This window comes from Salminus brasiliensis, chromosome 8 (genome assembly GCF_030463535.1).
Source record: "Salminus brasiliensis chromosome 8, fSalBra1.hap2, whole genome shotgun sequence".
NCBI classification, from domain to species: Eukaryota; Metazoa; Chordata; class Actinopteri; order Characiformes; family Bryconidae; genus Salminus; species Salminus brasiliensis.
Window position 1 is genome coordinate 38657547 of NC_132885.1, and position 144179 is coordinate 38801725.

General features: G+C 43.1%; 2 protein-coding genes across 3 annotated transcripts in view; both read right to left on the reverse strand.

Moving 5' to 3' along the window:
* epc2 (enhancer of polycomb homolog 2 (Drosophila)) overlaps positions 1 to 11049 on the reverse strand; it is a 20112-nt gene extending 9063 nt beyond the window's left edge. Inside the window, exons 1-5 of the mRNA XM_072686558.1 lie at positions 10641 to 11049; positions 3924 to 4083; positions 3571 to 3716; positions 2420 to 2626; positions 723 to 871 (exon numbers count right to left, since the gene is read on the reverse strand). Of these exons, the coding sequence (XP_072542659.1) occupies positions 723 to 871; positions 2420 to 2626; positions 3571 to 3716; positions 3924 to 4083; positions 10641 to 10793 (815 nt within the window). The 5' untranslated portion in view covers positions 10794 to 11049. The remainder of the gene's footprint in view (positions 1 to 722; positions 872 to 2419; positions 2627 to 3570; positions 3717 to 3923; positions 4084 to 10640) is intronic.
* Positions 11050 to 21635: 10586 nt separating this feature from the next.
* Positions 21636 to 93390, reverse strand: acvr2aa (activin A receptor type 2Aa). 2 transcript variants are annotated; one of them, XM_072686557.1, is made up of 11 exons: positions 92028 to 93390; positions 67044 to 67251; positions 61254 to 61363; positions 52750 to 52904; positions 37581 to 37724; positions 36721 to 36864; positions 34575 to 34720; positions 33469 to 33583; positions 31590 to 31728; positions 27735 to 27865; positions 21636 to 27009 (listed from the first exon to the last, which is right to left on the reverse strand). In XM_072686557.1, the coding sequence occupies exons 1-11, from the start codon at positions 92080 to 92082 to the stop codon at positions 26815 to 26817; spliced, it is 1542 nt and encodes a 513-aa protein (XP_072542658.1). In that variant the 5' UTR covers positions 92083 to 93390; the 3' UTR covers positions 21636 to 26814. The 2 variants fall into 2 exon arrangements, with proteins under 2 accessions (XP_072542658.1, XP_072542657.1); XM_072686556.1 differs by having other exon boundaries at positions 61212 to 61363.
* Positions 93391 to 144179: the final 50789 nt, after the last annotated feature.

Sequence of the window (144179 nt, forward strand, 5' to 3'; positions counted from 1 at the left end):
TAAGGAAAAGAGTAAAAAGACAGAAGATTCCACTTTTTCTACTGCATACAAATAACAACAAAAAATAAATCAATCAAATCTCAATGCACAGCTTTAAATAAATGTATTGCTGCCGTTGTGGCATCGCTGGGCAGCAGTCACACTCCGAGAAACGCATCAGGTCCCCAGCTCCACCGCACCAGCTAACAGGCTCTGGTGCCGGCCAATCCACCCACCAGGAGCAATCATGGCAAAGCGGCATGGCTTGGGATTGCAACTCACGACCTGTGCCTTCATGGTATCACATTAAATGGCTGAGCCATTTCATTACTCAGAGTTGAGAGAAAATTAGCTCTGCTCTCTGAGTGGTTCACCCTCTCCTAAATCACATTTAGAGTAATGATGGCCAAGGTGAGCATCTTCTAGAATGCAACAAGACGCTTATAGCAGCTAGCGTTGAGGGCACCCACTACATAGTTCTCCCATCTCTCTTTGGACATCTCAAGACACTTGCAGGAGAACGCTAAGAGCTATAAACATCTTCTGGTTTGCTCTGAGACGACGACTTTGGCCATCATTCCCCCAAATGTGCTGCGGGACATCTCTCCACTTATATAAAACTGAGCTCAACTGTCTGTGAGCACATCAGAACCCTACATTTCAACAGAAAAGTAGCAGCATGTTTTAGTGAGGGACTTTGTGTGTGTGTGTGTGTGTGTGTGTGTGTGTGTGTGTGTGTGTACCTCTTCTCCACCACCTCCAGTGTGAGGTGCAGCAGCTCCCTCTTGCTCTTCTCCCTCTTTTTGATCATCTCTAGGATGGTGACGGTGCGGCTGAACTCTCGTCTCAGCTTCAGCATCTTCTCATACGAGGCCTCGTCATTCTTGCGGTTCTGCAGAAGAGAGGGGAAGAACCCAGGTTGGCCTCCAGAAGCAGTACAGTATGTACACTGGCCCAAGCCTGGGGCCAGCTTGTATTCTTTACCTCTTCCCCCCCCCCAAAGCTAAAAAAACTCTGCATCAGCTTTAACATTTTAAAAAGGGTATTTTCTAATACTCATTAATACGGAAACTCCTCTGACCTGAAGGTGGATTAAACTGCTGAAAATCTCAACAAACTTTTCAAGGACCTCTTGTGCCTTTTAGCTCTGAAGTGTTTTGGGGAGTGGAATAGCAAGATCTAAACTGCTATAGCAGAAGCAAGATTTAATAAAGTTCAATAAAACCTTTCTCTGTTTAACTTTAGCAGATGGACGGTTTGCCGACTGCAGAAACACAGTTAAAAATCTGCACTGAAAAATCCCTTTTGGGAAAAAGTTTATTTACACAAATGTAGCACTAGGGAAGAATTTTCCCTCATGGGCCGCTCACCACGATACGCAAAGACTGCTTCCCAAATCTGCATCCCACACTTAATACTAGAGACGTCTGATTCAGGCATATTAAAATGGACATTCATAATCTTTCTTTGTATTTCTTAGCACCACGCTAACCAGTGTGGGTGTTTGTTAGCTAATAACAGATCTGGCAGTCATTGTTCTTCATCAATCGTGTTTGGATGTCATATGTTGGGGTGTTAAAGCAACATAATGTAGCATTTGTACCTTAAAATAGCAGCTTTATATTCATGAAGTATTCGGGTAGAATAGTCTATCTTTATTTCAGGCTGTGTTTTTTTTGGTTTAGGTCACTTTTCTGTAAAATCCAGTAATATTATTCTCCTTTATTATTATCCTTTCAGTAGGGGGAGCTCAGCAGCAAGGACTACCAAATCGCACATACATATCGCTGCTTTAACAGCAGTTCGCAAAAACATCGTGGCACTTCTTGTGAAGCACATACTAGCTTTTGCTCTCCCAGTACTAATAGCATGGTGCAACAGAGGGAGTCTCTGCTAGTAAGTTAGAAACAGAAGTTACAAAATTGGAAACAAATCTATAAATAAGTCATGATGAGGAAATATTTAGTCGGGTAATGTAATTATCATAAAAGATGTAACAATTATACAATGAATTAATTTATACTGTTAACAATACACTGGGCACCTGGATGAACCTGTCACTACAAGCATTTTTTTTAAAAAGCTAGTTGTTCCCAAACGTTCTTTAAAAACTCAGAACCTGAACCTGACAGGAGGCCCTATTCTGACGAACCCAATGGAAACATCTGTCCTTAAGCATGTGATGCAAAAGTGAAGCTATTCTTAAATCAACAGAATGATAAACTCTAGGGAACTGAGTTTAACTGTAGGGATCAGTCAAAAATCAGTGTGTTCAGACTGACCCGGTTCTCAGCTCTCTTACAGTTACAGTGACATGCAGTGAGCTGACTGAGGAACGACCACAGATCATTCGAAAAACACTACAGCAACACACAGCACGGCACACACTGCCTAAATCAAGCCAACTTTGAGAAGATGACTGTGGAACGTGTCACGGTACCTTCCGGGTCTGCATCTTCTCTGTGCGGCGGCGGAAGGCCACGTAGGCGTCGTTGTTGGTAGAACCATCTCGTTTCTCCTGCTTGACCTGCGGGATGAGCGAAGGGCCTCGGCAGTTCTTCCTCTTCCTTACCCAGTAGTCGTACACCGACTTGAGCAGGTAGTCATCCTCGTTCAGCAGCAGCTTGGCCTCTGGCAGTGTAACCAGCTACAAAGCAGAGCGATTGGTTAAGCGTAAAAGATATCTGCATAGATATTGATGGCAGGTATTAAAAGACATTCGGTGGATACTGTACTTGGTTACGGGTTTAGAAAATTAGCTATTTTACTTTTAGCTTTAAAACAAGAATTATGGAAGAATACACATTTCCTTACGTTTCCCATAACCATACATGTTTCCTTAGGCAAACACGGCTGTTGCTAGAAAATTTTACACCTACAGTGCACAAGTTTCTTGGCCCATATGTTAACTTTAGGTGGAGCACACCCAAATTAGAGCTGTACAAAAGTATGGAAAAGTCCATACTTAAAAACTGACTTCACATTTTAATAAGCTAACAGCTATACACTGCATTTAAAGATATATATTTATTAAAATATAAATAAATTAATTAATTAAATTCTGAACACTTGGTCTCAAAACTGAATTCTTGTAATCATGAAAACCCAAATGTGAACAATGATGCCCTGGCAATGCACTGCAAACACACTGCAAACCCAACTGGTCTGGACTATAAACTGCAATAGCAATACATTTCAGTATCGAAAGGGGTGAAACAACCAGAGGGGACAAGTGCACACAGACATGTCTTCTAACAGGACCTACCGTCATCCCAAAAGATACAACAATAAAATGTGGACAGCTCAGAAGAGTGAGGAACTCATAAAAATAATACCAAAAGCAAACAAGCCAATAAAGAGAAGATGAGCCATTTAGCCAACAGATCCTTCTCTTAACAGCTGAGTAGTCTGCAGATCTGTAGAGCGTGTAGTCTATCTTGCCCAATCCATGTGCCAGTTTATGCATGTAACAGCACCTCTTGCTGGATGGCAGCTTGTTATGAATTTTTAAGTGAGACCGTTCAGAACGTAACTACGCATGAAATTATATACACAAACCGTAATATCGCCGCTAACCGCCCGTTTTATTACCTGGTTAGCACTGGCCTTCTCCAGTCTGTCAACCATGATCTCAAACTGCAGAGGTTTGAGCTCCATCTTGCGGTTGAGCCGGTTGAGGAGAGTCTCGTCCTCCGAGTCCATGTCGTAGTCCGGCTGCTCATAGTCCAGGCCGAATGCTAAGAGAGGCAGAAAGGTCAGCATCAGTTCTGGACAGTAGAGACAGTTAGTCCAACAAATGCAGAACAAACCGTCTTAATCCTCTTGATTGCCAAAGAGGCAATGAATTAGCAGGTGTCCCAATACTTTTGTCCACATAAAGCATCTGTTCTGTGAGCTGGCCTACTCAAAAGCCCTTTTTAAGAGAGAGGGAGAAAGAGACTCACGCTGGATGTGTATGAGCTGTTTGGGCTGGCGGAACTCTCCCTTGTACAGCCGGTCATAATAGTTGATGTTGCCCTCTGCCTCGGGCACAGGGATGACCATGCTCTCCTTCTTCTCCCTGAATACTTGCTGGGCACAGATGGCCCTCTGGAGATGGTGCTCCTGTGAGGGGAACAAGCGAGGAGGTGTTATATGTTGAAGTCTAGACATAAGGCAGGACAGAGCTGATATGGTAAACGTTACAGTATAACCACAGCGCTGACGTTTTGCTTTTGATTGAGGAGCAATTTGCGTGGGAATAGAACCCATAACCTGAACCGCACACGTTTGCAAAACGGAAGCTTTCAAGGAAAGAAGAGGGAAATTACGGACATTGTAGGGTGAAAATTCCTAGAGTATCCCGGCTAAGACTTTGTTTATAGGAATTTGGGTCAGTGTGACGCAATACGATGAACAGAGCTGTTAAGTTCCCGTCACTGGTGAGAATTAAATACGTCACATTATTGGCAACTGGCTACATCCGTCATTTACAGGAATTTTCTCCCAGTCATTCCACTTTTCCCTTCATTTGTAATTGTTCAATCTCTCAGTTTGCTTTGAGGAAGCTCCAAGAGACTTGCTTAACATGCACATACCCATGTTCGAGTGAGATTCATCTGAAGCCATGTATAATCTGAAGGGGGCCTATAGTGAAGTGTTAGCTCTGTTTTTCTTTTTATATATAAAAGTAAACTAAAAGTGCACACTTGCATTTATTAATAATTTTGACATTAATATTACAACAGTAATTATAAATTAGACAAACAAATTGTGTGTGTTAACCGGTCTAGACGAACAAAGATTTGAAGATAAATGGAAAGTTAAAATTAAGATAATATTAATATATTATATATATATATATATATATATATGAGTGTTTTTTTATGATTACTGATTCATGTGTGCTGTGCTGTGAGGGGAGGTAATAAGGACATGTGCCATGCACTTATCAACCAAACCTGTTCTAAATTATTATTATTATTATTAAAAAAAATATTCAGAGTGCCCCATCATTTTAAAACATCTGATATATATATATATATATATATATATATATATATATATATATATATATATATTATTATTTTTTTTTAATATATTTATTTATTTATTTATTTATTTATTTATTTATTATTATTATTATTTTTTTAAATATATAAAGAAATAAGAAATAATAAGAATAATAATAATAATAATTTAGAACCGGTTTAGTTGATAAGTTCATGCAATGGGTCCTTATCACCTCCCCTCCCCTCAGAGCACACATTTTCCACAGGTTGCTCAACAAATCACCAACGTGGAACACTTATCAACACTTATCAGCTGAGAGGTTGCTGCACTATGGAGGCACTGTAGGTTGGATGAATCATCTTAAATATGGAAGATGATCCTTGTCCGATCCTAAATGCTGAAGCTACTTGCAATTTACACACTGAACCAGTTTACAGCTGGTCACTTCATGCGTCCTGAAAGTCTGGATAAGGCCAAGCCACAAAAAACTGCAAGTGTAAACCCAGCCGAGACTCCTTCAAACCAGATACGAATCCGATCACTCAAACCACTTCAGGAGGCGGTCCGATCTGAGACACGTTTGAGCCACATGTTATATCAGTGCAAACACATCTCGCAGGTCTCTCCAAGACCCATTCCCCAACCAAAACCCCTCCCAGTACAACCCAAGCACTAGTTATAATTGCAAATCTGCATATTCTGCTCCATTCAGCAGTCAGATTTCAGGATACGATTGGGTTACAATCAGAGCGGGGCGATCTGCTGGCATTTTATGTTTTCGTGATAAATTTTGTTATGATACACAATATTCTTTTCTAAGCATATGAGGGAGACTGTTAGTGCTTAATAAACACTGATCAGCTGCAGCTTTCATTACTAACAGTGTAATTAGACTGGGTTAATTAGATTAAGAGCAGCAGATGTTAAAAAATTTTATATTAAGTATTGTGATAGTATTTTTACCATCACCCAGCCCTAGTTACAATCCAGATATGAAGTGACCAGGGGTAAACGGGGTCAGTACGTCAGCTTTAAGCTTTCATACAGTATTCTCACATCTAATTTCAGTCCATTTACATCAATACTTCATTTCAGTCTGCAGGACTTTGCAAAATGTTGGACTGTGGTAACAAGTGCTTGATCACAGTTAATCACAAAACCTAATTAATGTTTGTAAGCGTGCTTTTGAGAACATGCTCAGAAACAGAGATGCAAAGCGCTGCTCAGGCTAAACCTAAATTATTGTTTTGTTTCTTTTTTTCCCCACATACAAACAGAAATGAGCAGGTTATTAATATTAAACCAGTCATAAATGAGCTTTTCAAATTCATAAATAATAATAGCCAATTAACTAACATCGAGACACTGTAGCAACAAACGCCATGAGCAGACAAGCGCACGGACAGAGCTGCTATAAAGTAGAGCTGACGAAACGTGATGCAAGATTTCACACATTGCCACCTTCTTTTCCCAGCAAGCACAGCAATTACCATGTGGGTCCAAGTTCTCATACATGCCTTCACTACATACCGAAATGACGTAGCCACCAAAACTGCTCCCAAACTGAATTACAATCAGTATTTTATTAGTTGTGTCAATTTTTAGTTGAGTAAAATAAGCGTAATATTTACTGTATAGCAAAACAACAGAATATGACATTATTTAGTTACTGGTGGCTCATAGTTTGCAAGCTCAACAGCTTATTGGCATTATATTGGGCTGTACAAAGGTGGACAGAGGGGTTTCTGGGGGTGTTCTGATATGAAAATTTACACTCATGGCATTTAGCTGAGGCTCTTATCCAGACCAACTTACAAGGTTCGTCGTATTACAGAGGAGGGCCAATGTAGTGTTAGGAGTCTTGCCCAAGGACTCTTTATTGGTGTAGTGCAGCACAGTCACTCAGACCAGGAATCGAACCCCAGTCTCCCACATGGTTGGTAGCTCGCTGGCAGGAAGTGGTGTCATCTGTTGCGCCACACCAACCACTAAATCCGAGACACTTTGACAAGAGCCAAACTGTGATGTTCCAGACAACCGGGTCAGAACGTCTCCCAAACATCAGGCAGGTCATGTGGGGGGGTTCCCTGTATGCAGTGGTCAGTACAGAGTCAGGGGCAACCTAAGGCTCACAGATGCGATCCATGGAGGCCTCACCTCACAGCTTACAGGACTTACCAAGGATCTGCTGCTCATATTTTAAAGTGTCTTTGTGCCTGATACCTCAGGACACCTTCAGATGTCTTGTGGAGTCCATGCCTCGAAGGCGCAGACCTGCTGTGGCGGGACTACTCAATATTAGGCAGGTGGTGATACAGCTGAGCGGTGTACAGATCATACATACAGTCGATGGTCCAGCTTCCCTGCGATTGCTTCTTTGACTTGAACTCTCCCAAAGGTGCGTTTCAGTGCTGATATGATTGATATCACTGGTATTGTCTGTGTTTTCAGCCGTGGATTCTATCAGAGCAATGCCGCCTGGTATTTAGATGGCACTAGGGGTTAATCGAGCTACATCCATCAGCCATAACGTTAAACAGCTTAACTGTGAATGGTCTGACTGCGAAGGCATTGAAGGCATTGAAGCCACCAGACCTCTGAAGGTACCCTGTGGGCCTAATCAGCAGCCTAATGGATCCTTTAAGTCCTGTAAGCTGTGAGGTGGGGCCTACATGGATTGCATCTGTAAGCTATGAGTGCCCATGAGTCTAACAGTTCACTGTTGGCCCCTTCTTATAGAGCCCTTTTGGTAGGACCTGCCTGATGTTTTGGATGAGATGTTCTGACCCAGTTGTCTAGGGATCACAATTTGGTTCTTGTTAAAGTGGCTCAGATTCTTGCGCTTGCCTATTTTTCCTGCTTGCAACACCTCCACCACCTTCACGAACTGACCGTTCACTCGTGGCCTAATATGTAGACCCACCCCTCGACAGATGCCACTGGAACCAGATGATCAATGTTGTTCACTTCACCCGTCATGTTCATCTAATGTTATGGCTGATTGGTTTATGTGTAGAAACGTAATATTTTTCAGGACTTCAAGAGACTTCAAAAAGAACCAAAACCAGCTGAATTAGGAATCCAGACAAACGTGACCAACAACAAACGACAAAAAGCTCAAAGCTTCACATCCGTCGCTTCTTATTCAGATCTAATCATCCTGAGCTATTCGGGACGTCTGACAGCCGTCCATGGTCACGGCCATATTTTTGTATCTATAAAAAGCATGATCGTTCCACGGTTCCCTGTAAAAACTACACCGCTTTGAAAGGTGGGAGCGGACAACAGCAAATCAAGAAATCTTCACAGGCAACTGCTGGCACTGCCTCAGATTAGACTTGTGGAAAATTGGCGCCACTGAAACTCAGTTTCATTTCCTTCACATTTCGCCCACAAGCTCTGAGCAGCACAGGACCCAAACTCTGACAGGTAACCTTGACAAAGCTGCTGCAGACTCTTCCCACAACTGTCATGACATATATATATATATATATATATATATATATATATATATATATATATATATATATATAGATATACACATACATACATACACACACACACATATACATGCACCACCTCTTAAAGAACGCCTATTCTGCTCTTTAAATAACTTCATCAAGGTTGGTGTGGTATAGTGGATAACACCACCACCTTCCCCATGGCAGACTATGGTTTGATTCCACAGCCAGATAACTACACCACACACACTCCACCAATAAGGCCCCTCACACCTAGTATAAATGTGCCTCATGTGCCTCCCGTTGACAGCTTGTGATTGGACTGCTCCACTCAAATGGCTAGCAATGTTTCGCTTGTGAGCTCACTACTGTAGCACGTCCAGTTAACTCATGTGGACGATGTGGTCTCACGGTTATTAGGAGACACGACTGATACGGGCGGTGCTTTGCTTTGCTGTCAGGGACGCATCGAGGCGCTTTGTTAAACGTGGTCGCATGCATCTCTGCCCACCTGTGAAACGGGTTAGAGAGATTGGATTGCAATGCTTCCTCGAGACGCACTGATGGCCCGTTCACGCCTGTACTTTGGGCCGGACACTCCGGATCAGATCACCCAGGACGCCTGTCAACGAGGTGTCGGGAGGCCTAGGACAAGGCTCCTAGCGCTTCACTCACCTACCTGTGTAATATCAACGTCAAGACTGGCATCAGATAAGCGCTATAGACGTAAACATACAGAAGTTAGTTCCGATCTCACAACGTGATCGGTTCTCATCTCTCTCTCTCTCTCTTGAGAAGCATCGACAAACCTACAGCATGGCGATTACCTTAATAATAACAGCCACGAAGGCAGACGACTTTCATCAGAACATGGTCCGATCTTCAAAACACATGCCGTGGAGAACAGAGCTGTATAACGATCCCTCAGTGCTCACATGCAGAAGAGGTTTTCTCTCATCACAGATGTGAGGAAACTCTTTAGTCAGTTTTTCAGTCTAAAAATCACAAATCGGCGCTTTAAGACCTGTGGTCTAATCACGATAACACACACACTAGTGTGCTGACCGACTGGTGCCAGTTTCTCACAGCAGACTTCTCACGTACTGCTGCTTGCTGCGAAACTGTAAAGGCGTAGGAGTAGGCGGACATGTAAAATAGTGACAGATCCCATATGTAGACAGAGTATGGTGATGGTGACAGATCTTCTGACAGTGAAACATAGATAAATATGGGGGGCCTGGTTTTCCCATATGAGCCCTTTAAGGTCGCTGCCTGAGGCTCAAAAGCGGGGTAAACACTGTTGAAGGGTAAAAGAGGGTTAAACAGGTCAATACTCTGCAGATAATGTTATGAGCAGCTAACTGAAGAGTTGCTAGATGTTAAGCTTAGTGAAAAACAGTCAATTCGTGCTGAAAACTGCAGCTTCACAACCCGCCATAATCCATCAGCACTGCTGGGTCGCTCAGCTACAGCTAGCTGGCTAGCTACATTCAGCAGGTTAGCGCTGGCTAGCTACCCACCCCGGCCGTTTTACAGCGAGAATATAAAACAATAACTTAAATAACTTGGTTTCCTAAGCTTCTCTATCCGCAGAAACCAGCTGAACGGTGTAATAAGGACCCAGGCCTCTCCGCGAAGCACAGCTAGCTAGCTAGCAACTAAGCTAACTAACGCTAGCAAGCTGCGGTACAGCGAACTCATGTGACACGCGCTTGATAAACTTCAGCAATATGGACGAAAATGAGGTGGATTAACAGTGAAGGGGTCTAAATCAAAACACCCACGTCTAAGCAGCCACCTCGCTATAATTACTGTGGCTATAACTTTGTTGTGCACACGTTAGCCTAGCCTAGCCTAGCCTAGCCTAGCCTAGCCTAGCCTGCCTTCGAAGCGGCTCCGCTTTTCAAAAAGCGCCGGAGCGATCAGCTACGCCGTGACGCAGCTACGCCATTCACGACCGGACTTACGCCACAGAGCTAGACAAAGCACCGCGAAGACATGGCGCGCGTACGCAGTCTGCGCACAGCTCGCTTGCGTAAACAAAAAAAACGCCGCCCTCGCCATCTTCCCTCTACGCACCTGGCGTAGCGAACGGAGCGTACGCTCCTCGCGCCGCGTAAGCACCGTTGGTGAATACCAAGAGCCTGCCGTCCACCTGAAGCCCTCCGAGCAGAGGAGAAATAAAGGCGTTTTAAAGCGCGAACCTACCGATTCCTCCTCCTTCTCCATGCCGGTCGGCATCTGCGGGACCGCCCGGTTGATGGAGACGCAGTCATTGAGGTCGGGGATGTCTCCGTTGCGGTAAATTGGGAGAGGTTTGGCGGCGTCTAGCGCCCGGGCTCGGAAGGAGAGTTTACTCATGACGGTGTGTTTTCACCCAAACAGCACGACGCCGAGGAAACGCGACGAAAACGGGCCGCGGCGCGGCTAATACTCGCTCGGCCGACTTCTTTTCTCGCCGCTGTCCAGCTCATCGACTCCTTCGCAGTCGAAGCCCGGCGGCCGAGGCCATTTCTGGAGCGGGTCAGTGCCTATCCGGCGCCGCGTTTCTCGGGCGCTCCGCGCTCGGAGCCACAGAGAACATGGCGGACATGAACGCGATCCCGGCAGGCAGCGCGAGACGGAGAGCAGCAGAGCGCGAGCACGCGGCGGGTGCGCGCGCAGCTATACGCGCACGCGCGCAGGCGCGCGCACGAAAACGAAAACGCCGTTACGAAACGCCAGAAACGGCGCGCGAGAAACAGGCTTCAGGCCTCGAAACGCGCCGCGCGACTTTACAGCCGCTCCGGAGAAGCCTGTGTGTGTAAGATCACACCAGCCACTGAAGCTGTAAAATGAGCCTCTATAATCTATAATCATAAATACTTACTGAATATACTTTACCATCCGTGAAAGAATAAACTCTATAAATAAACACTCTGTAAGTAAACACACTATAAATAAACTATAAATAAACACTCTGTAAGTAAACACACTATAAATAAACTATAAATAAACACTCTGTAAGTAAACACACTATAAATAAACTATAAATAAACACTCTGTAAGTAAACACACTATAAATAAACTATAAATAAACACTCTGTAAGTAAACACACTATAAATAAACTATAAATAAACACTCTGTAAGTAAACACACTATAAATAAACTATAAAATAAACACTGTAAAAAAACACTATAAATAAACACTCTGTAAGTAAACACACTATAAATAAACTATAAATAAACACTGTAAAAAAACACTATAAATAAACACTCTGTAAGTAAACACACTATAAATAAACTATAAAATAAACACTGTAAAAAAACACTATAAATAAACACTCTGTAAGTAAACACACTATAAATAAACTATAAAATAAACACTGTAAAAAAACACTATAAATAAACACTCTGTAAGTAAACACACTATAAATAAACTATAAATAAACACTCTGTAAGTAAACACACTATAAATAAACTATAAATAAACACTCTGTAAGTAAACACACTATAAATAAACTATAAATAAACACTCTGTAAGTAAACACACTATAAATAAACTATAAAATAAACACTGTAAAAAAACACTATAAATAAACACTCTGTAAGTAAACACTATAAATAAACTATAAATAAACACTCTGTAAGTAAACACACTATAAATAAACTATAAAATAAACACTGTAAAAAAACACTATAAATAAACACTCTGTAAGTAAACACACTATAAATAAACTATAAAATAAACACTGTAAAAAAAACACTATAAATAAACACTCTAAGTAAACACACTATAAATAAACTATAAATAAACACTGTAAGTAAACACACTATAAATAAACTATAAAATAAACACTAAAAAAACACTATAAATAAACACTCTGTAAGTAAACACACTATAAATAAACTATAAAATAAACACTGTAAAAAAAACACTATAAATAAACACTCTGTAAGTAAACACACTATAAATAAACTATAAATAAACACTCTGTAAGTAAACACACTATAAATAAACTATAAAATAAACACTGTAAAAAAACACTATAAATAAACACTCTGTAAGTAAACACTATAAATAGACTATAAAATAAACACTGTAAAAAAACACACTATAAATAAACACTCTGTAAGTAAACACACTATAAATAAACTATAAAATAAACACTGTAAACACACTATAAATAAACTATAAATAAACACTCTGTAAGTAAACACACTATAAATAAACTATAAACACTCTGTAAGTAAACACACTATAAATAAACTATAAACACTCTGTAAGTAAACACATTATAAATAAACTATAAAATAAACACTGTAAAAAAACACTATAAATAAACACTCTGTAAGTAAACACACTATAAATAAACACTAAGTAAACACACTATAAATAAACTATAAATAAACACTCTGTAAGTAAACACACTATAAATAAACTATAAAATAAACACTGTAAAAAACACTATAAATAAACACTCTAAGTAAACACACTATAAATAAACACTAAGTAAACACACTATAAATAAACTATAAATAAACACTCTGTAAGTAAACACACTATAAATAAACTATAAATAAACACTCTGTAAGTAAACACACTATAAATAAACTATAAAATAAACACTGTAAAAAAACACTATAAATAAACACTCTGTAAGTAAACACACTATAAATAAACTATAAATAAACACTCTGTAAGTAAACACACTATAAATAAACTATAAAATAAACACTGTAAAAAAACACTATAAATAAACACTCTGTAAGTAAACACTATAAATAAACTATAAAATAAACACTGTAAAAAAACACACTATAAATAAACACTCTGTAAGTAAACACACTATAAATAAACTATAAAATAAACACTGTAAAAAAACACTATAAATAAACACTCTGTAAGTAAACACTATAAATAAACTATAAAATAAACACTCTGTAAAAAAACACACTATAAATAAACACTCTGTAAGTAAACACACTATAAATAAACTATAAAATAAACACTGTAAAAAAACACACTATAAATAAACACTCTGTAAGTAAACACTATAAATAAACTATAAAATAAACACTGTAAAAAAACACTATAAATAAACACTCTGTAAGTAAACACACTATAAATAAACTATAAAATAAACACTCTGTAAAAAAACACACTATAAATAAACACTCTGTAAGTAAACACTATAAATAAACTATAAAATAAACACTGTAAAAAAACACTATAAATAAACACTCTGTAAGTAAACACTATAAATAAACTATAAAATAAACACTGTAAAAAAACACTATAAATAAACTATAAATAAACACACTATAAATAAACACTAAGTAAACACTATAAATAAACACTGTAAAAAACACTATAAATAAACACTCTGTAAGTAAACACTATAAATAAACTATAAAATAAACACTGTAAATAAACACTTAAATAAACACTACAAATAAGAAAAAATTGAAAAATGTACATAAAAAATTAATTATATTAATATTTCCTTGCTACATAATATTTATTTCTAGAATGTTTAGTATCCTGATGAAAATTATCAATTTGCCCAAATCTGGCTTATTTACCGTGAGTCACATTACAACACAACACTACTGTTCAAAAGTTTGGAATCACTTTTCTCATTCATATTAGGCTAGATGTTGTTTTTTCACAGAATTTGGAAACAGGAAGTTATTAATTAAGAATAAGTACTGTACCGAACTGATCTGTTTATCGGCCTCGAGATGTAATTGTCATTTTTGAAATCAAGAAATACAAAAACATAATTCTGCATACATCTAACATTTCTTATTTAAACGATATTTATTTATTCATGAGTTAACTAATGAATGAAATAAAATGATGTTGATTAATGTATGTTGTTTTTGTTAATTAAATACTGTCATTGCCATTGAGTTTACTGTAGTAATACTGTAATGTGTACTAATACAGTCTATTACTTTATTACTACAGAGGTTAACTGTATTCTCTGAATGTATTGTATTGACATTGTAAAATTATCAAAATTATTTATTATTATTTTATTATTATGTAATGTTTACTTCTATACCGTTATTTTTCCTATAGTATCATGCAATAAAACTACTAACGTCTGAATTTAAGGTGGTAATACTGTATTTTTGTGATTATAGCAGGGTCGCCATTACACCCTATTTACAGGGGCAGCGTTGCCCCACTGAAATCTCAGGGGCAAGAAGTCCAGGCTGAGCAGAGCTACAGGACACGCCATGCAGATTCACTACAGCCGCTACATTCCCCATGATGCCCAGCTTCTTTCCAAACGCTTGTGAAGTGAGTGTTGTGAGATCATCAGTATTACAGTAAACTACTGATTTTAACAGCCTGGGTTATCTAACTAACCTGAACTGATGACGCAAAGACGTGATCACAGTTTCAGCAAAGGAGGTGATTTATGCACATGTGACAGTAATATTACTAATATAATAAAAATAACATTTAAAAATAATTAAATTTAATAATAACATCATTATTTAGAGGGATGCACTGGTACCACTTTTCCCGTTCCGATACTGATACCAGCTTTTCAAGTATCTGCCGATACTGAGTACCGATACCGATACAGAATCCTTTACAAAAATGTTTATAGGCTGCAAAAGGTCCAGAAAACATCTGTAAATAACTGTTTATAACTGGCTTTTACTGGTTGTTTAAATGTTTGGTTTCTGCAAACAAAAATGTTCTATGTAAAAAATATAAAAGTAGGCCGTCATGGTATCGGTGCTCTCTATTACCGAGACTGATACTGTGTGTGATTGCCAGTATCGGCGCTGATACCGATATGATATCAGTATCGGAGCAACACTACTGATTAACACATTATTAATAACAATATTAATAATATTATTAGGCAAGCAGCTTCCAGACTTTCACCTCAGTCAAAGTTGCTTTTACTAACTCTGCCTTTAGAGGGCGCTGTTTGACCTCAGCTCATGACCACTCATGACTCCCTGAACCAGGGCAGACGCAGTAATGCCAGCGGAGGGTTCAGGCACTGGGGAGTCAGGTAACAGGGTTAGGCGCAGATTTCTAGTCTGTGTAGCCTGAGCCGCTGAGGCAAGCGATGAAGGGCGGCGATGATGATGAGTTGGGGGATCAGAATGAACAACATTTTGTTCAGCTGAAGCTGAAGGCCAGAAGCTGACCCTTAAAGAGGCCAGCTGTTCAGAAGCACAGCTGAATTTGTGTTGTTGTTGTTGTTGTGCATTTAGGAGAAAAAAATGTACCACCTGCTTAAACCTACTGTGTGCAGGTCTGCTGGCCGTGACGTGAGGAATGCTGAGTTCTGAAAATGTGATGCAATGATCTGTAAATGGCTGGAAGCACTGAAGTTTAACCCTTTAAGCAGCCTATGGCCCACCGTCAGGCCAAAAACGAGCCTCCATTACTGGAGAATTTCCCCATCAGTTTGTACAGAGGTCGGTCCCTGTATTCACTGAGTGATACACCTTAGCGAGGGTTAAGTGGCTCATGTGGCTCTGCTGGACCTCAAAACGATCTTGCCATGTCCTTTGAGAACTCACTGGTCACTCCTTCTACAGAAGCTGGAAGCCTTGTTGTAGTCTGGATGATCAGTTATCGTTCTCAAGCCATGTCGCAGCTGTAACTCGGTCCCAGATTCCTCCTCTCTAGAGAGTCGCCCAGGTGCTTAGACGTTCAGTCTCTCAGGTCATCAGATTCAAACCCCTGACTCTGGCCTACAAAGCCCAGACAGGACCAGCCAGCCCCTCCGTACTTGATGGCGATGGTCAAAAGAGGATCCGCACCAAGAGCCCTTCCAGCTTCAAGTACGGCTCGGCTCGACCCGCCATCTCTCAAAATCCATGGAAGATGAGCGTCCAGACGAACGTCCCCTGGGGAAGACCCTCCTCTTCCAAGAGTGTTTAGGCCGAGTGTAGTCCCGAGCACTGTGTCTCCACACTGACTTCTGTATTTAGTAGCTTCTAAGCTTGGAGGGTTCTTTTGGACTCTAGCCGATACAAACTAGCTGAGGGTATTTTCTAAGTGAACAGTGAATCACTGCTGGATGAATCTCTGGAGAAGAGCGAAGAGCGTCTGCTAAATAAGTTCACTGGTGTCAGAGCCACGCCCACTTCTACTCAAGCCAGCTTGTTCGCCAGACTCTCCAGAGTTCTAGAGACTGGCCACGCCCACCTGGCTCACCTGCTCTCACTCTAGGACCTAGAGTCCTAGAACAGTGTGAATCGTGTACCTGGTTGGAGATGCCTCCTGTGAGCCCCCACAGGCTCTAGAATCCCCACTGGATTCAGGTGCATACGGGTATAGACCAGATGTGACGGTGAGGAGGCGGGGCTTACAGAGGCGTGTTTAAAGCGGACGCTGACGTAAAATCAGTCTGACATCCCATTCAAACGTAATGTCAATGTCCCAAAAAGAGGACATGTCCAGGAAGAGGAGGAAAAGACGCAAAAGCCCACCCACCCGACTGTCCTCAGAGCAGAACAGGGCTGTCCAATCCCAGGCTTTCACAGCCGCTGAAGGTAAGGGCCACTGGTCTTCAATAATGGAGGCGGGACATTTGACCTGGGGGTGGGCGGTGGGGGTGTGGGGGTGTAGGGTATGAATTAAAATCCATGCATTAAAATACACACCGTCTAAAGCCCCAACGCAGGCAGTCGGGTCGCAGTTGCAGCAGAAGCCCGGCGTAATGACCGTGACATTTCACACCTCGGCCTGTTTTTCCACGTCCAGTTGCTTTTCAGACTCCACCCCACCCCCCGAATCGCTGCACAGCCTGAGAGCTTGAGCGAAGCGCGAGAGGAAATCAGGGGTAGGCCTCTCAGAGTGCATTACAGGCGGTGTGAATCATGCCTGCTACACGCTTCCTGACACGGATGACTCATCCTAAGCCGGGCACGCATGGAAAGGTTCGCGGAGTCAAAGCCAGGGACATGGCGGTCTCGGCGGACCGAAAGGAGTCGGCCTGTGTAATCAGAGCTCAGCGAGAATCGACCACCTAAGCATATACATATACATATATATATATATATATATATATATATATACAGCCATGATCACATATGACCACCCATGACTTTCAGCCTAGGGCACCATCTATCAGCCATAACATTAGAACCTCTGACAGAGGAAGTGAATCCCTTTGATGACCTGGTTCCAGAGCTGGTTCCAGTAGGTGAACAGTCGGTTCTTGAAGATGTCTGATCTGAGACCCTGCTTGTGACGGCTAGACGACGACTGGGTCAGAACATCTACAAAACATCAGGCAGGTCTTGTACATCAGGGTGTTTTCGGTATGCAGAATGAGAACGTCCAGCTAAAGGAGATACGAGGTTAAAGCCTTGTATCTGAGAGCACAGAGTTGAGGGAACGGACACTCTTCTTTTCCACTCTTTCCAGACTCATTTAGTCGTCTGGCTCATCCAGTTTTACTTGCTTTCCCTCTTACTTGAACTTTTTAGCAAGTTGCTAAATTCGCAGCTACAGTGGGCTTAGGGTTTCCCCCACCTGTCTTCAGAGTGACCTCACCACTCCATCAGCTAAAAAGCCAGAGCTCTGAATTCCTGCTGAAGCTCTTTCCCGTTTTCGTGTTTTAGCAGGATTGAACGCTAACGCTGCCACTCAGTTGGCCTTTTGCCGCTCAGTGGGCGTGGCCGCAGTGCATACCCTCTACTGATGGCATGACTTTAGTCCCAAGGAGCCAAAATTGTCTATACGTGACCTCTTGCACAGCTACAGCACTTCAGGCACAGCAGCATGTTCAGTGCAGTCCTGTTCTTTCATAGCAACTGTAAAACATGGTGGTGGTACTGTAATGGTGTATGGGCGCTGTGCTGCTTCCGGGCCTGGGTGACTCTGGAAGCGACTTTATTCGCCCGCAGACGAATACGCCCGGACTTATAATAAATCAAAGGCAGTAAAAGTCCTGTCTCTGGCATCCCCAAGCAAAGTTCAACCCCACGGAGGGCAGCGGGGAGTTGAAATTCAGGACAGGCAGTTTTGGAATTGTAGGCACGTCCCACTGGGGCAGTGGAGGTGTTCAGGTGTAGCTGGCAAGACTGCATTAAAATTCAGGGACAGAAATGTGGTGCAAATTGCAGAGGGGGGCAGAGTTTCTTTCTGATTCTTCCTGATAAATTTAGGCCTCGTTTAGACCTGGTCACTTCATGTGACTAGTCTCTGGATTAAATCCTGCTAAGATTTTAACCACATGCGTCTCTGCAAGTTAGTCAGATCGAAATCCGGTTGCTCCCAATTTTGACAAAAGTATTGGGACACCTGCTCGTTCATGTTTCTTCTGTTTAAAAGAGTTCCTGCTTTTGTCGGAGTGACTGTCTCTGCTGTCCAGAGAAGATGGCTTTCTACTACTAGATCTTGAAAAAGCATTGCTGTGAGGATTTGATTGCGTTCAGCAACCGGAACGTTACTGAGGTCAGGATGTTGGATGATTGCCACCCCACCTCATCATCCCCAACTCCCCAGCTCATCCCAAACTCATCCCCAAATCATTCCAGAGAACCCAGTTAGTTCCACTGCTCCACAGCGCAATGCTGGGGGGGGGCTTTATACCCCTCTAGGCCACGCCTGGCATTAGGCAGCATGGTGTCTATAGGTTCATGTTTGTTTATCTGCTCCAGAGAGTCCTATTTATTCTACTGGCAGTACTTCTCTACAGGGACTAGACAAGCTGTGTGTGTGCATTTGCATTCATTAGAAGGGGTGTCCACAAACATTTGGACATATAGTGTGTGCACTTCCATGCACCCTCATACATGTACCTGTGTCTGCATCTGAACTGGAGCTGAAGTCAGAGCTGAATGATGAGGGGTGAAGCAAATTAGGAGTGGGGGAAATGCTGACACCTAGTGGTGGACACTGTGTTTAGACTCTATGGACACACAGGCATGAGCCTCATACTTATACACTGCCTGCTTATGGGTTTACTGGGGGCAAGTGTACCTTTACACTCACTGGCCACTGCTGGTACTGCTTGTTGTGCAGGATTCATCAGCCCTCCACTCCCAGCTCTGTCCATCAGTGCAGAGGTGCCACCATGGGACCACTGTTCGCCAGGTATCATCGGGGTGGTGTTAGGGTTTCTACACCCCTAAAAGTCTGCAACACTGTAACACTGATGATCCTGCTGTGTCTGGATGTGTCTCAGCATTTGGGAAGAAAAAAAACGCAATAATTAAAATGTTTAGAATTGATCATTTTTCCATAATTTTTTAATCATTTTTCTATCATTTAATTTTTCTTTGATTACGTCTGATCATCCACAGATTTTTGTTTATTAATATTTCCCTGTATGAATGAGGTTCACAATAATGGTGAAAAAAAAAACCCACTAGTAACACCCAACCAACCACATGAGGGTACCGCAGCAACCTAATAACAACCTCCTGTAAAACTACAGCACCCATCTAGCAACTACTTGACAACACCCTAGCAACCACCTTAGACACCACAACAGCCATTAAGCACCATCATAGCAACCACCTGAAATACAGTATATATCGCACTCATTTAGAAAGCTCTAAGCAACACCACAGCAACCATCTGGGAAACCACAGCAAGCACCTAGCGAAACGTTTCAGCATAGTAAATCACATAGCAACGGCCTAGCAACAGCCTAGCGACTAGCCTGAAAAGCAGGACAGGTGCTGTGATTAAAGCATAGGATAAATTGCATACTCGTGTCAGACTGTGCATTTTTAAGACATAAGCACCTCCTGAAGGTGGCTCGTTAACTCCCGTACCTACAGGCAGAATATTCCCCACAAGGGGGCGATATTGGAGCCTAATTGGCCTTCAGTAAGAAAGATGTCCTCAGTGAAAGTAAATGTAAAGGCTGTGTTCACACTGGGAGCGCTAATCCGGTTCATTTCCATCTGATTTGGAATCTGATTATTTTAGCAATTTTTGTATGAATGAATCTCCACAAGGGGGCGATGTTAGTACTCACAGCTTTTGGTGCTTCTTGTCCTTGTTAACTACTTCAATCTAAACCTCAAATCCCACCCAACATCAAAGTGTTCACCACCACATTGTCCAGAGCTGTTGGAATTGTCCCCAACATGGACACAGAGTAATTGTCCTCAGTGAAAGTAAATGTAAAGGCTGTGTTCACACTAAGAGCTCTAATCCGGTTCATTTCCATGTTTAATTCTGATTTAAAATCTGATTCTTGTACGAACAAAAAAAAAATATATTAAATTAGATTATTTCAACAATTTTTGTATGAATGATTCTCCACAAGGGGGCCATATTAGTACTTTACATCAAGGACATTGCATCCTTTTTAACTACTTTTCAATTAAACCTCAGCCCCCTCCCAACACTGGCCTTCAGTAAGAAAGATGTCCTCAGTGAAAGTAAATGTAAAGGCTGTGTTCACACTGGGAGCTCTTATCCGGTTTATTTCCATGTTTGAATCAGATTTGGAATCTGATTCCAAATCAGCAATTTTTGTATGAATGATTCTCCACAAGGGGGCGATATTAGTACTTCCAGCTTTTGATGCTTCTTGGCCTTGTTAACTACTTCAATCTAAACCTCAAACCCCTCACAACATCAAAGTGTTTACCACCACATTGTCCAGAGTTGTCGGAATTGTCCCCAACGTGGACCCGGAGTAATTGTCCTCAGTGAAAGTAAATGTAAAGGCTGTGTTCACACTGGGAGCTCTAATCCGGTTCATTTCCATGTTTAATTCTGATTTAAAATCTGATTATTCTAACAATTCTTGTACAAACATTTTAGATTTAATATTTAACTTGATCATTGTAGCAATTTCTGTATGAATGAATCTCCACAAGGGGGCGATATTAGTACTCTCAGCTTTTGATGCTTCTTGGCCTTGTTAACTACTTCAATCTAAACCTCAAACCCCTCACAACATCAAAGTGTTCACCACCACATTGTCCAGAGTTGTCGGAATTGTTAGACCCGGAATAACTGTCCTTCAGTAAGAAAGATGTCCTCTATGAAAGTAACTGAAGTAAATGAAAAGCTGTGTTCACACTAGGAGCTGAAATCCGATTTTGAATCTGCTTATTTAAAATGTTTTTGTGCAAACATTTTATTTCTGTATGAATGAATCTCCACAAGGGGGCGATATTAGTACTCACAGCTTTTGGTGCTTCTTGGCCTTGTTAACGACCCCAAAGTTCCCAAATCAACCAACACTTCCACATAAACAGAGTCAAGAGCAGTCACTATACTTTATTTGAAGGGAGTAGTAGCATAAAATTTTCAGCTGTACAATATGTAACAATTACTTCCAACCAGGCCCTGAATATGTTAAATACTTTAGAAGAGAAACTGAAAATGGCATGTCCGGCATTAAGGTCAGAATACAGTCGCTTGGACCCAAGACGGCCAGATTTGGTACAATGGTGACATTCACTCAACGGCATCGAAGTGAGCAAATACTGTCACTATAAAACAAAAGAAAAAAATAATAATAAACACAGCGAGCGTCTTGTTTTCCAGAAAAGAAGAAGAAGTAGAAGATTAGAGAACCTGCTGGTCAATTCCCAGTAAAGGTTTTCACAACGTTTGCACCATGTGATCTGCTATCGTGCTACAACACTTGTTCTTTTGAACGTTGAGAGTGAAACCGGGAAACCGGGAAGTCTGAGGTAAATCAATAGATCGATCTGCTAATTTCTTTCTTTCATAGGTTTCTGTTTTAGTGTTACAGCGGACCAGTTTATTTTGAATATTATAAATAGAGCAAAATTCAGAAATTTCAATTAAGAATAAAAATAATTTGTTTGGGCCGTGACATAAATTAATAAAACAACCTAAAATACAGATATACAAAATAAACGACAGTAAAATATTTTTCCATAATAATAATAATAACAATAATATTAATAAAGGATTTTTTTTCTTTTCTTTTTTTTTTTTTGCTTCTGAGACCATAAAAAAAAAAACAACCTCATGCTATTTTTCACAATCTAGAACATTATTCATATTTACATACGGTGCACTTTCAATCCAGTCTTCTGCCAATGTATGAAACGGGTGTTTGGGGAAGGTGGTGGTGGACATGGTGGTGGTGGTGGAGATGCAGGTTTGGCTTACGTTGTAAGGATGGAGCTGTACGTCAAAGGGATTTCTTTCCATGTTTTCACACGACCCCAAAGACACGATCTGTTCGTGAGGAAAAACCCAGACTTGTCTGAATAAGAACAGGGCTTATGGTGCCTGCTGACCGAAACCTGGCTGACCAGCCAGGGGAGCGGCTAGCTACTCGTTCATACGGACTTATTAGTGTTTAAAGCTGGAGGAGAATCCAGGGCCAACGCTTTTTCTACCCGTCCGACGTGAAAACTCCACTTCCGTTCCAGATGCTGTCTGAACACCAGCCCCCCTTAACCACAATAACACTGAAGACCCTCTGTTGAGTGAGACTATGTGGACACACATGACTGGAAGCTACACTGAATGGCAGCCACGCTGTCCTCCTTTTCCCTGGCCGTAAGCGGCGTCCGCACTAGCAGCAGCTCCGTATCCAAATCCGGTGTGTGACGCATTTTGGATTTATAACCTGTGGCGACCTAGACGTCCGACGTACATTAATCAACCCCTGCAAAGATTTTAGAAAATGACATCAATATCTGACCACAGTCCAGTCTGATCAGATCTGAAACAACAGTGTGTCGGAAAAGTGGGAAGTGTCTGCAGTCTGAGCACAGCTCATCTATCCGGCTTTATCTGTCTTGTATCTTGGATGGGAGTAAAAGCGAAAGCTGTGTGAAAGCACACCAGAGTCTCATAATCAGGCTCGTTTCTGTCTTTAGATCGGATTTGGAATCTGGACTGAATTGGACTGAATTGTCTACAGATCAGACGGAGAGCTGGAGTGAAGCTCACTCAGGGTGAAGGAGAATGTCTGAATGAGAATACTTCCAATCGCAACATGCTAACAGGGTTAGCTTAAAGCTAGTAGCAAGTTAGCCCGTTCATGGCAGCCTCCCCCTCCTTGATTATCTCACACCAAGCGAGGAAAAGAGCGAAGAAAGCGCATCATGGCTTCTAGTGATTGAGACAAGTTGTCCGTCCAGGCTGAGGACATTATTATTCGATTACGTTGCGAATAAAAGTTGCTTTGCTACGATGTCACAAAACGGTTTACAATCATAGGAAATTTTGGAAACCTTTCCCAATCAAACGGATGCAGGAAACAATATTGCTGGATTGTCCTGGAGCTGGCGGTGAAAAAGAGCCGAAAACGCTGCTCACGGTGATCTACGATTTTACTACGATTAGGGATGCACAGGACAAAGTCGTATCGGTATCGGCAGATAATGCTTAAGGAAAAAAACGATTGCCGTCAGACAGAGGATTAGATTTAGATCTGACTAAATTTAGGTCAGGGGTTCTCCAGGTTCCACCGGACAGTCCATACGTGGCTTGGTTTCAGAACCACTGGTTTGGGTGACCGTGGGCTTACATTTATTTACACTCCCCTTGAAGAACAAGAGGGGGGTGCGAGACATGGGTTTTTCTATAACGGGTTCTGCCCTTCTTTTCTCAGATGAATTATCCTGAGATAATTAACTCCCAGCACCTCTGAACAATGGACAGTGGGCTTGGAAGGATAAGCGCGAATGGCGTATTGGTGCCATCCACAGGGAAAAGAAGATAATGCGCTGTACGTTTTCTCGTATATCTTGAATAATTATCTCAAGATAATTTGTTTGCATTATTATCCTAAGATAATATTCTCAAGCTAAATATCTGCATTATCTCGAGATATTTTTTCTCTGCATTATCTCAAGATAATCTTTGCATAATTATCTCAAGATTTTTGTTTGCATTATTTCAAGATCATTTTCTCAAGGTTTTTGTTTGCATTATTTCAAGATAATTACCACTGCATTATTATCTCAAGATAAATATCCTTTTGGGAGCATATAGGTTCTCTGTCATGTTATTTTGGGTGGACTTGATCCCAGCCCCCACATTCTGTAAATGTTGTCATATCAGCACTGGCAGATTTACCCAAGAAAAATACTGGATACCGACGCCACAATTCCCACAATTCAGTGCATCCCTAATTACACCGCGTGAACACGTTCAATAAGTCAAAGAAAGGGAAAAGAAGTCACTACATTCTTCCCGAGCGTTTCCACAGGACGTGAACGCGACACAAGTTGGCACCTGTCCTTACGGACCACATCCACACCAGCCGGAGCGGAGTCGGACGAAAGCGGCACGTGCAAACGTCAGTGGATTGAAAATGCTACAGCCGAGATCAGACTTCGGTCGAGAGAGCTTGATTGCATACAGTCCTACGGACCTGGATGCGGAGGGAGGGGCTGTGAGGAGTAGCTTAAAGACTTAAAAAGAACAGTCTAACTAAAAACTAAACTGAATCCGGGTAGCAGCTTAAGAGCAGCAGTCGGGGCACCGTTAAACTAGAGGAGACGCTGTTGAGGAGAAGTGATGAACTGATGAAGACGGCATTGGTCAGGTCCTCATAACACCAGCAGATCATTAGTATAATACTTCTGTGAAGCTTCTTGTGTAAAAAAAGAAAGAAAGAAAGAAAGAAACCCCCCCACAAATAACAGCATAATCAGAAGATCAGCCACTGATCTTCACGTAGGAGTCAGATAATCAGCTGAAACCCTTCCTCGAAGCGATTCGCATGGCATCAGCTAGCTTAGCGCTGGCTTCTCACCGCAGCAGAACAGAATGAATAAGGTGTTATGAAGGCCTCTTGCATACAACGACACAACGCGGACCACCAGAATGGCACCAGAGGAGAGAAAGCTCAACAGGGAAGGTGGCGGCGGGCTTCCTGAGACGTACGTAAGAGACAGTTAATCGCTGTTGTTGCGAGAAGTAAGTTAGCGCTAGCCGCTTATCTGAGGCTAGTTTTTTTTTGTTTGTTTGTTTGTTTCACATATTGTGGTCAGGGTTCCAGTAAAGGAAGCTGGTCCAGGTTTCTTTGAGGAGAACGTCTGTCCGGGAGGATGAGCTGATCACAGAAGACCGGGGATCAAGTTCAAGGAAACGGGGATTAAAAAACAAAAGAGTGACACCCTGATTAAAATGAAATACAGCAAATATAGCAGTAGAAGAAAATTATTAAATTATTCATAATAATAATAATAAAAAAACATGGTGGCGACGGGATGGGGCGAGGTTGACGACTGCTCAGGAGATTTCACGCACAAGAGAAAGAAAAAAGAAAAATACAAGGCATGCACATATGTCAATTGCTGTGAGGACACTGCAAACCTATACTGGTAAGTGCTTTCATATTTTCAGAGAATTCATATTTTTCAGGGATTTTCTTCTCAACAGGTGCTGATAAACGTCTAAAACTGATTTAACAAACTGATTCATTTGTCACAATGCTTAGATAAAAAAAAGAATCACATTTTAAACACCAGGGCAACACAGAAAACACAAAGTAATAGAAAGAAGGCAGAAGAAAAACACTGGTTTATGAATGGCCATATTTTCTTGGCATAATCTGTCATTTATATTTATATTTATATTTATTATATATAAAAAAAAGAAGTTTTCCCCCGTATTTAAAAAGCCTCTGCGACCAGTGCAGGTCAACCGAAAGCTTCATATTTTATATCTTTTTTTCTTTATATAGTGTTACAAAACAAACCTGTTATTAGGATGAGAAACTGAGGTATACCTTGTCGAGAGAGGTTGGTGGTTATTTTGACAGAAACGCTGGGAGGAAAATCCAGAGATACAAAAACCGCCGCTGCCGGCGGTTAATGCGTTCACCCTCTCGGTTGATATATTTACAGCAGCGACACACTAGACATTCAGAAGCTGTGTTGTATTGGCATTGCGAAAGTCATTCATCCAAACTTATTGAATGGGTTCTTTTCCAAAGCAATGTTGCCCTTTTTTTCTGGTTTTGTACACTGAAATGATGCGAGGAGTCTCTGCTTCTCTCCTCGATTTCTTAGAGAAAAAGTGTTCTCTCCCTCGGCCTCGCTCTCCTGTTCAGACGCAAGACGAAAGAGAGACACGCCAGCTTCATCTGTTTTTTTAACGTTGTCCGTCCGCTAAAAGGTGAAAGTGTGTCCTGTCCGAGGTCCTTGTGTCGGACGCAAATCCGTCTGTCCTTTCCGGAAAGGCCTTGAGACACACATATTCACAAACACACGCACACAAACGCACGCAAACCATGTAGTGTAGCTGGAAACCGGTATCGGCCCGAGCGCTTTCAGCACGTAAAATCTACCGCTGGTAAACTCGACCAACCGTACGTACAGTACAATCACCAGGATTATTAGCTGTCCGGAGCTCAGCTTCTCCGGTCCCAGGCCCTTCTCTGAAGTTCATTGTTGTTTATTTTCCACCCACGTGACTCACATGGTGTCCTCCGCTTGTCATAGGCTGGACTCTTTGGGCGGGAAGTCCACGTTGGTCACCATAGTGACAACGGTGACGATCTCCTCGGGCCCGGAGACGCTGGTCTGTCGCTGCATCTGGACCACGCGCTCCTCCACGCAGCCCGCCGAGAGGCGCGCCTCGGCCTCGTGGTCCCAGCACTCCTCTATCGTCTCACACAGCATGGTGAGACCCTGAGAGAGGAGAGAGAGGACAAACAAATCAGACGGTTAAGTAACAGTAGAATGACAGGAAGAGACACAAAGAGAAAGGATAGAAAGAAACAAAAGAAAGGAAGAAACAAAGAAACAAAGAATGAAAGGATGAGAAGAGGGACAGATGATGGGAGCCGAATAGTAAGAGACAAAAACAGAAATCATTGAAATGAGACAAAAAAGAATGAGTAACAAGAGGAAAAAAAGAAAATGGAAACTTGAGAAAACAACTGCTAAGAAATAAGGAAAGAAAGAAAGAAGAAATAAAAGTACAGGAGAATAAAAGTTTAGAGGGAATTAAATAAATAAAGAAGAAAGAGAATGAGGAGAAGGGAATAAAAAAAAGAAAGGAAAGAAAACAAAAAACAAAGAAAACTAAGGAAAACAAAAAAAAGAAAAACAAAAAAAGAAAGAAAAAAGAAAACAAAAAAAAGAAAAGAAAAAGTAATAAAACAAAAAATAAATTAAACAAAAAAGAAAAAAAAGAAAGAAAGAAAAAAAAGAAGAAAACAAAAAAGGAAAGAAAAGAGTAATAAAACAAAAAAGAAAGAAAAAAAGAAAAGAAGAAAAAAACTAAAAAGAAAGGAAAGAAAAATAAATTAAACAAAAAAGAAAGAAAAGAAAAGAAAAGAAAAAAGAAAAAAAAACAAAGGAAAACAAAAAGAAAGAAAAGACAAAGAAAGGAAGGAAAAGGAAAGACTTACGGGATGCTTCTGCCAGCACTCTCGCAGAGTGGGCCGCAGCTTTTTATGGACCACCACCTCCTGCATGTCCTCCAGGGTTGGATGCTGTCCCACCTCCTCCTCAAATGGCAGCATGTATTCGTCCACTGGACCTGTCAGGAGAACAAGCAGAAGTCATTACTTCACATCCCACAGTCCAGGCATTTCACAACAGCAAGCTTCCAATTCAGGCTCTTATGAGTTTCGACAGATAATGTGTGACCCTGATTCATGAAGGACATCATTTTTTTTTCTAGGTCCACTTGTTAAATCATGTAGACCAATCATAAGTCCAGGATTAGTGTGGACTTCAGAGCTTCTGAAAGAGATGAACTTTAGTTTGCATTTGAAAACAGCCAGCGACACGCAGGAGACATTCGTTACACTACTCCAGGACAGAGAAGCGACTACATGCTTGTCTTCCATGCATCTTGAAGGTCGTACACGAGACTCCAAGGACTTTTGGTAATGTTTTCATGACCATTGCTATCCATGTCTGGCTTTGTAGACCAAAATCAGGGTTTTAAATATGATGGGCAACCACAGGAAGCCAGTGAAGAGAAGGCAGCAGAGAAGTCCCATGACTGAACTCTGGCTAATTGAAGACCAGTCTTGCCACCAGGTTCTTGATCAGCTGAAGGGCTTGACGGTATGCATAAGAAGATCAGCCGGGGGTGAGGTGCAGTGGTCAAGTCCTGAAATGACATGGGTCTGAACGAGCACCTGGGAGGCCTCTCTAGTGGGCAAGGGTCGAATTCTTTAGATCTTTATTGGCCTCATCAATAATGTCTCATTACAACAGACACCCATAATCAATACAGCAAACCGGAAGCTCCCGGAAGCTCGCCGGTTTGCTCCCCTGAACTGACAAGACAGGACTGTAGTGCCTTTGAGCAAGGTACCTAACCCCTAATGGCTCCCCGGGAGCTGCAGCTAGGGCTCCCCACCGCTCCGGGCATGTTCGCTTGCTGTTATCCTAGTGTGTCTCTGTGTGTGTGTGTGTGTGCTCACTAGATGTATGTGTGTGTGTTCACAACACAAATGGGATAAACGGAGAGGTCAAATTCCTATGCGTGCAACACAAATGGTGACTGAGTGGCTCTTCTGGCTCTTATTCGTCCTCCTCGACAGATACTCATCAATACAGCAAAAAATAAACAAACTAATAAACAACAACAACAAGAAAAAGCAGCACAAACATAAAACCCATACAAATGGTTGTAGTTCGGTGACTGTAGCTGCTTAAGGGAGCTGAAGCAAATCAGTGTAAGACCCAAGGCCAGACCTTATTCTCAGCTGAAGTATAAGGTGACAGAAAATCCTCTAACAATGTGTTAACAAGGTCAACGTCATCCAAACGCTGTCAGCCAAAGAGAAGTGGCTGGGCTTGAATCATGTAGCTCTGCACCTTCTTAATCCTGCAGTGGCTTTGGGTCCTAATGGACGTGCATTAACCCTTTAATGCTGAGCCAAAAGCGACCGTTTAGCCCACTCGCTAATAGACACTAGACTGGTCAGCCTCAGCATACACTCCTGAACCTCCTGTACTCCTCCATTTACGCAGAACACATTGCTGGACTACATATTTATTCCATTTTGCTATTGGTATAGTCATTTATAGGGATGAACCGGTACCACTTTTCCCTTTCCGATACCGGATTTTTAACTATTTGCCGATACAGAGTAGCGTTACCAATACAGACTCTGACTGAAATACTGGATGGACGGCTCTAATTCCTGATATTTAAAGTGATCCACTTTTTATAAGCTATTCTTTTTTAGATCTGATCCTAAATTAGATCTAATAAGCTTGAAAGAGAAGCGTTTACTGGTTGAGGAACTGTACATTGAAAAGTTTCAGAGCAATGAAAACTAAAAATTACCTCCCTGCACATGTTTCTGCATTGTGGCCATTTTTAGTTTTCATAGCTTTGAAACTTTTCAAATATGCAGTTTCTCAATCTGGCTAAGTTTCACCTTTTAACAGCTTTTAACTGGTGTTTAAATTCTCATTTCAGAGCCGTAAAATAACACCAGGAAGAGCTTCTGCAGCGATTTCACATTCAGGTTCACGTCTCTGTGTAAAACAGTTGCTAAAGTTCAGTGTTTCCTTTAAACAAGCTGCTGAAACTCAACTTCTGCTTTCAGAACCAAACAAAAACGAAAAAAAACACCAGATGGAAACAGAAAGTGCTGTAAATGTAAAAGGTCTAGTAAACGTCTGTTTAATGGTAATAACTGTTTATGACTGGCTTTTACTGGTTGTTTAAACGTTTGGTTTCATGATACTGTATGTGAGTGGCAGTATCGGCACTGATACCGATACTGTGTGTGAGTGGCAGTATCGGCACTGATACCGATACTGTGTGTGAGTGGCAGTATCGGCGCTGATACCGATACGGTGTGTAAGTGGCAGTATCGGCGCTGATACCGATACTGCGTGTGAGTGGCAGTATCGGCGCTGATACCGATACGGTGTGTAAGTGGCAGTATCGGCGCTGATACCGATACTGTGTGTGAGTGGCAGTATCGGCGCTGATACCGATACGGTGTGTAAGTGGCAGTATCGGCGCTGATACCGATACTGTGTGTGAGTGGCAGTATCGGCGCTGATACCGATACGGTGTGTAAGTGGCAGTATCGGCGCTGATACCGATACTGTATGTGAGTGGCAGTATCGGCGCTGATACCGATACTGTGTGTGAGTGGCAGTATCGGCGCTGATACCGATACTGTATGTGAGTGGCAGTATCGACGCTGTACCGATACGGTGTGTGAGTGGCAGTATCGGCGCTGATACCAATACTGTGTGTGAGTGGCAGTATCGGCGCTGATACCGATACGGCGTGTGAGTGGCAGTATCGGCGCTGATACCGATACTGTGTGTGAGTGGCAGTATCGGCGCTGATACCGATACGGCGTGTGAGTGGCAGTATCGGCGCTGATACCGATACTGTGTGTGAGTGGCAGTATCGGCGCTGATACCGATACGGCGTGTGAGTGGCAGTATCGGCGCTGATACCGATACTGTGTGTGAGTGGCAGTATCGGCGCTGATACCGATACGGCGTGTGAGTGGCAGTATCGGCGCTGATACCGATACTGTGTGTGAGTGGCAGTATCGGCGCTGATACCGATACGGTGTGTGAGTGGCAGTATCGGCGCTGATACCGATACTGTGTGTGAGTGGCAGTATCGGCGCTGATACCAATACAATACTAGTCATTTCGTTTGGGCTGTAATCACCCAGCCTTCATGCACACATTTGCACACATACATGCACAGATTTGTATTTATTGTCTTGTCCATTGTCCTTGCACTACTGAACCATGTCCTTACCTATTCTGCATCAGTGTGTGGTTGTACGGTACAACCCTGTTTAGCACAGTGGCGATAAAGTTGAACTGAACTGAATTCAGAATCATGCTGAGGATCTACTGACTGTAATATGGAGAACAGTGCCTTTATCGTGACTACTCTGGGCTCGGCACGTCCACAGGCTTCCTTTACTTTCTGTGGCTGTTCTGTATCTCTCAGCTCGTCCAGAAAGGCTCAAAGTGCGACTTTCTGAAACTACCACAGTGCATCCAACACTAAAGGAAGCCTGGGTCTTCTTTTATGCTGTGATAGGTAATACTGTATCACACAGAAAGCTCCAATTCCACTTTCTGAACTAGACCAGATCTAAAAGCAAGTAAAGCCACAATCTCTGAATTCATCACAGATGACACATTAGATAAAGAGGCTTACAGGGAATAGGAATAATGAACAAAACCTGGACACTGCTGGCATTGTGTGAAGGTAGTGGTTCGTTTTTAGCCACGCTCTCTGGTCTTACCGTCTGCGGCGGTGCAGCGAGAGGCAAGTTCCCACAGCACAAGGCCTACGGCGTACATGTCTATCCTGAGGAATGCGTCTCGCTGGAAATTGATGGCCCCTTCCAACACCTCCGGAGCCATATAGCGCCTGGTTCCCACCTGCGCACACAAAGCAGTAAAGAAGCACAGCATAAGCACATGTAGCACAAAAAAACAAAAAACACAGCATACCGCAAAGGTTCTCATTCTCATTCCCAATATCTCAACACACTGCGTCCCTGCTTCACCACACCTGAGCCAACTTAACAGGTAATTATCAAGCTCTCTATGAGCAGGGTCAGAGGTGCCAGAGCGGGAACAACACAAACATCTGCCGCACAAAAACTCAACGGTTATCTCAGGCTGGTTTCTCACACTTTACTACACTCTTTTATCTATAACAATGAACAACAGTATGGAAAAAAAATCAGGCATTAAGAAGCTGCTAATGTTGTTTTTAGCTGTGCAGTGTACCTTTGTGCCAGTATGTAATACAGTGCCAAAAAACACAGATGCAAATCTGCATGAGATCACTTCACACATTTGTGCACTGTCTTTGGTCTTGGGTATTTTTTCATTAATTTTAGTAGCTGTAACCTTGTTTCTGGTCTGCATCTATCAAAATTCATACTGTAAACCTCTTAATTATTCTCTTATTAATGCTATCACATGATGAATAGACGTTTACCTTTGTTCCTGGTCCGCATCTATCAGAGTGCATACTGTAAACCTCTTAATGTGAACTGTAAAACTGATATGACTTACTTTTGGGCTTCCACAAATGATTTTTTCTATTGATTATTTGGTCGATTAGTCGATTAATCTAAACGATTAATTTTCTAAAAATGCTAAATTGATTTTTTAAATTCTTTAATTTTGATAAAACTCCAGGCTTAAACTGAAACTTCAGCACAACACTCAGCAGTGCGGCAGGTTACCGATACCCCTAATGAAAGTGTGTGTGATCTACTGTGTTTAGGCCGTTTTCTACCCAGGGTAATGCGCTTATTTAAAAATAATGGCCGTACATAATAAGTCGAAAACGAATCAAGACTCTCCACTGTCTTGCTTGGTAGCCACGTGGAGTCTTGAAACTTTCGCAGTGCGTCATCGACTACGACGACTAATCACGCCAGTCCTACAAGACTTGCATATACGTTTAACAGTGTTCCTGGTCTGCATCCATCAGAATTCATGCTGTAAGCCTCGTGAAGATGAATGATTATTACTGCTATCAACAGCTGATTAGAAATTTAACATTGTTCCTGGTCTGCAATTAAAATAAAATCATACTGTAAATCTCATCATTTGTATTTTAAAATTGTCATAGTTGTAACATCCCATTTAACATAACATCTTCATTAGTATTTCACTGTTGCCATAGCTGTGCATAGATTTTGCTCTGTCCTTGTTCTGCACTAATCAACATTACTACTGTCCACCTTTTCATTTTCACCTTATTAGTGCTATCAGTGGTTGCAAAGAAACGTAGCGCTTGTAAGCATGTTCCAGCATGGAAGTACCATAAATACAATCAAATACATTTGTGCTAAATTTGACACTAATACAGACTCTAACGGATGCTTAAATCAGGACATGTTCATGGGACTTCTCCGCAGCAACCAAGTTGTTTGGCCAGCACTGGGGAGGTGAGATTTTTGCAGCTCCGGCCCTTGTGAGGCTGTTCTCCCTAGCGTACCTGCAAACAGCCAAGCTCCTCACACCGGCACTCGCGAACGCCTACACACATAGCGCAGTGGTGTAATCTAGCAACCATCTGTAGCGCTTTATCTGAGCCGAGCTGTTCAACTACTGCAAGCCAAACAGCTGCGGTTCCCTCCCCTCCTGACGGGAACTCACTTGTCCGTGTGTGTCCCCGGCCGACTTCCCGGCCTCGAACCTCAGGGCCAGGCCAAAGTCAGCGACGCAGGCCGTCAGGTTAGCCTTCAGCAGCACGTTCTTACTCTTAATGTCCCTGCATGTGCACAAACACACACACACACACAAAAACACAATTAATAGAATTAATCGAATTTAACATGCATTTATCCATTTGAAAATGCCTGCTGCCTTAACCCTTTAATAACTCTGCCATGAATGAATTAAGATTGAGATAAATTATAATTAAAAGATAATTAATACATGTATTAAAAATGTATTTATGAGGGTATAAGTGTGTAATCTCAGTTTATTCTTATTCTTTAATTCATATTTATGTGTTAAAACCTTAAATTCTTAACTTTGCACAGACTCCCATTAGTCAACAAGCCTTTCCCTAAGACTGAAGCTTAATAACTGAATAATACGGCTGTAATTTAAGAGATTCAAACACAAGTGAACAAATAATGGGTAAAGCTAAGAAAAAAAGGATTTGGACACCTGCTTATTCATTGTTTCTTCAGGAATCAAGGGTATTAAAATCAAGGGATCCTGCTTTTGTTGGAGTAACTGTCTCTACTGTCCAGAGAAGAAGACTTTCTACTAGATTTTGGAGTAGAGCATTGCTGTGAGGATTTAACTGCATTCAGCGACAAGAGCGTTAGTGAGGTCAGGATGTTGGACGATCTCTACCCCACCTCATCATCCCCAACTCATCCCAAAAGTATTGGATGGAGCTCCATCCATCATTTCAGAGAACACAGTTCTTCCAATGCTCCACAGCTCAATGCTGGGGGGCTTTACACCCCTCTAGTCCACACCTGGCATTAGGAGGCATGGTGCCTATAGGTTCATGTTTATCTGCTTCAGAGAGTCTTATTCTATTGGCAATGCTCCTCTAGAGGGACTAGACAAGCTGTGTGAGTGTGCATTTGCACATCTGTGCCAACAATAGATGCAAATTAAAGGAGCTGAATGTATTTATTACTGTATCTAAGACTGTAGAGATACAGTTGTAGCTAAAAAACGTCCACCCATGTCTGCCCTGGTAGCTGAATATACAGTGCGTTGATATGGTAGGGGCTGACCTGTGGGCGACGGCAGGCTTGTGTCCATCTCTGAGGCCTGGGATGTCAGCATGGAGGTAAGCCAGACCTCGTGCCATGGTCTGGGCGATGTGGCACAGCTCGTTCCACGTTACCACGTTGGCCTTCAGATAATCGGTCAGGGAGCCCTGGAGAAGAGTGGAACGAGAGAGAGAGAGAGAGAGAGAGAAAGAGAGAGGCTGTGAGGCACTGGCTTCCAGCACAGCGTGGAGAAAGAATTCTAAACGGCTTGGATGAAGGATCTGTCAGGGACGTGTCCATTCAAAACACCACAATTCAGAATTCTGCAGCATCATATTGAGTAGGAGGTGGCAACCGCTTAGGAATGCCAACTAGACTAGTTGTTAATCTGCCATGACTCAATTTAACTACAATGGGCCTGATACGGATCAGACATGTAGTCTCACAGTTAATTGCAGTGATAATGGTGATCCTCGGAGTCATATTAGACCAGGAACGGCCTTAATCTACATCTGAGCGAACCGGCCCTGAACGTCAGCCGCATGTGATCTGCCGTGTTCTGTAATTACAGCCATTAATCACGGTGTAATGACGAAACGTGCCCTTTGAAATTGTAGCTTGTTTTTTATGTCTCTGTCGTTAATGCGTGTTTCATTAAGCATGCCTCCATAATGGAAAAGGACTTTAAATATTAAATATTTATGATCCTCTTACAAGTTACCCCCAGCTACCTCTAGAGGGCACGTTAGAGCATTCGGCCTTGAGGCTGTGGCAGGGATCCAGGAAAGAGGGCCTGCACAACTGAACGTTTTAAAGGCTACGTTGAATTAGGCTTAATATGACGTAAGGCCTGTTACACAAACACTCCATGAATGAATGTGTTGAATTGTGCGAGGTCTTTCACGCGGTTTTATTTATTTCTCAGTAATCCTTTTATCATAATGCGTTGTTACTTAATATATAAATTCATACATTTAAACATTACATAGTTATTAAATAGATCACATGCCAGCCCACAATACAGAGAGTAGACACTACAGCATGCTAACAGCTGTAATGACTCGCCAGGCTCCTATATGAAAGGACCTGACTGTTTTTAAAGAAAGGCTGCTCATGAAAGCCTATATCAAGCCATAGTTTTCCCATCTATGCTAATTTCAGATCTGTCAGTTTATGCCGATTATAAAAAAATCTATATCACATTTGACATTGACATTTAATATGAAGCAATAATTACAATATGTTTGTTAAATTACATCAAAGCATAAGATAATGTGACTGTCTACATAGTAATATGTTACATTACATTAAAGATATTACATTAAAGTAATATGTTAACATCTATCAATATCACTAACCATTTAAAATTTTATTTTAAATCCTATTTAAAACTGAAAACCTATTTAAATCAAGTTGGTGATATGGTTGTAAGTTGGTTGTGTGAAATAAATAGTAAGTTGGTGATACACTATAATGATTAAGTGTGCTAAACTATACTATATAATATGATATATATATATAAACAAAGCAAAATCTTCAACAGAATTTGGGAGGATTTATATGAATCTTTCCAGGACTTTCAGTATTCAGTTTAATTTGTTAATTGTTTGGTTGGTTGTTTCGTATCATTTTATCTGTGTCCCCCTAAAAAGGTATATAATACTCTTGCCATCCCTTCCCCTACCCCTCCCCACACCTGTTGCTAAATGTGTAAAAAGCAAAATGAAATATTGAACACGAAAATACATAAATAAATCAGTCCTCTGTGACGAGCTCTGGCAGCACTCTTACAATATTACAATATTACAGTTCTTGTGCATTCTGGTACAATCGGAGGCTGAACTACAGGGGGTGTTGCTGTGGAATTATTCAAGTACAACAATTATCCTATAATTACGTCTGTCAAATAAAAAACGTGTTTCTACAATGTTGATTTCACAGGAGAAGGCCAAAATGTTCTTAACTTTGAATGGAAGTTAATGTAAAATAAGATCATTTCTATTGGTCCATTCATCCAGAATTATTTACACAGTATACAGAGTAGCTACAGGGTTCCCATGATGGAAAAAAAAACAAAAAGAGACACAAATGAAAATACATTTATCAGTTTGTATATCACCCTATATTCTTCAGGTTTGAATACACTGCTGCAGTTTAGGAATGTTACCTTTTCATGGTAAGCTGTAATGAGCCACAGCTCGATGTCCAGGTTGGCGCCTCTCTTCTCTGCACCCATGAAGTGGAGGATGTTCTCGTGTCTCATGCCAGGCAGATTGTAGATCTCATACTCGTTCTGCCAAGATTGCTTGTCCTGGCAAATAAATAAATAAATAAATACATAACTGAGTTGAATTAAAACACTTTATTTTACACATTTTATGACCAATTAAATGTTAAATGGGATTTTACAGTGACTGAAACCTAAGAGAAATTTGAATTCCTATAGAGTGAGGGGTCAACCAGAGCAAAGTCAAACCTACTGCTGGTAACAGCGCGTGGTGTGATTATAGATTTATTTTTCACCTGTACCTGAATGAAAAAAGCAGAAATATTCTGCTGAAATTACTTTCAAAACACACCCCAGACCCCAGTGTTCAGACGCAGATGATATATTTGACTATAATTTGAATCTGATGAAACGTTACTGCAGAGCCTCCAGCCTTGTTTTGCTACCAAACATCCCTGACATGTCACATAAAGAATGGGTCTCGTATCATGCCCTGAACTTGTAATTAAAATGAAATGACAAAATTAAGCAAAATGCAAGTAATAACTCTTGACTTCGTGACTACTAAGACTTTAGCATCATGCCACAGACACGCGTTTGTAGAGCTTTTCTGAATCTGGTGCAATACAACTGCAATAAAAGAGGATTCCATGCAGTCACACCAGTTCACTTGCGGACAGCAAAGCCCTGCTACTCTCTTGGCCAGGTAATTGCCTCTTGCAGGGAGCATAAGCTTGGCAGATTAACTCGCCAGCTTTGCAAGATGATTCCCCGGCCTGGGCCAGGGCTCCTTCACACACCTGAATGGGGAAGATCTTGACGGCCACATAGTCATTGAGCAGCTGAGCCTTCCACACGCAGCCGAACCGACCCCTGGCCTTGATCTCCAGCAACTGCAGCGGCTTCTGGCCAAGGATGGGTGAAGGGGGCATGGGACCAGGGTCCTGAAACACAAAGAGCAAATGAAAGGCCTGAGGTCAGGGACGTGTTATGGATGCAGGGGACTGGATGTTTGTGTGGAACACATCTGTGATTAAGCTCAAGCTATCTTTTTTTCTTTTCCCATAGCGATGGTCTGTGATATGTTTTTATGTGCTATGGGAAGCAACCAAGCTATAACATGGTGTTGTTTTGGTTCCCTGGAGAACAATCACTCAGTGGCAACTGTGCTTTCCACCAGGATTTCGAAGCAATGAAGTGTGGTAGTGAGAACAACTGAGCCTTATGTTTGCCCTGCCGATTTCTCAGGTTCCTCGCTCTTAAAAATGAAGGTGCTTCACATAAAGCGTAAAGAACTTTTTAAACTTTTTAAAAGAGCCGTAGAAACTAGGGATGTCCCGATCTACTGGAGCCAATCCAGGCTGATTTTAATGGCTCAGATATTGACTATTTTAATCCCAGTCCAGTTCCGAGTCTTTGTTTTAACCACAGTGTTCAGAGCGCCATCTGGTGTCCTCAAGTCAACATTAACGGCCGTTACTCCCAGCCGGCTGCTGCAGCAGGGCGGACGTTCTCAGAAGGTAAATAAAGGAGTTGAGGTTCTGCAGAGTGGAGCTATTTTACAGTGGAACATGAAAACAGACCATAATATCTGACCCTTTATAAAACTCCCACTGAAACGCTCTGTTTTACCAGCGGGAGAACCGGAGAACCGCTCGCCTTTCAGAAACGAGTGAAGGCTAACGCTAATGCTAACACACACACACAAGCTATAAAAACCCCAATCACACCCAGCACATTCACCCACTATAAACCAGTTATTTCACACCAGTAGACCAGCAACCACAGAGGAAGTGATTAGACTGCAGTGTTGTAAAGGAGCTGGGAGCTGATTGGTCAGGGAGGAGAGTCAGACTGGATTATAAGATATTAAACACTGTAAAACATCATTTTAAGAAAAGTCTCGACTAAACTAAATCAATCAGTCCAGAAGGTCTGATTATAGAAACTGACACTAAAAATAAAGGGGTTTTACTGAACCCATTAATCAGCAGCTCATCTGATCTAAACTGTGGGGCTCGGATTATTTATACAAACACAAAGATCAGATCAGATCAGATCGGTATCGGCTGATACTCAGCATTAAGAGACTCGGAGGAGCACAATAGCCTGATCCCTGTTACAAACACGGTTCATTATGAAATCAGAAGTGGTTCTTCTATGGCATTGCCTGAAGAAGCACCCTTTTAACCCCCTTATTTTTTACAGTTTTACAGACATTAAAACAGCTCAAGCTTTTTATTTAGGGCACAGAAATGCACTGATATGTTGAGATGCACTGACCTAAATGTGGCGATTTAATTGTATTTAAATTCAAGCACATTTTTAATCCCCTAATTTTCCCCCAAGGAGCGTTTTCCTTAGATATTTTCCCCAAGGACGAATAATCGTCAGAGACTAAAATCAAGCCGCAGCACTGCTATACTGTCCCGTCAATAATGCAGGCGAACGCTGCACTGCTGAGCTGCGGAAAGCTTTGACAGAAGGGGCTTATGGGAGTTGGAGTTCTGAGCTTGTTAAATATAATCCATAGCTGCTGTAAGTGGACTACTGGGCTGATGAGGAGCTGACCCAGTTTGGAGAGCAGTGGAATGCACTGGCTGCTGGTGGAGGGGGTAGGGGGTGGCGAGGGTAGCCCTGTACTGTGGTGGAATCAGGGAGCCACAATAGCCACACAATTGAGACCATGACTGTGACCTGGCCAGGGTTTACTAAGCGAGGATAAAAAACACAAACAAACAAAAAAAGCAAACAAGAACCCGCCGCTTGCCATTAACCCTATACCACCGAGTGCAAGTACGTGCATGCCCGCCACATACCCCGTCCACACCCAACCCGATGACATTTTCTGACCAATTAACCTCTGTCAGCAGAAAAACAATGGAGAATTTTCTTTGCTCCAAGAGCGCTTATCAAACAAGCTAATCCCTGCTATTCAACTGCAGTCAGTGAGAGAGACACAGCGTTTGCTGGCTTCCCCCCAAAACTCCCCTCGCACTCCTGGCCGTGTTGCTGTGGGCTTTATGTACCAAAACCAGCCTAAATTACATAGTTTGAGACCATTTTCCACATTTTCCAACCCTTCTCTATGTACTACAATTAACCAGGCTGATTATGTTTGGCTACTGTCTCTTTAAGACTGATGTATGTAAACTACCTCTGTTCTGACTGGCTGCAGTGCCAACAGATAGAGCTATACTTGCTGCTGTGGAGCATTTCTATTCTATTCCACTCATCTCAGGATCTGGACGCAATGTAAAGAACAACTGCCAGATTCACATTACACCAATCACCCATAACATTAGCACCACCTGCCAAATACTAAGTAGGTCTCCCTTGTGCTGCCTCACAACAGATCTGACCATACGAGGCAACCACAAGACTCCACAAGCTCTCTGAAGGTGCCTTGTGGTATCTGGTACCAAGACGTGGTCAGCAGCAGATTCTTTAAGTCCTGTATGTTGTGAGGCGGAGCCTCCACATATCACATCAATGAGCCTGATTGGTTCATTGACTTGACTCCCCTTGCTTGTCCTTTCTTGGAGCACGTTTGGAAAGTGCTGACCACTGTATACCAGAAAAAAAGAAAAACACAAGACCTGCCTGAAGTTTTGGAGAGGTTCTGACCCAGTCGGTTGTCTGGACATCTCAGCTTGGCTCTTGTCTAAGTGGCTCAATTCAGTTTTATTTATACAGGCGTTTCGCAACAAATGTTGTCACAAAGCAGCTTTACAGAGATCCAGGTCCGAGCCTCTTCTGAGCAAGCTAGTGCCAACAGTGGCAAGGAAAAACTCCCTCGGCTCGAGAGGAAGAAACCTTCAGAGGAAGCAAGACTCAGAAGGGGACAGCGGATAATAACACATTCTTACGCTCGCCTTTAAGAACTGTAGATCCACTGTCCCGCTGTTCCCTTCTGAGTCTCTGACTGGAGCCACTGTAGATGAAGATGATCAAATGTTTTTCACTTCTTTACCTGTCAGTGGTACTAACGTTATGGCTGATCAGTGGATGTCAAAATGTGGAAAACTGCAAAAATGAAGACAGGTTTGACAACAACAATACATGGAGGGCTATGTGTGCTGAGTCTTAAGAATGACTCAGATTGATGTGATTATGGACCTTTAATAAAATCCACGATGAAGCAGGGTGAAGGAAAAAGGTTGTTTTTATTTTCTGTGTGGGCTGCGTGGCGCTGGAACACCTGTGTTTAAAAGTCTGGACAGAAGTAGGGCAAATGTAGAGCAGCTATGCTCTTATGCTTGGCCTACATTTCTTACAAAAAATAAAAAAGAAAGAAGGAAAAAAAATAACGGACGCAGGAAAGGACTCGGATGCCCCCGAATCGAGACTCCAAAGCATATGGATCTGGGTTGTGTGCCGTCTTAGTTGCTGTTGGTTGTTCCTCAAGGAATTTTACACTGGAGAGAAAGCAGATGAAGCGACTGCCTGATGGGGCAAAAGGGCAGAACATCCATCATGTTAGAAAAGCCAGTCAGGGAAGAGAAAGGGAATACGTCCGAGATTGAGTTGCTTTCGCTGTTACCCAAAACTAGCCCTGAAAGAGCTGACACAGAAAGAGTGGAAGAGCGTAGATGCAACAACACACGCCCTTACCCTTCATTCTCCCTGTCACGCCGCACACAATAGCCGGGGTCATGTTGACTTTTCCATTTGACCAAATGTCAGTCACTGAGCAGGCACGAGTGGGGAGGAATGACAATGGCTCTTTATGGTAGCGTTATGAAGTGCCTCTTTTAGCGAGGAACAAAAAAAAGAAAGGAAATACAAAGAAATCCAAGGGCTGCTCACCTGAAATGCAAGAAGACTGCCGTTTTCCCTGGACACTCGAGGTGGATATTGAATGTCAATGTGCGAGGGTTACAAGGGTTCGTGTTGTTTAAGAGTCAAACAAACTAGACACCAGTGGAAAATGTCCAGGAGCGACTGACCTGTCTGTTTCTTCATGTGTATTGTCAGTATCTCTTGACAGACACCTACTGCTCCCAAACTCAGACGAGTTTCAAATGATTTGAAGGAATGCAGTTGGAGCAAGTTAGCCTTAAGCAAATGAGGCCAGCTAACTGGTCCAGACTAGCTTCTAATTCGCCGTTAGACACGTTTGCATTTTATAGGTGAACATCCCCAGATAACTGGAACACTGGAGCTAATTAGGGTGACAAATGGGATGGAAAGCAGGTTCTTTGGAACAGGTGAATATTTCCCATTGATGAATCTTGATGGGAGTGGTCACTTTCAAGAGGATCATGACGCCCTTCCAACAGGAACAAGAATACCTGATTAACGAACGACGTACAGAGCATTAAAGCAACATTATGTAGAACTGTAAGCTTAATGTAACCTTAAAATAACCTTCAAAATCATGTTGGCACTCCACTGAGTGGCGACGCTACTCCGAGCTCGGCAGTCCGCTAACTGCACTATGTAGCTCTGGTGAAGCTGGCAGGAAAATGCTTGCGGGAAATGCGTAACGCTGCATAATCTGGATCATTTTACTGTCATGTAAATCTAAAAGCACACAAATTCCACTTCCAGACTGTAGGGGGAGCCCAAGACCAAAACATAACAATTCTCCATAGAGCTGCTTTAAAAAGCCCTATTCGGAGGGAATGAAATTTTCACTGGGTAGTGGGGTAATTCTCTCTTTCACAAGGGCTCGCATTTCGTATCGTTTATCAGCGTTTTCCACTCTCCTCTGGATACAGATATTCATGTTTTTCACTGCAGATGCAGCTTTGCGATTTGAGATTTGTGTTTTTGGTAATGCATCATATTTTCGTAGCGCAAGCCCTGTTAAGAAACATAGCTTTCCCAAAAACAAGAATTTTTCAGAAAAACAATTGCGAGAATATTTGTGTACAATCCTGTAGCGTTACTCTACCGCCTCAGTCCACATGCTTCTTTCCCTTTCAGTGAAATTTGTGTTTTTGGACACTTTGATGCATCACATTTAGTTTCGAGTGCACATATCCACATTTTTCTGGTACATATTAAACACGCTTCCTCAAATACAGCTTTCCATGACAATTTTCCGAATTTTCCAAATCACCGAATAAACTGTTGGAACTTTTATTCGCCCCAAACTGCACATAGAACCAGTGTTTCCTCAACCGACTGGAGGCATGTGCTGTGAATATGGTCATGCAATATGGAATATGGTCATATTTAGCTACCTTAGGTTGCACTCCTTGCTGACACAGATGTGAAAATGCACACACACACACAGAGCTTGTCTAGTGCCCGTAGATAAATACTTTCAATAGAATAGGACTCTCTGGAGCAGATGCCTAATGCTAGGTGTGGGCTAGAGGGGTATAAAGCTCTGCAACATTGAGCTGTGGAGCAGTGGAAGAATTGTGTTTTCTGGAATGATGGATGGTGCTAAACCCAGTACTTTACGGATAAGTCAAGTTGGGGAGGACGTGGGGTGATGAAAATATAACATCCTGACCCTCAATAATACTACAGGCGCTAAATACCTCACTGCAAATGCTTTTTTTTTCACTCCAACCCTTAATTTCAGAAGAAACAACGAATGAGCAGGTGACCCAATACTTTTGTCAATTTAGTGTATGTGTTGCTGTTTGTACAAGCCAGAACATTCTTGAAAGAGATTTCTAATCTGTAAGTCTGTCCTGGTTACATAATGATAGTGATAAAAAAGAAAAACTGCTTTACCACATTACCGTGTTTACTCTGACAGCACTGCTAACTATCCAGCTCTGTATTTCAGCAACTTTATTAATATTAAGATCATCATGCAACTTTTCTTACCTTTTAGATTTAGAAAAGCATTACATTACTTAAAGAAAATATGAATGTCTCCCTTGTAATAGTTTCAGAGTTAGCGAAATAAAATACAGATGGCAGAGAGGACCTTTGCAGCAAGCGATGTAGTAAACAATGGGGAAAATGCTGAAACCCTACACACAGAGCATTTTCACACCTGCATTTTTAAGACCCTGGTTCATTTTCACTCGATTCGTTTGGGCAGATGTGAATACAGTAATCACACTTGGATGTGACTTAAAACAACCGTGCCAAGACCCTTCAAAAAAGAGGTGGTCTCGGTTCGGTCCCTAACGAACGGTCAGTTTGAAGTGAGAACATAATCTGACCTCGATCCGACTCAAATATCAGGCTACTGAGCAAGTCTGAGCTACACGGCTCTCGTAGCCAGGTGTTAACCTGCTGTACTGGTATACTGCCCAGATTATTCAGCTACCACAGCCATGAGCAAGTGCCATCTCTGCTGTTGCCAAGTTTAACTGCATAGAAATATGCAGCACTAATCCAGAACACAGGACCTTCTGCCTGTATTTACTTTCGTTCTTTCTTACTTTCCCAGACAGGTCTGACCAATCGGTGGAGAGAGCGTTCTTGTGTGGTTTGCTGTGACGCATTTTGGTGCGCATTTTTTTTTAGTCTGAAACTAAACCAAACCAATAGGAATCAAATTTACAAATTCCGTATCTGAGGGAACTTATCTACAGGTGTGAAAGAGCTCTAGGACTTTTACTTCTGTCTCCTAATCTTTTAATCTTGGCGTTTTAAGCAACTTGCAGGTCTCAAAGTGAACTGCATTTCAAATTCCCCAACATTCCCACATTCCTCTTTGTAGTGCATTATTTGCATGCTTGGAGACGTGCATCCATAAGCAAGGCATCGCTGGTTTACCATGCACCTTAATTAAGGGATCTTGTGCTCGAATCCCCTTTGAAATACAAGGGATTTCGTACTTATCCGTGCACTGAGAAAACAAACCAAACGGAAAAAAGCAAACCAAAAAATCCACAAGGATATCTCCATTTCAGACCACCGCAGAGCGACAGAGCACAATAACCTTCTAAATATGCAGGGATCAAATAATAATAAAAAAAATAAAGAGGTCGCTGCGTTGTGTTCTAGAGTGGAACAGGATGGAGGAGGAAAAAAAACAACAAGAAAAAAAATCATTCTGAACTGGTGATGTTCGGAACAAAAGGAATAAAAAAATCAAATAAATAATAAGCAGGAACCAAGCCACTGTCTTCAAAGGGATGGGTAAATTAGGCTTCTCTTACCTCGATCATGATATGAAAGGCGTGCTAGTCGAGGGAGGGAAGGAAGCAGAAATAAAAAAGCGTTAGTTTTTAGAGTGTGTGAGATGGAGACAGATGGGATGAAGAGAATCTGGGTCAAATGTAAATCCAAGTAGCCCTGTTTGACTGCGTTGCCCAACAGTTCCGTTGGCTGGTCAGGGTTAAGCACCGTTTCAGGTGCACGCAGTCAAATGTTCCTCTGGGACGAGGTGCTGATGCAGCGTCATAAAGCAGTGCTGTCGCTTTGAGTTCAGGACCAGCACCGACTCTGAACCGCTCTACAGAGTGCACATAATGTGATGAAGAGTCAGGAGGTAGGCATGCATGTTAGGGGAATTAAAGGTCATTTCAGGACCTTTTTAAGTAGAAAAGGCCAGAAGGTGAACACACACGAGCGTGAAGATGTTTTACAATCCCAGTCTCTGCATACTGATGCGTTCAAATACGTATAGCTTGTTGTAAGTTGTTGAGATTCAGGCCACGTTCAAACTGGCCTCACTCTTCTTATGAAGGATGGGTTAAAAGGTTCATTTAAAAGAGTCACAGCCAATGCTTTTCGTATCAGTCCCGCTCAGGCTCACTTAACTAGCATTTCTGCCAAGGTATATATTTAGCATCATTAATTTATTTAACAGCCCTCTTCCAACAGGCTGATTTCGCTCCTGTGCCTTTAAGACTCTCAGAGTTACTGATATGGATGAATTACAAGGCATTTAACTGCAGAGCCAAAGGTCATAAGTCTGAGTAACCATTGTGCTTTAAGTGGCGCTGAGTAGGACTGCACAATACCAATCGCTTCAGCATCATGATCGCAATGCGCACATGAGCAACAGACGTACAACGTCCCATAAGGCAAATTACATCAAACACGTCATGCTACAAGTTTTCGGCTGCTTCAAACAAAAGATACATCTACACTGTTCTCATTTTCCATGACATCGCTACCATGTACACCTTACATACCAGTCTCATTTAATTTACTCCAATTATGGATACACAGAGTGCATTATTAATATCATGACATGTTTGATCCAGTGAAAATGAGTGAAAATGTGATAAAATTGTGGTGAAATTTGGTGAATTTTTGGTAAAAGTTGAATATTTGGTAAATTGGTAAAATATGCTGGATTTTTGTATTTTTCATTTAATTTAATTTAGTTTTTTAATGATATTTCGCAAAAAAAAAAGCATTGCAGTGTCATTTTGTTTACAATATCATGCACGCCCTAACACTATACCACTATATCATTTACTTTTACATTTATGGCATTTAGCAGACGCTCTTATCCAGAGCGACTTACAGGGTAACTCGCATTACAAAGACGGGCCAACCTAGTGTTAGGAGTCTTGCCAAAGGACTCTTATTGGTGTAGTGCAGACCAGGAATCGAACCCCAGTCTCCTACATGCTGTGGTAGCTCACTGGCAGGTAGTGGTGTTATGTGTTGCGCCACACCAACCACATTTACTTTTTCATTTAATACTCAGTCTGCTCTGTGCTTTCATTGTCTTGTTTATTTTTTTGTCTTAAAGATAAAATCTTTACGAAACACAGCCAACAAGGAACTGCTCTCATTTCTGCAAGATAGGGCCAGTAATCTTGATATCAGGGTGACATTTTAACCCCCATGAGAATGCTGATTGCTAAAAAAATAGCTTTCATTTTTCAGTGGAAGCAGGCTGGGAATGTTTCGTTCAGGGCTGGTCAATTCATCAGTGTTAGCAGGGCAGACACAAGGTTATCCTGTAGTTACAAGTCTATCGCTATTTCCCTCATGTTATTATGTGTTCGTCCTGAACGCAGAGTGATTCTCTGGGTAACTAGGAATTTTCAGCCTATATACATATATATATAGTCACGGTGGATGACTATAGGCAAACCACCAGCATAAAAAATGCATTTCTTTTATTTCCCATTACAGCAGGTTTTACAATTACAATGACAAACCTCTACAATACAAGCAAAACCATCCTGGATCACCTGGTAAGCAGTTTTGGACAGTCTCCTCCAACTACCACACAGACCCAGCTTTGGAGCTGTCCCCAGAAAACAAATATGAAATAATTAGGAAATGAATATAAATATGGAGGTTTCCTGTTTCGACACAATGCAAAGTGAAAAATGAGATAAATCAAGGTGGCCACTGAAATGCAGTCCAGGCTGAAACTTTTCTTATAACAGCATGAATGGACAGTGCCAAACTGCCAATCGGCTCCAAGTGAATAACACTGAATGCTTATTGATAGGATCCACGGAGGCTGCACCTTGCAACCGATGGGGCTTAAAAGATTTGCTGCCAGATACGACAGGACACCTTCAGATGTATCGATGGGTCGGAGCTGTTTTGGTGGCACAAGGGGGGCCTGCACAATGTTAAAAAGGTGGTTTTAATGTTATGGCTGAGCGGTGTTTGTACCCATGTCGGGTTTGTTTTCTGTGATTTAGACCCTTTAAAATGTCAGTTCAAATGTGAAATGACTAAACTACTTCCTTCGGATGAATCACACAACTTCCAGAGATGGACCTTTAAAAAGGAAAGGACAGTGGTCAAGCAGGTACCATGAACCAATCATACACAGAAAAACACTACCTTTTCTCACCTCGTGTTTGCCTTTCACCTTTTAATTAAACCCCTTTTCTCCTTCAAACGGCTGCGAAGATCGGCTGCTTCTTTTTTTAAAACCTGAGGCCAAATCATGATATTGCAAAAATGTGTTCTTGTTGGCAGATCAAGTCACTTTGTTGTGGTTCTTCACTAAAAAGAAGAGACCGATCTTTCAAACACATCCAGCACAGCTGCTCATTATCAGGGTACTGACCTTAGGGTTGGGCGAGTACACAGTCTGGATCCAAAACTAGGGAAAATTTAGGGTCTTTCCAATACATGTTCCTGATGAGGTCTTTCCACTACCTTAAGAGGAGATAACGTTAAAGGTGGCTAAGTCATTTTCCAAAACTGCAACCTGCTCTGCACGGGCTGCATCTGCAATTTAAGACAAGTCACATGTTCATACGGCACACACTGATGTTGAGTGGCTTCTTTTTTTTTTTTTGGTGAAGAACCTTAAAAGAAAATATGACTCGATCTGCCAACAAGACAATGAGAGATGCCACATCGCTCATCAAGTGAAGGAGTGGGTTGAGGAGTGAGGACGTTCGGGTGACAACACAGCAACACAGTCACCGGATTTAAGCCCCACTGAGAGCTTTAGTGGGACTATGTTGGGAAATGTGTGGAGAACAAAAGCCTAACCACTCTAGGAGGTCTGTGAACAGCATTCAGATTGCCTTAAGAAAATGGATTATTGGGGATGGTAGAAGGTATCAGTGATCTTTTGTAAAAAAAAAAAAAAAAGTTAAAATATAAATTAGGAAATAAAAGAAGAATGTCCCTTTTTGAAGGACAGCTGAGGTGTTATGTGCTTTTTAATGCTACAGTGGGACAGAAATTAAAAGCAGGGCCAGGACAAAAAAATAAAAGAGTTAAAAGCCCTAAATAAGTCAATGTTCCTTGGTTTTGACATCGCTTTGGTGTATTCAATAAATATAATACATAGACTTCTCAATTGGTAGGTCACAAACATATATAAATCTAAATATAATATATATATATATGCAGTGGGGTGTATTTTCTATACAGCACTTTTCATCAAGGCCCGCTGAGTGCAGCATTTATAATGGACCTGTCTGTAACGCTTAGTCTGGGCATGCAAGATGACAAGCTGACAGTAAACATTTCAGGAGCTGCCAGTAACTCGCAGAATGTTTCACAACCGCTGTGAAAGTGTCCTCTTCGCTCATTTCCTACGTCGAAGCACAGAGGAACGAAGGGGTGAAAACCCAAAAACACCGTTCTGTTTTCACGAGACATGTGCAGGCAACACCTGGGACGTAGCTACAGGGGCTACGGATTGAGATTTTCACAGTAAGAAAATTTCAAATAATAATAATAATAATACAAAGACCAAAGCTACATCACCTGCACATGCCCAATATGAATATACCCAGTGGTCAGTGTAGTGGGTAACAACACTGCTATCTCTGAGGCAGACTAGGGCAAAACTGCTAGGACTACATTCCCCAACCTGTGTATCATAATGCAAACGTATTAAGAGCTCTGAATAAGAGCATCAACCAAATGCTGTGAATGTGAACAGAAAGTACCGTTTATATGAAAATTAGCAGCTGACCACACTTGTTTTGTTGGCGGTGGTTCTTGTTAGCATGTTCCTGAAGTATCCTTCAAAAGTATACATGTCGCTTTGTTCAGAGCTACGGTTGTGAGGTGTAAAACAGCAGATGGATATTTGCATGGATATTTGTTGTTTTGTGTATTTGTGGCCAGCGAGGCTGTGCAGCTATGAACGCTGGAGGGGTCCTGGCTTAAACACACTGAAAAACACAACCTAATATTATGTCAGGGCTGTTGTGCCGTCACACCAGCTCTGACACGCCGAGGCATGGGCTCCATAAGACTTCTGAAGGTGTCCTGTGGTATCTGACCAAGACTAACAGCAGCAGATCCTACCAGCAAGTCCTGTAAATTGCGAGGTGAGGCCTCCTTGAGTCTTGGGTGCCCTGTCACCAGTTCACCAGCTGTCCTTCCCTGTAGCCCTTTTGGTGGGATCTCACTATACTGGATACTGGGAACTTCCCACAAGACCTGCCTAGAACATCACATTCAAGAACTGACTGATCACTTGCTGCCTAATATATCCAGTCCTTGTCAGGTACCACTGGAACCAGATAATCAATGTATAAATCAAGCACTCAATCATATCAGAGACAGGAACTAAAAAAATGGAAAGGCTTCCATGGAAAGGCTCCAAAGAGCCATTTTGACACCTTAATTTTAAAAAAGTGATTTAATGAGAAGAGAACCCCCCAGGCTATGGGCGTTCTTTAGAAGACGCTTCTGAAATGGAAGGGAAGCAGTGCTAACTGATTGGGACTGGCACTTGACTAACAGCGCTGACCTTAAGCCCTTAAACAGATTAGGTCACGTCAGGTGCAGAGGCGATGTGCAGCTGCATGAGTGGACTTTACCTCCGACAAAAGCCCAGAGAGTTTAAAACGAGTTACTCTCCAGTTGTTCTGCGGTGAATCCAAGCAGTAAACAAGGCTGGAGTGCGATGCAGTCCCTAGAGCCCACTATTCTTTCCTTAGTTTTCTTTGTAGCAGGTGATGTACTACTGGGCACGCTTGAGGACACTGTTCAATTATAAAATGATCTTCTCCCTTTTCCAACTTGATTTTTGGAGGTGGAGGTGAACCAGCGTCAGGGCACCCAAGGCTCATTGATATTTGTTTTACTATGTTAAATTCAGCAAATAAAAGCAACTGTGCTCTTAAATTGTCAAAAAAATAATTGTCATCAACATGGCCTGACCTCGAGAAAGAACACAAGGGTATTTATTTATTTATTATTATTTTTTATTTATTTATCCTGGTATCAATTGCTACCCCACTTTCTATTTTTCTCTCAATTTGGTACCACCAACTAACCCACCCGTTCGTAGCTCCCCCTAGCACTAGCAATGCTCCCGACACCAGGAGGGTAAGGACTTAACACATGTCTCCTCTGATACATGCATAGCCAGCCACCGCCTCTTGGTGGGCATTGCCAGGCAAGCAACACGCTCTGAGGAAAGTGACGGGTCTCCGGCTCCAGCACACCAGCTAACATACGTCTGTGCCGGACAGCATCGCTTTAAGAGCGATAAATGGGGAGAGCGCCAGCTACCCACCCAGAAAGAGAGCACGGGCAAATCCGGCTGCTGATAGCAAAGCGGCATTGGCTCGGGGTTTGAACTTGCAACCCGTGGGCCTTGCTGCTACCCCCTTCAATTCGATTTGAGTTTGAGAGAAAACTCTTCATGGGGGGTTCATAATGAGCTCGTCACGAATGCTCAGGAGACCTTTCTTGACTTGCCGGTGTTTCACCAGGAAGTCCCTACTTTCAGTCCTCAAAATGAACCCAGACCAGAGGCTTTAACATGGAGAGAGATTGAAAGATGGGCTGAATGACTTAAAACATCATTTTTATATACGAGAGAGCTATAAATAAAGGCTTCACCCCCATACTTAATCAAGCATGCTCTTCTTTGGCTTAAATACACGAAGTGCTGAAGACCTAAACATTTGGATTTACGTACAGACAGCGGGTGAATGAAGAACTGTGGAGCTGGAGGGCTGCTGGGGAGAACAGGTGCGTCCCAGTGCTCAGCCTCAACGGCAAATGGAAATAAACAGGCAAAGTCAAATCCAGGTCAGGGCACGCTGCACTGTTCCACTGTTCCACGACGCCCATACAGTTCTAATCTCCAGCTCGACATGAGAGAGGAGGTGTGATTACAAACGAAGCAAGCAGACTTTCATAAGAGCTCCTTGGGGACGCCAGGCGAGGAAGGGAAACAAGATGACTTCTTATTTATTTATTTTTTGGGAGAAAATCGGACTCGGGCCAGGAAAGAAAAAATCTTCGCAAAGCAAAGTGTTGGTTTGGAAATGTGCGAGCGCTGAAGCTCTTTGGCCGACGTTCAGACACATTTTCGCGAGGCGCGGAGCAGCGAGTGACACCTTTAAAAACTGACCTACTTATTCCGAAGCGAGTGTTTCCGTCCAGTTGCCAAAGAGATATTAGAAAGCCAGAGAATGTCACTTGTGAGACCAAATGTTGCGCTTCCTGTCAGCATGTTATGAAACGAGATCGGGCGACCCAGCGATGCCGTCTGCGGAGTAATAGAGTAATACACGGCATGAACCTAACCCTCTAAACCTTTGCAGCTTGCCTGAGGCTGCATCAGACCATTTGAAGTGTTTCAGAGCCGAGGCTTTGCAAAAAAGGCTTCCAGCATCTGAGGGACAAGTTCAGACATACTGCAGGTGATATCAGAGGGAACGTATCAGCAGTTTTTTTGGACCAAAAAAGGGTTATTAATACAGAAAGGGAAGGGGAATTCCACTCCAAACACTTATTGGTTGCCATCAGCGCTGTTCCATAGCTCGCTGTAAATCAAAGCTAGGGCAAGATTGTTATCATCTTGTTAGCATTTGAGGGTAAGATTAATTGACTCGTTAAGCTCGTAGCGAACAGCGTATTAACTCCAGAGTTGCATGACCAAATGGAAAGGGAAATGTGTTTTGAAATGTGATTAGCGGAGCCGAAACGGTGGAACTAGATACCGCTCAAGCGCTTCAAAGGGAAATTACGATAATGATGTTAGCGTTCGGGCATTGTATCTCGTTCTCAGAGAGTTGCTATCTGTGTTCTTTCTGTGGGTTGAGGACCACATGGAAAGTGAGGAGCTTGTTGTGTATCTGTCCCGTGTGTGTGTGTGTAGGAGGGGGCGGGGGGATTCAAAAAAACGCTTTCATGTTGCTCTTGTGGGGCTGCCTTGTGCGATTCCGGCTGACAGACAAGTGTGGTTGAGCACGAGCAAGTGTGACACTGAGCACATTAGTTCAGTAAAATAACTGTCACTCACGTCAACGAGAGGTGCTGCCTAGGGGAAAAATGCACATTTTCCCAAGCCTCTGCTTTCTCTAAGCGTCTTGACAAGAAGATGACTATGTGTAGGTAAACACAGAGGATGCATGACACACACACGCACACACACAAACAAACATGTGCATATATACACATGCACGCGCATATACATGTGGAGTCCAGGCTGCAGCTCCCACAACTACATTCTGGTTCAAGGGGGTCCGCAAGGAAAGACACAAAATGCACCAACAGGGGCACTTCACCTCGTTTCGCTTCTTTAAATGTCTTCTCTTCCCCCCCATCATTTAGCCAGCAGTGACATTTTACAGTCTCTTGAATTTGTACCTGCGCGTTCTGGAAAGTTCCAAGCTGCTGACCTACCTGTGTGGGCACCAGAACAGGTGGATACGCCAGCTTGTGATGGCGGTACATCCAGAAGGAGAGCAGGACGATGGCAGCGACGCCCATGATTGGCACCAGGGAGTAGAGCAGGGTGTTGAAAAGGGGTGGCTTCTGGGTGAATGGGTTTGATGTTGCTAGAGAGAAAGAGAGAGAAAGAGAAGGAAAGGAAAGGTCAATCACCCCACTGGATAAGGCACCTAGACAACAGTTTTGATGCCGATTTACAGATGCAAACCTGTAGGACAGTCAAAGTGTACAGATACACATAACCCCACCCACTTAACTTGCGCTAAGACAGGGCTCAATAAAACACAGAAAACAACTGCGTAGGTGTCCAAACTTTTGACTGGCACCACACACATGCCGTTTTCCAAATTCGGAATAATGAGACGCACAGGAAGAACTGGTGGCTGCGCCTCATACTGATTTCTATCACACACACCTCCCTCCAGAGAGGGGAACAGAGGCGTGAGTTGCTAACTCGTTAATTAGCACAATAGCTAGAGCGGTTCCGTCCTGCTGTGTTCAAGCATTAGGAGCAAAAACCCAACCGAATTTCTGCTACGCGAGACTTATGAGGTCACACTTGACTGCGGCTTTTAATTTGAATAAAACAGAAATGAAAGGCAGCGTTTGAACTCTTCATTTTCTGCCACCGGGTCAAAATGCTTCAGAGGAGAACGGCGGCTAATGCGTGCCTTAAACTCCACTGGCTCTGTCAGGAACGCTGCCAGGGAAGCGCTTGTTTGCACGTTCAACAGACTTGCAGGGTGTTTTCTGCCCCGATTGTCCAAATGTTTTCTTTATCTTGTGAAGTGCAATTCAGGGAAACCGCGAAAGCTTGTGTGTGAGGACTGTGTGTATGCGAGAGAGAGAAAATGGGCAGCCTGCTTAGGGCCACACGCTAGCTCTCGGTCCAGCAGAGTGCCGAGCCAGAGATGAAGAGATGGGGCCGTGCTTGCTGGGCGGAGCCTCGTTAATCCTTCACACGCTCGTGTCACGAGAGAGGAGGCCAGTTCGCACTGCCTTGAGCTGCTGGGGTAATGAGAACATTTGACTGTTTAGGGTGGCGGTATGCTAGAGCTCTGGCTGTCCTTACAAACGGGTCCCACAGATTTACTGTAACGGTAGAAAAAATCAATTAATAAAGCATGAAAAACTGCAGGTTATTTGGATTAGAGGTGAATTGTATAGCCCCTTGTAGATCCTACACCGATCAACCACACCATTAAAACATAGGCGAAGTGCATGACACTGCTTATCTGTTTCCAATGGAACCTGTCGAGGGATGGGATCTGCAGATTAGACAGTGAGTGAACGGTCAGTTCTCGAAGTTCATGTGTTAAAGCAGGAAAAATGGATCAATAGCCAAACTGTGATGCTCCAAAACATCAGGCAGGGTGGGTGGCTAGAATGCAGTGGTCAGTACTCCAAGGAAGGACCACAGGTGGACCAGCGAAAAGGGCCATGGGCACTTAAGGCTCACTGATGCTCACAGAGGCTCGACCTCACAACTTACGGGACCTGAAGGATCTGCTGATAACGCAAGTCTTGGTACCAGATACCACAGGACGCCTTCAGAGCATTTGTGGAGTCCATGTCTGGGCGGTTCAGAGCTGCTTTGGTGGCACGAGGTGGATCTACTGAATATTAGTGTTCTTAAGGAAGTAATGGGGAGATCGTAGCTAGTTCATTTTTAGTTTTCTCCATGGTTTGAACCCTGTAGCTGCCTCTGTTCACCGTGTAAATAATTCTGGATGAATGGACCAAAAGAAATGCTCAGAACTACCTGGAACATGTTCTTATTTTACATTGACTTCTATTGACTTCTATTCAAAATTAAGAACATTTTCACAACTTGTCCTGTAAAGTCGCCATTTGGAGATACATGTTTTTAATTGGACAGCGACGATATGAAAACTGAGAGTCCGTTTTGAATTCATAAAGCTATGAAAAACAAAAAAACAACATCTACATAGTCGCGGTTCCCGTGAAGGTCTGATTTCTGATGAAACTAACAAAATGGGTCTTCGTCTCAAAACCAAGGCAGCACATGCCTCTTCAAGCCCTCTTCAAGTGCGATGAGAAGGGTCACAGTTCCTGTCTGCACAAGTCTCCATAAGTCATCTACTTAGCTCAACTCCTAGCTGAACAGACCTTAAAAAAATCAGCTTGTTAGAAAACGCCGATTTAGGCTCCAAACTCCAGAGCAATCAGAAAAATGGCCACAGGTTTGCTGCAATCACCGAAGGGGGGGAAATAATGGCTAAAGTTTAGTGAAATTTCCCTGCTGGTGAGAGTTGGACTACAAGGCACTACACGTTCTCTGGTCTCATGAATCCTCTCTGCTAACCAGAGAGAGGCTCATTTCATCAACCTGATGTTTAGTTACGTCTGGTCTGCTTTGTAACCCACCTGTGACCAACAGCACATTACAGTTATGTCAGTATCATGCACCTCATTACCAAGGACATGAGGAAAGGGAAGCAATAAAGAAAAACAAAATAAAATTAATAATGAATTTATTTCAGCATTTCTGCCCATTTGGAAATACATTTCTAGTTTAAACATATATATATATATTGTTCTTCATTAATCTATGCTCCATATGTTTCTATTTATTCATTCATTTTTATTATATCTGATATTTTATTAATTGATGTAGTGTGACACCCACAATTATTTAAATCATTTTTAATTTGTAAAATAAGTTGTAGCCCATGTCCATGTGTTCATTGATTTTTTAACTATATGACATTAATTTACATTTATAAAAATGAAAATAAAAATTACTTAAGAAATTATTAAAAATTATACCCCACATTTAATGATCTTTTTTGTTGTATTTACAAAGGTGTGGCTCATATTTATGTACTTAGTTATTATATAGTTTTTTTCTTATTTATTTGCATTTTTTATGATTAAAAATGTACAATTATTTAAATTATTAAAAATATTACAAAAAAACATTTGCATATCTTTTAAATGGACCCAAATTAAAAGAAATGAATCAAACACAAGGAGAAGTGCTATATGCCCCTTTAGCTCGTTAGATTGAGGCTGTGCTTGATCGGGACCTCCATAAGCTAAAGCGGAGCCCACCTCCCCCTCCGTTCTCTTGCCGGCTTTAAGCTGGATGTGTGCTAAAGACTCCAGATTAGAGCATGTGAGCAGAAAAATGCAGATCCATTTCCCACAAGCAAATCTACCAAAGCCCCATCCCCCACTACTCCAGCCTCTCCTGCTGGAGGGGGTATTGAGATTGCCACAACACACACGCTCACACACATATACACACACAACAAACACTCACACACACACACACACAAACACTCACACACGCACATACTGTGGAATGAAAAGTGCCCTGGTCGCAAGGTCACGAAACACATTCCGCTCGTACACGGTGCGAGGTGTGCTTAATGCAATTTTCTGTATCCCTGTGGGCTTTAGCGTTTAATATCTGGGGCATTCCATATTGAGTGAGTCAATGCTGAAAATAGGCCTGCAATTGCATAAGCGCAGAGTTAGACCCCACCTCTTTGGCTACTAATCTGAGTGGAGAGCGAAAGCTAGCCAACATCTGAACCTAAATAACAGCATCCTGAAATGATGTGGCATGAAAAGGAAACTTCTGGCCTTTTCTGCTCCGCGCTGCTAGACTGAAACAGTGTGGGTAAAATAACAGAACGCTGGTTTTCGTGACAGGCGACTTTCTCCCAGCCTTTCTTATCACAAAGAAAACGTTTCTCGGTATACCATGCCCACCTTTTCCTGCACTCTGCTCTGGAATGGACTTGGAAATTACGAATCGCTGCCAAAAGGCTTTGCTGGAAGCTTCTTTTTGGTGGAGGGTTTTGTTTTTTTCCAGATTTGACTGATCCATGCAATCATAATTAGACATCTTATCTCAGATGATTGAGCAAGATGATTAAAGGCCAGCTGAGAGCTGCAGAGTGGGTCTGAGTGGGCCTTATATGATGCAGATCAGTCTATCCCAACCTGAAAACCTTCTCATGCAACTACAGCGGCATGCAAAACACCCGTTACTGTGAGATGTAAGATGGCCTAATTTCCAAAAGGCATAAAGTTAAAGAGCAATACCAGTGAAATGACTGAAAAATTAGAAGCATTGCCCAAAACTGGTCGTGGCGAACTGCTCTGCACATTGTAGTGCCCCCTCTGCCTCCAACTGGACAACTGGTCCATCTAATGTATACCATCGCCAGACCTGGCAAACACTGAGAAATCAGCCACAATCCCTATGTGTGCAGGTGATGCTGCACAGTAGAACAGTGCACCACCACTGCAGAGTCTGCTAAACCTTTTCTTAATTTCTTAATTACATTAAAAAGTATTAAGCAGCTGCTTTGAGATCTGCACCACCTGGTCTTTACTAACGATGGCTGTGAACAAGCCTTCAGCTATGTCCGAAACAGTGCCCTATTCGCTGTACAGTGCACTACATTGTGTGGGGTTCAGCCATTATGTAGTGGCAAATTTTCAGCACACTGTAACACTCCCACAATGCACTATAATAACGGTACGCGCTACACAAACAAGGAATACCCATAATCCACCGCACTGTTGGGTTTTAGTCTCATGTGCAGCTTCTCTGAGGAAGACCTTCACCCCCTCTGAGGAATCCTTCACCCCCTATACAGTGCATTATATAGTGATCTGGATATTCACATGCAGGGGACAGTGAATAGGGCTGGACGACATGGTAAAAATGACTATATCACGATATTTAACTGATACCGGTATCACGATACACAGACTAAAATCATCAGCAGCAACAGATTCTTAAAAACTACTGATCAGATTCTCTCCTGTACTGAACACAGTGATTAAGACTCAACATCTGCTGCTCTTAATCTAATTAACCCAGTCTAATTACACTGTTAGTAATGAAACCTGCAGCTGATCAGTGTTTATTAAGGACTGACAGTCTCCCTCATATGCTTAGAAAACCATATTATCATCACGATGATAAAATGTATCACGAAACGATAAAATATCGTCATATTGCCCAGCTCTAATGGTGAATAGGGCGCAGTTTCGGACACAGCTTAAGTCCTAACAAGCTGAGTAAGGCCTGAGCTCCCTGGTAAAAGCAGCTCAAACCAGAAAGCTCAAATTTCTTGGAGTGCCAAACCTTTGCAGCGGGCTCGTTTTCCTTCTTCACTCTAAAACTGAGCAAAACAAAAATTATACACCAGGGCTGCTCAAACCTGGTTCTGGAGACCTACTACCCTTAAGAGTTCAGATCCAACACAGCTGACTCTAATGTTGGCCTTCATTATCTGGATCAGGTGTGTTGGATTCAGGGTGGAACAGCCCTTGAACAGCCCTGTTATACACTAACCATGCTTGAAATGTTGATCAAGCAAGTTTCATCTTTTACTTCATGCCTTTTTTGAGATCAGCTATTAGCTTAGCTATTCACAGCTACAGCAATTTGGACCAAAATGTGCCGAAGCTTTAGCATGTCGCTGTATTTGTTGTTCGCCCCCAGAGCTCAAAACACCGCCACCACTAGAAGCAGGTATTCTCCTGTCTGTCCTGATTACCCTACTCCAGCAGTGGCTGCAGAGATTGTCACCGATGTCCACTCACGCGCCTCCCTCCAGCCCTCATTTGGCTAAGAGGATGTTTGACAGTGTAGCCTGTTAGCTCAGCAGAGATAAAGCAGCCAGATCAGCTCCGCTAATCTGAAAGACATCTCCCGAGCCTAGCGTCACGCTGCCGCAGGCACGAACGCGGCTCTCTAAAGGGTGGCTGGCTAAGGCGTAGGTAATTCCCTCAGTGGTCCAGACGAGTTCAGAGTGGATTTCGAACCACAGCTTCTCCGCTTTTAAAGGACTACAATAATGCGTTTCTAGGTTCATTTGCATTCACGCTAATTCACACAGGAATGCAGCACAACAAGCGGCGCTGCTTTATCAGATCTGGCTGTCATTCCTACACCGCTCTATTATCCAGATGAAGGCAGAGTTCATTCAGATACAGAATCTCAGCACTCATATATACTCAGATATCAGTTTACGAGACACAAAGTGTGCTAACTACTTCCCTTCTCTTTCCAGAAGAACGCAACCACGCGACACCACTTCGCACAACACGCGAAGGTAACGAGGATGGAATATAAAACCCCAAGCAAGCGACAGAACACTCGCAGTACTGGTGGGACTCGTTTGCAGACTCGTTCTGAAGATTTAGCCTAAAAACTAAAACCGTCTCTGCTGTCCAGGGAAGAAGGCTTTCTACTAGATTATGGAGAAGCTTGAGAAGAGTGTTAGTGAGGACAGGGTGCTGGACGATCACCACCTCACCTCATCCTCAACACCCTAACTCGTCCCAAAAGTATTGGACGGAGCACCGTCCATCATTCCTGAGAACACAATCAGTTCCACTGCTCCACAGCTCAGTACCCCTCTAGCCCACAACATTAGGCATGATGCTAGTAGTTTCATGTTTATCTGCTCCAGGGAGTCCTATTCTATTGGCAGTACTTTTCTACAGGGACTACAGCAGTGGGTGCAGCTTAAAGTTTTGAGGAGGATAATGATATTCCGATGAGCTGTACTGCTGCAATGCATCTGTAACAACAAATAAAGCATCAGTTGTCCCACACTGTTATTACGTGATAACAGTTAATAAAGATGCTTAATATTAGTGTTGCACCGATACCAATATCATATCGGTATCAGCGCCGATACTGGCACTTACACACAGTATCGGTATCGTGAAGCTTACTGGCGGCCTACTTTTATTTTTGCAGACTTTATCATGAAACCAAACGTTTAAACAACCAGTAAAAGCCAGTCATAAACAGTTACCAATTACCATTAAACAGACGTTTACTAGACCTTTTACATTTACAGCACTTTCTGTTTCCATCTGGAAGTTGAGTTTCAGCAGCTTGTTTGAAGGAAACACTGAAGTTTAGCAGCTTTTTATACAGAGACGTGAACCTGAATGTGAAATCGCTGCAGAAGCTCTTCCTGGTGTTATTTTACGGCTCTGAAATGAGAATTTAAACACCAGTTAAAAGCTGGTTGCTGAAGCTCAGCCAGATTACGCTTCCCTAACTGCACGTGTTTCTGCATTGTGGCCATTTTTTCGTTTTCATAGCTCTGAAACTTTTCAAATGTGCAGTTCCTCCAACAGTTAATGTTGCTTCTTCAAGCTTAAAAGATCTTATTTGGGATCAGATCTAAAAAAAGTACAGCCTATAAAAAGTGGATGTATAGTCGTCTATCCAGTATTTTAGTCAGAGTCAGTATAAGTACTTGGTATCAGCAGATACTTGAAAATCTGGTATCGGAAAGGGGAATCCATACCAGTGCATCCATACTTAATATAAAGTTGGATTTAAGAAAAAAAAAAAAAAAATTTAGCACAGTAACATAACATACTAGAATGCCCACTTCTGGCATCAGATGATGTTATAGCTAGGAGTTAAAAGCTTATTTGAGGCCCTTCAAAAGAGACATAGTTCCTAGTGAGAAACTGAATGGGACTGTGGAGGGATTTCTTCCGTAAGGTACTATTATTAATGAGAAGACTAAACTTCAGTAGCTATTTCAGTAGCTATAATTCACAGCAGTTCTAAAGGTGAAGACATTCTGAGGCACTTTCCCAAGAATTCAGATTTCTTTTAAATGGGCAGAGGAGAGAATAAAAACACAGCGGTCTCAAAGTGACGGCTGAGAAGATTGAAAGATGTGGTAAATTCCAACGAATGAATGTGAAACAAAGATAGCGTTATCAGGTTTTAGTGCCCTGACGGTTTAGCTGATGTTATTTGTCTTTTTTTGTTCCAGATTAAATAAATAGACAGATGTGTGTGCTGGCCTGAAGCGGGGTTTGCAGACCTTGCATAAAGAGAAAAAGGTACTTGCTTAGATCGCCAAGAACTGCGTTTAACGGCACTTGTTTTAGCTTCTTTTTTCAGCTGGTTTTAAGTTTGATCCTATTCATTGTTGATCGCCACCTTCATTATAGTGTGTGTGTGTGTACCCAAGCGTCATGCATGCTCCATAGGTGAAGTAGCCAGCAAGTTGGTTCAGGCCAGCAGGATCAGTCATGATACCTTCAAGGTGCACCATGATCCACTGGATTATGAGCGATCAATGGAGCAGTGACAGACTTGGTGAGGGGGGAGAAAGATGTATGGTATGGCATGCAGGGCAATGAATGAGGTATCAGGAAAAACATGCAGGCTAAAGGTTACAAAAAATGGCCCTGAAATATATTATTTTTAATTAAATCAAACATGTGAGAGCACATATAAGGGCTCAATAATCAGTTTCAGGGGCCAACATCTGCCCCTTGATATCACAACAAATGGCAGGGTAATTTCTGACACTGGTGCGGGGTTAGACGAAGACGCCAAACAAACAGGGGGTGAAGCAGAAGTGAAGAACTTCCTGTACCCTTAAAGACACTGCTGCTTCTGTCGGTGATCGGAGCCTTACTCTGAACGGCCTGCGCGTCCGGGTTGTAGTAGAACTTTTCGTTGCACATGTTGCCTTCGCAGCAGCAGAAGAACACCTCAGGGTCCTCCTTCTTCTCCACACACTCCGTGCTGGAAGACAGAAACACAAACGAAGAGCTGTCAGTGTGACCTGCTGATGTGAAAGCTGTAATTTAGCAGTTTTCGGATGTTAACTTCAGGGATTCGGAATGGCTCTACACCCACACTGAACATCAGAAGTTTTCTTTAGAGATTTTTTGTCCAAATACATCATTTGATTTATACTTTTACTGTTTAATTAAGTATAAACAAATACTTGCAAATGTCCTGCTAACACAAAGCAGATGTGTGCTAAAGCTTCGGCTATATTTAGCTTCAACATTAAATAATGATCTGAGAGCTCTCTTCCTCTACAATTGTTCAAACTATTCAGAAAGGAGCTCTAGAATGTCAAAGTGTATTTTCAATGGAAGAGTTGAATAAGGAGAGTTCGGTACATGGAAGTAACAAACCGTGAACCTCAAGCACTGCTGTTCCTCCTTTAAAAGAAAATCCAGCAAAATCAAACCAGAGCTGGAAAACGGGCCAATTCCAAAACCCCAAAACGGTTACACAACAGCCTCGACCTGAATTCACACTCCCAAAATGTCCATAAACCCCGCCCACTAGAGAACTCCCTAGTCAAAGCTGACATGCAATGGCAACTTCAGGAGAATATAGCGTTGCTGATACTGGAGAGCAGCTCCAGACTCACCTCCAGACTCCATAACTGCTAGTTATGGGAATACGGGTTGCTAAGCAAACCAGACCTGTGCCACGTGACAAACCATCTTTACCCCCCATTCACTCCCTCTAAAACAAACTGGACTACCTCAGCTGAACCAAAACTGGAGGTGAACTCACACCAGAAGGGAAAGCACTGGCTCAAGAAAGCCAAACCAGGGGGAAAGAGTGGGGGCTAGGCTAAAAGCTAACCTGCCTATAATCTCTTCAGCTTGCTAACAGCAGATCTCGCTGAGAGGACACGACGAGAGGACAGCAACGCTATCCGGTTAGACTCTGGAATAATTACAGTGCTTTTGTTAAGAGTGTTAAGACTGTGCTATAATATGGGGGTTATGTGAGCCATTCCAAGTGCTGTAAACCAGCCAATCAGAGCAGAACTTATTATTTTTTGAAGCAAATTAACAGGGTGGTAAATAAGCATCTGAGCATTTCTCACCCCAACCAACCAAAGTTTGGCACATACTGAAAATCTCCCGAAGGTGGTTTAACACCTGGATGGTACGAGTGCTGACATGGGAATTACTCCGACAGTTACAAAAACTGTCATAAATAATTATGTGTGATATGGTTTTCACAGCACCTCAAAACAACTCGGATAAAAACTTGGTTAATATTTTAGATATGCTTAATCTCTGCCAGAGAACGCATGCTCACAGCCGTTACTGAAGAGCTACCTTTTGACAGGCTGTGCACAAGAACACCACGTTATCCGAGCAAGATTAAACGGTTTGTGCCAAAGTCCATTAGAGCCCGGAGCCCCATTCCCTGCTCCCTACCCTCCCTGCAGCGCTCCTCTGTCACAAAGCCAGCGTAGGAACAAATAAACCAGGGAAGGAAAAGTATATTTGTCAAAGAAACTCGTTTAAGCTGTCAAACCACATCAGAGCTGTGCGCTCCGGTTAGCTTGATAAACAAAGATTAAGTTATGCTAAAGTTAAACACACATGGCTGCGGATGAGAAAGGGAAGCGGTTCACATTCCAGAGGCTTTTTGTCTGGAAAAGAAGAGGAGAAACAGAGGTGAGGCTGTTGACTCCTTCTAGGCTTGCGCCGTACACGTGCTGCTGGGGTAGTGGTGAGCAACAGAATAATATTTTTATCAATATTGTGATGAACTGTGTCATGATATTGCATAAAATCCTTACCTTTCAACGAAAGTCTGTATAAAGGATTTTATTCCAAGACAATTTAGAATAAACAAGCCCACTGTAGTTGCAAATTTAGCAACATGCAACATTACAAGCAAAAGCATGCAAACCTGGATGAAACGGTCTACGAAACGAGGCTGAAAGCAGTGGAAAACACTCCTTAGACCATTCACTTGACTCTGTTCTCTCAGATATATATTATCCTCTAAACCGGTGTGATTTGAGCCTCAGTTAGCTGGACGTTCTTGGCTACACACTGACGTACATGGACTGTTGGTTCTTTGGCAATTTGGATGGATTGCTGTCGAGTCCAACTGCCTCTACCATGAGCAGATAATCGTTGTCGGTCTGGCCGTACACCCTAAATATAAACACTGCGGCCATGTTGTGGAATGTTTTACCACTCGCCCGACGAAAGGGGGCATGATCCAGCGGGAATGTGGCGTCAGTGCATACTCTCTATACTGGGCTGAGTAATGTACTCTCCGTGTGCCTCAGGTTAGTGATGCTAAATGGTAGTGTTCTGAGTCAGATTTAGTAAAAACAACAAAATTCAACATTGGTTTTTGCAGCCTGCAGCTCTGCAGGTCCATATTTCCATCTGGCATTAGGATGAGGAACTATTCTCATGAAATATGGCTCATAAACTGATACCAATAGTCCAATCTCCAAGCCAGTCATCTGGCTTTCTATTGGGACCATGTAAACACAGTAAAGGGTCTGTCCAGATTAGGGTTGCAGTGGTATACTGGTTTTAGTGATATTAAACAATTATGGTTATCATACAGTGTACATCTGCTTAACACTGGTACTGAAAAAATGCAACCAAACAGAGAATCCCACCAAATTCCTAATATTTTTTAATCAATCAGTCAATTAATGGACAAAAAAACAGCACTTGTCAAGAATGAAAATGAAATAATAATTAGCTGGAAACAAAATAGCTCAAAAGAGCCCAATATCATATGCAATTTTATTGATTTATTTCCAAAAGGGAGACATTTTACATCTACTTTGACTCTCAACTGTTTTAACTCCTTTAAGGGCCAGTGTATAATGATATTTGCAAAATACTGTAGACTGTGATACCGTAAAACTTTAAGGTTATCATACCGTAATATAATACAATCTCATACCATTGAAAGCCTAGTCCACATGTGCCATTCATGAGACACTCAGATGCTCTATCTATATATTTTAACTGAAAACATATTACTGTATAACCTTACATACGTACATAAACACGTATTATACAATTTTATGGTGAAATCTAAGCAATTAATCCATAGTTTAACTGTGCTGGGCAATCTGTACAAATTCCATGTCAACTAAGGTCCATTACACCATTAGTGAAACTGTTAAACCCTTAGGTTACATCCTAGGTTTATAATTCAGCCATTATTCCAAATGCAGAAACTACTGTACACTATTTGGTAACATTTTGGTTTAGCATACATTGTGGAGTCCCACAGGGTTCTATTTTAGGGCCTATGAAACTGCTGTGATGACGTGTGGGCTCTTTAACACAGGGCCTAAGGGGTAACAAATGAGTTTCCTGGTGCTTTAAAGAAAACAGATTTAGGCCAGTAATACGCAGCCTGTAAACTGCATCAACCGTATAACAAGTTACTATCTGGGCATCAGCCTGTTTTCCCATTATCCTACTTCACTAGGTAAATTGGTTCCAATTGGTTGAGCTTTCTTCCTCAAATGTCATTGGTCTCGTCATTACGAAGTGCTGCTCTTTGCACTTCTGCTGCTGCTGTATTTCTGCCCTCTCACAGAAGAATAGCCACGGGCAGACAGCTTGCACGTTTCTTAAGAAAGCTAATACTAATAAAACCTCCCATCCAGTTCCAGCGGGTGCGGGGTAAACAGGTTCAGCAGCATGCTAGGACAAGAGCCACGAGGAGAGCGAGGCACTACTTTCCGCGGGATCAGGCGCCTCGCACGCTATCGAGCACACCTCTGCTCGACGAGCTAGCAGCAGTTACCCGTCACATGAGGGCACAGGAGCAGACATGGCGGAGTGGATTTTTTTTTTTTTACCCACTTTTATGACAGGAGGGGACAGGGTTCAGCACAAACCTCCGTCAGAAAACATGTTTACACAAGGCCGAGGTGCCTTTGTATCAATATTCATCGTGGAATGCGTTCTATTTTTAGTAAGGGCCATATGGCTAATGAATGGGGATTTACCGGCATCTCTGCCGCAGCCAGCGCGAGAATATAAATGTGCAGTTGATGTGCGTTCAACAGCCGCAAAAGGTCCGTTTCAGACGTGCGACTTGTCTGCATTAAAAATTTGCTTGATTTAAAGCTCTATGTTTCCAAGCCATGGCTTTCTCTTTTAACTGTCTCATTTAAAACAGTATATTCTGTGATATTTAGTTTGTCACTTATCTGAACAAATATGATCATAGGCCAGAACAAGCTTATTTATAACCCTATTACTCTGACTTCTCTTTAAGGACTTAAAAAAAAAAAGCTCTACTCTGATTGCCTCATAATATACAACAGTTTTAACACTGTAACACTGCAATTATTCCTGAGTCTTACCGGGTAGTGCTGCTGTCCTCTGGTTGCGTCCTCTCAGCGCAATGTGCTGTTAGCAGGCTGAAAAGATTGCCTTGGTTATCGCCTTGTCCCCCGCAGGATAGTACAGTACACTGACGTGTGTTTAGCTCCAGATTGGTTCAGGTGAGGTTTAAGGGAGTGGACCATGAAGAGTAGATGGAGAGTAGCTTTAGCTTTAGTGGCTATTGTTAGCTTTTATACGAGTACAGAGCTCTGTTTGTTTTCTCAGCTTTCGCAAACTATATTGCCATAACTAGCAGAATCTGGAGTCAGCATATTCTCCTGAATAACGTTTCCTAGTTCCCTAGTCAGTGGAGTTTGAGTACATTTTGGAGTTGTAAACATAACGAGCCAAGACTGTGACGTAACAGTTTTGGGGTTTGGGAATTTCTGCTGGACCTTCTTTTGAAGGAGGAACAGCGGTATTTGAGGTTCTCGGTTTGTTGCCTTCATGTACTCTCATTATTTAACTATTTCAATATAATTACTGTTTACACTTTAATGTACTACATAAATATACTACACTGTCTTAAAATAATAAATAAATGAATTTATGTGGAAACTATTTATTATTTCGTTTTTTTAGTGATTCATAATTTTATTTAAGGGTCTGTAACATCCTCATTACAGTAGTGAACTGTATATCTGCCTATATTCTGCCAACAGGGAGACTCTGAAGTTTTCTCAGCACCAATAAAGTCTTTCAGTCCACCATGGAGAACTGAATTTTACTGTTTTTAGAAGGTCATGAAAAGCAAGGCATTTACATACTGTCACTGCTGCCAGAAAAGGCAGATCTTCAAAACAGTAACTTTACAGGAGAGGCATAAACCATTACTTAACTTGTAATAATAGAAGTACCAAGATGTTTTTATTTTTAATATGGGAACTGCTAATCAAAGAGTAACTGGAGTTTTTTTTTTTTAAGAAAACGGCAAAAATGGAGGTACAATGTTTTTGCACGACAGCGACGAAACATCCACTTAATTTTGTCTATGGTAGTTTAGTCCAGCTAACTCACGCCACGGTTATGAGGAATGTTTCAGCTTGTCAGTCAATCAGAACAGTGGTCATTTACATAGAACTGTCTGAAAACCACATAAAAAAACATTATCCAATTATAAGGGATAAAAATGCAGCACTGAATTATGACTATTTTGATACATAAACCCACAGACACCAAAAATGGACTTCAGGGGGAACTCTGTATATATAATGTGTCTCATTAGGGGTGAAGAAAGGCACTGTAATGATGTTCAGAGTGTTCAGAACAAAAGCTACCTGTCGTAGCAGTTGACATCATCCAGCCAGCAGCCTTGCTTCACCACTGCCACCGTCCCGGACACGTTCCGCCAAGTGGCGAAGCAGTGAAGCCTCTTGTCCTTGTCTCCGACGCACGGCTCGATGCTGCGGTTTCCCTGGTTCTCCGAGCTCGGGTTGTAGTTGTAGAGCACGCACTCTTGCGTCTCCGAGCGGCCCAGGATGGCACCTGCGAAGCACAGGCATGTTCATGTTCAATACAGGCTTGTTTTGTGGGCCATGACAAGTGGTGATCGATGAGCACAATCTGGAGACGAATGCGGATGATGCAACTAGTCTGAAATGCCTCCAAACACTCCCTTCCCAACATTGCCCGTGTCCCAAGCTCCCATTGCGACACCTCCTATCTAGAACAGCACAGATTTGAAAAATTCAGATTTTGTCTGTCTAGTTTTAGTCAGAGTACAAAAAAAAACAAAAAAAACACAGGGATAATCTGATATGGGATTTCAGGGTTAATACCTTTGCCTGTTAAGATAAGTTTACACTGTAAGCTATCGGGTTCCAGTGGATCATTGTTTAGTTTTGGTGTCTATAAAAACTGTTCACCACCTCGGATGTTTTTGTACATGAAATCATGGTAATTTGGCTTTTTTCCATTTCTTTTTTTTTCAAGAATTAACAAACTCAAAATGTCAAAGTAAAAAACACAGATTTTAATATCATTGAAATTATTAACGTCAATTAAAAAAACTAAATATTCACCCCCTTCAAAAGTGACCAACTTAATTCAACAGAGGCCCGAAGGCTGTTGGTGCTAGTAGTCTCGACAGTTAGTAAAATGGAGATCACCTGTGTGTAGTGAATGCCTGTCTGGAAGCTCCATTCACTGCTTAATCAGAACTCCTGGCTACAAATTGAGGACACCATCAAGACAAAAAATACCCCACACATCTCAAAGAAAGGTTATTGAAGAGTGTATATAAAAAATAAAAAATCCAAAGCACTCAACATCCCCTGGAGTTCAGTTAAATACATCATTAAGCTGTTGAGAAACTGAGCTGGGGTCAGTTGGCCACTCTGTATCCAATCACCCTCACTGTCAGCAGTAGTTTCCCTGATGTGTTACTGGGGAAAAAAACAGTCACAAAGAGACTATGGGCAAAATAGTTATTTCTGACATGATCCCTGCAGCAGGAGTTTGTGGCACATAGCGAGTAGCCTAGTAGCCTACCTGAGCGAAATGCTTTAAAAACAGCTCATTATAAAGCTCTGCAATTTAAAATAATAATTTAAAAATCTATATCTATATTTATAATCGATATATTCATACATACACACACATGTATGGTTTGATATTCAGGATTTCACAATTGTAAATTATCTGTATCAAAACAGAAAAAGATTAACCTAAAACATGAACCCATTGCCCATGAAGTCAAACTCTATTGTTTATCACTTATACTGTACTGATACCCCAGGATGCCTTACATCACTACATTATATTAATGTAGTTAGTGCACTGTTACATTACACATAATTCATTCTGTATATTACATTATATTAATGTAATTACTGCACTGCAATCACTTTTTGTAGTACTTCTTATTTATATAATTATATTATGTATATTATAGCTGTATTTATTAATATAGTATGTATGTATTTATAGTCAGGTTTACTGTTTCCTATTTGCCACTTCTTACTACTATTTTACGTGCCTTTATTATGCTGCTCTCTTGTTTGATTTTGCTGCTGTACAAACTGACTTTCCCATGGGATAAATAAAGTGATCTATCTATCTATCTATCTATCTATCTATCTATCTATCCATCTATCCATCTATCTATCCATCTATCCATCTATCTATCTATCTATCTATCTATCGGCACCATGCCTCCTAATGCCAGGCATGGGCTATAGAGGGGTATAAGGCCCTCCAGCATTGAGCTGTGGAGCAGTGGAACTAACTGTGTTCTCTGGAATGATGGATGGTGCTCCATCCTGTACTTTTGGGATGAGGTGGAATGGTGATCATCTCACTGAAGCTCTGGTCACTAAATGCCATTACATTTTCATAGCAATGGACAGTATAGACAAATAAACAACAAATGAGCAGGTGTCCCAAAAAGTTTGTCCACTGTGAGTGAATGATTTAACAATTTAAACAAGTCAAGATGTGAAGTCGGCACCACCGAGGTACAGTGGCATGGCAAGGATTTGAACTTGCGATCCCCAGCCCATGGTGGCAGCTCATTAGACCGCTGAGCCATTCGGAGCTCCTAAAAGAAGACTTTTATTCTCAAAATATCCACGTTACCAATTGTCTGCTGATCTCAAATCAGAACCCCCCAAATTAAGCAGCTGAATATGTAATTACGTCAAACGTAAATAAAGGTGAACATCAGCTAAGTAGGGTTTAGGTCACCTGCAGGTCTGTGCAATTTCTCACGTTCATCCAAACAGGCCTGAAGTGAGTAATCCTTTGGATTTAAAATAATATAAGAGAGTGAGACGCACCGATGGTATTTTCAACCATTTCAGAAAAAGAAAATCTGAGTAAACACGAGTAAACATAAAAACAACAACAGCAACAACAACACGATTAGCCGAAACAGTAAACAAGCTGCAGTTTCTGTAACTGAGAGCAGGCCGACTCTGGTTGGAGGTGAGGTGAAGGTTGGTTTCAGAATTGCTTCCGGCAACCGCTACAGTTCAGAGAATGAGATGATGTGCGTGCAGGAGGCAGCGGAGACATGATATCATGTGATGTTGCTCTTGTCAATGTGTGTGTGTTTATTACAGAAACATAAGGAACCAATATCAAGAGCTGTTTTCACCGCAACCAAAATGTATCGTCTTACTGCAGAAGTGATAACTGCGTTTATCGCTGAGGCTCTGGATCTGCGTACTTTCTGTTTCCTGCATCTTACTGAAGATCTTATACATGAGTTTGGCTGGAAACCGTATTTTAAAAAATCTAATATTTCTGCATCAGACAGATTTGATCGATATTTCCAGCAGAAAAATCTACATCAGACAGATTTGATCAATATTTCTAACTGAAAAATTTGCATCAGACACGTTCGATCGATATTTCCAACAAAAAATCTACATCAGCCAGATTTGATCAATATTTCAAACTGAAAAATCTACATCAGACAGACTTGATCAATATTTCCAACAAAAAAACTACATCAGACAGATCTGATCAATATTTCCAACAAAAAAACTACATCAGACAGATCTGATCAATATTTCAAACTGAAAAATCTACATCAGACAGACTTGATCAATATTTCCAACAAAAAAACTACATCAGGCAGATTTGATCAATATTTCAAACTGAAAAATCTGCATCAGACACATGCGATTGATATTTCCAACAAAAAATCTGCATCAGACAGTCATCTTGCCTTTCCAAATCGTGATATTAGGTGGTTATCATACCATATCAAAACCTCATCCCTTTGCAACCATAGTGTGGTCATGTACTGCCCTACTTAAAAAAAACATACTACTGAGTGTGTGACTCCGCCTCATCCAGTCTGAAACATAGAAGCAACATGGAGGAGAACAGAAACACTGAGCCAACTGATCAACTCCAGCAGCTTATATAACCATCGTGATGAATCGTGATCGAGGTACAATGTCCAATTAATTGTAATAATGATTTGAAGTCGTATCACCCAGCCTTAAGTTAGTGTTCACTCAGTAACTCCTCTGAAATAACACTTTGAACATGAATTCAATCAGGACTGCGTCAGTGGTGAAGGTGGTTAGACTATGTGTTGATTTGGCAAATAAATGTAATGAAACGCACTGCATTCACTCAGGGGTGTCCAACCTTAAGACTGGTCTGTCACCATTAACCAGTTAAAAGGCTTAAACAAGCCAAGCCTGGTATGCATTTATTCAACTGTAATGAGCAATAATGAAGTGCATTCAATTACCACACTTAGGCCTAAATGCTTACATACCACTGGCATTCACGTTGCACAAGACTGTCAATCCAACCGGAGCCTAGGGCTAAGAGGACCTGGAGTGATACCTGTAGTCACATTCATATAACCCACGAGGAACAGTTTAAGCTTGGGGCCAGGTATTTGAGAACTGGTTGCACAGGCTGTGAAGAGAAGAGACGGCTGGCGCCACCGTACCGGGGGTGGGGGGGGGTTTTGGAGGGGAATGTGATGAACAATACAGGTCAAGCATCAACAAACCAATGGGAACAGTAATCATGCAATGGCAGGGGCTATTTGAAACGTGACCTCTAAATGCCATTCTGAGTCGTGCTGTTGGTGCACATTCCCATAATTCTCTCAATTTTCATTCCTCTCGCTGCTCACTTTAACTGTTGGTGGCTAGCATTAACAAATGCAAATGGCTTCAGGCTGCTGGCGCCAACAACGCCGATCGTACTTCAATCTGAACAGTGTGCAATGCAAGCTGATTCGCTTGGGCTCCGACAGGTCAGGCCATGGAAATCTAAATGCACTGTACTCTACAACTGTGGTCTACGGCAGCTTGCTATAGACCAGAAAGGTGGTTTGAGAAATAGTCACAGATGTCTCCATTCATCTGCTCGGTTTGCAAACGCTTGGCTTTGTAATGAATCAGTTTGCAAAGAAACTCACTTAATATGAAAGGGGGTGAAGACATCACATCCTAACGCCATGAAATCAGACTAGGTGGATGTCTGGTAAAGACACAGTTTTTCTTATACAACTCTTACACTCTCCTATACTTGCTGACACAACTTGCTAATGGCTACTAAATGGCTTTTCGGCCCTTATAGATAAAAGCATTTTCCCTTCCCTGGTGCCCCCTGTTCTCTTTTAGGTGGAGGAAATCCTTTCTTAATTTGTCTGACGGAAAAATACAAATTTTAATGGAAACTGAAAAATATTCTACTGATTTATAGCTATTAGGAGCCCAAATCTTACGGCCATGGCCAACAATCATGCCACGGTTGGTGATCAGCAATAGCGCTATTGTATAGACAACAAAACAAAAGAAACAGAGGTTGATGAGTGTCTGTTCAGTGTTGATTTAATCCAGGGCAACTCCATTCCCTATAGTTTTAGAAGCATTAGGAGTAGAAAAATCAATCAGCTTTGAATTGGTAGCGGGACAAATTTCAGCCAAGATATGCGATCAGGAATCCACCAACATTTCTCTAATTAGCCGATCCGGAGAGCTGATAAGATCATTTTTTATAGGAGTAATGGATTACAGCAGCTCTGGGTGCGACTTCTCGATCATAGGGCGCTGAAGCTCCATGTTCAGCTGCTAGATGCCATTAAAGCCAGTCAGTCTGCCATTTTATTTACCGTATCTGATTCAAACACACAAAGCTGCAGAATGTGTAAAACTCGTCTCCTCGGGGAAGCAGACTAAATACTTTTAACGCCACTAACCCGATTCCCCTCTCGAGAGCTCATCACTTATCGCACCAACAGTAGAAAATCTAAAAGAATCCGTCCAAAGTGATGGAGTTTTTAATGCTAGCTAACCAGTCAGCAGTTGTGTTTCCACGTTGAGCTCCACAGTGTGGCTCTGTATGGGAATTCACAGGAATTACAGAACAATAAAAAAGGAATGTGCTTTAATTTCAACCCAATTGCTGCGAAGTGAGTCCTCCTCCCTTTACCAAACCTCTACCGCTACAAAACACGGATGCCCATATATTCCAAAATGCCAAATATTGTCCCGATATATTGTATCAGTCCCCAAAACACTGCTTGGCTCATTAATACAGAATTTAGACAGCAGCTTTCAGGAATGATGCCACTAGGATTCCCAATTCGGAACACGAGGCACTCTGACCGGGTTTGTTTTCATCCAAATAGGGAGAGTGGTCCTTCAGATCACAGGGAATTGATTAAAGTGACGAAGTGTCGAAACTTCATTATTGACAAAGTAATTCAGGTCAAGAACTTGGTGCTCCTCGGAGCAAATCTTGGGAGTACGCTAACAGTGGCAATGGACGTTCCATTAAAACCTGTTATGCCGCTCATCACAATCCCAGCCTTTCTGGCACGGCACACCTCCTCAAGTGAAGATTAGTCACGGAACCACATTGCAAACAAAGCATCAGCTACAGAAACGGTGTGTGCTTTTGTTGTCTTATTGTGTTTGTTACTAAATATAGTCCTCTCTATCAAAACCAGTGGACGCCGTCCAATAGATCTTCAGTGAATCATCCGTATCCCGACTGGCGGAAAACAATGACAGCAAAAACGGCTCGTTAAAGGCACCCGCGAACCGGCAATCACAGCGCAAATTATTTTGTGGAATTAATTTGCTAATTGCCCCTTGGTGGGGATAAAGCTGGAGGATTAGTTCCAGAGACACAAGTCACCATTATCGGGATTACAGGGAATCTGCAGGAATTACTGTCACATCCGTTTCAAGGAGTCCAACGGTGGTACTGAAGATGAACATCAAGTTTCTGCAGTGGTACCAAATTACACCACAGCTTACGACACACGAGAGGGAGAGAGCCGCTGGCACAGATCAGACACTAAAGCAAGAAGGTCCTGCCACTGTTTAGGGGAACATCGAGGTTCAGAGGTGCTAAGAAACGAATGCGAGAAGGTCAGAAAAGAAGCTGCTAGCCACTGTGCTCATCTCTTTGACTGTGGTTTATTGGAACATGGGCTGTGTGTCGGGACTACTCAGTGACTAATGATCTAATGATCACTAACGAACATGCATGACTTGAGTCAGACTTGCAACACACTTGAAAATGCTTCACTGCACGTCCTGTCTGTTAGGGCTGCACGATGTAGTGCTGAGGTGGGGGTTTAAATGAATTACTTTGGTCCTGATGATCTAGATCTATGACAGTACTAGATCTATTACTGTCCTGATGACAGTAATATCATTTATTGAAATAATTTCGGGGCAATTAAACTAGTTCTCCTGACAGGCCTAGAGTTTACAAACTTCTGAACTTCTGAAATCCCATTTAGTAGCACACGGTTCTCCTACTTTTGCTTCTAAGCGAACAACCATGTATCCTGTATTATTCTTCCTACCAACCCGACTTCCCTAATCAAACAAGAGCACACACCCATCAGCCATAACATTAAAAGTCCCTCCGAAACATAGACCCTGAGGTGTCCTGTGGCACCAAGACATTAGGATCCTTTAAGTCCTGTAAGTTACATCAATGAGAACTCTCCAGTTCATAGGTACTGACCACTTGATTACCAGAAACACTCCACAAGACCTGCCTGAAGTTATTCGCTTAGTGTCATTTTTTCTTATGACAAAACCCAGTCAAGCAAAGATGATCTAAGATAAAACACAGCTGAGCCTGGTGACACTATGTGCCTGTTCTAGTTCTGTGGTATTGCATTACACATTTCTGACAAGAGGGGGGAAAAAAAGAACTGCGAAATTACTGGAAGCTGGGTGTTCACTGCGTTCTTGTTGCTTATCAGGCTTACATAATTTCCTATGCTCCTCACCATCATGAGGAGTGGCTCGGGTTCAAATGCAAACAAGGGCCTTTAAACCCTCGGCAAGTTGCTGCCTACACAGGCTCACTGAGTGTGGCATAAGCCCGGAAGCACCGGGGCACTTAGGTGAATAAAGGTATTTGTCACGGAGGCTTACGAACAACAAAGTGCACTTAATAGATCAGAGAACGCCTGTTACGATGATAGATGAGGTACCGAAGAGTGCAGGCAAGAAGCGTCTTGCTGTTTGTCATCAGATCTCAATGCCAGTGCTGAGGCAGCAACAGTTTATCAGCAGGCCTAGTGCTGGTGACTGAGGCCTATTGAATGTTCAGAGCAGAGGCTCTGACGGCCTACATTCATTCTGCAACGTTACTCAGGTAAAATAGTTGATCCCTGCTTCCTGGAGAACACTTTTGTTAAACTACAGCAGTCTTAATAGAGTCAAAAGTGCCCTAGAATGGAAACTGTATTTACTCTGGGAACTGTAGCTATATAAAAGAAATTCAGGCATAACCAAAACAGAGCTCAAACCTTACAAAACATTACAGCACAGGAAAGCCAGGGGAGCAGCTAAGAGGCTAAAAGATTAAACGCTTAAAGGCTTGTGAAACCACATCTCTTTTTCGCCCCAACCAAAGTCACACATTTACTATTTATCTATCAAAGAACTTATAATAAGAACTTATAATACTCAATAAATGCATGTATCGGGCAGTGGTGGCTCAGCGGTTAGAGCGCCGGGCTATCGATAACAGGGTTGTGGGTTCGATACACGGGCTCGGCAAGCTGCCACTGTTGGGCCCTTGAGCAAGGCAAATACGTGCACCTTTACTTTAGATATATTATATTAGCAGAAGATCCCAGTCCTAAGGGTTGTGAGGTGGGTCTCCCATGGGCATCAGTGAGCTTTGGGCACCCATGACCCTGTCAATGCGTCTCCGGTTGTCCTTCCTTGGACCACTGCATACCAAGAACACCTGACAAGACCCGCCTGATGCTTTCGAGATGTTCTGACAAACAAAGTCGTCTAGCAGATGGCTCAGATTCTTATGCTTCCAACACCTCCATCACCTTTGAGGACTGACTGTTCACTTGCTGCCTAATATGTAGATTCACCCTTGACAGGAGCCACTGGAAGCAGATAATCAATGTTATTCAGTGGTTTTAATGTTATGGCCCTTCATAAGCATGTTGTAACTGTGTAAGTACTGACTTGTAGGGTTAAATGTAGGGTAAAAGGGTCTTTTTAGACTTTTTAAACACAGGACTGTGGTGCCCTATATCCGACGGACGGTTGCGTGATTAACCCGTGTTACAGATGTTTCGTGCCCAGTGGACCAGACAGACTAGATGTTAAGATCCTGTTTCTGTCCTTGATTAAAGCTGCTAGCCAAGAGGTAATCTTAGTCTCGATTCCTCGCTCACTAAGACTTCTCCTCCCCTCCTTTCTCTTTCTCTCCCCTTGCACTCCTTTCAATCCCATTTTTTATTTCCAAACATTTGCTTCTCTTCCCCCCCCCCTCGGGATTAGCATAACTCAGTGGGAACTCTCCACGCTGTATTGTTGTGAATAAAGTGGAACATGTGCACTTTGTACATCAATAAATCTCTCTCCTCCGCTGGCTAACGCTCTTTGGTCTCTTTAGCACAAAGGAGCTCTGTGTGAAGAAAGTCAAAGCACAGAAGAAGGGAACGTATCGTTCTGGGGGGTTCTGCTGAACCATACTTCTCACTCCATAGTAAATGTACAGGCTTTTGCAAAGGTCTGGGCACCCCTGGTCAAATCATATGTGTTCTTGAAGTTCTATATCAGTGTGATGGGACTGATATATTGATATGGAGGTCCTGGGGATTTATCAGTATTTGACAAGACATGTTGACCAGTTTAATGAAAGGCTTGTTTAATATTATGGTAATTATACTTGACTTGCTCTTAACCCCTTTACAATCGGTCCAGTTCACAAAATATCCCTCAGGCCGCGCAGAGAACCATATAACCTGCTACACAGCTATGTGCATGCATGACTAAATTAGTTTACTACTCTGAGAAGGAAAAATAAGGAGCTCTTATCATCCAATAACTTCCCACAGGGAATCAGGTCAGATCCAGTGTCCCTGGAGTCCAGGGCGGCACATGGCACTATTCCAATCCAATCTGAGCCGAGCCACAGGGGTCTCTTCATGTAGTGTCTTTGCTGCCATGCCACTCGTTCTTATTAGTTCTTGCAAGTAATGTTAACTGTAATCTGTTTAACATCAGCAATATTATTATTACTGGTAGTCAGAAACTTCTTAGATTGTATTTACATTGAATTTAACCTTTGTATCAACGTCTTGCTGGTTGTCATCAGATCTCAATGCCAGTGCTGAAGCAGCAACAGTTTATCAGCAGGCCTAGTGCTGGTGAAGCCTATTGAATGTTGAAGAGCAGAAGCTCTGATGGCCTACATTCATTCTGCAAAGTTACTCAGACAGTATAGTAGAAACGTGTTCCCAGCAGAACAGTTAGTAAAACGTCTAGCAGTCTTAATTAATAAATACTGTTGACTGTTTACTGAAAACAAAATCAGACATTACCAAAACAGAGCTGTAAAACGGGTCAACTCTAAACCGTACAGCTATTAAGAGGTACTGAACCGCCTGGAAACAAGAGGGACCACGTTACAGCACAGGGAAGCCAATGGAGCAGCTAAAAGACTAAAGTCTAGTTGAGTAGTGTAGTACTTCTAATGCTAAAGGCTCGGTTTATTTAACATCGGCATAATTATTATTATTATTAATTTATATTATTTATTATTATTATGTGGTTAATTATGTAGCTTTTACAATGTAAATTATGTTTATATTTAATGTAATCTTTGTATCGACAGGTTCAAGAGTGCATAGAACCATGACCATTATTTACATTCAGATGCATGTAAGTAATGGGGGTGAGCAATGTATGAAAAATAAAATAGTAATACTTGAAGACATTTTCACTATATACGACATCCAAATATTTAACTGTTTTGATGTTCCAATAGACCAAAAAACAAATAAATAAACAAAAATAAAAAGCCCCACCAAATGTTTAAACCAATGTACAAAACTACTGACATACTGGCCTCTAGTTGAACAAGAGTAACTATGCTCACTTAATGCAACGTAGTTAGTCAGCCTTCTTTAATACTGACCATTTTCACAATTTACTCTGATAAACATAGCATAGTCTATATTGACAATTGAAAAAAAAATGTCCATATCGTCTATCATCTTTTCTACCTACAAACACGAATGACGTCAAGACTTCCCAATTTTAACAAAATTTCTCCACGACTTTCAGAAAAACAAGGAGAATTTTTCATTTTTAAACTTGCTCACCAAGCAGCCATCCAAACTGTAGCAGTTTTCTCCTAGGTTCATGGTTCTCCGGTGATGTTTAAGTCAAATGTCTCAATATTCAGGTTATGTGTAGAAGCATTCTCAGCACTGGGTTGCCTTGGCTGCCTGATGTATGGCTATTAAGTTAGGAAATCTAGAAAAATGGCTGAACATAAAAACCCCCCAATTCCCCAGCTTGATTTAGACCACCTGACACACAGAACAGATATGCGGTTTATGGTCCAATCATATGATACAACTCTAATGGGAGACGTAAACCCCGGTTACAACTTCCCAAATGAGTTATAAGCATCAAATATTGATTATGGTGCTTATGAGCTATTAACTGAGCAAATGGCTGCGTGACTGTTATCATAAGCCACTGAAATGCATCTAGCGAGCAATTAAGCCACGCTTGTAAAGCACTGAGATCTTGGTGATTCGTCGAGAAATAAGATCCAAGTGCCCGATAAGCCAAATGACAACCTTTTTGTTTTCATCATCAAAATCAGGGTGATGTTAAGAGCTTATTTTGAATGAGAATAAAATCCAGAATTTTGGGTTCTAACATGTGGCAAACATATGTCGCAGAGCTTTTTTTTGTGTATGTCAGTGAATTGACTGTCAATCATGTTTAACACACTTTTTGCTCCAAATCCGCTCTAAGCTGCTTTTGGAAAACCAACCCCCACCCCCCAGAGGACCACATCAACCACCATTAGCCACCATCTGAAAAGAGCATCACCTGCACTGAGACAACTGCCGAGCGCAAGCCGCTGACCTTTTGTTTGAGAGCATGGACTGAGAGTATGGACTGCAAAAGGAGATGAGGCTTTCTCACAGGCCTCTTCATCAACCCCCAATGTGCTGCAGCACAGCCACAAATGACCATACTGGAAATCCCAGACTGGATTTACAGGATAAGATTTGGTCCCCAGCAGTTGTCAAGCTGTTTCAAAAGGGAGTCGGCTTTGTGTCTGACTGGGAGTCGCCGCTGACCAGTGAAATTTGTGTTAAAGGCGACGCCAGATTGTAATCCTGTGGGCAAGTTGGTGCATCACTGCTGTCGTATCAAAGCCTTGTACATTTTTCTGCCGGCTGCTGTTTACATATTGTTCACTCCCCGACAAAAGGACCCCCCCCCCAAAAAAATCAACATATATCAGCAGAAAATGCTAAACTAGATACTAAAGCTCAATCTAGGTTGGTAGATTTTAGTGCTCTAGGAAACATATGGTATTGGTATTGGTGGATATTTAAAATTTCACTAAAACGTGACAACATGCTTAGAATATTTTTACTAGGGGTGCAACAGTAAATGTATTTGCCCCAATTTGTCACAGTATGCATGTTGCCATTCAAAACAAGTCATACGAAGTGCAGTAGCTTGTGTGCAAATACTGTTGAACTTCATGCTAAACCAAATTTCACAAGGACCTTGTGTTCCACCTAGAAACCTGAAGCTGTAAGCTATGTTTGGTTCAAGCTCTGATTTATGACGATTGCCAATAACACACAAGCTAAAGCCCTGCTTGCTTCTTTCAAATCAACAACTGTAAATGTCTATATATAGCCTTAGTGGAACAAAGTGAAACTGAAACTAGCTAATGCTAAAGCAAATGCACAAAAGCAAAAAAGTTTTAATGCTTTATTCTTTTAATTTTGGAAAACTTTTACAGCATAAGAGATGCTTTTCAGTGTCTTTTTCAATTGTTGACTTTTTTAATCAGGCCTACATAAAAGAAGGAACTGTGCAAGAGCAGGTGTTCACAGCTCAACGGGGGGGGACTACAAGGGCGTTTTCACACTAGCTTTTCCACAGTGTTTTTCTCCTGACCCAGGAGCGCTAGCTCTGAGAGTTTCATATATATGGTCAAGTGTAAAAGCTCTTTCAGAGGCCAGGGGGCGGCCCAAAGAACCAATCTCCGGCCCTCCTGAAATCGGTGGTCTGGGATTTACTTCTAGGGTTTCATGATTGTTTAATTTTGATATGTGACTTATCACCTGCATGCTGAAAACGTTCTCCTATTAGAACGGCTTGTTGAAAGCATCGTTCTTCACTGCTTGATTGTTTGTATCCAAGGAAAATAAGTAAAGGCAGTAAACAGAATAACCTAAGTCTCTTTATCTCGCAAAAATGTGCACAGAAATGTGACACTCGATAATGATAAGCTCCCCCCCCCCAAACAAGCGCAGAATTGGTCCTGGGTGGAAACTTGTGTAAGAACCTAGGTGGAATGTACCTTCTACTACTGTCTGCTCAAAATAAAGTAAAAAAGGAGCCTACTTATCTAAGTGTGAGTTTTAGTTAATATCCTGTTCTATCCGACTCATAACAAATCGTAATGCCCAATTCTGTGCATATTAAACAGAGGGAATCTCAAATCTGGCATCTCTATACATTGCACACCAGTCTCCAGCATGGTTACGGCATTCAGGATGCAGGTCCATCACCGGAAAAAGCTTTATATAAAGCTTTGTAAACGTTTAACGCCCGTCCTTTCTAACACGGCCACGCCGCTGCAGATGCACGACAGAAAAGTGGACAAAACAGCACAGGTCAAAGAAAACTGTCAGAGGACAAAGACGGCACGTTTGATTTCAAATAACCCTGCCGTCAGCAGTGGTCAACCGTGGTAGTAAATTATTCACAGAGGCACCTGCATCTTGGACGACAGAGGCTAACAACCTGCCTATGTCATGGAAGTCCACTTCAAGAGGCGGATCAAAATACGCTGCTAAGCGACGCAAGGTCAAGCCTTCAATCAAGAGCGCAGAATAGACCCGAGTGCTATAAAAAAAGAGCAAGAAGAAATCCTCCTTGCTATTTAAACACCTTGCCGAAGGACCACCGCATTCCAAAAGTCATGTAGATTGGGGCAGTGAGGAAGAGAAATTGGACGTGACTTTTTATGAGTATTTATTATGCGGTGTGTGCTCTCTGTCAAACAAGCAAACGCTGAACCATGAAACAAACGCTCTTCAGAGAATCAGAGCTGCTGGCACTCTGTGACGGATCTAATGGGGGTGGAGGAGTCATTCATAACACTGCAATAATCGCAACGGGCCTGACCACGCAGCATACGGGTTCAAACTGACATCTGATCCTGGGAGAGAAAAACATCCGTCTGAATGCCATTAAAGAAACATGCAGGAGCCAGGGACACTGATTTCATCTGGGCAAATGATCCTTCACTGAGGAAATGAACAAAACTAAATAACAGCAATGGTTAACAGCACAGGTGGGACAATTATTGGTTTCAACGAGATAAAGTGCTGTAAGGGTGGGCAATATGACGCCTAGCTACATACATATTTGGTATATAGCATGAACATATGTCATAACAATGGCACCTGTCAAGGGGTGGATATATTAGGCAGAGGGTGAACAGTCAGTTCTTGAAGGTGAAAAATGAACCAAACTGTGGTGGCTAGACGACTGCCTGGCTCAGAACATCTCCAAAACATCAGCCAGGTCTTTGTGGGGTGTTCCTGTTATACAGTGGTCAGCACCTACCAAAAGTGCTACAAGAGGAGGACATGATCATGGTTGCCCAAGGCTCACTGATGCTCATGGAGGCCCTAAATCCTTCAAGGAGTCCATGCCTTGAATGGTCAGAGCTGTTTTGTCATCTGAGGGGGAACTCCACAATATTAGGCAGGTGGTTTTAATGTTATAGCTGATGGTGATAATGTCCTATGGTACTGGAAACATATCAGTATTGGCAGCGAATGGAACAATGATCAACAGTATATCTCTAATAATCAATGCATTTCCATGTATGTTCAGAAGTTGCTGTGGCCGGCCTGCAAAGTACAGAACAGGATGAAATACAGTTCAAATCTGAACAGTAAACTGTAGTACTGGTAGTTGTTTTATAGATTTATAGATATTTTAATTGAAATTGTGATAATTTTTCATGGTTATCGCCAGTGCTTAAGGAACTCTGACTGACTGCATATTTCATTTAAAGATTGTAATTAGTGCTGGTAAATTGGATGAAGTGCAGCAGATTTTGAATAGAAATCACTATACAGTATTTGAACAGCGTTTTTTAAGAATCTGTCGCTACCAATGCATTTCGCCTGGACATCAAAATTGTGAAACTGCTTTAAGTTTTACAATATTATATATTTTTATCATATCACCCACCCTTACGCCTGTGGTCAAATGATTTCAAAACTGCAGGAGGGCTTTTTAACCATCCTCAGTATGTTCCAAAAATACCACAGCAATTAGCCAACAGCAAGTGAACCACCTGCTTCTTGCTAAGTCAGCAAAATATCTGCAGTTTACTGAAAGCTCCACAGTGAGAAGCCCGATTCCAGCCATTTGAATGATTTTAATGAATCTGAAAAATGGCACCAGAAGGTTTCCTCCGTTTCCACTCAGGAAAATCCATGTGACTTCCAAGCCTAATGAGAAAATATGACTAGCGTAGCTTTAAATAAAAGGAAACGCTCTGGCAGTGACTCCTCAACACAGGCCGGCCTCTTTATCTTCGTTTATGTCATCTTGTGACCTCGTGTTCGAAAACATGAGCCGTAATCCTGTAATAGCCCGGGTGCACGCAAAAGCACTAGGCTTACCAAATTGCCCATCAGCATGCCTGCTGTGTGACTCCACAAAGGGGGATTTACGAGGTAAATGTGTATTATCCTCAACATAACAAAAATCTTTGTTTTGGGGATTTGCTGTAGAAGTGCCGTGGATGTATAATGGCCCCCTGCTAAGCTGTCTGGATCTATTTTACAAGGGAAACTATGCATCTCCTCGTCTTGGCTGGGCCACAGCTACGACTGTGGACAATGGAAGGTCAAAAGGGCAATGATGATAAAACCTGAATTGCTTACCGGGACCCAGTTGATGGCAATTATGTGGGCAATGTTGATATTAGGGGAATAAACTTTTTTTGGCCAACACAGCATCACATTTTAAGCAGTTTTGAAGGTGTGCTTTTTCTGGACGTGGGACATGATATAAATGAAAATAAGGCGTTAGACTGATGAAGAAAAGCTCTTACAAAGCCATAAATTTGCTGGCCACTCAATGAGTTTTAATGTGGGCATTTGGTTGGTCATCAATTACGTCTCTACCTGCTTGAGTAAACACTCCAGATAAACATGGCCTCCGCTTAAACCAGGTCATGTCATGCATCTTGAGCATCAGGATTATATATGGATAAGGCCAAGCCACATAAAATGAAAGAGTAAACATATACAATTTAAAGTAGATACAAATCCGATCCCTCAAACCACTTCAGGAGGTGGTCTGAGACACATCTGAGTCACATGTTAAAGCAGTATTAATGCATTAGTCTCTCCAAGATACATTAGACAACTAAATCTCCTCCCAGTACAACCCAAACACCAGCAATAATTGCCATGTAATGAGTGAATTTGCATATTTTGCATATTTGCACTTGTGCATAATAAGGCTTTCATTACTGACACGTCAAACAGCCGGCTAAGCCGGACCGCCAGCATCTTTAAACCACTGGTGTCTTGATATCATAAACGTTAGCGCACACACTTCACTTCGGCTCATACTTTGAGACCACTTTATGTGAGATTTACCTATTTATCTATTTCCTCTCAAAGGATCCGGGTAATAAAAAGAGGGCTTTAAAAACAGCCTGGTCTTTAAGCACACAGTCTGTAATGTATTCCACAGTTCTGTCTTTATTAGATCCCTTCTCAGTTTGAAGCAATAGCTGAGTTCAACACGCCGACAATTAGCGCTAGGCTCTTTTTTCTGCTTACCCTAAGTTCCATTATTCATTGGTGTAACGTTTTTGTCAGACCGCTCGGCAGGCCAGCCAAGAATAATCAATGTCCCTAAATGACTGTGCAATATTTAAAGCTGGTCATGCAGTGTGGGTGGCACCATTCTGAGACCTGTGTATGGCAATATCAAGAATACATCAACGTAATATTTCAAACAAAAAGACACATGACCTTCTTCCAGTAAGTGGGACAACATTTTTCTCATTTAAATATCCGATGAATCTGCTATTAATCAAAAAAGTATTGTATTGGCAGGTACCTGGATTGAATCGGGGTTACGATGAAAAATATCGCCATATATTGCGATACTGTAAGCTAGATGATATATTGCGATTTTCAATATCAAATTCCAGGAAAACTTCAATAGTATTAAACAGTGGGATCAGTGGTTGGGGTTTAAACACAAAACAAAATGAACCACTGTCGCTACAACCAGAGGATTGCTGGTTCGAATCCCGGTCATGCTGGTAGTGATCAGAAGCCGGGGTCTCTAATGCAGCTAGCAAATACATCATGTTCTCTACAGGGTTCATTTACAGTGCAGATAACCAGCCCTGCCTAGTCTGTCAGACATTTTACAGACAAGTGTCTGTAAAAAGTGACCAGATTCTCTAAATAGATTCTCTAATAGATTGTCCATGTTTTTGACATTTTAACAAACAAAAGAAAATTGAGAGGTGCAGTATTTAACCTGTTGAGAGAGAGCATTAAGGCTCTGCATATTTTTTTTGCTGTTTTGGGAAGCTTCCGGGGTGATTAAGTCGTGAATGCCATAAAACCATGAGTAGGCCAGCTGTGAAAACAGCACTCATTAATTCAAAAGCCTTTTTAGTTGCTTTATGAGTAGTCCTTTTTTTTATCATTACCAGCAATACCAGCAAAGTGCTGATATTTCCAATGCTATGTCTGCATCAAGCTAGCAGTGGCGTATCTTCATATTTGTGTTGAAGAAAGGCATTTCATTAGAGAAGTAAGTCTATACCTTAAACACTGAAAATGTAGCTGCACATATACATCCATTTGCCAATTTCTGAGCACCCGGGCCAAATGGCACATGTTGCTGATTTTTAAAAGTCATGTCTTCTACAGAGACACATTTCTACATATTATAAAGCATAATTACTGCTTACTTTTTTCATTTAACAGCAAAATGTTTTGTTTTATTTTTTCCAATATGTTACATTCAGTAAACAAACAGGATTTCTGCTCTAATATGTGCAGGAAAATCTCATATTTAAGTTTGTTTCTCACAGAGGATTTATCCATTTATGTACTAAATAAACATTTAACAAAATCTGTCCAAAATCTTGTGCAAGACTGCACATTCAGTGCACAAGCATGTGGGCATACATGCATGAACGTATGCTATGAAGTGCTGATATTACCTGATGTTATTTTTGAAATTACATATGCCCCGAAAATAAATAAAATCATTAATTAATTCATTAATTTTTTCATTACTCAACCAAAAACATGTCTTTACTGTTAGTATTAACATTAAAGAAGTAGTATTAATGGACAATATTTAATGAATAATCTGGATTTTCCGTATTTAGTTTCGGAAGTCAATGTAAAATTTTATTTTAGTTTAAAAGTTTATTCTCAGACAAAAAACTGAGATAACTTTTAACTGTACAGCAGCGATATACAATGTAAAAAACTAATAAATGTAAAATGTCCCTTGCTTTTAATTTTATGACGACTGGAAGTACACACCATTACAGCACTGCCTTAACGTCCACGTTTGTGTGCTCAGCTAAACAAAGCCGACCGTAAAAAAGAAGTCTCTTATTTGTGTATTGACTGTATGTTGGTAAATCTTGATTCATTACGAGAAGCAGGAGGTATGAATAACGTGTAATTAACCTTGCGCTGGCAGCTTCCCAGCTTTGGTCCACTTGGCAATCATGTGCACAAGCCATGCCAAACCTTGTGCGCGTTTGAGCCAATCGACTTGAAAGTCTTACCTGGATTACTCCTCTGGTAGAACAGTGAAGGTCTTTAATTTATGAGCTATATGAGCACTCGAGCCTGGGGTGAGTTTAGTACCAACAGAGAGTCCAATTATGCTAGAAAATCCTCTTTCAGGCCTTTTTTTTCTCAACAGGGTAAAGCAAGCAAACCACTCTATCCTCAAAGACCATGCCTGCCAATAGTGCTGTGCATTTAATTTAGCCTGCTGCACAGATGCTCGTATTACCTACAGTGAAGGACCTGCACAACTTCTACCATGCCTTCTGCACTTCATCCTGTTTAGCTAGAGCCAGGAACCTCGTTTCTGCTTTGAACCTCTACTGATCTGCAGTGAGCGTTTAATACCACAGGTTATCTCAGCAGACTTTTAGATTCAGCTTAGAGATCAACTCCTACTCCAGACAACGCAAGACTTCCGCCTTTAACCCGTCCGTACAGTGAACTTACAAATATAGACACTAGTAAGCAAACACACACAGTGGACAGCGAGCACACATGCCCGGAGCGGTGGGCATCCTCCACTGCAGAAGCCAGGTAGCAGAAAGGGTTAAGCATCTTGCTCAAGGGCCCAATGTTGGCAGCTCAGCGAACCTGGATATCAAACCCACAAACGTTGTAAACTTCTTTAAACCGCGTGCCAGGACCCAACCTATATATTAGTTGGTGAATAATGGCAGCCCATATTGACATTGACATTGACCCATGGTTAACTCGGTATCGGAAAAATACGGCCAACAGTGTTGATGATATGTGACTTTTCTGTAGGGCTTCAAACTCCCCAAAACCTTTTAGATAGTTGGGAAACCCAATTTGAGGCACCCTCTATTCATACATGTCAGTAATACCGTCTGATCTGATCAGTTCAACCACAAAATTTCCAAAAGCATGGAAGAAAACATGTTATAACACCAAGAACCATGTTAAAATGATAAATAAATAAATAATAAATAGTAATAAATAGAAACCAGACTCGCAAAGATGCAAACACCAAATACTACAATAATTATACTAACTTAAGACCAAAGTGAAGTACTACAGAAAAAGATCTGTAAAGAATCCGGCACCTAACAGTTGGTGTAACATATAGATCCCAGCTCATTCCCTTCACCCATACTCTAAATGCAAGCTCTTCACCTGGCACCAGCATTTCGCTGAATTAAGCCTACAACACCTTCAGAAGGCTCAACAGTGAGGTTAGGTCTCCCAGACTCACTCCCCTTCAAGCTCACTTAACCAACTTCCTAACTGTAGAACCACACTGGCCACACTGGTGACTAAGGGCATGCCTAGCCCCACTGGCAGGTTCAGCTGTTTATCAGAAATGTAAAAAATTGACAATTAATAACTTTAAGTACTTGCTTTAACTAAAACTACAAACTAAAATTAAATTCTACAATATAAATACAATTATAATAAGCAAAAATATCAGGTTATCAGAATATCTTGCCATTTAAAATCTGCATCAGCTGCATAATGAATAATTATCCATACCGGTTGATGAATCAAAATGCCCTCAGATTTCAGCCCATTTCAGTTTTTAATGTAATTATATTATATATTAGATTACTATCATTTGTGCACACGTTTTTGTCTTTTACCTATAACGAGTTATATAATCTTATATTACTATAATTATGTAATTACATCTGAATAGTATAGTCAAAGGAAATAAATAACATAAGTTACAAAATTTAGAAAAGAACAAAGAACATGGTAGATAAACATAAGCCTAGGCTTAAGACAACTGTCTATATATCTAAAGGCATTTTACTTATCTTTATATAGTCATTTATGTTTTCCTTTTTGTCTCTTATGAGAGACAAATAGCTTTTTTAGATCGTGTGAAGAGTGAAGTGACTTCACATTAATTAGGGGTGCAAGAAAACATTAATAAACTTGAGCATTATAATAATATGTTTTGTAGTACTGTATTGATTTTCAATTATTAGTTCACATCCAAAGGTTCGTGGCAGAGTAGCCGTAGGGGTGCACTACCAACATTAGCATTAGCAAACCTAACTTACTAGTAACGTTAATCCGAAAGAGTTATATCGGCTCCCGCAGCGTACAAAATTGGAGTGTGGGCTCATTTTGGCTTGCACAATAAAGAAGGCACTAAGGAGATCGATAAAAGCCATGCTGCTTGTAAAATGTGCCAAAATCAAACACTCAGAGAGCACAACGAATTTAAGAGCACTCTTAGCACGACACCTTTCTGATGTCCAGCTTACAGAGCAGCAAACGGCTAAACAAGTGGATCCCTCTAAACTGACACTGGAACCAGTTCACACACCAAAGTTACCACCAACCTCAACTCGTGCAGCCAAAATAACTCCATCAATACTTTATTTCATTTGCAAAGATACAGGCCGTTCTCCGAGGACAATACAATAGAGCCTCGTTGCACCACACCATCCCGACAGCACATGTCTGTCCACTGCCGTGTTATTAGCTTTGCACTGATTGCACAAAAAGTAGTGCCTGAGTCGTGGTGTATTCTTTATACTACGACAGTTTTTCTAAAATCAGATTTAAAAATTCATTAAAAATGGTCTTGCTTACAGTGTCACTGTTGCAGTTGAGGCTTCTGCCTCATGGAAATCCAGTTAAGGTCAACGGAGTAAACACAGCCTCTGAGACAACCCACTGCTTCGCTCTCAGCTGTGAACCTGAGTAACGGCACACTCGCTCTGATGGCTTACAAATGAAGTGCTGAAAGGAATAAAGTGCTAGTGACAGAGCAAGATCACACTGAGCGAAACACCTAAAAACACACAGGTTCGACCCCCAAAAATTTGTCCAATTAGTCCAAACGGAGAAGCGGCATTTATTCTTCACATTCAGGCTGAGGCTGGCCTGCAGGAGACGGAGAGAAGGTGTATCTTTGGTAAATAATTGCAAATGATTGTGTTATCAGATATGTTCTTCCTAGCCTGCCGGTCAAAAGACTGAAGGACTGGGTTTGTAATCTACTCATTCGACTCTTTCAGCGGCAAGAATAAGGAAGAATAATAATTTTTAGGGTAAACCAGCATACCTAACATCTACCCAACGTCTAAATTATGGTTAAATCGATTGCAAGTCCAGGTTTTCTTTTTCCCAGTTTCTCCCCAATTTGCCTCAACGATTACCCAAACCATGCATATTCTCCCAACACTGGGACGGTAAAAACACTGAGGCTTGCCTTCTCCGACACGGGCGCAACCAGAGAGTGATGTGAGGAGAAGATACCATCTACCCACCCAGGAGAGAGCAAGGCCAACCGTGCTCTCTTTGGGTCCGGTGACTAACATCATGTTCATCAGATGTGCACATACTAGGGACGGAAAACTCTATCGGCTATGTATCAGCACCGGCTGATTTCCAGGCTTAATATGGTTGAAGGTTTCCCTTGTTCAACAGCTAGATGGAGCTACGGAGCTTGCGTACAGCTGCGGGAGGCTATCAGAGCCGGTGTTGTACTCCGCTCAGTGTGCTGTAGTCGTCAGTCTGGCAGTTAAAATATTTGTAAAATGTTTAAATGGTGTCAACCTAACGTGTCTTGTGGGGAAAGTAGAGTAAAGACTAAAAGCAATCACACTGAGAGTAAGCATCACTCAGCCCAGTACAGTGAGTATCAGAACACAGCAGAGCTGGCAAACACCACTAATCACACAAAACAGCAAACAGTGCATACCAAATTTAACCACGGGCAAAAAAACAGCTGCAACTGTTGGAAGAAATCCGGAAGAAGCGCTAGATAACAGCCCTTTTCCATTGTTTAACCACTTGAAACTCCACAGCGTACGCTAACTCACGGACTCCCACAGCTCTACAAGTACTTAAAGATCTACATCGTTCTGAATGTGGTTAATTGAGAAACCATGCATGAACATTACAGAAGCCCTGCATGATGATGGGATTACAAGATTTGCCTGCCTTCAATCAGTATCTGCGATCAGCCGATCGCCATCGCCCACGAAAACACTGATCTCTACCACGTACGCAAATATAACGCCCATCCTCCTCTTCTTTTGATAATTGATGATGCTAGTGCAATGTTCGACTTCGCCTACCAGCTGAAGCTGCCTGCAGATGGGGGAGTTTAACATGTTACCCATAAAAAATGCAGCAGCACAGAGAACATTAATTATAGACTAGTTATTATCACATACATCAGAAGTCCAATTGCTTTGTTCACGCGAATGTGTTTTCTTTCTGCTCTCCTCTCGCCGTGGGCTTTACTGGTGGACTCAGTTACAGTTGCAGAACCTTTACCACCAAAGAAACGAAGGTTTGTGGATAGTCCAAGGCATATGTGGGTTTTTTTTTTTTAAGCCAAGAGGTGGAAAACCTATGGATACTGCACATCTGCAACTAAAACCCTGTTACTTTAAGCATGGGAGAAATCCATGCACACTTCCTCTGGCTTTTGTTTACACAGGATTGACTTCTGCAATAAAAGCTGTGATTTGCAAATGAGGCTTCTAACAAAACGCCAAACTGTTCACTGTGTGCTTTGAGCCTCCTGAATACTTACAGACCTTTAAGACAAGCATCAATAATAGCAATCTGTCACCAAGCACAATGGCCTATCCAAGGCTGGTTAAAAAGTGCATACAATAGAAAAGGCACCACGTCATTAAAGACTCCACAGACTTAACTTAACCTGATTAGCTACACACAAACATAATTTACAAGATCATATGAGATTTGTAGTTTGGCACAGGAAGTGTCGATACATGCAAACTGAACCAACAGAGGTCTGGTACAGGAGATCTGCCCTCGGCTAGAGAGTACCACGGACAAGAAGAGCTCATACCAACACACCAGTTTGTCAATATATTGCTTTCCAAACAAACTAAAGCAAAATATCGCCGGAAGTGAATAGCGTCCACGCTGTCTGTGCAGAATCTAGTTATTAATATATAATATACTATAAAATATTCAGGAACATTAGCATCAGTAATATCACACTAATGCTTGCATGGTCATTTGTAATTTTATTTGGAGTGTGATAATATTGTTTACTGAGACAATTCTGCAGGCAATAAATGTCTAAACTTATATTACAGTCCGCTGTCCAAGCGTAAACGTCACTGACACTCCTGAACCCTGCAAACCTTACGAACTTTCAACTGAAGTCAATTTACTGCATTTTGGACTATTTCTACTATTTCTCGTTGTCAAATGTGGCTACAAAATGGCAAAAACGGAGATACCAGGTATATATTACAGTACACTGCATTATTTATATCATGGCTGTCAGGCAAAAACCTCGTCTCTCCAAAATGATCCTTACAGGAGAAGGATAATTTTTTATCCCAAGTCATTTTGGAGCATTTCTATTGGACACAACGTAAAAACAACTGCCAGATTAATAAATATATATACACAATTACATAAACACACATTTATGGTGTTATTTCGTTTGGAAGAAAGCTTGTACAAGGGGTGGGCAATATGACGGTATTGTACTACATAACCCTAAATTTTATTATCGTGATATGCACACCAAAAAAAACTTTTCTAGGCATATCGAGCTGAGATATCGCAACGTTGATCAGCTACACGTTTCATTACAGACACTGTGATTAGTCCTGGTCAACTATTAGTCTATTCTAACTAGCTGAGGTTTCTCTTGGGTAAATAGCAAAGCACTTTTGTAAGTCGCTCTGGAGAAGCGTCTGCTACATGCCTTAAATGTAAATGGTTAACAGTATTCCTGGTATTGGAATAGTAGCTTTTAATGATCTGTCACTGCTGAAGCTCTTATTGTCATAAATATATATCAATGTATCATTGTAAAAACATCTTTAAGATCATTTTAAAAATTCAGTATAACTGTTTTACTGTCAGTCTCCCAGCCATACCCTGAACATATAAATACTAGAGGTCTCTGTAATGCACCAATTGCTTATTATGTTGGGTAATTACACATAAATAGCATTAATATCACCTTAAATGTAAATGGTTAACGGTATTCCTGATACTGGAATAGTAGCTTTTAATGATCTGTCACTGCTGAAGCTCTTATTGTCATAAATATATATCAATGTATCATTGTAAAAACATCTTTAAGATCATTTTAAAAATGCAGTATAACTGTAATACCGTCAGTCTCCCAGCCATACCCTGAACATATAAATACTAGAGGTCTCTGTAATGCACCAATTGCTTATTATGTTGGGTAATTACACATAAATAGCATTAATATCACCTTTTCCTTAATTAATTAATTAAGGTTAAATGATTAGACTTCAGATTTGAGTGTATATATCATGATTGGCACCAATAATACTAATAATAATAACAGGGTGTCTTGGGTACTTTTTTGATGCTATACAGAACCAAGCCCCGTCCAGGACTTGGTTAGTGTCATCATCGCGATGCGGTTTCCCACCCAGTACCAGACCAGCACTCCCAGACCCACCTGAGGAGCAGGAGATGAGGAACACTCCGAACGCCAGTTTGGTGGCTGGACCCATATCTCCTCCTTCTTCTCGTCGTGAACCTGGTCTCTCCTTTCGTCGTGATCGAGTCCAACAGCTGCGAGCTTCCAGCAATTTCCCCTCGAACCCGTCCGTCCGTCCGTCCGTCCGTCCACTCACACACACTCCGGGCAGGGGTTCGACAGCGCGCTGGTATTCAGGCAGTCCGGGGACGTGACGGAATCCGGATCAACACAAACATAAAAATACAGTTTTAAATCGGTTTGAGGCTGAAAAGGGGGCAGTTTTAGGAAAGCGGGTTCATCACAAACCCCATATTAACCGCCGGGAGCTCCGAGCTAGCTGCACGCCTCGGGCAAACGGCTAGCTAGCTGAAAAAAAAGAAGTAGCGAGAAAGCCCGTCAAAGCTCCCGGAATAAGCTCCCGGACCGGCCAGTAAGCTCTCCTGCGGCGAGCGGGCCACTTCCCATGCCCATGGCGGCTAGAGAGAGGGAAGGAGGCAGCGTCCCACACTCTCACTTCTCCACGGGAAAGTCACGGGAATGCCGAGCCACCCGAGCCATCCTCGGACTGTTGTTGTGATGAGGCGGGGGGGCTGATAGTGGCTCTAATGGGCGGTAATACTTCAATTAGGGGGGATAAATTAGGGGGAATAAACTTAGGCCGGTCTAAATCGGCTGAAGTTCACAGAGACGACGAGCTTAACGTGGCTCTGGCGCTCGCTGTAGCTAAATTCCCCATATTCCCCATATTCCCCATTCCGCTCCAGTTAGCTAGCGATAGCTACCCTAGCTAGCGCTCCCTCTCGCGCTGCCTCTCGCGCTGCCTCTCGCGCCGCCTCTCGCGCTCGCTCTGTCCCTCTCTCGCGCTCTCGCGCTCTGGCGCTCGCTCTCTCCGTAACGGCAAATTAAAAAAAGCGGGAAGGCTGTGCTCCGCGAGCCCTCCTCAAACCCCCCAAAAACAACCGAAAGCCAGCTCAAAACACCGACGTGGCGAGACCCCCGCAGCCCGGTAATGTCCTCTTGCCCGAGTCGGCTCCTTCGGCGACGACGGTTAGCATGGCCAGCTATCCGTCAACGGCTGCTATCCAACTTCAACGACGACGACGACGAGGAGGAGGAGGAGGAGGACGGGAGGAGGACGGGAGGAAGGGGGGAAGGGGGGTCGCTGGCAAAGTCGTCGTTAACTTCTCTCAGCACAAGCCCCTCGGTTTAACTCGCAGATTTCTGCATCCGTCTGCCTGTAACGATGCTTTCCGACCTGCCTGGCCCTCCGTAGCCGTCCCCGTGTCTCTGCGCTGCCCTCGGTAAAGCGGCTCGCACTGTAGGCTGTACTGTATTCAAGATGGCAGCCCGGGCGGGTTGTTTTTGTTTTTTTTTGGTTCCCCAGCCTCTTTTCCCGCCCATTTCGCGGCCACGTCATGCAGCGAGGCTGACTGACGCGCCTTTGTCCAATCAGAGGTGCGGAAGCCATGAGCCAGATTTGTCTGCGACCAATGAGGGGCCAGCAACCCGTTCCAGCGCCGCGAGGAGGCGGGGCTCTACGTGCGGCGTGTGGACGGTGGGCAGGTTAGTCACAGCTAGCTGGGAGGGAGGTTGAGCCTGAATGCTTACTATAACGTGATGTAACACACTTCAGCAAACCTTTAGAGCCTAATATATATATATATTCCCAGTTTCAGCTCCAAATGTCCCCCACTACGGTTCTAACACCCTGTCTTATAAAGAGCGAGCCTCACTGCATCCCAAGTGACGCCCACTGCACCCATTAGACCTGTGCGGTGTCCTCCGTCCAGGCCTCCATCCAGATCCTTGAGCGTGTGAGTAACTGGTCAGAATAAAGGGTTGTAATGTGTCTGTGTGTCATAAATGATCTTGGGATTTAATATGAGCAGCACACCCTAGGGCGAGAGAGAAAGCCTATTATTATTCATGTCAGTGCGTGTCATAACATTTGTATACATGTGTAATTAATGGCCTAATAAAAAAGATGTTCCTCCAGAATTAGTCACAGACGCTTCTAATGTGCAAAGGATGACGGCGACAGTAACAATACCCTCAATCTGGGAGGATGAGGCTTGCACGCACCTTCTATGAGAACGACGCCTACAGACTATATCTGTTTGAACCGCCGAGCGAACAATGCTGTACGTCAACACATTCATTCAGTAAACTCTCAGCTCTGTCACACAACCACGGTGCCCCAGTAGTACTGCATGGTGATGTGGTGGTGGTCCAGGAGGAGGTCCATATGAGGAACAGTCTTAGTCAGGAGGAGGTCCATATGAGGAACAGTCGTAGTCAGGAGGAGGTTCATATGAGGACCGGTCGTAGTCAGGAGGAGGTCCATATGAGGACCAGTCCCAGCCAGAAGGAGGTCCATATGAGGACCGGTCGCAGTCAGGAGGAGGTCCATATGAAGACCAGTTACAGTCAGGAGGAGGTCCATATGAAGACCAGTCGCAGTCAGGAGTAGGTTCATATGAGGACCGGTCGCAGTCAGGAGATGGTCCATATGAGGATCAGTCGTAGTCAGGAGGAGGTCCATATGAAGACCAGTTACAGTCAGGAGGAGGTCCATATGAAGACCAGTTACAGTCAGGAGGAGGTCCATATGAGGACCAGTCCCAGCCAGGAGGAGGTCCATATGAGGACCAGTTACAGTCAGGAGGAGGTCCATATGAGGACCAGTTACAGTCAGGAGGAGGTCCATATGAAGACCAGTTACAGTCAGGAGGAGGTCCATATGAGGACCAGTTGTAGTCAGGAGGAGGTCCATATGAGAACCAGTCGCAGTCATGAAGAGGTCCATATGAGGATCAGTCGTAGTTAGGAGGAGGTCCATATGAGGAACAGTCGTAGTCAGGAGGAGGTCCATATGAGGACCGGTCCCAGCCAGAAGGAGGTCCATATGAAGACCAGTTACAGTCAGGAGGAGGTCCATATGAGGACCAGTTACAGTCAGGAGGAGGTCCATATGAAGACCAGTTACAGTCAGGAGGAGGTCCATATGAAGACCAGTCGCAGTCATGAGTAGGTTCATATGAGGACCGGTCGCATTCAGGAGGAGGTTCATATGAGGATCAGTCGTAGTTAGGAGGAGGTCCATATGAGGACCGGTCGTAGTTAGGAGGAGATCCATATGAGGACCAGTTGTAGTTAGGAGGAGATCCATATGAGGACCAGTTGTAGTCAGGAGGAGGTCCATATGAGGACCAGTCGTAGTCAGGAGGAGGTCCATATGAGGACCGGTCGTAGTCAGAAGGAGGTCCATATGAGGACCAGTTGTAGTCAGGAGGAGGTCCATATGAGGACCAGTCGTAGTCAGGAGGAGGTCCATATGAGGACCGGTCGTAGTCAGAAGGAGGTCCATATGAGGAGCTGTGTGGTGGAGCTGGAGACCCGATGCTTTCCTCCGAGCATGCTGGTTGGCTGGTGATGCTGTATCAGCAGCAATCGGAAAAATGGTGATGACTGACTTTGCCTGTATCGGAGGAGACGTGCTGATCTACAGATACATACTGCATAATCCCCTCTGTTTCAAGCCTCATTTAACCAAGTGTTTTCATTGCCACGAAAATGAAATGCATTACCATCCTGTGATCTAAGCCCATCCATTTCCTCATGTAATGAGTGTGCAGAGGCCTTTTCAACATGTGCCGGCTGGAACACTTTTTTTAAGGCCAAAGCCATCACCAAATGCTATTTTCGCCCAGAACAGGGTGGTGACTTTGACAATATCCCTACTAAGCTACTATGAAGGTCAAACCCTGATGGAGACTGATATTGTCCCACCACTTTCTCTCCCACTCCTGATATTTAAAACCCTAAATAATGCTGAAGAACGCTCTTTTTTTTTTGCTCACCCCCAACCCTGTTTCTCTCTCATTCTTTTGCTCCATCCCTTTATTCTCTCCAGCCAAATCTGAGTGCTTTTTTTAAGCTCAGTGTCACTGAAAAAAGATGAATGATGAAAAGCTCTCTGCTTCTCAGTTTCTGGCTGTACACTTTGAGACATGCTATCTTACAATAATGACTTATTAAATTCATAACTTACTATTTTAAAATGATTTTCTCCAACTTGGGGTGTAGCATCTTCAAACTTTTTACTGTGTTGAAATAATGACTTAGGCAAATGAAGGGTATTGAGAAGCCTATCATTATCTTTTTGCTGGGGTAACTGTCTCAACTGTCCAGGGACAGAAGGCTTTCTACTAGAATTTGGAGGAGGAACATTACTGTGAAGATCCGATTGCATTCAGCTACAAGAGCATTAGTGAGGTCAGGATGTTGGATGATCACCACTCCACCTCATCATCCACAACTCCCCAACTTATCCCAAAAAGTATTGGATGGAGCACCATCCATCATTCCAGAGTTACAGTTAGTTCCACGGGCTTTATACCCCTCTAGCCCATCAGCTTTAGAGAGTCCTATTCTACTGGCAGTAATTCTCTACAGGGACTACACAAGCTGTGTGCGTGTGCAATTGTGCAGCAAGTGGTGACTTAAAGCAGCTGAATGCATTCATTAGAAGGACTGTCCACAAACATTTGGACATATAGTGTATTTTATTAAAATACAATTTAAATTAATTTCTCAATATTTCAACTTAGTACCTAAAAAATGGGACTTAAGAAAGTCTTGTTCGAGACTTTTACTTACTACATTAAAATAAATTCTCATTCATTTGACCTACGACCCAAACATAATGTTTTTTTTTCTGAAAAAATTGGATAAATTACGAAAAACATTCTACTTAATGTCAAAAAATAATTTCTCGACATTTTACTTAGTATCTCAAAAACATTGCTCACTATGTTAAAATAGTTTCTCAAAAGTTTTAATATTGTGTTTTAAACTAATGAATTTTTACTTAGAATTAAAATGAAGAATGAACAATAAAAATTTTAAATAGTATCATAAATAATGCCTTCTTATCTCAAAAGCTTGACTTAGTTTATAAATGTGACTTCAGAAATGTTGACATTTTGTCCACAAAATATTGGCATATTAATTTTTTACTTTATATATTAAAAGATTCTCTAAACCCCCTAAATAATTACTTTCTTACCGCATTTGACAAAAAACATAACTTACATACCATTTAAAAATAGTTTCTCAACTTTTTTACTTAGTACCTCAAAAGTATTGCTTACTCTGTTAAACTAGTTTCTCTCTTTTTTATTTAGTAACTCAAAATAATGAATTCTGAGATATTGTATTTAAGGTTCCTTAGTATTAAAATAGCTTATTTTCTCAAATTGTTCAGTTAGTATAATAAAAGAATGACTTGTCAAAACTATGTCAAAATAATGGCTTATTGTAGTGATATTTTGAGCTGGTATTTTAAAATATTTAGTTGATTTACTATTTATATTATATATATATATATATATATGTGTGTGTGTGTATGTGTGTGTGTGTGTACTATTCTTTAAGTGATCTTATATCAACAAAAGCAACTTGTGTTTGGACAGATATGTCAAGAGTTTTACTAAGTATAACTAATTCATTTTAATTACAACTTTTTCTTTGCATAAAATTAATTAATAATTATTTTAGTCCCTGTGAAATGATAGCCCCTGTGTCATGTTATTCCATGTAACTAACTGAGCTTTTAACAGGTCCTTTGTTCCTTGGTGCTTAAACGCTGCACCAATGAATATTAGATATTTTAGCATATTTGGGCACTAATAGGTAGGTATGATATGTAGTATTTGTTGCATTCACACTGTAGGTATGTGATCATTTGCTGTGGAATTCCCTCAAGAAAGTCACAAAGCTCATTTATGAACCTGAATAATAAGTCTGTGATGTTTCAAGCTCCCAGAGTGTCTGGTTCACTGTGGTCTTTAGCTCGCCGCTGTTACTCGTACACCTGGCCGATAGTAGATTCTTCTAAATCTTCAAAGGTTGGTCAGTCTTGTAGAAAAATTCCACTGAAGTCGTTCTCAGCGTGAAGGGCATCAGCGGATGCTTTGTGTACATTTCCTCCAGGAACTGTCTTTATAAAAGCACAGAAATTTGTTCATGACTGTTTCAGGGTCTTTGTACAGAATTCTGCGTATTTTCTCCACATGGGTCCCACCCTGGAGCTTCTGAGCTGTTAATCAACGCTCCAGTGCTGGAGCTTATCTTGACCCTTTTTTAAGCGAAGCACGTTGAGATGTCAGGACCAGGACTGATGCATCTGTCCAAGTCATGTCACCCCTGTCAAACTTCTGAACATGTGGCCAGTAAACACGGTCCCGTCAAGGGCATAGTCTGGGAGGAGGAGGCGGTGTACCCTGAAGACCACCCACTCCACCACTCATACACATTCAAAAAAACCTGACAGCTGTTTTGTGCATTTGTACTGACAGCAGTGCTTCATCAGATTTTCACACAAGTCCTAAAAGTAGACTAGGAGAACCGAAACCAACCAAACCAATGAGGCAAAAACAAATAAATATTCATGGGGGAAAATGATCTAATATTACAGATCTGTGAGTCTGAAAAGTGCGAAAATGGGTGTAGTGTAATTATGGAAACCAGTGTAGCATAACAACGGAAATGGATGTAGTGTAACTATGGAAACTCGTGTAGCCTATTTGTGGAAATAGGCATAGCATATGCATTGAAATGTGGTGTAGCATATTCAGAGCAATGGGTGTAGAGTAACTATGGAAAATCATGTAGCACATTTATAAAAATAGGCGTAATTGGTGTGGGGTAACTTTGAAAACCAGTATAGTATTACTATGGAAACACGTGCAGCGTATTAATGGGTATGGGTATAGCATAAATATGGAAATGGGTGTAGCAAATTCATAGAGATTGGTGTAGTATATTCACAGACATGGGTGTAGCATATTTGTGGAAATGGCTGTAGCAAAACAATGGAAATCTCTGTATTGAAACCATGGACATTCATGGAAATGGGCATAGTTTAGCACAACAATGGAAATGGGTGTATCATAGTCTTGGAAACGAGAGTATAACAGTAGAACAGGGTTTAGCACAACAATGGAAATGAGTGTTGAGTAACAGTAGATATGAGTGTAAGGTAACTATGGACATGGTGTAGGGTATGCATGGATGTGGGTGTAGCACAACAATGGAAATGAGTGTTGAGTAACAGTAGATATGAGTGTAGGGTAACTATGGACATGGTGTAGGGTATGCATGGATGTGGGTGCAGCACAACAATAGAAATGAGTGTATCATAGCCTTGGAAACAAGAGTATAACAGTAGAACAGGGTTTAGCAGAACAATGGAGATGAGTGTTGAGTACGTGGTGTAGCATAAAAATGGAAATTGGTGTAGTGTAAAAATCAAAATCGGTGATCCATGAAAATGGGTTTAGCTTTTTTATACAGCATATGCATGAAATATTGCGCAACATGAGGGAGGAGTAGCCTCACAATAGAAAGGAGATTAATTTGTCCAGGGAAATGAGTGTAGTGTAACAATAGAAACGGGTGTAGGTTATCTGTGGACATGGGTGTACAGTATTTATGTATTTATGGGCAGTAAGAGTAGAACTGCTCTATGCAGCAATTTTCCCCGCCAGCTCCAGCCAACTTACCACGGCTGGATTGCAGAAAAACCTCTCCGGGTGCTAATATCCAAGAAACCAGGCAGCGACGATGAAATATTTACATGGATTTTCTCTGCTGTCAGACTTAATGGCTTAAGTATTCTTTCAAGGACGAGATCTGCTTGAAAGGTGAGGCGGTTACAGAGATGAGGTCAACGACAACATGACCCCCGCCTGAAAAATGAGCCCTTTGCCTCTAAGCCCTGTCCTGTACTCTGTGTCTGCCTCTTCCAGTCCATAGTGCCAAAAACCAGCAAGTTACATTACACATCTCCATGAGCATGTTAAAGCTTAGGCTTTGGCATGTAACAGGACTACTCCTCTTAAGACCCCCCAGTTCGATTGAAGTATGAACGCAACGCGGACCAAAGACCGTATGATGATTGGTAACACTTGGTCTTCCTTTCCTGTGACGGGCCTGATTCATCACTTTCAAGTCAAGTCAAGTCAAATCAAGTCAAGTGGGTTTTTATTGTCATTTCAACTACATACAGAGAACACAGTGAAACCAGGACCATGGTGCAACATAGACACAGTGCATACAGAACAAGTGCAACACAGTACAAGTGCAGACAGAGAATAATAAATAATTAGGGGTTGTGTGCAAATTATGCAATGTGCAATAAATATTGAGTCCAGTGAGGTAGTATAGTTATTAGTGCAAAATGCTTCCCCTATTGTCTGGAGTAAATGGTTGGAGAGAGAGAGAGAGAGAGAGTGTGCATGTAACAGAAAAACCATCAGTTCAGTCTCTGGAGTTGAGAAGTCTGATGGCTTGGGGGAAGAAGCTGTTGCAGAGTCTGGTCGTGTTGGACCGGATGCTGCGGTACCTTCTTCCTGAAGGCAGGAGGGAGAACAGTCTGTGTGAAGGGTGGGTGGAGTCCTCCACAATGCTGGTTGCTTTGCGGATGCAGCAGGCAGTGTTTGATCATAATGTTTGATGGTCTTTGCGACTGCGGACTGCGACTGAGGATACTCTTTAAGTTCTTGAAGTTGTTCGGATTGATTGACCTTCATATTTTTTAAAGTAATGATGGACGGTCGTTCGCTTTTCTTGCCACAATTCCTTGTATAGGGCTATTCACCATATACCAACTCTACCTCTTCACAACACGACTGATGGTCTCACACATATTTAGAGGGCAAGAAATTCAAGTAATTAACGCTTGACCAGACGCAGCTGTTAACTGAAAGCCAATTCAGGTGACTACCTCATAAAGCTGACTGAGAAAATGCCAAGATGTGCAAAGCAGTTGTCTAAGCTAGAGGTGCCTACTGTGAAGAATCTAAAATATAAAACATAACACTTTTTTTGTACTAAGTAATTCCATGTTTTTCTTCATAGTTTGGGTGACTTTAGTATTAATCTGCAATTAAAAACATATGAAGAATATTTTTTAAAATAATAAAAAAAAAAACACTGAATTTAAGGTGTGTCCAGACTTTTGACTGGTACTTTATAAGAACACACTCATTATTTGACCACTGCAACTCAAATCAAGTTTTAGAAAAAGCAGTTTCCCACTTGATGTTTGTTTGTTGCCAGCAATTTCACTCTTGGCATCATAGTGAACCATAGTAATTCGTGGCCTTTCATGGCATATTTTCTTGGAACACCCATCGTGACTTTTTATCCTTACGACTTTCGTGTTGCATCTTTTGGCTCGATGTCCAATGGGTCGGTGCAAACGCTACACAAACCAGAACTGAAAGATATCATTCTCTGCTCTGATCCGGTCCTCAGGAGCCTTCATCAAATTTAGGGACGGGATGGGAATGGTGAAATGTACAGGAACAAGGACAGCCAGGACCTGGGATATTGCCTGGAACAATGACTGGAATGGAGACCAAAACAGTGAGGCCACAGGGACAGGGGTAGAGAGAATCCGAGAGGCTGGCCTGGGCGGGGAACTAAGAGCCTGCACCGGAGCACTTTTAGCAGGGAGAGTTTATGAAGTCAGCAGTGACTCCTTACCCACTGGCAGGGTAGGGGTGGTGTCCTCTGGATGTCCGGGAACAGGAGCATTGTTGACGCCGATGCCTTTTTAACTGGGCCATTTCTGACTTTCTGAGCTGCCTCCCAAACCAACTGAATCCACCACATCTAGATGAGCAATGAGGGAAGCAGGGAGGTTGATTGAGGTGGTCACGGTGGTGAGCTCCATGTCTGCTCAGGGCTTGGGGTCTGGCTGCCTATCAACACAAGGACTGTTAATGTAGAATGATGTAGAAACCAGTACCCTTCCTTCAATCTGGCTTCTTTCTCTGTGTTTTCTAAATGGCAAAAGAGGTCACTACATCCGCTGGCGATGGTTTAATCTTCTGCCACAAACTTTCACAACAGAGTGAATGCTCTGATTGTGAGACATTTGTGAGGCGTCTTTTTTCTAGACCGTTCTGTGACTTGCAAACAGTAACGTCTGTTTAAATGCTCTGCTTACTGTTCCAAGAATAATGACCTTAGCTCGCAGCAATATGCCAAATCAATTAAGATAGCAGTTTTGTAGTAGACTGATTCTCTCTGCATCTCAAGCCTACCCAACCACCACATCAGCAGTAATCACTACAGTGACACCGGCATGGTTACTGTCATGGAGGTGTGTGTGGAAGTCATTTCCTGTGAGTCTAAGTTGAGTCTCTGGCAAGTTGAGTCTCAACTCTCAACATTCGAGTCCAAGTTGAGTCTCAAGTCTCTGGAATGTGAATCCAAGTTGAGTCTCGAGTCTCTGGAATGTGAGTCCAAGTTGAGTCTCAAGTCTCTGGTGAGTAAATCTAAGCTGAGTCTCAAGTCTTGAGTCTCTGGAATGTGAGTCCAAGTTGAGTCTCAAATCTCAACATTTGAGTCCAAGCTGAATCTCGAGTCTATTGAATGTGAGTCCAAGTTGAGTCTCAAATCTCAACATTTGAGTCCAAGCTGAACCTCAAGTCTATTGAATGTGAGTCCAAGTTGAGTCTCAAATCTCAACATTTGAGTCCAAGCTGAACCTCAAGTCTATTGAATGTGAGTCCAAGTTGAGTCTCAGGTCTCAACGTTTGAGTCCAAGTTGAGTCTCAAGTCTCTGGTAGGTGAACGTAAGTTGAGTCTCAAGGGTCTGGTAGGTGAGTCTAAGTTGAGTCTGAAATATTGAGTCTCTGGCATGTGAGTCCAAGTTGAGTCTCAAGTCTTAACATTTGAGTCCAAGCGGAGTTATGAGTCTCTGGAATGTGAGTCCAAGTTGAGTCTCGAGTCTCTAGAATGTGACTCCAAGTTGAGTCTCGAGTCTCTGGTAAGTAAATCTAAGCTGAGTCTCAAGTCTTGAGTCTCTGGAATGTGAGTCCAAGTTGAGTCTCAAATCTCAACATTTGAGTCCAAGCTGAGTCTCGAGTCTATTGAATGTGAGTCCAAGTTGAGTCTCAGGTCTCAACGTTTGAATCCAAGTTGAGTCTCAAGTCTCTGGCATGTAAGTCCATGTTGAGTCTTGAGTCTCTGGTAGTTGAGTCCAAGTTGAGTCTCAAGTCTCAACATTTGAGTCTAAGCTGAGTATCGTGTCCCTGGCATGTGAGTCCAAGTTGAGTCTTGAGTCTATAGCATGTGAGTACTAGTTGAGTTCCAAGTATTTAGGGTACGAGTCAGAGTTGAGTCTAAAGTCTTTGAAGTATAAGTCCAAGCTGAGTATCAGGTCTTTGGCATTCAAGTCCAAATTGAGCCTTGAGTGTCTGAAGGACGAGTCTAAGTTGACTTATTAGTCTCTGATGTGCAAAAATTTGCATAATTTACAGTAAGTCATATTGTGCCCTAAATGACATCTCCAAGTCTGCACCACCTTCACGAAAGACCTGGATGCAGATTGAGAGGGTTGAAGGAACTGTGGGGAAATGGCATATCGATTTTGGATGACAATTGACTTCTGGTGTTTGTTAGCAATGTTAGCCTCAGAGCTCCAGCGGTTGACTTCAGTTTAAAAAATTTCCAGACATTGCAAGACTGCAGTGATACGTGTGAAAGCCTTTGATAAAGCACCAGCTTCTCCTGTGCTGATGAAGAAAAAGCTGACATGAGAGGAATGACGTAATTCTGGAGCTTTTTTTAAGCTGCAGTGTGAGCCAGAAGCTTACTGTGGTCAAACACAGAGATCTCACCTGTGTGTGTGTGTGTGTGTGTGTATGTGTGTGTGTGTGTGTGTGTGTATGTGTGTGTGTGCATATGGCAGTGAGAGAGTGTGCAGGTGAATAGGGATTACCTGAGCGACCCAGGGGGGAGATGACACATAGGAGCAGCTGTAATCTCTGTAATGTTACACAGTGTTTGTGTGTGTGTGTGTGTGTGTGTGTGTGTGAGAGAGAGAGAGAGAGAGAGAGAGAGAGAGAGAGAGTTTAAGATAAAAAGACAGTCTCAGGTGTATATGTAAGAGCAGAAGTGTGTGTGTGTGTGTGTGTGTGAGGAAAGTGCAACATAAGATCAGAGGTGTGTGTGTGCGTGTGTGTATGAAAGTCAGTAATATGTAATACCTGTGTAATACCTGTATATGTGTGTAATAACTGAGATGTTCACAAGTCGTGAGTCGAGTCTGAGCTGAGTCAGATTCTCTGTTTTACGAATCTTGAGTCTCTGGGTTTTGCATTTTTTTCCCTTTGCATTGCATCGCGAGTCAGTTGAGTTAGAGTCCAAATCAAGTCATGAGTCAGTTAAGGGCAAGTCTGAGTTGTGAGTCATTTAAGGGCTCATGTTAGTTGACTCTTGAGTCAGTTAAGGGGGAGTCGGGGTCGCAAGTCAGTTTACTGTGAGTCCAGGTTGAGTCATGAGTCAGTTAAGACCAAGTCAACTGTGGGCTCAGCTGAACTGTGAATGAGCTAAGGTTGATTCTGAGTCTGACTCACCACAAGACTCCAGGTCAAGTCAGTTAAGAATCAGTCTTGAGTCAGTTAAGCGAGGTCTAAGTCGAGTTGCAAATCAGTTAAGGGGGGCCAAATTTAGGTTAAGTCCAGGATCACAACTAATTTAGAGGCTCATTCAAACTCATTCAAAGGGCGAGTCTGAGTCGTGAGTCAACTAAGAACATATCTGAGTCAAGTTATGAGTTTTAGCGAAGTCAGGAGTCAGTTAAAACCAAATGTGAGTTGGATCATAAGTCAGTTAAAGAGTCACTGACTCGCCACACATCTCAGACTCCAGTTTGAGTGAGTTAAGGGCGAGACTGAGTTGTGAGTCAATTAAGGACATATCTGAGTCCTTTAAGTTATGTAAGTCAGGAGTCAGTTAAGACCAAATGTTAGTTGGGTCATAGGTCAGTTAGAGGGCTTGTCTAAGCTGAGTCATGAATGTGTGATATGGTTGAGTCTGAGTCACTGACTCACCACACATATCAGACTCCAGTTTGAGTCAGTTAAGTGCGAGTCTGAGTAACTAGTCAATTATGAGCGAGTCTGAAGTCACTTAAGGGCAAGTCCTGAGTCAGTTTGTCCCCATCTCTGGTGCGTGTAGAGAGAAAGACAGTTCCAGTGAGAAAGAGAGCGCGAGAGTGTGTGAATGTGTTTCGTAACTAGTCTGGGTGCATTTCTGTGTTTGTGAGTGCTTGTGTTTGCATGTCCATCTGTCTGCTGTGTTTAATACAGCTAGAATATGCGCATAATTACCACCTACTTTTGTACATTTCATTTATATAGACAGTATATAAAAACGCACTACTCCTACAGCGCCGGGCCGCAGCGCTGGATGTGTGAGGACACACTCCTTCCTATTCACTCCTTGCATTAATTGCCACCTCGTTTTCCGGGGTACCACTGACCTCGCGCGCGCTACGCTCTCGTGCGACGCTCGAGTGTGTGGCGGTGTGTAAAGCGAGGCTGAAAAGAGGCTGGTGCTCTACAGTGAGCAGGTGAAAAGCGGAGAGGCCTTAATTACTTTTACTTCTCTAGATGGATAGCCCAGAGTTCAGCGCAGTGACGCACGAGGAGGGGAGGAGGAACAAAAAAAAAAGCAACTTTCCCCTGAAGTAAAAAAGCTCCTTTTCAAAACATGAAAACCGCTCTGGGAATAAAGGCCTGGTATGAGGACGGAAGAACGTGAGAGAGAAACTGGAACATTTCGTGATTCGGACTCGAATAATGTGTTCTATAACACCCTGTGCTGGTTTCAGTTTCTAATGTTCTGCCAATTGTTTAGTGAAGAGCCGTAGCAATGATGGCCATACACATACGCTAGATTATAGGACCCATATCCACGGTGACCTGAGGATCTCTGGTTTGAATCCAGGGTCATGCTGCCCACCATCAGCAGCCTGAGCCTAAAGGAGCACAATAGGCCTTGCTATATCAGAGAGCTGCATCAGAGCTGGGTACCCAGTGCTTTCCTCAGAGCGCGTTGGTTGCCTGGTAAGGTTGCATCAGCAGCAGTTCGTAAAGAGGTGGTGGCTGGTTGCACATGTGTCGGAGGAGGCATGGGTCAGTCCTCACCCTCCCTAGAGGCAGAGCAATAAGGAGAGAGAGGCCAAGATCCACTGACGTATTTCCGCTTGCCTGACAGAATCCGATCTCAGGAAGCGCACTCTGTTTACGCTTGTATTATTAAATGTGGACGAGGCCTCCGACCTCCGACCACCTCCGACCACCTCTGAATGGGGTTGGAGTGATCTGATAAAAATCGAATTGCAATGATTGCATCTTGGGGCTGGTTGCAGTGGCTTTTCATGTGGACGAGTGAAATCCGAAGTGATCCGATCACCAAAACCGCATGTTATTGCCAGGTGTAAACAGGCTCCTATAGTCTTCTCTGGCTTTGTGGGCATCAGTTATTTCAGTGTTCAGCAGCTGCTTGGAGGAGCCCATGGCTGCTGATTGTTGGAACTAAGTCAAAGAATTTATAAGGCTTTGAAATTTGCATTATCTGGTCTTAGCCCTAAAAAAGCAAATATACATAACAAATATAACATAAACTTCTGATCACTGCCTGTCCACTAGCTGCTGTCCGCCGGAGCGAGGGCCCCGCAGCCCAAGACGATCATTCTCAATCAATCCTGTAGCTGAAATCCTCTTTAGTGAGACGCTAACTGCAGGTTACGCTCTCCCGTTGGCTCGGCCCCTCGTCCGCGGCTGAAAAAAATGAAAAGCTGGACGGTCCATGCCAAGTGGGGCAGCAGCCAAAGGCTTGGCAGCTTGGCAGGGAACAGAACCGACAGTGCCACGGTGATAAATTCCTCGCAGCACGGCCGCGTCTGTCGCCGGACGCGCTGTTCCACTGGCCATCTCCACCTCATTGTTGTGTTGATGGGTACTGGCACCGGCAGCCTGACCACAGGCAAATGCAGAGGTACGAGTGCCTGCTTAAGCACGTAGCAGTTAGACACTTAGCATTGCGGTAATGGCCACAGTGTCAGAGCTTGAGTGCTGGTGTAATGTAGCTTGCATCTTTGGAGCCCGGACAATGGGTGTGAAACTGCTGGGGTGTAGCTTCGGATTCATAGTGTGAAACAATGAAAATGAGCACAGCGTGGCCATGGAAATGAATATATTGTGATATTGGAAATGGTTGTAACGTATCCAAGAACTTGGATGTAATATGACTTTAAAATTGGGAGTGGCATAACCATGAAAGTGAGTGTAGTGTAACCATAGGAATTGGTGTAACGCAACAATAACAATAGGTGCATCATATTCATGGAACGCATCACAATGGGAATAGGTGTTCCATAAAAATGGAAACGGTGTAGCATATCCATGGAAACGGGTAAAGCATCACTATGGGAATAGGTGTTTCATAATAATGGATACCGTGTAGCGTATCCATGGAAACAGGTAAAGCATCACTATGGGAATAGGGGTTCCCTTTTAATGGAAACGGTGTAGCATATCCATGGAAACGGGTAAAGTATCACTATGGGAACAGGTGTTTCATAATAATGGAAATGGTGTAGCATATCCATGGAAACGGGTAAAGCATCACTATGGGAATAGGTGTTTCATAATAATGGAAATGATGTAGTGTATCCATGGAAATAGGTGTGCTATAACTTTGGAAAGGGTGTAGCATAAGCATGGAAAGGGGTGTAGCGTCACTGGAAATGATTATAGCATAACTTTAAATGGGCGTTGCTTAATCTTGGGAGTGGCTGTACCGCAACAATGGAAATGGGTGAAGCATATCCATGAAAATGGAAATAGCATTACTTTGGGAATGGGTGTTGAAACCATGGAAATGGGCACAGTGCCTCCATTGCAATTGATGTAGCATAAAGGGTGTAGCGTGTGCATTATTGGTGTGTTGAACTTTCAGTGGATTTTTATCAACTCATGATATAACCCAGTGCTTATTTATCTGCGATATCATGAGCACCCTTCTCATATTCCAATACTCTGTAAGGAGTCATATCAGTATAAATGATAGTTTCTCTCTGCATTGAATAGTTTATACATAATGGACTCTTTGTGAGACCAGATGTACACCCAGTCTAGTCCCCAACACAGTCCCGACACAGTTCTTTAGGTAATTGGTCATGTTATCTGACCACTCCTTTAATGGTCTGCCAAACCGCTGCTGTTTTATTCTGAAAGTGGTCTACTTAAGCTGTCGGTGCTGTCTGTATGTTCCAGCATACTGAAGTGAGTTGCTCTGTGTGTGACTTTTTCTAAATGGTTCGAATTGGGTCAGAATTCAGCACCTGAAATAGCTGGACAGCTTTCTGAACACAGCAATCCTCTTCAGAAGAACGCCCAGGTTTTCAGTCACTCAAAAAGGATGGGCAGGCCCAGAGATTTCTGAACACCTCCGTCCAACAATGTCTATTATTTCTGGTAAGTGTTGCGTCACAATGCGGCATAGTACTGCTAACAGCACGACACCAAGGCAAAACACTCGCTTAGAGGCCAAAAGTGTAATTAACTTGGTACGACCATTACTGTATACTTTCTGAATTATTCACTACTAGGCTTGTACCTTTTTCATGGCCTACTTTTTCTACAATGCTGCGTTAGATTGATTTTTTTTTTCTTTTAACAATAGTGGAACACTTTCTGGTGCTATATGGAACCATTTGAAAAGATTATATGTAGAACCATCTACTATAACCAGGCAAAGAACCACTTAAGCATCCAAACTGCTCTTTAGCTTGTTATGGTTTAACGGAGAAACACTGCCTTTACTAGAACTAGAACCCTTAAGAACCCTTCTTTAAGAAAATATATTATACTAGAAGACTGGGACATAAGATCACCTCAGACTAAAGATTGTAAATAAACAACATTAGAGTCAAAAGATAATGGGCCATGAAAAATAGGATAATTATGTAAATTAGGATTACAATAACAACCATTACATACTCAATAGGTCAACAACATCAAGCAATGAACTTCAGCATTAATCAACCATAAATGATATAAACAAAATACTGTACTCTTGGATTGATTAGTTTGTGGTTATGGTAGGTTAACACACTTATGGTTTATCAACGTTAAAGTTCATAGCTTGGTAATCCCTTTCTGTAGAACCCTGAATCGCCGTCACCCCTGACTTTTAATCAACATTTCTCTATTAATAATATGATGCCTTGTTGTTGTTGTTGTTGTTGTTACAATTAGTTGATATACAATTAATGTGATGTAACAAAGCCCAAAATACGTATATACATTATAAACAAGGAAACACATGAACAGGAATATCAGTGTCTTGTTTGATTACCCTGATCGAATAAAATTTCATTAAGTGCTGACGAATCCTGCATGTTAAATCAGGGGGGAAAAACATAGCGCATCCAACAAGAACAAAAATCTTGAACTTGCATGTGCCATACCTCCTCTGGCAGCACATTGAAGCTAGTACCAAAAATTTTAATCTGGCAAAATGGCAAGCAGGGGGTCCTGCAGAGAGTGGTTAATATTAACAACCACCAACTAGTCCAAGAACAAGCCCATCAACTAATAACACTGTCCAAACAGCAAGCATTATGAGCGACAACGTGACAACGCAACCAAAACATCCCCCAGTGGATATACTGGAAGCCACAAAGTGATGATGTGAACGTCCTCTGGGCCCGAAACGATAAGCAGGAGGGTGGGCAATTGTGCTCAGGCATGGTATACAGCAACCGGGCCTAGAGTGAGTACACCGTAAGATGTTAGGGCACTTTCTAGCATTTTTAGCATAGCAAAACACTGATCAACAACAACAAGTCGAACTGGGTAATGTAGAGGTTGTGCTGTTTGCTAGCTTATTGACTTGATCGTGATTGAAGTACAGCGCTTCCTTATATTATGGCCTGAACTGTAGATGTACATGGCTAAGTACAGTTGTACAGCCCAGAGTTTAATTAAGCACCTGGACCTTAATGAACGCTGCAGTTATTAATTCAACCTTGCAGCACTGGGGATTCTGCTGTGTGGGAAACGCTGGACGGTCCTGAAGATAACTTCAAGGCCATTAGCTTGTCAAATCGGGAACTTTCTGATTTCAGCGCTAGCTTCAAAACGCTTTGTGACATGATGTGGTATAGCCTGCTAATTTCCTGCTTGCCGCTCTCTGCGATCGTCACTAGAGATAAAGCTCCCCTCGCTTTGCCCCACGTTTCCATGATGTCAGAGGCGGCGCACAGGAACGTGCCCCGAGTGCTTGTGACAGGCTGCCTTTTTTCAGGCCCGCTGCCCTTTACGCCTTCCGGCTGACCAACCGCTGCGGTGTCGTCCCACACCTCTGGGAGCTGGCGGGGAGCCCCCCGCTCTGTTTACCTTCACCTGCTGGCCAAGGAGCGGACTCCGCTGTTGTTGACCTCTCAGGGTGAGGATAAACCGTCGTGCCTCGAGACACTAGCCACCACCAACAGCGCTAAGCTCTCTAGATGACAGGACGTGGTTTGTGGGTAATGTACCTGTGCCTGGGAACGATTCAGAATCGGAAGCTTGCGGTGGCAGAGGGGAAAAAAAAGCACATCAAGGTGCCAGAAGAGGATGTGGTAAGTCGGTAGAGCAATGTTGTATTTAGCCTTGGGCCTCTTGAGGAAGAGGTGGGCATGATGCAAGTCTTCTTGGAGGAAGGTCCACTTGAGAACATGTGAAACACCGTCTCCATTGATGGTTTTCAGAGGTTACTGAGGAACGCTACGAGAACTGGCTCCTATCTCCATGGATATGCACCCTGTATGGTCCTGACCTTGTTGGTTATTCTGTGCCCTGCAAAATGTTGAGAGGGACCATAAAATGTTATAGCCCCCGTTTGCACCTGGTAGTAACATACGTCTAATGTCACTGGCCAAAAAACGCATAGCCGTTTAGACCCAGTATTTTAACTCCGTGTCCACCTGTGATCGGATTCCTCGGCAGCCCTGATGTTTTGGAGAGGTTCTGCCACCGGTCATTGTCTAGAACATCACAGTTCTGGTTCACGGTTCTGGTCAAAGTGGCTCAGATTCTTACTCTTGCCCATTTTTCCTGCATCACCTTCAAGAACTGACTGTTCACCTGTTGCCTGATATGTATATATGTAGATCCCACCTCTGGACAGGTGCCACTGGACCCAGATCATCAATGTTTTCACTTCACCTGTCAGTGGTCTTAATCTTATGGCTGATTGCTGGAGGTTGTACAAAGTTCTCCACCTCACCTCCTCTGTGTCTTTTCTGACCTCTGCTCATGTCTGCCTCCTCCTGCACTTTGCGTTCTGCCCTTTCCTGTCCTTTAGAATTTCATCTCCTCTGACTGTGACTGTAGCTCCCTGCTGCCAACCCCCCACCCCCCACCCCCCACCCCTTTCCTGGTCCACAGAGACGTGCTAGCGGCAGCGGAACGCTAACAGTTATGCGTGGGCGCCTGGCTAATGGCCTCTCTCCAGCAATTAAAAAGCCACTTCATTTCATCTGGCTCGCTCATTGTTATCAGCGATAACTCTTTAATGTGGCCACTCGGCTCGCCCTCACGCAGGGCGAGGCCGCTTCCACGCGGCTGAGAAGCGTCCGTCTTCCCGTCGCCGCGTTTTTTTAATACGGGCCCCCAAAAGCAATACTCATCCGTCACGTCATCAGAGAGAACCATCTGATAGCTGTAATTGCTTTATTTGCCGAGGTCTGAAGCTGCACTCCGGTCTGAGCTTTGTATTCTCTCCAGTATCTCAACAGGCCACTCTGCAGTTCTGCAACAATTAGCGAACAACAGAGGACAGTTAATGAATGTCATTCGGCAGCTCGTTTGAAAATGTCGTCCTCACCCGATTTCGCTGTTTAAAACACGGACATTTAACGTTGAACAAGAGCTTGAGTTAACTTTTCCACACCAAAGTTAGATCCTATCGTTTTAGTTAGACAGTTTCTTACAAATGTGCAGCCCGATCTCATATAGTTCGACTGTCTTAAGCCGTGGGTTCACTACAAGGTGGCAGATTTTAAAAAGGCTGGCGGCCCTGTAGTACACCCTGCATGAGACCAACAGTCTATTTCCACACCTTCCTCCTGCGTCGTTTAAACAGCAATGTGAATATATCTACGCTGAAGGGCGCGGTGGTCTCGGAATGAGGGGTGTTCAGGTCAGTTTCTGGTGTATTGCTGTGTATCTCGGCAACGGAAAACACAGGAGGAGCTCCACTGACTGAAAACAGTCTAGACAGACGTTCGTCAGCAGTCAGACGTTCGTTCGTTGCTGTCTCGGCAGTGAATTGTCAACACAGGCACGTGCAGCCCGACGCTCGTACACCCCCCCACGCTTTACACCACTGAAATAGCAACCCGTCAAGGTCAGTCTGACCGCACCTGGCTCTTAAAGGGTTTATTACTGCACGTTACGCCCAAACAAAAACACATCCATGATTCATTAAGAGACTTAGTACATGACTTTTCCTGTCGTTACGATAGCAAAGACACTCCGACATGCCCTAAATTAAGCTGTGCACCAAAAGATTGCTTAAATAGAGCCCTCGCTCTAAACGGCTTGGGATCATCCACTATACAACTTTAACCTGTTGCTGACCTGAACCCGAACACGCTCCAAAAACAAGCATGACTCGCGTTACCTGCAGAGGGAGCTGGAGGTGAGTAGCCCAGCACATATTGGAGGCTTCCCTACATACTACCCTACATAGTCGAATTTCCATTCCACCTTAAACATACATGTACTAGCAGCAGAATGTAGATGCTGCCTCATTTAAGGTGGAATGTAAAACAAACATTTTAAATGCTGAAAAACTACAGTTAATTTATTTATTTATTAAATTGGCTACTGATGGGATTCTGATCCGGATTGAGCGGGGTCGGAAAAATCTAACATTTTTAGATACTGTACATTTAGTCCAAAAATTCGTAATAAACATATTTATAGACAAAAAAAATGCAACTTATTCGAGTGCTGTTGAGCAAAATACAGTAATTTAGCAAAGCAGAGAAGCAGCAGAGCGTTTCTTTATACTAACCCCACATCACATCTCTGGTCAGACTGGACAGACTAAAGACCAGCACTTACTGAGCTTTTACACACCTTACTGAAACAGTTTGATTGGACGCTGAATTAATCAGCATTTCTAATCACAAACATGAGTAAATCTGTCCCACCGCTCAGCCCTGCGTTCACTCCGCATCAGATTAACTCTCGTTTTATTGGTCGTCTCGTCAAAAATGACACATGATGGGCGGGGCTTTATAGCTGGAGTTGAGTATGGTTAAACTGGATGGAGGGAAAACTCTGGCGTTCGGCTTAAATTATGGGTGCATTTAGGAAAGGGCAGCAGCCTCAGCCATTAATTACAACACGACCGGATCCCACCGTTTACATTTCATTAGCATTAGCATTAGCATTAATGAACACGGAAGCATGCTATTGATCTAATTCACCCACCTTCTGACAATTCATGAACGTGACCGTGATTTCTGTGTTCTTCATTGGCCGTCTCAGTCTGATCTGAATCCAATAGATCACTTTTGAGATGTGGTAGAACTAGAGATTCAGATAATGAAGGTGCTCCTGGAAAATCAGCAGGGAACTGTGTGATGCAATCATATCCACATGGACCAGAACACCAAAGAAAGGTTGGCAACATCTTGTAAAATCCATGCTATGAAGAAGGCTTAAGGCTATTCTGAGATCAAAATCAGGTCCTGCTCGATATTAGAATAGTGTCCCTAATAAAGTGCTCGGTGGGTGTTTTCTGCTTATTTCTCTGATTTCTCTGAAAATTTTATATCTTGTGCTTAATGACTGGTTTGAGAGGAAATTAAATTCACAAAGGGTGCTCTCTGACTTTCCCAGAGGTTTAAGACTCGTATGATGGCAACTGTTAGGCTTCTATTAGAGCCCTGTACTCGACCCCTGTTAACACATCACATCATCCCTCTTTAAGAGAGAGGGCTTGAAGGGCCCCTAAGTGGACCTTTACCTCCACTTAATCTCATTACAACACTAGTAGACAGAAAATCTCCAGGGCCTATAGGCTCTGAACCAATGGTACAATAGCTGGAGCTTACATGGATGTAAAGACATTCCTTTGATAGCCAAGGCCTATTATTAGCATTAACCACTTCACCCCATACAGAAAGGGCCATGCCTTTTTACCTTCCATTAGATCCTCAACTGTATCAAATAAAACAAAAAATTCTAGAGATTTCTAGAGTCTAAGACAGCAGAGCTCAACATAATTAACCCCTGAAAAAGCCTATGGCCAAAAGTGTGAACTCCTACTAGCAGAGAATAGCCCCACCAGTTTGTACAGAGTAATACACCTCGGGTGTGTAATAAGCCTTTGGTGTTAATGGGTTAAAGAGGCACTTCTTACCCTGAAAGTGACAAACTGTGAACCTCAAATCTCAAGAACGTCCAGCGGAACCAAAACAGAGCTGAAAAACAGGCCAATTCCAAAACCCCAAAACTCTTACATCACAGTCTTGACTCGTTATATTCAGGAGAGTCTGGCGGCGTTGTTGATAGATAGCAGCTCGTCACATTCAGACTCTTCTCTGCTAGTCATAGGAATATCGGTAGCTACGGGAACCAGGCCTGGTGGGGCAGCAGATGAAGATTCACGCCAGGCTAAAAGCTATCACTAACCCATGCTAGCTGTTAACATCTTATATCTCCATCTCCGTCCGCTTCCTTGAAAACAAACCGAACTCCCTCAGCTGAACCGAGTAAGACCAAGACCAGTTTCTAAGACTCGAGAAAGACAAACCCAGGGAAGCGAGTGTGGGGGCAAGGCTAAAAGCTAACTGGCTACAATCTCTTCAGCTTGCTAACAGTTAACATGGCGCTGAGAGGACACAATGAGAGGACAGTACTAATTACAGTGTTTTTGTTACAGTGATTATTATAGGCTATGATATGTGGGTTATGTGAGCTGTCGCTGGTGACGTTAACCAACCAATCAGAGTAGAGCTCATCATCATCATCTGAGGTAAAATACCAAGGCTTGTTAAACGACATCTGGGCATTTTGTACCCCGACCAAAGCCACATACGTACTATTTCTAAATCTACTACAGCTTAAATACTCAATAACAGCATTCGTCGGCACCCTTAAATGCAATCGATAGCCTCCGCTGGGCTGAGTAGACTTGGCCGAACTGCACAACTCCGCATGCCATCCTTTCACATGTTGCCAAGTATCAGAATCTGTCTCTTCAAATACCCAAAATAAATAAATAAAAAGAGAGAAGAATCGACTGCTCGCCCACACGCCAGCACTGCTGCCCTAGAATATAGGTAATGTTGAGTGTTGAGTAACAGCAGTTTCCTGTCTGGACACATTTCATCGCTCGTGGAAGCAGGCCGGAAATATTGTAATAGCCTCGGTATGTAAGTTAGTGTAATCTGCTTTTGCTGTGAACACGATTTGCATCTTTATGTAAAAAATAAATAAATAAGTAAGTAAGTAAATAAGTAAAAATTGCCCACTCTGCGCTGTGCCCCTCCCTCCCCCCTGGCTGAAAGTAAGGGCAGGCCAGGGCTTTAGCAGTGGGGCCTCCATCAATTCCCAGTAATCTGATTATGGTGTGTCTATATATGTGTGCGTGTGATGGTGGGGGGTTTGGGATTTATCCGCACTGACTTCTGCACGGAACGGCGTCTACCAGTTTCCTCGGCAATCGTGGACCTCAAGCTCCAAATGCGCTCCACAAGCTTTCCGTGAAGGACCTTCTAACCCAGCGTCTGTTGAGAGCAGCTGTAGGTGGGCGACTTTTTTCTGAACGTGTCCAAAGCAACGAGTACAAGGCCCTGAACTTGCACCCCCGGTCTAAACCCCCATCCCCCCCCCCGACACACAAGGGATTAAATGCTACGGCTTTGGGAGGGAAACGTCTCCACGAAACAGAGCATTTAGCCATTTGGCATTTAGCGAGCTCAGCGGAAGCCGTAGGCTATGCCGTATGTACTGCAGCGAGGGCTGAGGAGGACTGTGCTTGTTCTTCTGCATCTTGCTTCCAGCCAGAGTTGCAGTTGCAGTGCTTATGAAAGGATGACATCAGCCTGGCAGTTTTCATAGAAAAAACAAGTCACGTGCACAAGACATATTTACACTAGTGCCATCCTATTACCGTCTAAAAGTCTGTGGACACCTCTTCCTATGAATGCATTCAGCTACTGGAAGTTGCACCCATTGTTTTCACACACATACAAATGCACACACACAAAGCTCGTCTAGTCCCTGTAGAGAAGCACTGCCAATAGAATAGGACATGGACCTACTGGCACCTTTCCTAATGCCAGGCGTGGGCTAGAGGGGTATAAAGCCCCCCAGCATTGAGCTGAGGAGCAGTGGGAGAACTGTGTTCTTTTGGGATGAGGTGATCCAATGCTCTTGCTGCTGAATGCAATGCTCCTTCAAAATCTAGCAGAAAGCCTTCTTTCCTGGATAGTGGAGTCAGTAACTCCAACCAAAGTAGTATGAACTCTTTTTTTTTATTATCCTTGATTTGAGAAACGATGAATGAGCAGGTGTCCCAATACTTTTGTCCATATAGCGTATTGGAAAAGATAGCTAACAGTAGATCTACACATACAACAGGCTGAATTAATTTATTTAACATTTATTTATCATTTATTAAAACGTCACTCTGTAGTCAAGCAGAACTCAGCCGACCTCTTCAGATTTACAGGAGAAGAAGAAAATGCTAAATCCTCTTAGACAGACATTTCTCAGCCAGTTGCACATACACCCCTTAGAATACAAGCAAAGCCAGGCAGGCCTAGTTTTGGCAGACCTCCATTTCAACAGTGGCGAGTTTGGGACCAAAATATCTTTATTGTGAAAAAGGTTCTGTGGCATAAAATGACCTTTGTTATGGTTTCTGTACCATTTCATCTGACTCTGCCTCATGCCTCATGCCTTGCCCTCAGAGCCTTCAGATGTAGACCTCATATTTACTAGGTATTAAACGTGAAGGGCCCAGGACCTCATAAAAACATGGCATGTGACTAACAGTGCGGTAGCGATGCTAACACCGCGGTATCAGTGCTAAATGAGGCTGGCGCAATAGCGATGCTGGCCGAGGCTGGCGCAGGAGATATGCTGGCCGAGGCTGGTGCAGTAGCAATGCTGGCCGAGGCTGGCGCAGTAGCGATGCTGGCTGAGGCTGGCGGAAACTGGGGCAGTAGCGATGCTGGTGCAGTAGATATACTGGCCGAGGCTGGCGCAGTAGCGATGCTGGCTGAGGCTGGCGGAAACTGGGGCAGTAGCGATGCTGGTGCAGTAGATATACTGGCCGAGGCTGGCGCAGTAGCGATGCTGGCAGAGGCTGGGGCAGTAGCGATGCTGGCTGAGGCTGGCGGAAACTGGGGCAGTAGCGATGCTGGTGCAGTAGATATACTGGCCGAGGCTGGCGCAGTAGCGATGCTGGCAGAGGCTGGGGCAGTAGCGATGCTGGCTGAGGCTGGCGGAAACTGGGGCAGTAGCGATGCTGGTGCAGTAGATATACTGGCCGAGGCTGGCGCAGTAGCGATGCTGGCAGAGGCTGGGGCAGTAGCGATGCTGGCTGAGGCTGGCGCAGCAGCGATGCTGGCTGAGGCTGGCGCAGCAGCGATGCTGGCTGAGGCTGGCGCAGTAGCGATGCTGGCCGAGGCTGGCGGTCAGCGTGGTCGTGATCCCAATGCAGCAATGCTAACGACGCAGTAGCGATGCTGGGTGCATCCGGCACCGTAACAGTGATAACGTGTTTTCTCGATGCTGGGCAAGGCCCGCAGCCTATTCCCTAACACCACGGCAGTGATGCTGGTCGAGGCCGGTGCGCTGCTGATGCCGTGGTAGCAGTGTTAAGTCGACATGCTGTCGCTACGGACTTTACCACCAACATTAAGGCCACAGTACAGTACAGTCTTCTCACCAACAAGGTTCCTCAGTCACTTACTTAGTCAGTCAATAAGTGAAATTGCCTCTTCTAGGCAATGAAGGTGCTTCAGATGTTTCCTTGAACGATGCTATAAAAGCACCACTTTGTCATAGAGATGGCCGATCTGAAGAACCTTCATTCATCACTAAGAGTGTAGGTCTATGCAGTGCCACAGTGCAGACAGTGCTTAGCTCACAAAGCCAAGCCACCACAGGACGAGTCAGGACTCGCTTTACTTTCGGGCCGTTTTGCATGCTGGCGAGGAATTAAATTGTTAATTTGTGCAGAAATCATCTGGAGACCCACAACGTTGATTTAGCATTAGCATACCTTTCCCTTGGCTGGGCTTCAACACTCTGCAGAGGTACGGAGGAAGGAAGCCAAAACAATTGGAACACTGAATGAAAATACAGGTTGCATCCTGAAGTGACTAAACCCAAATTAATAAGCAGAGCACACACTCAACATATTCATACTGATGCAGATTAGGGGAACACTTGAGTTCCTAAACCAATATCAGATCACTGGCTGACTTGGGCCAGTAGCGAGTAGCGAAGGTTACCAGCATAGGGACTAGCAGTGCATAGACAGTGACAGTATATGTATAGATGTAAGGGTTCATAAACTACAGTGACGGGCATTTGTCCTATTTATAACACTATGAAGCCTAATTAAACCCAATTACCCAATTCCTGTTCATGTGAACCCCCTGTCACTAGCAATGGGCGTCTCCTCCGACACATGTGAAGCCAGCCACCCCCTCTTTTCAAACTGCCTCTGACGCAGCACTGCTAGGCAGCCAGCATGCTCGGATGAAAGCGTGGCTCCCTGGCTCCGATACAACCATCTAATTCTGGTCAAATCCTTTAAAAAACATAATCCAGTGAGCAGCAGTTCTGCAAAGGGGAACCACCTTGTTGATGACGGAGGTCAACAGAGAATGGTCTGGCTAGTTAGAGCTGACAGAAAGGCTCCAGTAACTCAGATCACCCCTCTGTCCAATTGCAGTGAGCAGCAAAGCAACCCAGAATGAGGTGGAGGAGCTACAGCACCACTTCTGTCAGCCAAGAACAGAAAGCTGAGGCTGCAATGACTTAGTAGGGGCTTACCAACACTGGACATTTGACGACTCTGGATCTCTGAAGCAATGGACCCAACCTGCCTTGTGCCCAGGCTGAGAACAAAGCAAACGTCAAGTCTCAACCCCAGAAATACAAAGATGACAGGGAGTTCAAAGGTAGGTGCATGTATTTGTTACTGTACTGCGGTAGTGAACACACACACACACACACACACACACACACACACACACACACTAGTGAACTAGGGGCAGAGAGTACACACACAGCCAATTCCAGTGCCCGGGGAGCAGATAGAGTAAAGGGCCTTGCTTAAGGGCCCAACAGTGGCAGTTTGCCGAGCCCGGGAATCGAACCCACAACCCTGTTATCAATAGTCCGGCACTCTAACCACTGAGCCACCACTGCCCCTGGTCTTCTGTAGCCTTCACAGTCACTGAATCCAACAGGACACTTTTTGGGATGTGGCAGAACGGGAGATTCCCAGCTGTTTTGAGAGTGAAAGTAGGCCCTACCTGGTATTAGGGTAGTTTTCCTAAGAAATTGCTAATAAATAAGCGTGATTTACAAGACGTGACACGTTATGAATGTTTGATGAACTTCCAAAGTCCCTTGAGCTCAAATAAAAACAAAGAAAACCTGCTTCTTTATGCGCTTTTCTGGAGCAGCAACACTAATCTAACAGATTAGGAAAGATGCCAAAAACAGATGCCTGCTGTGCAGGTGCATCAGTCACGGAAGCATAAAAAAAAAGTGTCAAAGGGAACAGTGTCAAAACTCATGATGGTGTGTAGCAATCTGGAATCGCTCCCTCAGGAAAGAAGAAGAACGCGCCCAATCGCACCAACGGTCAATTAAACAGGATGATGGTGCATGAAAACATGCATGAAAACCAGAACTCAATGTACACCGACTTGTGCACAGTCTCACCAAACTAATTAAAATAGATCTGCCATCTGGAAACCACCCGTAGCCAAAGACGGCGTTCAGAGAGGAATAGCCTGATGTAACGTGCATAGAACCTGGACCTCAGAGCCGTGAAAGAAAGCAGTGGCCTTTGGAGCCGTCTCTCTACTTCCTTTTCCTCCATCTGGATGGGTTTGTGCTCAGAGAAAGCCAAAGCCAGTCTTCAACCCACGTGGCCTGTTCCCAACTGTTAAACACACTCATCTGTTTTGTCTCGCAGAATGCTCCAGATCGCCTAGAAACTGTTCCACGAACCATTCACAACATCTACGGCACTGTTCCAACAGGCCTTGGAGGTAATCTGAAGAATCTGAAGCCACTCAAATCCTCATCACAAAGGTACGCCAATCAGCTGAGACATGCTTAGGTGGCTAGCATGTGATGAGGGCCATGACCAGTAGCTAATTAGCACAGTGCTAAACAGTATGCCTAAATTAGCCAAGTTCAGTTGCCATCTTTATTAGACTAGTCCCTGTGATGGTTTCTGACATGGCAGGACTCATTTTATATGCTGTTATGTATTAAAAAATGGACCATAGTACATTTTATCTAGTTAGCATAGCTAAAAACATTGGTAGCCTCTATCGTGAAGCCTGAATTTTGCCCACATGCTTTGTACGATGCTAATAAATGGGCTATTTTAGCTGTATTAGCTCCAGTACAAAGTCTAGATGCATACTTTGGAAATGAGTTGCTGGACAAACATGCTAATTCAGGCTAACTGTTCATGCAAATTTTTGCTGGGCAAGCTGGTCATCTAGCCTGGCCGTCATGTTGAATTTCTTCACGTTTACTAAACTCACTTCCCAGAAACTGTCCACATTAAAAAAATATCTAGATGATCTATCAAACAATTGTCCTATCACCTCGTCCTGATCTTTATTGGAATGGCTGGGACATGGTCTTAAGCTGTAAGTTATGTCCCATCAAACCTGGCATTCTTCCCATTCTCTTACAGTATGCACCAATCTGTCCTTGGGTTGCCAGCTATTCAACCCCAGACTCGATTTTCACTCATAAAACGATTCATTTTAATTTGCAATTAAGGTACCAAGCCTTTTCGAAAGAACCCCCAAATAACACTCCATCAATTCTCCATTTCCACCAATGACTGCATTTTTAACCCCCCAATTTGGTGGGAAAAGTGTGAATCTGGCAACCTTGAGCGGTAAAGAATCAGCGTAAAACAGCTGTAGAACTGTTCTTATTGGTCTATGTCGAAATACACCTATCAGCCATAACATTAGTACCATTAGTGTCTACTATTGAGCTACCACAACAGATCTGACCAATCGAGGCATGGACTCCACAAGACCTCTTAAGGCACCAAGACCTCTAAGTGCTGTACGTTGGGAGGTGGGACCTCCATGAGCATCAGTGAGCCTTGGGTGCCCATGACTCTGTGGGCTATTCACCAGTTGACCTTTCTTGGACCACTTTTGGTAGGCATACTGGCCTCTGCATGCCAGGAACACCCCGCAAGACCTGCCTAATGTTTTGGAGACGTTCTGACCCAGTCGTCTAGCCATCACAGTTTGGTTCTTGAGCTCACACCACATTAGCCTGCTTCCAACCCCATCACCTTCAAGAACTGACTGTTCACTTGCTGCCTAATATGTAGATCCACCGCTTGGTAGAAGAAGCCACTCTAGATAAAGATCACTTGTCAGTGGTGCTAATGTTATGGCTGATTGATGAATAGCCTAAAAAAAAACCAAGTAGGTCACTCCCGTCATCATCTACTGGGACTACGTCTCCCTGTTCTTCAACACGATTGATGGGTTTGTAGAGGGGTGTCTGAGTGTCGGATGTCAGCGAGTTGGCAAGTCAGCAGGTCGTCTTTCCTGGAAAAAATGACGGATTTATTTGTTTGCACCAAACTGCTGATACTACAGCATTACTGCTTGAAGCGCAGAACTCAAGACTAGTTCCAATTCGCCAAATTAACGTGCTCGTCATGCAACAGTTGCATCATCAGCGACAGATATAATTGTCCCCATATCTCCCGCCACTCATTTTTCCCTCTACTTTTTCTTTTCTATTGTTTAATGGGTGACGATAGCCTGCCTCAGCTTCCTGTAATTGGTCCGAAAGTCTGAACCACCCAAAAAGTGCTTTCACACTGCAAACAAACTCAACCATGGTTCGGTTTGGTCCTTTGGTCTGGAGCTTAGTCTAAGGCGCCTAGAAAAGTCCAGAAGTCCAGACCAAACAAGGTTGGCATGAACGCACCTAAGACTGGAGGGACATCTTTAGTTCTGGGAGGAACAATGACTCAGAATCCCCCTTAAACATGTTGACATTGGCCTTGCATTGGCCCTCACATTGTCGATCTGTGAGGCGGCAGGTTTGAACCCACCTGATACTGACTCATCTTACGTGAAAGATAAGTCTAACACACCTCATTCCCATATCACGGCATCCTCAGCTGACCCCGGTTACCCAATAAGCCTCCCTACATCAAAACAGGCCCTAAAACCAGTCCTGGCAGGCCTCTCTTGATGTCTTTCTCTAGCGTGGCCAGCATCCGAACGCCTTTAATCCCGGCTCATCGATCAAGCCCCACTTTAGCCGTGATAAAAGAGCAGTTTCTCAAGTCCCTACTTTTCTCTGTTCGAAGCGTTCCCTTTCTACCCCCCCCCCCCCTCCTTCTTCCCCTCGCTGCCTGTTGAACATCAGATCCATCTCCAAGCAAGCTGTGTTGTCAGCAGTATAACAGTGGGCTCTGCTTGGATCTAAATCATACCTAACATATCAAAGCTAGCGCTGCCCCGTGAAAGCCAATGCCAAAGAAGATGACTCCATTTGACAGAGCTCCAAAGAAGCTCTCCGGTTTCTCTCCCCATGTTTTTTTTATTTTTTTTATTACCCCCCTAGTAAGTAATGGATGGCGCAGTCAGTCACCAGCACATTCTTGAATGGTGACATATCCCCAAGTCTACACCTATACCTTTCCAGACATGATGATGATGATCTTCTCGAAGATCGGCCTGGCAGCAGGAGTTCTAATCAGAAGCTGGGGCAGATCAGATGTCTTGAAAACAGGCTTCTCCATGGCACCTGTTGTTACGAGTCAAATAGCTGGTTTTCAGTACCATATAGAACCCGTTTTTGGCCAGAATTCACTACATCAAATTCTATTTTTATTTTAAATGAGGTGCTTAGTAGGCCGTTGTGTATTAGATCAACACAGCGATGTTTACGCTAATTTTAGATAGCGTATCTCCAGAAAAGACTTCCTACAGGCTTGCAGGGACGTTTTCTTACAAAACTGGTCACGGTCGACCCAAACTAGGTCAAATTCCCTGTCGTTTCCATATTATGTTGGTGGTTTGTTTGATGTGTAAGGCCTTCTGCACTGCTTATGAAGTCCTAACCAATGGGAGAGCTCGCTTGGCTGTATCTACCTAGATACCATGATGAAAAAACACACGATTGGACGGTCATTAAAAAGGATTCTATGTCGCACCAAAAATGCTTCCACTGTCGGCCCGAAGAACCGAGTTAAAGAACCCTTTCTCAGCACTATATAGAGCTGATTCAGCTTCGTCTACTACATCACGTTCTCATTAGAAAACAAGCATGAAAAATAGTTGCTTGGTAGGCTTTATGAATCAGATTACCTCAGCTTTTTTTAACGCGGCTGTTTACGCTAATTTCAGCTATCGTATCTCAGACTCCCAGAAGGCCTAGAGTCACAGTTGACCCAAACTAGGTCAAATTCCCTGTAGTTTCCATATTATGTTGGTTGTTTATTTGATGTGTAAGGCCTTCAGCTCTGCTCCTGAAGTGCTAACCAATGGGAGAGCTCGCTTGGCTGTATCTACCATGAAAAAAACACACGATTGGACGGTTTTATTTCCCAGTTTTCTAACCAGTGGGAGAGCTTGCTTGTCTTTAAAAGGGGTTCTACGTATGAGACCTTCAGTCCAGCATGGAACCTAAAGAATGCCACACAGCTTCGGAAACAGAACGTCCCATCCATCTGGCACCCGCCATCAGCACCCCACCTCATCCCCAACTCCCCAGCTCATCCCAAAAGTATTGGATGGAGCACCAGCCATCATTTTTCAGTGAATGCTTAGTTAGTTCCACTGCTCCACAGCTGCAAATGCTGCTGGGGTGGGGGGGGGGGGTGGGAGTTGGGAGTCATACCCCCCCCAGCCCACGCCTGGCATTAGCGCTGGCACGGTGCCAACGGGTTCATGTTTCATCTGCTCCAGAGAGTCCTATTCTACTGACAGTACTTCTCTACAGTGTTGAGCGTGTTCATTAGAAGGGGGTGTCCACAAATATTCGGACATGTAGTGTACAAACCCAGCGATTCGGCTTCAGCAACCCTCACAAGTGGAGAATCCCTTCAGCAGGCGATGCCGGCGCTCGAAAAGACGAGAGCTGCTTTGCAGACGGATCTGCGAGGAGCGCAGGCTTTGCAGGTACACTTTAATTGCTTATCTGCCTGGTGGTGGTTTTGAATAATGAGTCACGAGTTATGAATAATGAGATTTGCCAGAGGACATCAAGGCAAAGTTCAGTGCCAAGAAAGAGAGAAAACAATATTAATCTGCAGTCGTCAAATTAATCAGCTTTCATTTGTTCTCTGGCAAAGGAGCTAAATGTTTTGATAAGCTGGTCATAATAAAATGCAACACTGGCACCCCTGCTTTTACAGTCTCAGCAGCATCGCACAGCCGTAGCGCTCAGCAGGTGCTGCAGGAAACTCGAGGCACTCGTGTTAGTTAGCTTGCTTCGGAGTGTGAAAGCGACGCCGCAAATAGAACCGAACACTTGCTACACTTGTTAATCGCTTTAATCAACACTGAATCTGAGAACGAATAAAACACACACCTCCTAAAAAGAAATGCTGTCAAAAAACATCTCCAGGGGCCCTAGAATGTCAACCATCCTGGTAACTGCTTGGTGTTGTTGAATAACCAGGCCTCAGGACCACAGCATTTCCAAAGCAGTGGTGGCTCAGCGGTTAGAGCGCCGGGCTATTGATGACAGGGTTGTTGGTCGGATACCCGGGCTGGGCAAGCTTCCACTGTACCTTGGGGTGCCGCAGCAATGGCTGCCCACCGCTCCGGGTATGTGTGCTTACTGTCCACTGTGTGTATGTGTGCTTCACTGCATGGATGGGATAAAAGCGGAAGCCAAATTCCATCTGTGTTTGTCACAAATGGTCAATATGGTTGGCTTGTCTTGTCTCGTGTCTGTCTGCAGAAGGACAGCTATTGTTTTTGTATTTTACAGATAAGACAAACCCAGCGAAGCGAGAGGAGGTGCATACTGGGCATTCCCGCTCTAGATGCGCCGGATTACAGCGCTGTTAGCAGTGTTTCAATATTGTTTTAAGAATAAAGTCAAATTAAGGCCTCTCTAAGGCGGGGACTAACTGATAAATAGCTAACGTTGCCTGTTCCCGGGTTCAGGGCATGGTATTCGGTGCAACAGGTTGGTGTGGCGCAACAGATAACACCGCTACCTACCACTGAGCTACCACACCATGTGGGAGACTGGGGTTTGATTCCTGGTCTGTGCTACACCAATAGCTGTGCTACACCAATAAGAGCCCTTGGGCAAGACTCCTAACACTACATTGGCCCGCCTCTGTAATACCAGTAACCTTGTAAGTCACTCTGGATAAGAGCATCAGCTAAATGCTGTAAATGTATTTGGGCGCTCACTATTGTAGATCAGTGAGTTCCCCCTTTACAGCTTGCGGTATCTTTTCATGAGCAGATTAGCATGCTAACAAACTGTAGCTAAACAATAAATAAAAATGATGAAAAATAATAAAATTGCAGACCAATTGACCAAGTTGTCTGGCTTATAACATATTTTTGTCAGATTGTTATTTATGTTACATTTTCAAGGTTGGGGGTGGGGCAGAGTGTAATATTTTATATGAATATTTTATAAAAATTAGACTCTTATTTTTTTCATGGGGCCCAAAATCCCTGGCAGCGGCCCTGGTTGTAGTTATTGCTGCCAAGGGAAGGTGTAACCAGCTTCTTTTTAAAAATGAAATGTATAAAATGTCTATTAAATGTTGGGTTATTTGTTTTTTTGCTGCTATTTCATGCATTATTAATGTAATATTAATATAATATATAAATATTTGTTTTATATTTGTTATTATTTGTTAATATTTGTTTAAGAAAATGTTTTCACGGCACTGTATAGTGATGAAATAAATGCCTTCCCATTGTGGAGACCACTGGAGGCCGACGTACGAGCCTTCAGACAACCAGACAAGATCATCTGCTCACACTGGGCAAAGCAGCTGAACTCGCAGCAGTGATGAAGACCTCAAACCTCCATGGTGCTTTATCTAGCATGCACATGCACACTGACAGCACTGTATGTCGCATGCAAACACCTGTGCCATGCCAGGCTTTCTTAACGCCCATCTCTCTCTCTCTCTCTCTATCTCTCTCTCTCCCTTTTACGAGGGACTCCTATCAGATTCTGCCAGGGCCCCGAGATCAAGCGCTGGCCGTCCCGGGGGCGAGGTGGCGTAGGCGGATTGCGGGCCGATAAGATCATGATCAGAAATGCAAATGAAACCTGAGGCTCGGGCCCGGAGCAGAACTGTTCGCCAGTAGAAAAAAAAATAAAAATAAATAAATAATAAAATGAAAAAGTGATTTACGGCGCACCTTAAATGGAGCTATACTGGATACGAGGTATTTTGAGCTGCGTGTCTCAAAATACAACACGCCGAGGCCAGAAACAGCTGAGCAGGAGATCACAGTTTACACAGCATCTGTAAATCTCCCGTTTCAGGTGGGGTTCAGCGCTGCTAAGTTTACTTATGAGAAAATTAGCTCGCAAATATTGGAAAGCTATTATTAGCTCATGGGTCACAGAAGGAATACAGAGCTCGTAAAAAGGCTAAAGGGGCAGGCGCGCGTCACGCTAGTGAAAATGTGCCAGCGAACTGCATTCATTACAAGGGCAATCTCCAAGGGCTACTCACTAACATCTTCAAGGGGAAGCGCTCAGCGCTCAAGCCAAAAGTACCTTCACAAGCTTACATGCTTGCGTGCATGCTTGCAAGATTTCTTCGACTTCTTTTGCCTGTAGAGTTGACTCCACAACTGCAGGTGGCGCTGTGACATTTTCTGCTGCTTTATTAAGTTCCACGATGACTGGAAAACTTCCTAAACTATTGGAAGCCTGTATACTATAAGCATAGAGGGCCCTATCCTACACCCTGCGCGAGGCGATGCTCATTGCTATCTTCCACCCCGCCAACAGGCTATTTGCTGCTTGTGAATATATCTACGCCAAAGGGCGTGGTGGTCTCGAAATGAGGGGTGCTCAGGTTAGTTTTTGGTGTATTGCTGTGTATCTCCGCAATGGAAAACACAGGAGGAGCTCCACTGACTGAAAACAGACTAGGCAGACGTTTGTTGCTAACTCGGCAGTGAATTGTCAACACAGGCACGTGCAGCAGTCCGGCGCTCGTACACCACCCCACGCTTTACACCACTGAAATAGCAACCCGCCAAGGTCAGTCTGACCGCACCTGGCTCTTAAAGGGAGCGGCGAGAGACACGCTGATTGGTTTATTACTGCACGTTACGCCCCAAAATAAACACACATGATTAATTAAGAGACTCAGTACATGACTTTTTCCGTTGTTACGATAGCAAAGACACACCGACACACCTCCTAAATCAAGCTGTGCAGTTGATGGCTTGCCAAAAGATTGCTAAAATAGGGCCCAAAGCCTCGAAGCGACGGATCGTACAGGTGACGACACCTCCGTACCTGAACTTATCGAGCCCGCAGACCTATATATGCTCAATATCTGGGAATGTGACCAGTGGTGGCTACGACGTTGTGCCGTTATTCTGTAGTCGGCATCATGGGCTTCGTGTAGCAGCACGCTAATTCTAGCCTAGTCTGCAGATATCTATTCCAGTGTACGCATTACCACACACAAGCTAGGTGGCATGCAGTGACACAGCGTAACGGATTTACTGCTTAAGACAATTAGGGCTCTCCATTTGACATTCGCCGGCATCGATCTTGATCAATACAGTCAGCAGACTGGAGCAAACTTACTTTCTTCACGGTTAGCCTGAGGCTAGGGGTTTAGCTACCGCTTCATGCGTTGGCTCTAGAGACGTAGCTTGTGATTAGTACTTGAGTTCAGATCTATGGTTTTAGCCTGAGGTTATTGTGTTAGCATATTGTACGATTAGCATTGCATATGGTGCAACATTGGTTTGCAGCTAGCGTGTTAGCTTGCATTTGCTGTGTTAGCTTAGTCACTGCGTTTGGTACGCGTGTATGCTGTCAAATAGCACCACTCCGACCCCAGACCAGCAGGTTTGGACCATGTCCAAATGTTTGTGGACGCCCCTTCTAATAAATGCTTTCGGCTGCTTTAAGCTGCACTCTTTGCTGTGCAGATGTGCAAATGTGCACACACACACACACACACCTGTACAGAAATATTGCCAATAGAATAGGACTCTCTGGAGCAGATAAACATGAACCTATTGGGACCATACTGCCTGCTGGGCTAAAGCCCCCCAGCATTGAGCTGTGGAGCAGTGGAACTAACTGTGTTCTCTGGAATGATGGTTGGTGCTCCATCCTGTACTTTTGGATGGGATGAGTTGGGGAGTTGGGAATGAGATAAGGTAGTGATCATCCAACATCCTGAGCATCCAAATCCTCCTGCTCCCTCAAAATCTAGTAGAAAGCTTCTTCCCTGGAGAGTAAAGACAGTTACTCCAACAAAAGCAGGATAAGTTCAGAAGAAACAACGAATGAACAGGTGTCCCAATACTTTTGTCCGTACAATATTTGATAAACAACCAGCTCAGACCAGCACAGACTCTTTTCAGCAGGGTCAGGAGGGTATTGTAGATGGCATAATTTCTTCTACTACTGAGGGTTCATTGATTTTCATGGTTCATCGTTAGCGAGTTAGCTTACCGAGTGCGCTAAAGAGGGATTCTTTTTTCATCCAGTTTCTAAACTTCCAGTCCAGCTTTGCTCATTTCGCAAGGTCGCAACTGCAGCTAAGGTCAGAAAGAGATGCTGAAATGCCTACTGTGGTCTAAAATGCCCATTAATTGCTCTGCAGTCAATGTGAGCCCTTCCTCCCGTTTTGCTTGTTACCAAGGATACAATGCTTCCTCACACCTTCATCCCCTCCTCTCATTGCATTTCAATATCTCTCCATGATCAGCCCCATCCAATAAACACACACACACACACACACACACACACATATGTACACATACCCTGAAGCCTGCATGGATGTGGGCTTATTCGGATCCTTTGTTGTTCTCAAAAATGATTCAAATGAGTTAGCTGCTGCTGTTGTTTTTTAAGGGGTGGGATTGGTTGGGGGGGTACGGGAAGAGCTCTACAGCGACAGCTGCCACAAGGAGCTGCTGGGCGGCAGGCGTGGGCCCCCGTGACGGACAGGCCGCTTTGTGCACCAGCCCCCGGGAGCCCCTTTCAGTGGGCCGAGCCGAGAAACACACTTGAAAGAATAGTCTGCTGCAGAAATCTAATTTGCACAATTTTCCCCTTACCCTCACTGTACTTGATGAGCCGGAGCCAAGACAGTGTGTTTGCTGTACGTTTGCTTTCTGCTTCTGTAGTTCTGCGCTGGAGATTTGGGGATAATGTAGCTAACAAGTAATGGAAGACTACCAGCATCTCCTAGCGATATTGTGCTAACTACGTGCCCCAACATGCCGTAAACGGTGTCGGGCTGCTCGGTAAAGTACAGTGGGTTTGCTTCATCAGTTCTGATGTTGTGTAAGCCTTCATAGCACAATCTGTCCACTTGGCAGCCTGCAGGTTTCCCTGCTGAAGAATCCAGCTCTAGACCGGCTTTTGCTGGTAGCTGGTTTCAGATGGTCCAAGTTGGTCATCCAGTTAAAAACATGGATGGTAAGCTAGCAGGTTAACCAGTTCTTGACCAGCCTAGTGTATGTTGCATTTGATTCTGGTCATGCTGGTTGAGCCTTGGCATAGCATACGCATTGTTAAGCTGCTTATGCTAGTTGACCAGCTTACTCATGCTGGTCATGCTGGTCATGCTGATTGACCAGCTTTTACCAAACTGGTCAGCATGGTTAAGCTGGCTATGCTAGTTGAATGGCTTAGTTACGCTGGTTGTGCTGGTCTTGCTGGTCAACCAGCATGGTCGTGCTGGTCATGTGGACTGACCAGCTTTAACCAAACTGGCCGACCAGCATAGTCATGCTGAGCGGACAGTTTGGTGAAACCGGTCAAGCTGGTCAATCAGCATGGTTAAGATGGTTATGCTAGTTGACACTCTTACTTATGCTGGTCATGCTGGTCGACCAGCTTGCTTATGCTAGTTGACCAGCTTACTCATGCTGGCCATGCTGGTCATGCTGATTGACCAGCTTTTACCAAAATGGTCAGAATGGTTAAGCTGGCTATGCTAGTTGACCAGCTTTGTTACACTGGTTGTGCTGGTCTTGCTGGTCAACCAGCATAGTCATGCTGAGTGGACAGTTTGGTGAAATCAGTCAAGCTGGTCAATCAGCATGGTTAAGATGGTTATGCTAGTTGACACTCTTACTTATGCTGGTCATGCTGGTCGACAAGCTTAGTTAAGCTGGCTATGCTAGTTGACCGGCTTAGTTACGCTGGTTGTGCTGGTTTTGCTGGTCAACAAACGTGGTCGTGCTGGTCATGTGGACTCACCAGCTTTAACCAAACTGGCTGACCAGCATAGTCTTATGTCGAATAGTATGAGCAGCATGAGCAAGCTGGTCAATCTTAACCATGCTGATTGACCAGCTTGACCGGTTTCAGCAAACTGTCCACTCAGCATGGTTCAGATTGACCAGCTTGCTCATGCTGCTCATACTATTCGACTAGCATGTTTAAGCTGGTTATGCTAGTTGACCAGCTTAAATATCTAGTGGAAAAGCTTCTTCTCTGGACAGTAGAAACAGTAACTCCAACAAAAGCAGGATCAACACTTTTTTTAAAACCCTTGATTTCAGATGAAATAGTAAACCAGTGCTTCCTGTCTGAGAATGCTGCATTTTCACTGTACGTTTGTTCAAACTCAGACCTCAGTTGTATGCGACACGCTAGCCAATGGTCCAAAAACTATCCATTACCAAAACTAAAGAAGCCAACTTCAGACACCAGCCGTGTCTTGGCTGCCCGGCTACATTTGGGGTGAGGGGAAAAACTGTGTTGATATTTCACTTAACTATTCCTTTAAGGCCGTGCCAGGGCTCCTGCGTGGGCCTGACCGACTGCAGAAAACCTAATCAAAGACCCACACGCTAAACGGCGCCGGCCGCTGCGCTTTCTTTGCATCGGCTGCGCCGTCCCTCGCCGTGCTATTGTGCTGTGATCTACCGCGTCAGCGCGGAAAAGCTAGCTTCTCTGACAGGGCTGTAAATAAAAGCCCACCCTTTTCAGAAGCGGCATTGTGCGCACGCCACCTCGGCTTTTAATCGGTCAATCGGTCAAGTTTTGTTTCCTTTGCGTTAAGCTCAGCTGCAGCCCCCCGATGCGCCGTTTCGCTTGCGGCCTCACGCTAACCTCGGCGCGATTCTCTCTTTTACTCTGGTTCTGAAGGATGGCCAACCAACTCAAATATGACACGGTGCGTGACACTTCATTCGCAGGGCGGCATCCGGCGAACGACCCGGCAACTCATTTTGGGAGGCAGTGTTTTTCTTTTCCTGTTTGGAACCCTTCATTTTTTGTTCTTTTTCATATTGAAGAAGCTGTCATTTCACACATGCCGAATGCAGAGCAGATGGAGCTGCTGCTCGTGAAAGCAGTATTCCCATAAGTGTTCTCCGCGAGAGCAGAAAGAGATTCTATCAGTATGAGGTCAGGCAAGAAACCAAGAGGCAGTGTGGGAGTGGGGAAAAAAAACAGAGCAAAACTGAAATACAGTGAAATATACCCTCCCCCTGCCCCTCCACAATCAGCCAAGCCAACCATACCAAGAACTCATGTAAGAGGATTAAAGAACGTGAAGAACCAGATTACAAGAACATGCAAGAACAAAATAATAGGAATTCTTATCAATATTCATACAAACCAAGCCGTCACTATATAGCGTTTTATTTTGCCCTTAAATTTGATTGGTTGAATTCTTCCAATTTGGTCCTGCCAATTAACCCAGCTGTTCTTAGAACCCCCTACCACTAAGGACACTTGGAGGGGGCATGCAAAGCCAGTCGCTGCCTCTTTACACAGTAAAGTCACTGGTGTGGCATCGCCGGAGGAAAGCGCTGGGTCCCCAACTCCCCCACACCAGATAGCATTGCTTTAAGCCTGGATTAGCTAGGCTAGCAGAAAAGGGGAAAAAATGGCAAATAGTAATAAAAAAAAAAAAAAAAAAAAAAAAAAAAAAATATATATATATATATATATATATATATATATATATATATAGTAAATATATAGAAAGTATAAATATATATAAATAAAGCTACTAGGTGCTTGTAGCTCCTTCCACCTTCAAATGACATCATCAGAAAGGTTATTTTTGTCATTTTTACCAGAATATCTCACTCTACCGACTACTGCAGCACCACCCTCAGATACAGTGGGCATGTTTCCAACAGATGAAGTGATGGTATCCGTTTGAACGGTGGCTGGGGTTCCCCTTTAACTGTAGGACAGGCCCATGCTTTAGCATGGCTTCATTTCTTAGGCATTTTAGCATTGTTTTGTTGAAGCCTGAGATTCAATACCATTAGCACTACTACAATAATCAAGTCATCTGAGGCCCTGTGTCTGTGAACCGTACCTGTAAATATATCCCAGCTATATATATATATATATATATATATATATGTGTGTGTATATGCACATACCAGCTGCCACTTTCCAGCTGCTACACAGGAACGTGCAACTACACTTCACGGCTGTGCACTTGCTTCAGAAATGCAGTCATCACCTCCCCACACCTACAGCCTTGCGCAAATGAACAACAGGCAGCGTGAGAGTTCAGCGCCCTGTGTTATTACCTGCAATTCTATATCCTCGTCTGTAAGGCAATGCTTATAGGATAAAAGCATAGGCTTATGCTGTTCCCATATGTGGGATGGCGAGGCTTATGTTCCCAAGTATGGCATTAGAGGAGAGCTCAGCGTAGGTAACTGCTTTATAAGTGCAGCCGGACGCTAGGCTAGCACGTATTTGTAGCTCGATTGCCCGGCCTCCTTTGTTTTCTAGTCTAGAGAGGGTTCAGATGGATGGTTTGCTGAACCCTGAGCACAAACCCCAAGAGGAAATCAGAAAAATGTCTTTCGAAGAGGAGTCAGCTCGACAGATTAGCTTGATAGCGATCGCTGCGCTAATGGTGCCAGATGTTGTCTGAAATAAATCACGCTCGGCAGCTGTAGCGCACTCTTCAGGCCCTATTTTTGGTTTGGTTGTTGGACCAGGGCGTGCACCGCAGTTCGTGGCCTTGTGGATAGTTTATTAAGACTCATATCTGCAACGACGTAGGGGGTCCATGGTGGGATGTAATTATGCGCGGCAGTGCAGCCTGGATCATTTGCTGTTGATTACGGGGGAAGGGGGAAGCCCTCCCCGCCTACACCCCTGGTGCAGCTCATTGTTGGCTGGTTGTAATTAAGAAGCAATTTATGCAGAGATTACTTTAATTAGGCGATTAGCTGATAATTTGCGGCACGAGAGCGAGAGACACCCGAGTGGCTGCCATTTGCGGGGGCTTCTGTCTCGGCAGAGGGGGCAATCGCTTCCTCCCCTGAGACTGATGGGCCCCTTTGATAGAGCAGGCCACCGAGCCACGAGCTACGGTGCTTTGCCGGCTTCGCGACCTTGGCGGCAGCAGAAGTTCACCTGAGTTCAGTTCAAAGGGGTGGGAGTGGCGGGTGACTCAGTTTCACCCTGGCATTGTGCTCTGATTACAGATGTAGCTGCGACGGTTTTTCATGTGCACCATATGACCAAAAGTATCCAGACACCCCTTCTGATCAGCAGGTCAGATGAACACGAGCTCCACCAAAGTTCCCCAGTGCAGTCAACATATTTCGGAAATTGTTCCATAACGTTGCTTTAAAGGCTCTGTAAAACAGGTGGTTTCATTTTCAGGGATTAACAGAGGTTGCATTGCCAATAGAATAGGACACTGGTATTGTGCTAGCATTGTGCACTAGCATTGTGCTGTGGAGCAGAATGTGGAATGATGGATGGTGCTCCATCCAATGCTTTTGAAACTAATGAGTTGGGGAGTTGGAGATGATAAGCTGGATGAAGCTCTTGTTGATGAATACAATCAAATCCTTACAGCAATGCTCCTCCAAAATCTAGTAGAAAGCTTCTTTCCCTGAACAGTAAAGACAGATACTCCAACAAAAGCAGGATCAGCTCTTTTTAATGCCCTTGATGTTGGAAAAATCAATGAATGAGCAGGTGTCCCAATACTTTTGTCCATAAAGTGTATGTTGCATATGCCTTTTTTTGAATATGGCATGACTGAAAACAGACTGTATAGTGAAGCTAAAGATAGGTGCTGTGACAGATCACTGTGTTTACCCTGGCATCATCCCTCTCCATGGTGATCCCATGCTATCGATGTCCCCCGCATCACCCTCAACCTGGCAAGGCCTTCCGTGGGTTCGACTAAAAGGATTCCCTTTCAACAAACGAGCCGCTCCTTAAAAAAAAACACCCCTCTCTCGAACCAGGGACCTTTCCATGCCAGTAAGACACGAAGAATGGGCCAAAGCCTGTAAACCTGGTTTGCTCCCTGCACTGCGCAAGGCCGCGAGGTCAAACCAGGGGAGCAGAGCGGCATCTCCGAGGCAGCAAGACCGATACGGCTCCCCTCCTACGCAGCCATGCTCTCTGTGTTACAGATTAAGAAGAAACCGGCAAGGACTCGGGCCTGATGAGGGCACCTGAGGACGTGCTGCTACAACAATGGACCCCTCGGGGGAAGGGAGGGTTTGACTGGCTGTGAGCGTTCCTTTTTCTAGGCTATAAATAATTTCGGGATATGTAGCAAGGTTGTAGAGAAATTGGGCGACGTAGGCATTTTTTCCTCTCCACCTGGGTCCGGAGAAGGTAAAGCGGCCCTCAGGGGACGTTGGAAAGTGCTTGGTTTTTATCCCGCTGGCTTTAGGGAAGTCACATACTTTAGTAGAAACAGAAAGGGAACCCGCTATGAGGTTTCGGCTGTACCTAGCTTCAGACGTGCCTGCCTTGACTTGACGCCAGCAACAGCTGCACCAGCTCCGTATCGCGTCGGAGCCGTATCCCATCTGTCGAAGTCAAGTGGGTGGAAATCAGTGTGCCAACAATCAGTTATTTATGTAATCACGGCTGATGAGCTGAACAGGTGACTGTCAGCGCTAAGACAAGAAATCTCACATACTGTAGGTTTCATCCAGAGCTCAGTGAGTCGGTTCGTTCTGGGGCTGCACGGTGTATCGGTCAGCTTCGTCAGCGCAATGCGTGGATGTGCAGTAGTCACATGGCAGCACATGCAGTGTCCCATACGGCAAGCGGGGTGCTCTTTTGGTTGCTTGATACAAAAGATAAATTCACACTGATGTCATTTTTCATGGAATTTCTATTAGACATGTATTATATGATCAATATTATTTCATTTAGTCCAGTCCTAGATACATAGAGTGCATTTTTAATGTCAAGAAATGATGAATCAATGACAATCTAGTGAAATCTGGTGAAAATTTGGTGAAATCTGGTAAAATGGTCATAAAATGTAGTCTAATTTGGTGAAAAACTGGTGACATTTTTGGGAAATTTGATGTATTTTCTTTATTTTTTTATTTTATATAGTACAATTATGGTCATAATTGATGTCAAATATGGTATAATTTGGCCGAAATTGTTTCAATTTGGTGAAACTGTCAAATCTAGTTGGTAAAAAATTGGCGGTATGTCTGTACAGGGACTTAACAGAAGTACTAAAGTACGAAACTAAAGTAGCTGAAAACTAAAATAGCTGAATGCACTCGATAAAAGGGGTGTCCACAAACATTTGGACATATGGTGTTGTTTATAAACCATAGTACGTATACTATAATTTTGGGAAAGGGGTTCTGCCAGCTGGATTTAAATGTACTTAATGAGTACAGTGGGCTTCATTCCTGCATATGCAGATTTTCTTTCTTCAGTATTTTTCCAACAACAGGTGATTAAAAGGGTTAATGTGTGTAAATGATCATTGTTAGCAGCCCAGATGGTCAATTTCCATGTAGTTTTCATCTCTAATTGATGTGGAATGCTTTAATTTCTGCTGATTGTTGTAAACACCAGGAAGGCCTAAACCTGCCTACAAAATACCATATATCACAAATGGTAATTACGCGGGGCCCAAGCACGATAAGCCATAATGAAGCCGGTAAAACACAAACGATGGGAAGTATTTTTAGAATGGCTCTATTTGTAATGCATTGAGTTAGAGTTACGTCGCAAATGGCAATCATAAGGGGTCCAAGCAGAATGTATGGATGGATGGATGCTGAAGCAGCCAGTAGCAATTGCACAACACAGCACTGTACTACTGGGTACACAGTGATACTGAGACAGTGGAACATATTTCTTTTATTCTTTTATTAATTTCATTTTTTTTTTCCTGATCGAAAGAACAGTAATGTGGAGTAAAATATGATTGAAAAATTGGCAGGCCATGAAATTAAAATAACCTCTATAGGTAGGTGGGATTTCCCAAATCCCAGGCCTAAGAAAGACCCCAGCTAATAAACTAATAATGTAGACATGATCACAGTAAAAAGGTACAGTACAGGTGTGTCTCTCTGTGTGTGTATATATATATATACACACACACACACACACACACACACACATAGATATGATGCCCCTAATTAGAACTAATTTGTAGCACTAAGAAAATCCCCTTTATGGCCTGCCATTTATTAGCATTGCTACAGCACCAGAAAGCCTGGACGACTTACTGTGTGGCACAAGATCAGATCAGATAAGGGGTCCATATTTTGAGCACTAGCGCATGCATGCTAATGGAACGAACCTGCCGAACCCCATTGCACTATGGAAGGCACCCTGCCGGGGGAACGCTGGCCAGCCACTTGAGACCAGGAGGGATCCGGCAGGCAGGGTGCCAGGCGAGGGAGGTTTCGGCACAGATAGGCCCTTTGGCATCGGGCGGGCTTCCACGGTCTTAACGGAGAGAGATGATTAGCAGCTAGTAAACTCGCAGGCTGAGCCAAGAACGCTGGGAGAATTCACACGCTCACTCGGCCCTCAGGCCCGGGCAGAGTGTGAAACATGGTGAAGCAGTGGTTTTTTGCTCGCTGTTGAGGGACATCACTGGAAGATAAGTGGCTTTATACAGTGTCATGTGTCGGCAAGATTCTCTGTACCATGAAAACATTTACAGACACTGTAAAAGCCACCGCATGTACAGCATAGAACAGAATGAATGACGTAGCCGTTGCTGGAACTGTTGTGAACCAGATTCTCTGCAGTAGTCTGTAGAGAGATTTCCCAGTTTAAAGACTAAACCGCCCTTCTGATGATGATGATGATGTGGAAGGTGGGAGGACCTCTGGAAAAACTAAAGACCCTTCGGGGAGGATATATGCAGTCAGGTCGTTTGAAATCCTGGCTAGCTGGCTAATACTGAGGCATGGACGAGGGTTGGGGTTAGCTAATCTTAGCTAATCTTGGGGTTAGGTTTAGGATTAGGATTTGGATTGAGGTTAAGGTTAGGATGAGGACCAGCACGAAGGTGGTCAGATTGCCGTTAAGGCTAAGATTAGGACCAGGATGAGGGTCAGGGTTAGGTTTTGGATTGAGTTTAAGATTAGGACAAGGACCAAGAAGAAAGTTAGGATTAAGTTTTGAGTTGAGGTTAGGGTTAGGATTAGGGTCATGATGAAGGTTAGGATTAGGTTTTAAGTTAAGTTTAAGATTAGGACCAGGATAAGGGTTAGGCTTAGGTTTTAAGTTGAGGTTAAGGTTAGAATTATGGCTTAGGATTTGCATTGGGTTAGGATGACGGTTAGAATTAGGACCAGGATGAGAGTTTGGATTAGGTTTTGGATTAAGTTTAAGATGAGGATTAGCACCAGAAGAAAGGTTAGGATTAGGTTTTGAGTTGAGGTTATGGTTAGAATTAGGGCCAGGATTAGGGTTAGGTTTTAAATTGAGGTTAAGGTTAGGATTAGGGCCAGGATGAGGGTTAGGATTAGGACCAGGAAGCAGGTTAGGATTAGGTTTTGAGTTGAGGTTATGGTTAGAATTAGGGCCAGGACAAGGGTTAGAATTAGGGCCAGGATAAGGTTTGGGGTTAGGTTTTAAATTGAGGTTAAGGTTAGGATTAGGGCCAGGATGAGGGTTAGGATTAGGACCAGGAAGAAGGTTAGAATTAGGTTTTGAGTTAAGTTTAACATTACGATTAGGACCAGGATGAGGGTCAGGGTTAGGTTTTGGATTGAGTTTAAGATTAGGACAAGGACCAAGAAGAAAGTTAGGATTAAGTTTTGAGTTGAGGTTAGGGTTAGGATTAGGGTCATGATGAAGGTTAGGATTAGGTTTTAAGTTAAGTTTAAGATTAGGACCAGGATAAGGGTTAGGCTTAGGTTTTAAGTTGAGGTTAAGGTTAGAATTATGGCTTAGGATTTGCATTGGGTTAGGATGACGGTTAGAATTAGGACCAGGATGAGAGTTTGGATTAGGTTTTGGATTAAGTTTAAGATGAGGATTAGCACCAGAAGAAAGGTTAGGATTAGGTTTTGAGTTGAGGTTATGGTTAGAATTAGGGCCAGGATTAGGGTTAGGTTTTAAATTGAGGTTAAGGTTAGGATTAGGGCCAGGATGAGGGTTAGGATTAGGACCAGGAAGCAGGTTAGGATTAGGTTTTGAGTTGAGGTTATGGTTAGAATTAGGGCCAGGACAAGGGTTAGAATTAGGGCCAGGATAAGGTTTGGGGTTAGGTTTTAAATTGAGGTTAAGGTTAGGATTAGGGCCAGGATGAGGGTTAGGATTAGGACCAGGAAGAAGGTTAGAATTAGGTTTTGAGTTAAGTTTAACATTACGATTAGGACCAGGATAAGGGTTAGACTTAGGTTTTGAGTTGAGGTTAGGGTTAGGATTAGGGCCAGGGTGATGGTCATTATTAGGATTTGAATTGGGGTTAGGGTTAGGGCCAGGAAGAAAGTTAGGCTTAGGTTTTTAGTTGAGGTTAGGGTTAGGATTAGGGCCAGAATGACAGTTTGGATTAGGTTTCGGATTGAGGTTAGGGATAGGATTAGGGCCAGGATGATGGTTTTTATTAGGATTTGGATTGGGGTTAGAATTAGGGCTAGGACGAGGGTTTGAATTAGGTCTTGGATTGAGTTTAAGATTAGGATTAGGACCAGGAAGAAGGTTAGAATTAGGTTTTGAGTTAAGTTTAACATTACGATTAGGACCAGGATAAGGGTTAGACTTAGGTTTTAGGAATTAGGTTTTACAATTAGGACCAGGATAAGGACCAGGATAAGGATAAGGGTTAGACTTAGGTTTTAGGATTTAGATTTTGAGTTGAGGTTATGGTTAGAATTAGGGCCAGGATGAGGATTAGAGTTAGGTTTTAAATTGAGGTTAAGGTTAGGATTAGGGCCAGGATGAGGGTTAGGATTAGGACCAGGAAGAATGTTAGGATTAGGTTTTGAGTTAAGTTCAAGATTAGGATTAGGACCAGGATAAGGGTTAGTCTTAGGTTTTGAGTTGAGGTTAGGGTTAGGATTAGGGCCAGGGTGATGGTCATTATTAGGATTTGGATTGGGGTTAGAATTAGAGCTAGGACGAGGGTTTGGTTTCTAGGATTAGTTTTTGGATTGAGTTTAAGATTAGGATTAGGACCAGAAGAAAGGTTAGAATCAGGGCCAGGATGAGGATTAGGGTTAGGTTTTGGGGAAGGCTGTTTTAGGTTTTGCTTATTGGAAGTAACACATTAAGTATATGTGATGTAAGAGATCAACAGCAGATCTACTAAATCTCAGCAAAGCATCAACAGAACATCTTCAGGACCTCAGTGTACTCAGATGCTTCACTACTGCACCTTCACTGCTCACCTCATATGCTGTTGATGGTCTGCTGATACTCTGAGACTCATACTAAGAAGTTTATTAATAATCTACAAAGGAATACTCCTAAGAAAGTGTTATCAAAATATGACTAAATCTTTAGGTAGGAAAACCCTGCATTAACCTGTATTAAGTAGGTTGCATTGATGAGCGTGAAGCTGAGATCTGAAGCCTACTAAAAGCATTAGCATATAGCGGCTACTGAACGTAAACCCTGCCTGAATGATAGACTCTCAAGGAAGGAAACAATATCTGTTCCCTGAAGAATTGGGTATACATTTCGACGGCTTCACAATCACTCCTTTAGACTCGGACAGCTGATCAATGGGCCGTTGGAGATGCAGCGTTGGCTCTGCGGCTGCAATCGATAGCGATGCCTGCGCTTGCGGTATTAAGACAGTTCATGAGAGGAAGTCACATGCCCCATGATTCAACCTTTAAAAAGGTACCATGAAGACAGCATTCCTAATGCTGGCTCACAGCCAATCCCCTCTCAGAACATACACTATATGGACAAAAGTATTGGGACATATATATATTACACGACAGGGGCTTTCATGGCCTCCCATTCAAAACACATCAGCATTAACATGGAGCTGGTCCTCCTTTGCTCTAAGCTCTACCAGCAGCAGCAGGTCTGGAGCTCTGCTGCAGTTACTGAGTCAGTTGGAGGCTTTTCTGCACTCTGCCCTGAGCTCAGCGCTCGGCCCTAACCCCGCTCTGTAACTTTACGTGGTGGCTGAGCTGCTCTCTGTGAGCTGTTCCCCCTAAACTCTTCCACTGTTCAATAATAACACCACTCACAGCTGATGGAGGAAGATCTAGGAGGGAGGAAATTTCACCAGCTGACTTGGTTGGTTGTTGTTGGTGCTGCGGTGTCTCCTATTACATACAGAACCACGCTGGAGTTCAGTGAGCTCTTCAGAACCTCCCAGTCTTTCACTGATGTGTGTAAGAAAGGTAGACTGCATGGCTAGGGGCTTGATTTTATACACCTGAATTAAATGAGGTGTGTCCCAATACTTTTGTCCATATATCACACACTGTAACTCTCCCTCTAAGCTTTATGTAGATCTTCCTGCTAACTGTCATCTTCATTAGCCTGGTGACTAATGATGAAAGGTTTTCCCCTCATGGTTTTGGATTTTGGAGCCACTTGCTAAGATGGATTTTGCTTAACTAGCTCAGCTAGCTACAGCTTCACCGAGTATCAGCCAGCCCGGTGCAGCTGCTGTGCATAAAAACTCGTATCTGAGAGAGCGACTGGTGTTGGGAGGCACAGAAAGCTGAAATGAGAGGCCGATTCTGCCATGTTTGGCCTTGTAGCCGGCTAGCTAGGCTCAGATTAGCTAGCTAGCAGGCTAAACACCACAGCACAGGCCGTGTTCCAGCTCACTGAGGCTCAAATCCGCCTGTTTAAAGGATAAGGCCTCATATCTGAGAGCACAGAGTCGAGGAAACGGCCTTGGGAGGGTTTTCAGACCACCCGTTTTCAGAATGTCACCAATCAGTGAGCTTCTGCAGCGCCCCCACTCTGTGGCTCTCTCAAATGCACATGGGGGACAATTTGACACATCAGACATGTAGATACCAGATACCGCCAACATCCAACATTCGTGAATATCACGGTACATTGTATAAGGTTAGGATTAGGGCCAGGAAGAAGGTTAGGCTTAGGTTTTGAGTTGAGGTTAGGGTTAGGATTAGGGCCAGGGTGATGGTTATTATTAGGATTTGGATTGGGGTTAGAATTAGGGCCAGGATAAGGGTTAGGATTAGGTTTTAAATTGAGGTTAGGGTTAGGATTAGGGCCTGGATGAGGGTTAGGATTAGGACCAGGAAGAAGCATAAAGAGAGAGCGAAGTCGAGCGACTGGTGTTGGAAGGCACAGAAAGCTGAAATGAGAGGCCGGTTCTGCCATGTTTGGCCTTGTAGCCGGCTAGCTAGCAGACTAAACACCACAGCACAGGCCGTGTTCCAGCTCACTGAGGCTCAAATCCGCCTGTTTAAAGGATAAGGCCTCATATCTAAGAGCACAGAGTCGAGGAAACGGCCTTGGGAGGGCTTTCCACTGTTTTCAGGCTCATTTAGTCGACTGGCTCATCCAGGTTTGCTTGCTCTGTCTTTCAGTCAGACTCTGTGTCGCTAAACTCGCAACTATGGTGGGCTGTTTTTTTTCCCACAAGTTTTCAGAATATCACCAATCAGTGAGCTTCCACAGCGCCCCCACTCGGTGGCTCTCTTAAATGCACATGAAAATTTGGGGAAAATTTGACACATCAGACACGTAAATACCAGATACCGCCAAAATGCGTGAATATCACGGTACACTGTATAATACTGTTATATTGTCCAACCCTTACAGAGCTTATCTTTTTTTTTTTATCCCCACAAGCCCTCCATAAAAGGCAAATCAGTGAGTTTCATTTTGAGGTAATAGATAACAGGTCGGTAACAGGGTGGTAAATAGGCTGTAACCAAACAACAACTTAAATATTCAATATATATATATATTTTCTGGCACCTTTCGGACGATACTATTACATCTATGGGACGTTAGGGGATAGAAATGCCTGTAAAACATTAGACCTGAACTGCCAAACTGATTGTATGTAACGTTAGACAACTGCAGATGCTCCAGTAGCAGGAAAGAATCAGATTTTCATCCATGACAACACCAGATAACCTTATAAATCATACATTTTTAAATATACCCTGTATCAAATGAACAGCATTCGAGTAGCAGGGTATGAATTACCATGGAATCGATCTGCCTGGTGCTTATATGTGTTGCATAGCATGTTCTCCTTTAGCATGCGTTCAACACAGGCCTGCTGCTGAGCCCCCAACCGATGACATGGCCTGTTATCAGACATTCTCTTCTGTATGATGGAAGTTAAAATGCTTTGCTATGAAAGCAATGCCATGACTCCGCTTCTGTAGGTGTAACACTGAAATCTCCGTTCCCTCTCAGTGGGCTTTTAATCAGTTAGCCTTTCTCTGCAATAGAGATCACAGGACTGCTGCCAGCTCCTCAGGCTTTCCTGTAGAATATAGGCCAGAGTAGATACAGTAATAACCCCGCTGTGACTTCCATAGGTTCAATCTGAGTGCCTGGCTCTAAAACGAGACGCTAGTGTCACACGGCCAAGCTTTTTACAGAAAGGGATGTCCCAGCTCTGAAGGCACTCTTATTAACCCTGACTGTGTAGAATTACTGCTGCACCACATGTCCCAATGTTTGGGGACACCCCTGTAATGAATGCATTCAGATACACACATTGCACACATTGCTTACACAGATACCCTGCTAACCCTGGATTTTCAACATTGGCTTTCATAGTATGCTGGTAATTCAGCACTACACCAGCATAAACCAGCATATGTTGAGTTCTGAACACTGGTATGCTGGTAATTCAGCACTACATCAGCATAAACCAGCTTATTTTGGGTTTTGTACACTATTATTTTAAGGGGTCAGTGTCTGCCGCCGCCTTCCTACCAGCAGAGGGCAATGGCAGCGAGGCCCTGTTACCCAAGGGAACTCCAATCTCCAGAGATCCTAGGGGTAATCAGTGCCAATCAGACACACCTGGTGTTCACAGCATTTAAGGCTGTAACAAAGGGCACATCTCTGTCACACCTTTGTAGAGGGGTGACCGGTACGGTACACGAGAGAGTGTGTGTGTGTGTGTGTGTGTGTGTGTGTGTGTGTGTGTGTGTGTGTGTGTGTGTGTGTGTGTGTGTGTGTGTGAGAGAGAGAGAGAGTGTGTGTGAGAGTGTGTGACAGTTTAGTTTGTTCCCTCTCCAGTGAGAGAGCTGAATTTGTTTGTTTTTCTTTAGTTGTTTTAGTGCTAGCTGTCCTAAATCTGAGCTACGCCATCTTGGCTTCTCCTTTGTTTGGGTTTCCCGCCTTTTTTATTTCATTGTTTTAAGGAATGCTCCACCGTTTGCCTGTGTTTGCTGGTTGGACCTCTATTGCCAGGGTTGCTGGTTCGAACCCAACTGGGAGCAACTGTTCTCCTGCAGTACACAAAAGCACCCACAGTCACATCAAGGCCTGTCCTTACAAGCTTTCCTCCCTGCGCTTGGGTCCGCTCCCTGTTACAGTTATGGAGGGCAATTGGCCTTCCAGCCTAAACCAGCAT

Coding starts and splice junctions, on each gene's coding strand:
- acvr2aa (XM_072686556.1), bottom strand. CDS start 92,082: ATGGGTCCAGCCACCAAACTGGCGTTCGGAGTGTTCCTCATCTCCTGC. Junction 31,729..33,468: donor CCGGGGACACACACGGACAA/GTGAGTTCCCGT, acceptor TTGTGTGCGCAG/GTGGGAACCAGGCGCTATAT. Junction 27,010..27,734: donor AGTGCTGGCAGAAGCATCCC/GTAAGTCTTTCC, acceptor CTCCTCTCTCAG/GGTCTCACCATGCTGTGTGA.